A 144,179-nucleotide genomic window follows, 5' to 3' on the forward strand; every position below is an offset into this window, starting at 1 on the left:
CTTTTGTTTTTAAACAAATTTTATGGGAGAATCATTGCTCTGGAGAGATTTTAATAAGTAGCACTGTGGTTTCACTAGATATTTTAGAACTGATTTATATTGGCAGTATCACACTGGGGATGCTGGGCCATAGTGCTTGCAAGGGAAACATACTCCAACATTTTCCTCTAGATAATGGAAACATAATAAAGAAAACACAGCCCTTGTCCACAACCTTTTTATACCTTTGCCTCAAATACATTATATCTCCATTTGTGATAAAATGTGTACATGGCTTGAGTAAAATGTTATGTGTTTCCTTCAGCTCCTCATGACATGTTAGCAGAATGGTATGTGAATGTGTCCACAGCTTTCCAAAACAAACCACGAGAGCCCATTGCTTTAGGAAGCAAAAAGAACTTGATTAATAAAATCAAACAATTTATTCTATAACAAGTTTGAAGAGACCTACTTGACCACATCCAGAATTAATGTCATCTGTATTTTAAGACAACATAATTCAATACAATTAGGTTTTGCTGACAGAGGTTTTACATATAATGAGATGCCAGATCCTTTGGGCCATATTCATGTTGGTGCTAATTGAATTCAGTGGTGTTGTATTAATTTATAGCAGAGGTGTTCTGCTAGTTTACAGTAACCTAAAAGGGGTTCATCCAAGGTCTTGAGAAGCCTTTGTTAACATATTCTTTCTGCTGAAAAAAAAAGCTGGGAAAAGCAGGCACATTCTTGCAAATAAAGAGCTTTTTCAGGTCTTCAATGAAAGTGGAACATATAAGCACTTGAGATATCTCTTTTGCATATCAATTTCCCTAACAAAGCAATGATATCTCCCTGAAGACTTTGCCTTGCTTATGCCCCTGGCTTGTCAGAGCTACCCCAGACTTCTACAGGGATCTTTCCTGCCTTGCGGGAAATGCCAGTGGATCAGTGCTGTCCTCGTCAGTTTATACATGGATAAAAATCCCATTGACTGTCTACCTCTACCTCTCCGAGGCTCCCTGAGGCTATAAAGTTAATAATCAAACAGGCAGGCATCTTATTCAAGCTCATTGCCTGGACTCCTGCAGACGTGTCCCATGGGCGAATCATCCCATTGACTGATGTGACCTGGATCTTTGCCTGTCATTGAAAAAAGCATACTTTTGTTCTTAGAAACCTTTCTTCTGAACAGAAGGGAAATGAACCTTGAGTTGCTTGTATGATCTGCTTCTTTAGAAGAAAAGATCACATGGTTTTTTGTGTATAAGCACACACACGTACAGCCAACTTACTGTATATCAAATAGAAAACTTAACCAGGTGTTTTTAAGAGATCTCCATAACAAAGCAGAGGGAGTATGAACAGTTAGTTATAAGGGACTCTTTGAAATAACATATAATATTAATCTAAAACAAGTTTGAAGTTACAAAAAATCAGCAACAAACTCTGCTCAGAATTAGGAATCCTCACAGCCACTGACTTGATTTATTTCCTCTAAAAAAAAATATTCAAAAAAGCAACTTTCCTATTTGGTAATTGTGTTGTTTGAAATGTCAAGTCCACATAATTGTCATGCTCCCTGTAGAGTAATGAAGCTGGGTTAATTAGCATTGATAATATACAGCTGTGGGCTGGTATAGACAAGGGGCAGCTGTGGCTGGTTCTGTGAAGAGGTTGAGAGCCAGTGAAGAGGGAGCAGCCGAGGAAGAAGCAGAGAGAGGAAGAAGCAAGAGAAGAGAGAGTGGGCCCTGGATGAGGTGAGATGAGGAGAAGGCAGCAGAGGGACTGGCACAAAGAGTGTGTTGATATGAGATGGTAAAAGACCTTGTTGCAGCCGGCTAGTTTGGAGAGTCCTGTGACAATTGGCTTATCTACATCGGCCAACCTGCTGCCCCTGAAGCCAGCCCACAGTTGTATATTATCAATGCTAATTAACCCAGTTTCATTCCTCTACATCTCCCCCAATCCCTGAAGCATAAATAACAATTAGCAGAAAACAAGTGGTTCAGGCAAAGCTATTCTTAAGGAAATTCTCATCACCTTTCAAGCTGCCATTACCTGGAAATCATCATCAAAATAATTCACCTCAGATGAATCCCAGCATCCACTGTGCTGATGTAGATTCCCCAGCAGCGTGAATAGATGGAGAGGTCTGTTTTAAACACTGGATCTAAAGGAGGGAAAAGCTCACAGTGTTGCTTTATGGCAGAGGCTGGTGGACCTGCTTCAAGAACTACTTAAAATCCCTACAGTGCGTTTCCCAGCACATTTATGTTTTGGCTCAGTAATAAACACAAGGACCGTATAGGATATTTCTAGTTTAGGAGCAGCAGTAATGAGCAGCTAGCTGTTATGAGCTTGATGAAGGGCCACATACAGGAAGGGAGCAGTCTCATCCGTGCCAGCCACCTCAGACCTGGCTCAAGGAGTGGGAAAGATAACTCACTGGTTGTGAGCCAAAGGTTGAGAAACACTCTCGTGGCTCCACAAGCAGTTTCAGTACTTGAAGGGGGCCTGCGGGAAAGACGGGGAGGGAGTCAGTCAGGGAGTGGAGTGGTAGGACAAGGGGAAGTGGTTTTAAACTGAAAAGGGTAGATTTAGATTAGATATTGGGAAAAAATTCTTTCTTGTGGGGGTGGTGAGGCACTAGAACAGGTTGCCTAGAGAAGCTGTGGCTGCCCCATCCCTGGAGGTGTTCATGGCCAGGCTGGATGGGTCTCTGAGCAACCTGATCTAGTGGAAGGTGCTCCTGCCTGTGGCAGGGGGTTGGAACTAGACGATCTTTAAGGTTCCTTGCAACCCAACCCATTCTATGATTCTATGACTGGCAACAAGGGATCTTACTCCTACCTGCTGCTTCTATCACAGAAACACTTAACACAAAAGTAAATGCAGATGAGATGAGAAACTTAATTCAGGATCAGAGATGATTTTCCTCCATCCATAGTTAAAAGAAATGTACACGTGGCCAGTGTTTGCATGCAAAGTTCCTTTGGAAAAGGAATAACTTAATACTTCTAGAGCATAATATCGCAATAATGAAAGCTTGCTTAGTTTAATACTTGGAAAAAATACCCCAACCCCAAACCATGATGACACGAGAGTAGGTAGCCCTCTGAAGAGGAGGGGTGTTATGACAGAAAGCTAGAGAAAGTCGGGGGAAAGGAGAGTGAGTGCAGAGCTGTGTCAGAGAGGAAATGGAGCAAAGGGTATGGAGCTAAATCTGGAAGGAGTGGGAGGCCACAGGCAGAATAAGGACCATTCAGGGATACAAGCAAGAGCCTCGAAGAGGGTATGATATAAGGTGAAGAAAAAAACCAAACAAGGAGGCTGTGGCAAGAGAATAAAGGTTTGCGGGCAGAAGAGATAGTGTGACAAGAGTCAAAGAAGCAAAATGTCCAGGCTGATGTTTCCTTTACCATGCATGCACCACAGCCTAAGGAAACCGCTCCTAAAGGGGACACGTTAAGACCTCTACGTGAAATTAAAATAAATTTGTTTAAAATACTTTGTCCCTTCTGCACTCTTCTTAGTAACAAAACAGCTGTATGACTGTTGGGAACACCCTCCTCCATGAGAGAAAAACACAAAAAACCAAAGTTCAGCCCAAGCCCTTGGTGAGTATATAACATCGTATGTACAGTGGCTATAACACGAGATCATCTGCTGTGTCTACAGCAGTTGGTTTATGTTTGCTATCTCTCTTGGGATCTGTGTATGTCGAGTAGGATTAATTGCTTCAGGAACTGAATCATGCTTTTAAACCTGCTAGGCAGCTGTGGGAAATGCTACAACAATCATCAAATGCTTAGACCATGGTTAATATAATACTAGGGCCAATATTCCTGCACACCTCCATTAAAATTAATGGAACATGCTGGTAAGTTTTTCTCATCCCATAATATATTTTCTTTTCTACATATTTAAACAGCGGTGTTAAGTTCTATAGCTCCAGAGGGATGGATGAGCAAAGAAGGTGCTTCTTACACCTGTAATATCTCTGGGACAAATGTAAGGAGAAAGAGGTACCAATTATTGGCCCCTTGTAAGTACTACAAGATACCAGGCCCACAGTAGCCATTTGATGTAGTGGGAACCAGGATCTCACTGGCATCACTTAAAATAAATCAGGATTGCATCACCGTCAAAGATACACAGATATACAGTTATTTGTACTTCATACTGACTGACAGTAATGAATTCAATTAGCTTTTCACTGAAGACAATGAAATTAAATCAAGAATGATTTTGGCCTTTTGGCTCTGAAATCTGTGTAACAACATGTGCTTCTGCTGTAAACATCTGCTTGATTTTTTTTTTCTTTGTATGACAAAGGTCAACACAGGGAGTTAATCCAGAAATGAGCAAAAACATTTCATAGCAGTAGACAAGGAAATTGCAGTAGTACTTCCCCTCATAAAATGTTCAAGACGGGGTTTTTTGGGGGAAGTTGTGTCACAGAGCTTTTATTTCCAATAATCAGGATGGAAAAAACCAACAACAACAAAAAAGATAAAGCACTGTATCATTTTTACACTACCAGACTAAATGTAATCCCAATTATAAGTCCTACAACTTCTCCAAAATTCACAGCATTTTTTTTTTTTTGCCAAATACTGTGCTTTTTTCAATACCACTGGAAATAGCCTTACGTGCAGCTCGTGTTGTTCCTAAATCTTCTAATAGTAGATGAATAGAATCCCATTGAATACTACTAGTGAAGCAGGTGCCTCGAGCTGCGCCTTTGGAAGCATGTCTGGGAAACTCCTGGAAGTTTGCTGTGCATTGTGCAGTTGTCATGGTTCAGAATCTAGCCATATGTGTTTATCAAGTGCAGGCAATCTTTTCAAACCTGTATGATGTAAATATGATTCTAAATTCACCTAAATTCTTGAAGATATAGTAATAATTTGAAAATCATACCTTCTCGAACTAGATCTGATTTAGAGAGATACCAAAAATATGTAAAGGAAAAGAAAGGTTGTCCCAGGATAAAATATAATGTGAAGGACTAAAGACAGACAAAAAACTTAGTGGCTGGCCAATTACATGCCATTTTAAGTAGAATATTTTAGTGGACATTTAAAAGATTGGCTAATATCAAGTTTATAAATTCAGATTACTTTTAATGCAAAGACTTAAGATACTGTACAAAATTCTTCTACAAGTGTATCAAAGCATGCATAATTATAGGATGATTGGCATCTTTGACTGAAGAAATTCTTCAGGACAAATACGGATTTAGGAACTGACTGTAGGGATAAGCCACCACTGCACTGAAAAATAGTATTGTGACAACTGCAGTGTGCTAACGAAAGTGGAGGACAGAAAGAATTTCCTTATTTCTGATGACATTCCTTTCCCTCTTTTACTGCTCCTCCACTATGACTTGGAGAGCAACATTTATGCCTTTGGAATGCAGCAGATTGCCCCAAGCGTTATAGGTTTGGATTTGTTGTTTTTTTTCTTTTTTCCCTCTGGGGACAGAATGCTTCTGGGGATCTCTCGTTTCCTTAACAAATGGCACAATTTGATTGCTGGTTCCAGCATAAGATATGCAGTTTATAAGAACGGTGCATTGTTTGGCTCTCTATAAAAGAAAATAAAGTCACTAAAAAGTTTAAGGGAAATGCCAGATTTCCAGGAAATAAAAACCTCTTCCTTTGTGTGTGCGTATGTGAGTGTGTGTGAAGTTTAATAGATTTTGAATGAAGTGACATTTGTATTGCTTTGAGGCATACATGTATTGCAATAGGTTTTATTATTTTGGAAGATGGAAGTGTGAAGAAGCTCTAAAAAAAAAAAGATAAAAGTGATGTTACATTGAATAGAAAATATTTGCATTTCATTTGTTTAAAAATAAGCTATTAAAATGCATCATGCAATTCTTCACATGTCAGCCCGGACAAATGATGCAAATATGCCGTCTTCTTGAGAGAGTAGGTTCTCAGGCGTATCATATTCTAGAATGTTTCCTCTCTTCATGACGATGACCAGGTCTGCAGTTAGGATGGTGTGAACTCGATGCTGCCATAAAGAAAAGCATACAAAAGTTTCCATTATGATAATCCTCCCTGCAGTTCATTAATGGGCCTAATGCAGGGCATTCCGAGTTGGTGAAAGTCTATCCTTGTTTACAGCGGCGTTTGGGGTAGGTGCTTGTACTAGATCTTTCATCTGAAGAGATCTCCAATTACTTCACAGCCTCTGCTGCCAAGCCCAAAAATACTTAAGCCTGCACGTCACTTTCAGTCTGCCAGTTGCCCTTACGGGTAGCACAGCTGTCAGAATAAATCCTACAGCATCACTGAAATACATCTTCCCCTTTAGGAGATATAGGTAAGAAACATCCTGGGTATGCCTGCGTTGTCAGGTGGCTTAGCATCCCGTGCCGCTCCTTGGTCTCTGTACCCCGACTGCCTACTCTGCATCTGTCTTAGGGCACTCCTGGGCTGTCTCCTTCTGTCAATGAATTGGTTCCCTCTGAGATTAAATCTGAGTGTGCTACAGGCAATAGTTTAGCCCCACAGGCAACAGGGATGCAACCAGGCTGAGTTCGATTTCAATGCCACACGAATACAGCCAGTCAGGTATAGACAAGACGCACCCCAAAAGTGTCTATGCTGGCTGAAAGTGAGGGATTACTTTATGAGGTGGATGCCTTTGACATGCTAGATTCAATGTTAGCTGCATGTCTAAGCGTTAGTTAAATATGATTAGCATAGTCGTGAAGTTAAAACAAACCCAGGAACCACACAATAAACACCTTCTTGCACTGTCATCTCAGAAGCTGTACAGTAGAAAGGAAGCAGAGTGAAAGGAAACTAAAGAGGTAAAAATAGCTACCAAAGAGCCAGAGGTCTCATGAACAGTGTGGACTGAGAGAGTCTACTTGTTAGTCTTCACCAAAGTGGTGAACAGGCCGTCCTCTTTGAGGAGTAAGTTTGAGGCAGTGTCACATTCAACTAGAAAGCCCTCAGAAAGGACGAGGATAATATTGGCATCCAAGATGTGAGATACGCGATGCTGGAAAAAAGAAAAGAAAAACAGGTGGGTGAAGGAAGGATCAGCCATGAATGAAGACAGGAAGAAAATGAAGCCAGCCCTGTGAGGAAAGCTAAATAATATTTTATATATATATATATATATATAAAAGTAATAATGTGTGCTATTTTGTTTGAAACACTGACTTTGGAAAGGCAAAGCAGTAGAAAAGTGAGATTCCAGTCAGAAGGACAATACTGAAAATTTGAACAACATGTAACTGAAGGAGAACATGCTTACCACTAGCATCTTCAGCATTTACACATCCAAGAATCCTAGAGCCTATTGCAAATGAGCTGGGTTAAGTGGTTTGCCTGACACAAACTCGTCACTGACAGACTTGAAACCAGAGTCCAGGAGGCATAACTAATCTCTAACCGCAGGACTGGATTCCAGACAATGCAAATGAAGCAGCTGTTGAAACGCATATTTATCTTGTGGATAAAACATCTGTTTGTTGAGTAAACCTGCTGTCACAAGGTGGAACTATTCTTAATGGTATCCACCATATGTATGTGCATGTGTATGCACGTATACGTATGCACAGATATATGGAACTTTTGGGCACTAGAAATCACAGGAAAATGGGAAAAAATATCATAAATGCATAGTTGAACAGATATTAATATTTGAGCAATTCCCATTGATTCCAGTTAATTTATGATAAAAATCATAAACCCAACTTTTTATTCTGAAAGAGAGCAAAGATAATCCAACTTGAGAAACCACTCAAAAAGGTTTTGAAATCTCATTTCCTTGTATAAATTCATGGCATGATTGTAGACACTGTAGAGGCAAAATTAAAATCTAGGTTTTGACACAAGTTTCAATAATGGTTTAACCCATGGGTTTGGCTTCATTTTTTTTGTGAGAATGACTTCAAATTTTCTTGGAGACAGTGTCGATGCTGAAGTTCCCTGTGAAATCCTTCTGCAGATCTAAGTGTTTTAGTTTGTCCCACTTGATAGCAAGATAGCATTTACTGCAAAATTTCAGGTTGATAGTATGGGTCTTGACCTTTTGTAGTGTCTGGGAATATTCTGACCTTGTGTTTTAATTTTATTTTGTTAATTTTTTTAGTTTTATAGAGTGATGTTTAACTGGTGAAAGGCAAGATTAACTGCGTGAGGAACAGGGAAAGAGAGCATTTGCTGGCATCAATACTTACTGCTATTGTTACAACTGTGCGGTCTGCAAAGGCAGTCATCACAACCTTCTGCAAAATGTTTTCCTATCAAAGGAAAAGGCTTACTTAGTTACTTCATCTTTTTACATTTGAATTCATATGTCTTCAGGCACATAGGAGAGGGGATCATATTCCATACTATCTCTGATCTGCACACCAGATTCTCAGTAACGAAATGCCACACCTATGAAAGCAGGGATTTTCTAAAACATTTCATTATGCCTTTTTTCCCCTCACCATAGGCATCAGTCCCCAAAATACATCAACATCAACAGCTGAAACCAAACACAAGAGAAAAGCAAAAAAGCTGTCATTTTTTCCTGCTAAAGAGATCTCATGGTTGACTTTTAGGGAAGATGCCTCTTATCCTAGTAGATCCATGCATTGATGGTGCTACTTGCTATACTTACTGTGGCCATGTCAATAGATGCTGTGGCTTCATCCATGATGAGAATGCTACTCTTGCGGACAAAGGCTCGGGCCAGGCAGAAGAGCTGCCTTTGCCCTACACTGAAGTTCTCTCCTCCTTCTGTGACCATTGCATCTGTAATAAAATTAGTTATTCTGAATGTTGTGCCACTTAAACGCTGTACGTTCATGCAGTCAGGACCCAGTGACTTTGAGTGGACACTATGAAAGTCCTGCTTGTGCCCTATTCCAAGGTCAAGCAAAATCCCTGTAAAAGCCATTAAGTTGACTGAACACTGGAATGGAATGATAGCAAGAAAAGTAAGCATAGCTTCTTGGGAAAGGAACACTATATCATCAAGCAAATGGTTGGTACAAATAGCTAGCAAATCTGGTAGGCTGCAGGATAATATTTTCGTAAAATGAAATACACTTAATATGGAAGGAACTATGTGAGTTTCCTTCATGAACCAGATCTGAAATTTTAAGGAAAATGCTCTGTCAGTGTTCTAGACAAAAGCTACAGCTCTGCTGGCAGAGCCAGACTGCTGAAGGTGTGAAGGTAAAATGGCTCCTTTTTAACTCTTTGCTGATTAGTCACCCCACTACGATGCTGAGGTGCTGCAGGATTTTTCTGCAATGAGTGGAAAACCAGACTACTCTTCAGCTTTTTAGTAGGAATATTCTCTCTAGCATAGAGACAGAACATTCATTAGGTGCCTGTTAACTGCTACATGATAGTTCAGTGTGTAAGATCCCATGTATCTATTTACATGTGTGCATGCTCATGCATTCACAATTTCATTATTGGCCTATGTTCCCAGAGACTTGGTTCAGACATACCAAGGCCTCCTGGCAATGACTTGACCATGTTCTTCAACTGAGCAATCTCCAAAGCTTCCCAGAGCCTATCATCAGTGCACTTGCATTCTGGATCCAAATTAAAGCTGCAAAAAAACCCATAACAGGAGTCTTGTTACTGCAATGACAGTTCATCCAGGCCTTCTGCAAAGGAACATTTTAGCATTGCGTATGCCACTTGACATCCCTTGGACAGACCGTGGAGAAAGATCGGACAGAGCTAGAAAGGTTCCTTCCCTTTTCCATCCCATCCAGTGCCCATCACAAACACACCACGCAATGCTGCTTGTCACCCACTGCTGGTATACACCTACCGGATGGAGCCACTGAACAATATTGGATCCTGGAGAATAATGGAGAGTCGGGAACGGAGAGTATGAAGAGGCAATTTGCTGATGTCTATTCCATCAATCACTATCCTCCCTGTTTAAAACAACATGCAGAAGACATGTGAAGGAATTGCACAAAGCACGTGATCTGCAGGTAGTGGACAGAAAGATAAACCAGCTGGTTTGGGCTGGGCTCCAGATGATGTGCCTCTGTGATCTCAGCACTATCATATAAACTTGGGCAAGGTGAAGGTGTGTAGTAACACAAGCCAGAGGGAAGCCAGCTTATTAGTGACGCTGTTGCCTTGCTCTCTTTCTCCCCCAGCCCCCAAAGGAAATACATGGCTTCCATGCTATGTGATTAATGATAGCACCAGAAAGATGATTTATTATGGGGCAACCTGAACTTTACAGTGAGAGGGAGAACAAGAGCAACTGATGTAATGAGCCATTTCCTGCGCCTTTCTCTGTTCCCCTTGACTTTAACAGTGTCAGAAGATCTACACTTTGAGATTGTGCACAACTTCCTTTGCATAATGTATGTATGTATCTCCAATACATACATGAGGATCCAAAACTATCCTTCGAACTCTAGAAGGAATGGGGTAGCATTAACTTTTTATCAAGACGCAGATCAGAAAAACAAAAAGGGTGTCCTACTCCAAGGCATTTTAATACCATTCATGCTGCTTCCTACAGCTTCATTTACGTATTTGGTTGTGAATTAGCCACATACTGTTCTGCTAGCATAAGATTACTGGAAGCAGTCACATTAATCACTCCTTAACCCAGTAGTTCATTCCCCAACAAGAAGTTGCTGCAACAGCTGGGATACTTAGGAAAGTTATAGGATTTTTCCTTTTCTAGTCACTACTTCAGGTCAATGAGCATATGGATCTCATCTGAAAATCTGATTTATGATGTGTTGGGTGTGGTAACTGCTGATATTCAGGCAAGGGAGATGGGGGAAACACAAAAGAAACTGGTTGGCTGCTCTGTAAGTAGAAGATGGTGAGAAAGGCAGAAGGAATCTCTTCCCTTGAATCCTCAAACAAAAGCCAGGAACTACTGACCCCATTGACTTTCCCTGGACACAGAAACTTCCTCTGTGTTATGGGGAAGGGATGGGCCAGGGTAAATGGAATGAGGATATGGTAAGGGGTATTTTCATCAGGCTCACTTCTGCTGTTTCCCTGTGGATTACTTCACTGGGCAGCTGCACTCCACCCTGTGAAGTATCTAACTTCATCAGTTCTGTCTCCCAACAGTGAGAACCTCATCGTGAACTGGCAGCTACATGGAGTAATATCTGTGCCTATATGCCTCTTCTGTCTCTCCCTATCGTCATGATACTGCATTTTGTAGGTTACTCTGTGTGGCCCTATTCCAAAGAAAGACTTAATCCCCACCTAGCTGGACTACCAGTAGTCTTGTGTTTTTATTAAATGGCCAGAGGAACCAAGATTTCATCTGCAGGGCACAAAGACCAATTGTTTTCAGACTTTCAGAAAGTCTGAATCGGGTCATAAGACTTCAGCATGAGACATCGGTGGTTGCATAAACTTAAGCAGGTCCGTTTATTCACAAATGAGGACATGAGAGACAGCAGAAGGTGAGGTGGACTAAGGAGAGAAAAATTAATATGGCATGCCTTGGGAATAGGGGAATGCATTTTTATTAGAAGCCAGGGTGCTCCAGGAAAAGAAAGGAGCAGATGAGGAGACCTAGGGGAAAAAGTAAATTAACAGAGAAGTGGGGAAACCAGGAAAATAATGAGGGGTGCCCAAGCAAGACAGAAGAGAAATGAGATGTAATTTGAACAGAGGGCAAGCCAAGGGAAACAGTAGAGAACACAGAAAGAGGCAAGAGTAGGGGAATAAAATGGAACACACAAAATTAAAGAAATAAAAGTGGAATAAGGAACCAAGATGGACAACATGAATGAAATCTTGGCTCTGATGAAGTTACATGAAATCTTGTTACATAGCTGTTATTAGAGCCAGGACTCCCAGAAGTGGACCAGCATAGAGGCCAAATACAGGTCTGAGACAGAGATGGATGTGCACGAAGGATAAACAGAGCTTGATTAGAAAAGACTTGGGCATTTCTATTGGGAAAAAATCAGGGATACAGAAGGAAGAGACAAAGAAAAGATACAGAAAGAAGATTAAAGTAGAAGGAAACTTCAAGTTGGCCACAAACATAATTATTATTTGTTTGCACTATTTATTATATATCCAGGAACCCTGGCCATGAATCAGAAACATATTACCATAGCTACATATAGGCACAGAACCACAACAAAAGCAAGTATTAGCTGCATCAGATTTACTTATCCTCCCACATTCTACTGGGGTTTCCCTAGCAAACATTTCATGTGCAATGGCTAAATTAGAAAAGTGGAAATCTTTGAAACAAAAAGATAGCTTTCCAGTAGGTTTCTGTATTCACACAAGAGTGAATAAACATATATGTATTATAAATGCCAGGGTGCATATTGCTGCATAGCAGTTCATGCCAGTTGGCTGGGAGAGTGAAATGCTGCAGGAGTTTTGCTGCTGCAAAATGTTTCCAAAACCTTTAGTAAGTTTCTGCTGTAGCTGTGGGAAACCATAATAAAATAAAATAAAATAAAATAAAAAATAAATATCAAGGGAATGGACTTGCTGAGTTCTAGTTTCTATTCTGCTAATATTTTGACAGCTATCATAAGTTAATGCAGTTACTCTTCAGGGAGAAATTTAGAGGCTCCAGAGAGTTGCATGTTTTTTCTTCCTATCTCAAAAATGGCTTATTGTTTTGTCAGAGCATACGCAAAAAAATGAAAAAAAAATTTGAAGTATAATGTGTGTGTAACATTTCCTGGAAGAACGAAACACTACTCACAACAGGACACTTTGTACTTTGAAGGATCAGGCATAACAAGCCTGATTCTAATCAAGTATCTTCTGAGCCAGAGAGCCAGGATAGAAACTATCAAAAAGTCTCCTCACTTCTTCTGAAGAAATAAGGGGGTAGCAGGTCAGGAGTGACAACACACTCCAGTGAAAACTAACCATCAAATATGTCCACCATTCTGAAGAATGCCAAAGACAGGGATGACTTGCCGCTGCCAGTACGACCACAGATCCCAACCTGCAAAAGAATGCAAGATGTTACTTACAGAGGGAAGCTGTAAATCAGACTTGAAGTCCTTTTGGGAAAGCTGGACTGGATGGCCCTGCTGGTGAATAGAAAGTCTCTTCCAAATGGCCAGTGGCAGACACCAGTGAAAAAACAAAATAGCACAGCAAGCACACTCCTCTTTTCTGCTTCTTAGCATCATAAGGACTTGTCCCAGGAACATTTTTGAAGCTTCACCATTTTAACCTGGAGTCCAATGACACTGTATACTGAAATGTGAGATACTGCATTTTTACTCGTTTCCAGTCTGGTGTTCATCTACTCTCATCTGGCCACCTAGGCTCACTCTATGCAAGAGAGATGGGCTTGGAAAGAAGTGGGACTCTCAGAAGGAAAACTGATCCCATCCAAGAATAAGATGTCATCAGTGTAAGTTTCTTGACCCTTGCTCAGGGAGCTCAGAGAAGACCACCAGTGTATACAGCTTTCACTGCAAGTTATTGTTATTCTTGCTCTTCTGCCACCTTAGAAAGGAAAACACAATATGGAAGGATCTGCTCCAGTATGGGGATGATAGGCAATTGCTTGGCACGATACCTTTTGTCCTGGTTTGATGTATGCCTTAACATGCTTAAGAACAGGCTTCAGGTTGTTTTCATATCGAACACACAAATTTTCAATCTTGATTTCCCCCTCCTGAGGCCAGTCTTTGGGGACTTGAGAGGGATCTGAAAGAGTCAGAGAAAACCCCCGCAAATCAATGCTATCAGAGAGCCACCCTTTCTGACATTCCCCTTTCCCCATCTCTCCTGCTTGGACACCCTCCCTTGAAGCCACTTGAGAAATGGAGTCCCAGTTCCCTGCCAAGGGAGGCTGGGAACTGCCTGGCAGGCACATTAGCACTTAGCTTCCAGATCTCAACACATGAGAAGAGGGCAGAAGCTAAAGTGGCTCTTGGCAATGAAACAGGGAGAAGCCAAATGAGCAGAGAAAAATGTAGTGTCAGCGTAGTGTTAACATGTTCCTCGGCCAGTAACCGGCACAGGAAGGGCAGTGCAAGGAAGGATGTTGTTACTGCCATACAACATGAGCTGTTGACATTATCACAGCTCGTATTTCATCCTGATTTGCAAATGCGCAGCCAGGTTTTGCCTCCAGACTAAGGGGTTTGGCTTTCCAGGAAAGCTTGCTGACCTGCGAGCCTTTTTGGTCTTGCACTTCAAGCACTTCTAAAATATCAACCAAAGTCAATTTGAAATATGTGGAGTACAAACACAACGTGCTGTTCAGGGAAGAGTTGCTGATGTCTGACTGCCAAGGAGACCCTGTCTGTAGTCCCCATTTGCTGTAAACATCAGAGATTTTGAAGCACGTGACTGATGGCGCATTTCTAATTTTTATCACTTTTTTTTTTTTTTTCTAAATAGCTATATGTATGTTTTGTTCATCCCATTTATAACTGCTCTGCTCTTCTCTGAGTGTACCACAGGGCCATGCTCTGTCTCCCTGGCATTTGGTAGGGTTTTTTTCCTATGTTAACTAGCATGGGCTACACATCTCAGCTGCTTTTGGCTATCCTTGCCACTCAGATCACTGGGAGTTCCTACATGCCAATGAGAACAGATTTTGGCCAGAGAGGCTTACATATTTTGCATGATCAAGCCTACTGTGCTTTCACATTACCACATTAAACCCCCAAAAGATTAGAGTGCAATACCCAAGTAGCCATCATAGTTCTCCGACTCCATGTTCAGGAAGCTGTGTACTTTTTTTACTGCACCCATCTGCACCTCCAGATCAGCCAGATTCCTCACGACCCAGTTCAAATAGTTGGTTATCTGCATCACAAAATGAAAACAAGGATAGGGTTCAGCCTTCTCTCGGTTCACCTACCTGTTTGTGAATAAAGGTTGGATAAATCTGTAAAAGCCTTTGGCCTGACTCAGTCAAGTGGGTCTCTTATTGATGTTACAACAGTTCAGGACTCGGTGCAACAGCATCAGTTATGTAATAAGCCAGCTGTACTCCAACACAAACAACCCTGACACAGTAATTTTGTGCTTCGTAGTCTCATCCTTGTTTTTTGAAGTAGAACTACGGAAAGGTTGTACCTACAGTCTGAAGATGTGACTGATAAAAGGACTCTCTCATTCTCAGCATTGAGTAATCAGTACTGAAAGCCATCTTCTTTAAGCATACAAACACAGAAAAAAAATTGGAAGCGGTGTTTGGAAATAGTACATTTTCTAATCTTTCAAAAACTGCAACCAAGGATTAAAAAAGTTCACTATTTTCAAATATATTTAAAAGATCTGATGGGCATTTAATTTTTGTTTCTGTCTGTGAACATTTAGATAATTAATTTCTCTCCATGGAAAATGTGAGGGTTTGTTAGGGTAGAAATATATGAGAAAAAAAATGTATAATCAGCTCAGTGGTATTTCCTTCTTGGTTTTTATTCCAATTTGTAATGAAAAGGACTTGATCAATAATAAAGTTATTACTTGTAGCAGGTAATAATTGATAATTAGTTGGCTAACAATAGCCAGTATCTTAGACAAACTGATCTCTAGTCAGGACTGACTATTTGAGGCTGAAAATTCTAAAGCAATTTCCTAAACATTTCATAAAAGTACCAGTCTGTATGTAGGTGGTCATATAAAAAAGAAAAATTGATCTTATTAAGAACAGTTGATTGCCAAGCACCTTTAAAAATTGAGGTGCTTTACATACCTGAATAAAGGCTGAGAAACTTAACACAGTGACAACATCCTATACACAAACATGTTCAGAGAAAGGTGTTGCCATTTCTTTGTGGGAGGTTGCTGAATCTGCTAGATAATATTTTTATTACAAATAAATAACCCAGCCCCACTTTTTTTCCACTAACCCAATACTGATGCAGTAGGTGTGCAGTAAATAATTTTCACTGAGATTCAGCAATAACATTTCCTGTCAGTTTAGAGCATTTAGTTGCTTGCGTTATCCTTAACATAGAATTACTTGAGGGGCTATTATTTCCTCTGTTGCTCAGAAAACCGCTCGTTCGTTGTCCAGCCTTTGAGTCAGGAGGTTATGGAAATGGGAATGGGTATGTTAGCAGATAAGCAAAACACTGCAGAACTGCTGCTTGCGGAGCAGCAGACTGCAATCGTAGATCTTGCAGATTTGATGACACAGCCTGGCATCCAAAAGGCTCTAGCCATTATTTCAACCTTAATCACGGTTGTGCAAGGGAGTTGGCAGTGTTTATACAAGGGGAGAGAATAAGCTTATGGATGTCTACTGTAAACACAATGTTGGTACAAACAGTTTGCTCTCATCCAGGTCCAAACATCAGCTCTCTTTCAGCTTCAAAGAGAAATGACACAAAAACCTATGTCAGGGGACACAGGCAGTGGTCCAACTGCCTTCAAAATTTAATCAGTATTATTGTGGGGCAGGAGACAGGCAGGTAATCACTTGTGAATACTGCAATTTTCCCTCTGCTATGCCAGACTTCAACCCATGGCTAATTTACATGAGTGATCTGTTTGCAAATATAGACTAAATATAAAGAAGCCAAAGACTATGCAGACACCCTGATGCTTCCAGATCTCTGCTAATGAAGCAGGATTACCAGGAATGTTTTCAGAGTGAAGCTGAAGCAGTGGGACTGATTCTCAGCTGCTGACAGATTCTCACACTGCTGCAACAGCAGCACAAAGGGGATATAAGGCCACGCTAAGGCAGCTGCTGAGAACTTTCTGTTGTAACCATGGGCTCACCAGCATTTACACGCAAAGCCAAATCTCAGTGTTAGACTCATACCCATATCCCTCCCTCATACCAGCACCATAAAGCAGCTAGAATTTTGCCGTGCCAGCCATGATTTCAAAAATTCTTCCTGCCGCTATCCTCACCCTGCTTTTGACCCCATTCTTGTGGTTAATTCAGATCTTTCTACTCTCTGTGGTGATCGTACTCTGTGCTCATGATGTACTTTCAACCTTTCTTATTGCCTAGTACGCTAAACCACTGTTCCTTCTCCATGACTCAGATCAAATAGCTCAGTGCTAATGATAGCGTCAAAATGATCCAGCTAGCATGCCACCAAAACCTTGTCATTCCTAATCCCATCTCCTCTGCTTTCCTACTGCTACCTGTAGTGATGAACCATGCCTACCAGCCCCAAAGGTCCCAATCCCCAAATCCATTCAGAATTGCATGGACAATATCGGGCATCTGAGCAGCTTCCTCCAAAGGCAGAACTGGTATTTCTGGTCCTTCAGCAATTATTTTATTTGGCCTTTGGTTAAAGATTACCCAGGTTATGACAGTCTGTGGAATAGTATTTTCTGACAGGTTTTGCCATACACAGGCAGAACCAACACTAAGTTGTGCAAAACAGAGTGCACAGCAGGTCCTCTTACGCACTTTTAATTTTCCTGCTCTGCTTGGGAGCACGCAGGGCCTGGGAATTGTTGTGTTTTTCTAATTGGCTCATAAAACCTGAAGCAAGTCCAAGTTGTCCTGAACTTTCTCAGCTTTGGCTTGAATCCATTATTTGCAAGATCGTTTTTTTCAAGATTAAGAAAGCTGGAAGATAACCATGTATATGTATTTTTTAGAATATTATAAAACTAATACATTGGTCTGAAAGTTCTTATGCATTGCCTCGGTACATACCGTCAGAGCGTACAGGAGACCCAGCCCCACAAACCCTGAGTGAGGCCCTTCGGTGATGGAAGTGACAGCCGCAGTCAGAACAATACAAGCACCGAGGTAATCCTGTAATGAGAAAGAGGGGAAAAGAAAGATTCTAGGTAACATTGAAATGCAGCAACAAGAAAATCGACTTAATTGTAGAGGAGGTTCACTTTACTGAGGATTATTTCTAACAACTACACCTAGTCCTTAATTCTGGTTTGTTTTTCCTGGAAAAGGTCAGGGGTTATGGTGCCCAACCTGAAACACTCTAAAGGAATTTGCTCAACACAAGTGAAACAGGCCAGTATTTTCTACAAATCCATTTGGGCTAGGGTATCTGGTAGTGGCCAACCCAAAAAAGAGCGGGTATCAAAAAATCTAATGAGCACACAAACAAAAATTCAAATAATAAGAATGGCATAACAATGACACCTCTAATTCCTAACACTAAAACAAATCAATTTCACTCTCTCCATTCTCCTTCAAGTCTTGTCAAGCATGGGTTTGCCTCCCTAAAAAAGAGGAGTATCAGTGACTTCCAAAGTCCATGAAGAATTTTGGTAGAATTTATACAGAATTTATATAGAATTCATGCACATGTTTTTCTGGCACAAGTGGGCAGACTGACATACTGTGTCTACATCATGCAATGGGACACTGTGCGTGGTGAAGGCATCCCTATGCCTGCTATACACTCACAGCCTGCAGTGAAACACCATGCGGGTGTTGGCAGTGTGGACTCTGAAAGCAGCACAGCTGTGTAGTTATGGTGCTGCAAATGGGCTACTATGCCTTGCTCCTGCCACAGCACTTTGAGTTTCAGAGTGGTTCCGTGGTAGGTACCTGAAGGATCTCAGCTCTGTTGCATGGTGATGACGTGCTTTGCAGAAACTGCAGTGTAGGCTGTATTAGAAAGATCTGACTTCTCACAAGCTTTGCAGGAGCTTGAACCCATCCTCTTGATTGGTACCTCAGTTTTGTAGTGAATGCCACATGTGATCTCATGTAGTTGTCAAGGTGTCTGATTCATGAGACTGCTGGTATTCCCACTCTCCCACTGCTCCCTGCATTATATTTATTTTGGATTACAGAGTTAGCATTTTCCATGCATTTTTTTCCTTCTGTCTGATAATATCCTGCCTGGAATCTGTCCGAAGATTTGAAATGAGGGCTGCCTGGTTCATCTGTCTGCAAAAAGTGTTGATGAGCAGATGACAGACTCAAACTTAACATCTACAGGGAAGTAGATGCACAATGGTCTTGAGTCTCCATCGGCAGCTGGGACAGGATTTCAAAGTTGCTATTAAATCCTACAAACTTTTGAGTGATCTTAGTACCACTGTGCCATTAGGCAGAGCTAAATGAACCATCCCTTGGCAAGACCACATTATTTCTAATGCTATGATGAAGCGACGCATATTCTTGGATCAAATTAATTCCGCGTGTAAACAAGTCTAAGACTGTGAGACATTAACAGGCACTGCCACAGCTTATTCCAGGGCTGGCTGTTGCTCTGTTATTTATCTGTCTTTGATTTGAAAGCAAGTTCATCTGGATCTTGGGTGCTGTAGGAAGCTGAAAGCTTCACGCACATGGGAAAGCTTTGCCATCACAAGAAAGAGAGCACAACTTCGTTGCTCAGCTGGCGTACCAGGAAATGAAGGTGAGGATACAGGCTTTGATGTGAGGATTAATCATGCCTGTTACTATTTGTGTCTAGCAGAATCAGGTCACTGCTCTGTTTATTCACTGCTCCTTCGGTGTCAGATGAATGAGGAAATCACAGTGACTTTACTTGCCTCTTCTTGCCTTGCAGACCAGGACAGTTCCTCATGTGCTGTCCCTGGCGAGTCTCCCCAAAAGCCAGTCTCACTAGCAGCAGCTGCATTGTGCCCTACTGTCAAATGTTTTTCAGCTGGAGTCTAGTTCTGCGATCTTTCATGATACTGAGCAGTAAAATCATAAACACTATGGCCTTACAGCTGCAGTAAGGGCACTGTGAAGGAGGGGTTTAAATTAGAGCTGTAGGATTAAACCTGTTGCTGGGGAGATACCTCAGGGCCTGGAAGCTCAGCGGTGCCTAAAACAGCCCTGGCAGAATGACAACACAGTTCACCAAACTGCTAAAAAGCCATGCTCTGCTCTGAAAGCAGTTCCTGCTGCTGCAGGTCGGCAGAGGCTGCACAGTAGTAGAGCAAGCCTTATTTCAAGTTATGTAAATGTTTGCTCTTGCACTCTCTTCAGATGCTAGACATCACAACAGCAAAAGATGAGGGAGACTAGTATTTTCTCACTCCTGGCCAAAAAAGCTGAAAAAACCCTATGGGTTTAACATAAACAATCCCGATCTATTTTAAGGAACAGTGTGTATAATCTCATCCCAAGATTAATTCTTGTTACTCTCTTCTCTGCATCAGGCAAGTCTCTGTTTGCTTCCAAGGTTTCAAAACCATGGCTGGGATGAAACTGAACGTACCGTCCTGACCTCTAGCCATCTGTTGGCAGCTGACAGAAATAAGTAGGCAATGTTGTTCGTGTCTGTTAGTTCCAGCATACGTTGTTTAAATCTGGCTTCGTGCCTGCCAAGAGCAAAGTTGTTACATTACAACACATTACACACTCATACACAAAAGGATGAAGCATTAAACTCCTCTCTCCCTCCTCTGCTCCCAAACCAAAACTTTTTGCCCTTCTGCTTTTGCCAAACTTTGGGTTAAAGACTCTTCCCTATGGACCTGTACCGGCTGCCAGGGCTTTCCTTAACCAGGCAGAGCTACACATACTATGGCGAGGCATTTGTTGGACAAACAGTTATATTGGACTAGATTTTGGATCAGAGCCTGTCCTCTCAAAGAGACTGAAATGCCAGGGTGCTAGGGACAGGTTTTACTTCCCAGAGCACATCTGCTTTTACAGCTGTGGACAGTGGCTGCTGCTGCTTTTCGCTCCTCTCACAAGTGAGTGCTGCCATGGCCCCCTGTTTCTTCCTCATAAACCACTGGCAAGAGCAGAGGGCTCACCTGTCAGCTTAAAATCTGAGTTCAGAAGGTACCCAGCCAGCTGCAGGAGTCTTCAACAAGTTTCAACTAATGCAGACTGTAGATCGATCAGCAGATCAATACCTGTCACATACTCAGCCTAGTTGTTTTCTCAGCCAGTCACACATTACCTAAGCAACTCGAAAAACTACAGTGAGGGAGAGCTATAGATCATTTCTGCATTAGAAAAATGAGCAGTGCTACCTCCACTGTCACTTGTTTCTCTCTCCCCCATGTAATGCCCATAACGTTTACAAACCAGTGCAAGACATCGGCATGCCTAAGAGCCAAGGTACATTTTGGGAGGGGAGGGGGAAATCCCTGCTGGTGTAAGTGTATTACATTCATGCACCTTGCCTACTTTGGGTATGGGCTGTGGTCAGAGGCTGTTTCATGTTCTACTGTCTGTTAAATACCCTCACTTGAGTAAACTAGCTGAACTTTATTCAGCAGCTTAGCATCTGTTTTATCATGGCAAGCTCTTCCATTTCAAAGTCTCAGGGTCCTGCTGTGAAGCACCTGTAACCCCTGTTCTGCCAGAAACTTCTTTCTTTTTTTGGTTTGTTTTGCCTTTTCCCACTGATACTTCATTTCCCTCTGCACAGCTTGTAAACATGGCAAGTAACCTCCCCAAAACAGCAACTGGTAACAGTAATGACACGGGGAGGAGCAAAGATGCACTGACTATTCTGCTCGTCTCCCTTTCTGGCAGCAAAACTCCTGTTTTCCTAATGGAAAATCTGACATGCTCAATCTGTATCTTTTCATCTACTTCCAGCTCATCTTCTGGACAGTTTTAGACTTTTATCCTGTCAGATGACAAACAGTAAAGGTCACCGAAATTGCTTCCTAATTCAACTGTACTACTTTGTGGTAAGTTATGTGAGGAGCTGCTCTATTTATCCTGGAACACGCTGAACTCAAGCTGCAGAGAATAACAGGACTATTAGCAAGTAAGAGCTTGCTGACAAAAACTGCTGGAGACTTCAGGTTTGGTTGACAGTGAAGCACAGAGAAATGAAATGGCTTTAATTAGCACCAGAGATCCTAGAAAACTCAAGTGATGGTAACAATGCATAGTCCTTCCTTAGGGCTGCCTTCTGCTTTCTGCCATCCAAGCCCACACTGACTTTCTGTAAGGTAAAGAAGAGTCGATCAACTCCCAAGAAGTGCTAAGATCCTTCACCTTTCTCAGGAGATAACATGATGAAAGGCTACTCTGAACCTCTCAAGAAGCACGCAGCACACATCAGCATCAGCACTTAATGATGACTTACTGTTTCAATATGTCATTCTGGTTGATAAAGCTTGTTAAAACATTTGTTGTTGACCACTGGCTCACATCCCTTCCACACAGCAATGTCTTTGCTTGTCCTGCCACAGTCCTGACTGAAGCACTCTGTACTAACAGCTTAGGTTTGAAAGCTAGCTTGAAGTGATGGAACAGTTTCAAGCTGATCAAATAGGTGTGTAAATAGCATTGCAGTGAGATCTGCACTGGTTCGAAATCCTACATTGTGCAGAATGAGTGCAAGTTGTGCTTATTGGGGAGCAACATCAAGCTGCACTTTGATAGTCATGCTAGATATAATGTAGCGAATATACGAGAAGAATTTGGTCTATATTTCGTTCGTAAGTAGAGAAAACAATGGAAAGCATGGAAAGTTGGAAAAATTCTCTGAATCTTCTGGAATGTATTTTTCAGTTTTGATTGACAAAGCTAATTTTTACAATATTAAGATCAAGTTCCATTCTGCTGTAGTTTTCTCACAAAGTCTCTCTAGTTGCACACCCACTTTCAGCTGGAGAGTGCTACAATGATGTTCCCTGCCTGCGGAGTGGGATAAATACAGAAATGTTTCAGGGGCACCTGGATAGCACAGCCTGTAGGATATAGCAGGGGGGCTGGAGGAGTGGTACCTGTGCCTGCCAGGTAAGGCATGGTTAAACTAGACACCATGAATGTTGAAATATCATATCCTAAAAAAGTCATCATCTTTAATTCAGCAAAGAACCAATGCAGATAAATTAGTATGTCGCTGAAAATATGCACAAGTGTTTAGAGGGAGGGCAAAGGAACAGGAAAACAAAATCTCTTCCCTTTTTTGAGATGGCTTAATTAAAATCCACCAAATCCAACAATTTGCCCTCAGACATGCTCCTAGCAAGCTGCATAGGCCAGACCAAAACCCAGGCCTCCCTCTCATCATTTGTTTTACTGACCTGAATGCTCTAATGGTGGTGAGACCCTCAGCTGTCTCAGAGAAGTGACAGAGTAAAGGCAGCTGGGTGCTGTCATCAAGTTCCTGGAGATCCCTGGCAATACAAAAAACAACAGCCAGCCATTACAATGTGAACACCTCTGTCTGTAGAAATTATACCGCATAACAGACAAGAATAGGCATTTTACATATTGCACATATTCTTTTCAGGATCATGCAAAACAGTATTTCTATAGTATAGAAAAACTGCAGCATGAGGATATCACATTTCTCTCTGGCCATAGGAGCCTCTGAATCATCTCCCAGCCACCTCCGTGTTCTAGCGTTTGGTCACAACTAAGCTGCTCTTTGTCCCACAGTGATAATGACACGATAATGTCTGTTCTGCATAAAAATCTGCTGTCCGTTTTAGCCAGATCCTAATTACCTTTTATTCTCAAACATTCAAGTTTATTAATATAATTAATATAATTAAGTGCAGAATAGTTGATTTTAGGCTTTATATATGTTATTTGTGGCTTTTACATCAGGTATAAAACAGAGTTTGCTTATCTGCAAGTTTATCTGTTTTATTGCAACTGTATCAGCTGCAAAGGGGGCCTTTCCACACAAACCTTGCCTCATTTACAGTATCTGTAAGTACCACAACGTGCTGAATGTAAAATATGAGAGACTACTCCAGACCTTCTATTTGTAGTGCTAACGCTACCACATGGGTTGAAATAGAGACAGCACTGACAGAGAAATAATATGAATGATAAATTTCCTCAATTATTCAGCAATGGTATTTTCAAGACCTGCATGGAGCAATGATAAAAGTCTAAAAAGTTCCAGTCTCCTGAAACAGGAATGTTTTCCAAACCATAGAGACAAATACATCTTTCTGTAATGCTCTGCATAGCAGCCAGTTGTATAAACAGAAGAAAGACCATATCATTAGATAATCAAACTCTTTATCAAAATCCTACTGTGCTTGCACACTGTATTAGATAGGTCAGAAGAAATAACTACTCCATGATGCTGAATGTTACAGTATACAGAACCAAATTTGCTGCTTATGTTTTGATGATAAATATGCTATCATTCAAATTTATGATGGAAAAGACACACTAGTTTTTGAGAGATGTAATGGAAAATACAACAAAGATTCAAAGCGCTGCAAGAAATACTGTAAATATTTGCATTTCTAAAAATTAGTGAAGCTTATATGCCTGGGAAGTACTGCATGCAAGTAAGTTATAAATACTGGCTGAAGCTATTCCTTCATCCTATGTTTCCCAGGACTGTTTTTTCTAGAAATTAATTGTATTTATGAATTTCTGTTGTGAACTGAAAGAACACAAGTCAACCCTAAATGCCCCACAAGTGTTTTTAAAAAGTTTAATTTAAATAGATATAAAAAACCCCACCCAGATTGCTGGGTACAGATTTTCCCAGAAAACTGTAAAAGAATAAAATGGATGAGGTAGTTATGGACTTGCAGAGCCAATGGGTCCGTGTGTGTGTGCTGACTTACAGGGATTATCAACCTCTTGCTAGCTTGCGTGGTACGGCTATTGGTACAGCATGTGGGAAAACCAGGTTTGGAGATGGATAGAGACATCACTTTCACATATAAAATACAGAGAGAAACTGTAGTATTTCCCTCGTATCTAATACATCAGATTTTGCCTACTCTTGTGTATTTTAAGTAAGAAGTTTAAACAGTGTGTGCTGCTATGTGTAGCAAGATAGGGTGACACTCAGAAGACCACAGGGGATTTAAGAATGAAACCCAGGTCTCCTGATTCCTCAGCCACCTTGAGACCTTGTGTACTGCCACGTACAGCTTTCATTTGGAAACCTGGTGGGGAAAGAAGGTTTCTGAAAAATCTCAGAGAATTTAAGCAAATTATTGCAGAATTGAACATTTTTATTTTGTTAATTCTGATTATAGTTTTCTTATGAATAAACCTCCTTGGAAATTCTGAGGAAAGCTGATGAAAAGTAGGGTAAAGTGAAGCTAAATTATTGATATGTCACTCTGTGCCCCTCCTGCTCCATTGATTTAAAGGGAATAATGGACACAATTCTTTCTCAGAATACCTAGATAAAAGTATTAGCCATGAAGTTAACTGTACGCTCAGTTGAAAATCACCATGCCCCTTCACTGGATGCTACAAAAGAGGAGTTAATGCTTTACCATGTGCCTACTGCAAAGACAAGAGTGAGAAGTGACAGCTGCTAACAATGAGAGGTTGTTTTGGTCTCCCTGCAAGTCAACAGGCACCTTGATGGGTATTTTTAAATATCAGAAAGTGGAGTAAATCCAGCCAGAAATCTAACTGATAAAAAAAAAAGAAGCATGACTGATTGAATTTAAGAAAAACTTTGAATGGCTTGCTTAAGACATTTTATTAAATTATATAATGAATTTAGCACTAGAAACATGACTCTAGAGAAAGCATGATACTTTTTGTTGAAAAATTGCTCTCTCTAACCAGGCAAACCATTCTGAATATGAAATATTGGAAATTATTTTCTGTGGAGTTTTTTTCCTAATATCAAGAAAAAGCCATGACTGATGTTAATCCAGGAAGTTATTTTCCATTCTCGACTAACCCTCAAAAGGTCAAAGAGGGGCTTTGACCAGATGCAAGCTGGCCCAGATAATTAACAAACTTCATGCTCATCTGACTCTACAGCCAACAGTGTACAAAAGTGAAACAACTAGTATTAATTCCCCAAATTCCCTGTTTGTAGTCAGGTCAGCTTGAAAATCTTTCAATGTATGTCTCAAACTCATACCTCAGGATCAAAAGCAGGACACCATGGCCATTTCCCCCTTATATTAGCTCCTGTAACCTCACATTCCATCACAATTCTCACATAAAATATTTTTAGAATAAATTTTCAGGACAGTTTTTTTAATACGTACTTGGAGGCAACTCTGAAGTATTTCTGGATGAAATAAAATGCTATCCCGAGAGGCACAAGGGCAACAAGGAACCATGGAGTAGCATAGGAGATCATTCCGATGGCTGACAGGCAGAGTAAGGTGGACCGAGTAAGAGACTCCAGTGTAGGAGGAATGTGCTAGAGCAAAACAAAAACATGCATATGGCAAAAATCACTCACTGGTGGTACCACTATATATGCCCTTTCCTATAGAGGAGCATAGGGAAAGTGGAATGAAACCACTGTGCTCACTTTTATATTCTCCTTATATCAGGAGGCTTTATGTTTCTGAGAGTCTACTACTTAAATGTGCAGAGGTGAAAAAATGGGTAGGTTTTTTTTCCCCTAAGGTCACTGTTTCAACGCTCATGGGGAAATAGAAGCCATTTTCACCTCAGTTATATAACAGATAAGAAAAGGAAAATTGTTCTTCATATCCCAAATATTTAGAGAAACGGAATGCTCTTTCTTAATTTTCCTTTCATGTTCCCATCACCCTTGCATTCAGGATTATTGCTTATTCAAACATTTTAATTCACAGCCATAGTGAAAACATCCCTTCCTCTCCCTGAATGCACTAAATTCACATGTGCTTTAGCCGGGATGGAACATCTGTTTGTCATGTGTACTTACATATAGTTACAAGTTACTATATTCTACCCTGTTTCCTGTTCTGAGCCCAAAATCTGGTGTTTTGCTAATCCAGATCTTCCAACAGAAGCAACCAACCTGCATATGAAGAAAATAAGAGCCACCATCTCCCATCATGTTTATTCTATTGGTTACCTGCCCTCATTAACAAACGTGTGTACTTTCTGTTTTGAGTTTGTCTATTATCATTCCCAGAGCCTGTTTTCACTATGCCTTTCTCTATGAATATTTTAATATATCATCTTATTCAGTAGTTAAGTGAAAATTTACAAAGCCAGGTTGTAATAAAACAGAATATATTACACGTCTACCTGATCAATTATATTTGTATCAGCTGAGAAGCGATTTAGAATTAGCCCCAATGGAGTCATATCAAAGAACCTGTTGAACAAATTAAAAACAAAAAGTTACCTGAAAAGTAATTCCATTTTTGGATAAAAAGCATAGCCAGACAGAACTCTGAGCTGTGTCCAGCCACTTTTCAAAACCAAGCAGTAAATGTGAATAACATAACAGATCATAATGTCTGTATCCTGACTATCTAAATGCTTCTCTTGGCATTCCCCCACCCCCCACCCACCCTCGGCTTACCGTCTAGCCTCTTGCTCTTTCATCCACACTCCCTGAAGATTTAAGATCCCTTCCAAAGAACATAGCCTGTCCCTGGCTGCTACTCAACCTCCTACATAGTACTGGCCACCAGGACTCAGTTGTTTCATGAGAGCACCATGATAACTATTTGTTATGCAAGCATCCTTTTGGCTGTCCTGCTGCCTGTGAAAGACTGTGGTTATCGTGCACAGAACTTGCTCCTGGCCATCTGTAGAAGCCTGGTGTCCACATAGTTTCACACTATGCCTGTTGCTTGGAGGTGGAGCTGGGTGTCTTGGAGCTGGGACTGCAACTAGAGCTGTCCTTGACACCCCAGCCTTGAAGGGGGTGCCAGCTGTCTGACACATTTCAGACAGATAAAAAAAGGGGCAGAATTTCACATGTTCCAAGATGAAACTTTTTTCTCCTGATTGCCTCACTGCTTATTTTCACTTTTTGATGTCTTGAAGGAAACAGGGCAAATAAAAGCTTTTCCAGATGAGTATCTTCCCAGTTAGAAAGAGGCCAGGTTTTGGCCATGTGCCTTTTCAGGAGGAACATTATTCTTCCGTACCTGATTGGTCCAAGGATGATCTTGTTGAGGAGATTATGGTGTAGGTTCTTGGCTGCTGTGAGGCCCATCCACTCCACAGTCAGAGATGTGATGAGACAAAGGACAATCCCAGCTCCAGAGAGGATGCTGAAGACAGCTACATGATAAGTCTAATAAAATGACAAATACATCAGTCCTAGAAATAAACACCTATTTCTCTTTTCTGCTGGGAAGTTCCCAGGGTACCTGGTACCAATCAGCTAGCATGTCACGTCACTTATAGTACAGAATTATATAAGTGTAATCTTTGGGAAATAAAAGAACTATGATGGAACTGTAATTAATTAAGTTCACATAATTAGAAGATCTGGCAGTTCTAAGATTCCTCAGCCTACTGGTGAGTACCCTTCAAGACCCTGAAGTGATAGTACATAGAACTGGGAAGACAAACTATCTGGACAAATACAAAAGTATGCAAACTGTTAGCCAAGAAACTCAGACAACCAAAGCAGAACCTCTCAAGAATTAAAGCATTTGAGAGATGTTGGAAAGTTCCATTTTATTAAGTCCAAGCACCACTAAAATTCCCAGAGCAAATCCTAAACTAATCTGCCAGGGCTATAAAACATTGAAGTCTTCTGAAAGTTTACTAAGCGAATTCCAGTGAGATATTTCTATATGAGTCCAATTTACAGCTATAAGCAGATTGTATTTGAGTAGTACATTTGAAAACTTTTTTTCTTTTCTTTTTTTTTTTTTTTCCCTGGCAGGACATTACTGGACAGTCAGTACTTAGGAAAATGGGGTCATTGACTTAGGTGTTAAAAAATCCAGATGGAAAAGTTTAGTATGAGATTCCTTCCTTTAAAAGGTCAATCATTTTTCTGACCTCAAACATGTTTCTGTTTCAGTTTTGCATGTTTGAAAATTTTGATAAAATTTGAGTTGTTTTTTGTTTTAGCATGAACAATTCATCCATCCTATATAATAATAAATCCTACTATATCTGTCTTTCTAATCTAGCTGGCTTCTAGATGAACAGCAAATAATTGCTTTAGAAATTTGTTTCTTTTTTTCCCTGTCAAGCTCCAAGATATGGCCCACCTTATTTGTGCTGTTAACATCATCAGCGTTCTTGACTTCATTTACATTGTCCATGGATGTCCACGTAGCAAGCCAGTAATCTATGGCCACTATAACTGAGTGTTTCAACAACTTTGAGAAAATCATCAGAAAGAGCAAGAAAAATCCTCCAGAGGTTAGATATCTCCAGCAGGTTTTCCAAGGCATCTTTGTCCTGAGCCTCAAGACAGTTGACATATTATCATCTTCATCTTCTTCCTCTTCTTCCTCTGTGACTCAGACATTTGATCAAGTTAGCTTGGATTCAGTGCTAAGAATTATACCTGGGTTTACTGGATTTGGTTTACTTTTTTTGAAGTTTAATTTTAACATCAAAATTCAATTTTTCATTTAAAAACAGCAAACACATCAGACATATTTTTGTAAGACTTCCCCTGTGCTCTTTGAGCAACTCTATAAACTGTCAGTCTTTGACTTGTTACAGTTCTGTTAATAATATATTTTTGTAAATCAGGTCTTCAGTACCGCCTATTTATAGTAAAGACTAGGCCTTTCCCAAGCTGTTCAGCTGCTTTTATTGTATAGTCAGCAGAGCACCTTGGGTCACATGGGAGATTCTAGAAAGTTCTCCAAATCTTTGCATCCAGAGGATCCGTCATCTGTTGCATGAAAGAGTTAAATTTCCCCTTAATTCCAGAATACTAAAGTTTTTTTCTATGATAAAGTAATAATTGTTCACATTATACTGAAATATAATTGGTGGAAGACTTCTGCTATGGGAAATATGTATTTCATAGGTGCACAAACATGACATTTAATTTTTTTTTCCCTAGGCAGGAAGAATATGCATCTCACAGCTTTGCAGGCCACACTTATGGAAAAGAAATGTTGACCTGCTCTTGACAGCCCTGAACTAACAGCATTTCCACTCATTGCTGATTTTGAACGTTAAAATGAATTAGTGATTTCTTGAAAGTTGAAATTCTACACTTTTTGGGACACAGAGATTTGTTGTACATTCCCTAGACCACATAATAAGTACGGATGACCTAGAATGCAATGTTAGGTTATATTTCTGTCCTGAAGTTACTGATATGTGGTTTTTTATCTGAATGACGTCTGCTTTTTGCAGGCATTCTGTGGACTATATGGGCATGTCTTTCCCCCCCCCCGTGTTTTCTATACCCTACAAAGAAGATCCAGGGTTTTGGCAAGGTTTTCTTGCACAGGCCAAAAGGAAGGGCTCAGGAATGACCTCAATTCAAATTCATCCAAGAATTTAACTGATAAAGTGTACTGATGACTGCAACTAATAAGAGGTGTTCTGCCCAGCTCTGCCGAAGAAGTATGAAGCCAACACAGTATTTCTATCTGAAGGGCTTTGGGGCCGAGATCTGCCTATGGTACAGTGGTTGGGAGTCTCTTCAAAATGGAGCAATCCAGGACCTACAGACCTATGACTTAAGATGACAATCCATCATGAGCATTGTCAGATGAAACACAAGGTAGCAACAAAGAGCCTGTTAATAGCCAGTGTGCATTCTGCAATCACTCCAGTCAACATCACCATGACAATTGCAATTAGTGCTCCTGTTGAGTTAAGGTAAAGCCTGCAGTTCACTTCTCTTCCCTGGCTCAACCTTACTGCTTGCCAGGGCTGACTACTCCCTTTAGGCCTCGTCTAGCATCCCAGGGATGTTCTTGATGGGTCTTATTGCCAGCTGCCAATATCCAACCATTCTCCCCCCCACCCCACTTTAAAAGTATCGTGAATCTGAATCTGCACCACTAAAAGCATCAACACCTGGGGGGAACCAGAAGCTAAGCTTGAGAACAAAGCCTAAAGCTTCTCCCATAAACAGTCTCAGCTAGAAAAATAGCAGGTTAACTCCATATCCAAAAAGGAATTGAAAATAACTACAAGTCTGATCACATGATATTTCAAAAGTCCAGCACAGAACATTCCCAGGTATCTCATGAGGGATAGGGCTATAGCTGATCTAACATTATTGTGACAATGACTAGGCAGATCTACCGCAATTTTCTTTAATTACAATTCTTACTGTTGTTTTACTGCTATCTCACCCCTCAATACCTCCAGCCAGTATGAGTTAGAAAAAACCTTGTTTTGGTACACCCTTATCCCTGTACAATGTATAGAGAAATATTTGGAGAATCCCTTAAACAAGTCACATTATAAACAGGTTGAAGTGTTGTTCTTTCCACTGTTATTACCAAGTGTCATCAACAACTTCATACTTTGTTGCTAAGAACTGCCAGATATTCAAGTGGAAAGGCAATGAAGCATGGTAATAGAGTAAATAAAGTGAAATGCTAAAATATACCTTCATCTTCGTCTTCCAGTTGTGATTTGGATTCTCTGGGATACATGGCCCTTCTAAGGGTTTTTCTCTCAAGAGTAGTCTGGTCAGCTTCCATATCCTGTCATAAAAGAACTTATTTCTTAATTTGAGAGTTTAACTGTCTGCCACTGTAGTAGCACCAACAGCAACCTCAAAGAGTCTGTATTCGGATCTTTTAGTTCACAGGATGCAAAAGCATAGATTATCCTTCAGAAAATCCTCCTTTGTCCATGTCCTTCCTTCTCTTTCATCCGTTCTTTCATTCTCTCTTCCGGAATGATAAAGACTTAAAAAATAGCCTTTAGAGAATCCTAAATGCTCATGGAAATAACATAATAAAAGGCTAAGAGATACTTTAGGATGTCTCTTAGTCCATCCCTTGCCCTAGCAAAGGATCAGTTGTGTACCACATTTCAAGAGTATGTTTGCTTGACGTGTTCTAACAAATGACCCATGATGGATATACTACATACTTCCTAAATCTATTTTAGTCCTGTGTTTTTCTCCCTAATATCTAGTTTAATACTTGGTTTCTGACATGGCTTGGGTTTTTTAGAAATTAACTGAAAAATTTTTCTTTTGAGAAAGGTCATCCTTGCCCACATGCTCCTACTTACCTTTTCCAATTCTTGATCTTGGCGATTCATCAAAGTTTTCCAGTGTTCATATAGCTCAATATCATTGTTTTGGATATCCTTTAGTGTCCCTTCTCTAAGTACCATTCCATCCTTCATTGCTATGATCTAGGGAAGAAAGCATCCAATAGGTCTGCTTAGGAACATAGATGCCATAATCACTGACTTGATTCGTGCAAGACATGTCTCAGTATCGGTGAGATTACCATTCTGCAAATTTCAGTGTTAATTTTATTCAATATTTTATTAATAACTTCTTACGTTTGTTGACGCAGCTCATAAACTGAAAGTTCTATAGGCCATGCTTACCTGTACTTGTAAAAAGCATCGATGAGACATAATTAGTAATAGTCATATCTGCAATTAAATAATAATTCTCTGGTGGCTTTCAATCAAAAAACCTACACAAATAATGTAAAGATAAAATTGTTCCTTCTACTATAAAATTGGTATTATGTAAAGTGGCAGTTAGCCACATGACATAGGGCACTAAGAAGGAGGGACTCTTGTTACAGAGAAAAGCAGTGATCTCATTAAATGTGGTGCTAACTTCACGTGTACGTTCATTATCAACAAACCTGCATCATGGTATCTCTTCTCTTACCCAGTCAGCATGTGGTAGATATTGTAACTTATGTGTCACCAGAACAAGAGTCCTCTTGTCTTCTTGCAGAAACTTCAAAATCCCTTCCTGCATTAAATGATCACTTAAGTGAATGTCCAGCGCAGAGAATGGGTCATCCTGTAATCAGATCAAATTTAAAAATATTAGGTCAGGATACCATAATTAGTTTTATTTCTTTCTAGAGTTGTTTTTTTGTTTTTGTTTTGTTTTGTTTTGTTTTTTTTTAATAATAATAGAAAGCATCTGCTATTACTAACATTTTGTCTCTCTCTAATGACCAAGACCTAGTCAGAGGGCTGCACTATGAAACAGTGAGCTAGAATCCATGGCTCCTCTGTTCATAGCAATGGACTCAGTTAATTTTTTGTACCTAGATGTGTGCAGTGCTGGTGCCACACTGACAGGGTGGACTAATCCTGATCAGGAACACTGGAACTGAAATTTCCCATGGGCTTAATTTGATGGGAAACTGGCACAGGAAATTTAAAGCAGAATTAGGGGCTGTTCTAATTTACCCCAAAGTAAACTGCAAATGTGCTTGGTCTTCACTTTGAGTGAGTGTGGCTAGCAACAAGACAACATTCAGATAAGGATATTAATATACAAACACATTTTCTTTAAGAACAGAAGCCCCTGATCAATTTTGAAGAGGCTTAAATAGCCCCTTGATGAGCAGTAGCCTCCTGAAATTCCTGGCATGCTTTGAAATTAGTAACAGAGAAGGGAAAGTCTGTCCAAATCTGCAGCACTCTGCAGGAGAGTGCTGAGCCCTCAGTCTGTTCATCGCTCACAAGTAGTTGCATTATGGTGCTTTTCCTTATCAGAAGTCCTGCTGATTTCAGTGGGACTGTGTCAAAAGTAGGTCATCACTGAGAGTGAGCACAAGGCAGACAATCTGTTCTACTCTTCCAGTGTTGGTCTTTGCAGGAAATTCCGCCTTGATCAGTCTCCCAGTATGTTTTGATGCTGCCTCTGGTGGATGTTTATTTCCTAGCTCTATAATTTGGATTTGGAGTTGAATACAAGTCCCTGTAGTTTTCTAAATCTAACATAGATCTTTCTAAAGCTAAATATAAGGAATGGCAGTTTTATTACTAACTTTCCATGCTCCATGTGAAAAAGAAAAATCTTACCAAGAAGACAATGTTGGTGTTCTGATAGAGTGCTCGAGCTACACAGATTCTCTGTCGTTGGCCGCCACTTAAATTAATTCCCTAATGAGTATAATGGATGAGAAATATGCATCTTTGAATAAACATTATGATAGAACTTTGAAAATGTGATTTTTTACAATTATACAGCATTCCAATAAAAATAAAAAGCTTTGTTAAAATGCTAATCCTGTTGATAAACAAGCATAATCCTCATATAATGTCAGAAGGAAAAAAATTGTTCAGCAACTAATCATGCGTAAGTGTAAATCATGAAGAGCTTCTGTAAAGCACAGCAGGCTGTTTAGACTGACAAATGCAACCAATACTAACATCAAATTCTGCAAGCCAAATACAGACTTTGATCAAAAAATCTTATTTGAGAAACAGCTGAAGAAGGAAAAAAGTGTTCAATTTTTTTTTTTTTTCAGTAAGCCCATGTGAATTGTGACTATTTAGCAGGCTGGCAGCCAATACAGACTAGATTTGCCTGAGTGTCTCCAGACAGGGCTTTCTTAATACATAGGCTAAGCAGACATAAAAGCATTCATATTATTTACCCTTTCTCCAATTTCTGTCTGATCGCCAAATGGTAGTAAGTCAATGTCAGGCTGCAGAGAGCACGCATCTGTTACAGCTTTGTACCTGTAAAAACAATATAGTCACCACAATTATTTAACCAGTCACTTACTTTGCTAACACAAAAACGTCCAGCTCAAATTTACCGCTAAGTTATTATGGCTCTGTGACAGTTGGATAATTGAAAAAATAATTAGGGCAATATGATTATTCAGCAACTAATCATGGAGCGTTGTAAACTAAGCATTGTGAAAAATCACGTATTTATTAGAGATCTTCATTGGCAAGCCTACTTTTGAAAGATTCAATTACATAAATTATTAAGTATATTCCTCCCTATCATGGAGCTGTTTTGCTGAACTCTGGAGTATTTGAAGCCATTTCCTGAGTTATTATTCTTCCCCCTTTAGGTGCCTCTTCAGTTACTTCAGTGTGATATTACAGGACAAAGGATCCTTACAGTGCTTCTGATCTTGCCAGAACCAGGAAACTGCTTGCACAACTTTGCAGTTTGCTGTGAGATTCCTGGGTCTGTGGGGTATTGCAGATAATCTGCTGATAAGCAGCTGGGATCAGATGATTTGAATGGTGGAATTCAGCCTTGCTCCTTTGATATAAGTGAAGTTAGGCTGATGGATGCAGTAGCGGAAGAATCTGGTCCCTTAAATTTTAGATGCTTATCTGGATTTTGAGATATTTGGTTATTGCTAAGTTTTATTAAGTGGGAATGGAGTCATACATCTTATACATACATACATGAGGGGAATGGGATGTATTTTTAATAACTTAAACCAAAGAGAGTATTGCCTTTGAAAACACCAGCAGTTTTCCTTAAGTCATCACTTTTTCCACAGTATTTGTCAGCTGACCTTTTAGAAAGGCACAAGAAGCAAGTGCTGGATAGGCACAACAAGAAGCTGTGCACCTCAGCTTTCACACTCCCTTCTCCTTATTTCTAAAGGAAGAATTAAGGTTATCTCTGTGAGGCACCTCATCTTCATACGTGCAGTGTTTTTGTAAAGTGGCTGCTCCAGTAACTTGATCACAGCAGGATTAGCACATAAACTCAGTGGAAACATGCCTAGAATCCCTATTTCCAGAGTCATCTGGCAGCCTCAGGCTCCATTAAACAAAACAAAAATACGCCAGTAGTATCCAAAGATGGGATTCATCTCACCTAACTTTAGCTGCTTGAAAAATACACATATGGCTTCTGCTGTATTCCATGGAGAGCCCCTGCTGCTGTGTGATTTCTCACAAATATCTTAGACATGCACCCTGGTTAGAGGGGGAGCCTTGAAAGACTAATTTAAGACAGAAATCTTCCTTTGAAATGGCTGAAGACAGGTTAGCTAAATCCACCCCAGGGTTAACGTGCATTGGTATTTTTCAGAATTTACAAAATTTCTCCAGGAGGAGAAGACAAAAACATCTTTAAAAGAAGCTGCTAGGTGTTTTCGCAAGGGTAGTGATATTTACCTCTGTTTATTAAACGGGCTTCCAAAGATAATGTTCTCCTCCACGGTTGCATTCAGCAGCCACGGCTTCTGCGCTGCATAAGCCACCGAGTATCTGTTTCTACTGTAGACAGATAAAGAGCATTAGTAAAAAACAAAGCACCCACATTATGAGATGTCTGAGAATCAGGTTTTTTAAAACTAAGTACATGAATATGCATTTGTAAAAATACAGGGGAAACATATAGGCAAAGCAACTGTTACAAAAGTGAAGGGAAGAATTTTAGATCAGATGTTTTTGTTAGAACAACACCCACTCTCTCCCCTGATGGCAAAATCTATACTCTAGGTTATATTCTATTCTACTATGAATGGCTGGTACCTATCTCGATCTAGCAACTGCAATTTCAATCCAAAGGCAAATTATAAATAATCAAAGTTATTGCATTCTCACAAGAATAGTTAATTATTTTTTTCTCTAACGTCAAAACAGGTAGAGAAAATGGCATCATACACTTGACTTGCTGCTTTCTGAAGTTTTAGATTATTTTACATGGCCATACACGTGAAAAATTTTTTTCCTTTAAGTCTATTAGTCTCTCAATGGACTAACATGATATTGAGAAAGAGGGCAGTTGATACAGATTGGGAACGAATCATTACAGTTTCCCAAGCATTTTTTAGACATACTTTAAATGCGTCTAAATAGCTAATGGCATGTGTACAATAGGAGTAAGAATGTTCTTTACTTCTGGCTGTTTTCCCTGTGTACAGCAGCAAAAAAGGTCATGTAATTTAAGACATTCTTCTGAGATGCCCGAGACATGTGAGGCAGGAGGTGTGAACTGGTACCAGCTTGTGGATCTGAACACTTATCTTCCTTCTCAGTCTCTTTGATGGTATTGCTTCCAACTAAACATTGAATATAGTTTTGTACGTAAACAACTAGGATTTCCTATTGAGAGAGAGGGTGCTAGCGTATGAGAAATAGCTGGTTAGAAGCAGTCAGTACTATCCCCAAAATTTTAGGAGTTTTAGCAGTTCAGTACGTACTAGTATGAACTATGTCCTCAGGATTTTCAGGTAGCAAATCATGGTGTGGCTCCCAACCACAGCTATGTGTGCCACTACTTCTCTATCATGTATGACACGATTTTAGTTTAGCTTGTCCTTCTTTGCAACCTGCAGGCCCTTTCCCTGAAGCCAAGCATGGAGTCACTGCTTGACTTCAGCTGGAGGGCAGCCAGCTCCCTCTGCAGACTGTGTGCCCTGCTTCACCACGCAGCCACCAAGCTGGGGTACGAGCAACACAAAACCCACTGCTGATCAGAAAATGTGCAAACACATGGGAGGGTACATGTAACAATGTCTTATATCTAGAGACCCTGTCTTGCAAGATATGGAGCACACTAAACTCCCAGTGGTGTCAAATGGGAGCTGGGAGCTCTGAACGTCTTTCAGACAAGACTGAGGTAGTGGTACAATGGCTGGAGAAGATTGGGATCCACTAGCACAATCTGTCAGTTAATCCTACGGTAAGTGATTATTGACATGGTAAGAAAATGGAGATGGCTGAAGGGTACAAAGATGAAGGTTTGAGGAAATTCTGAAGAAATGAATGAGTGTATTATGATACACTAAAAACAGAAATAATACCTTCTGGATGCTTCAAAAGAAGGTTCAGTTTCATTTACACTGTAAGTTATGGTAAATGTCATTTAGTAAGCAGGAAATACAGAGAATAACATTTTATGCTATTTTTACATACAGGGAAACTGGAGTTAGGTACGTATTTTAAGAACTCTTCATCACTTTGGGTTTTTTGTTCTTAAAGGGAAAATAAACAAGGTCTAAGTAAAAGCATATAACTTCTAAATACAACAGTTTCAAATCTATAGGGCATAGTGGTTAAACGGGCAAGTTATGTTGCTAGAAAATGTAATAAAAATGAAAGGTCTATTGTAAAACCTATTAAAAATGAAATTATTGATATTGCCTGGGTATATAAAAGGTTGACAAGCAATAAGTTAGTTTCTCCACACAGTTCTGCCAATGACCTGCAAAAGTTGGTAACTAATGTCAAATTTCCCCTGGAGCAAAGACAAGCTTTGCAGACACACTTTTGAATCAGAACAGGTTTTGAGCCTGTTTATAGCACCAAAACTGCATCAAGCCATGCATGCCACTACAACACCTAGGCTTTCCTTGTCAACCTCCACTTCTTAAGGATCATATGCCTGAAGTACATTATGAAGAACGTGCAATGGCAGTAATAATATGAATGATTTTGCAGCTCCCTCTGTTTTTTAATTGACTTATTAACAGTGTTGAGGGCATGGTGTGGTAGTCAAAGCAGTTCTGGACCAGCGATGGTGCTTATGACCAGGCATGGTGACACATCACTGCAAAGTGCGAAACATAAAAGAGTAAGTTTATGCCTGGTAAATGGAAACAAGCATTAGGAGGGACTAGAAACTGATACTGATGTATTATTTGCCTGACTTAAAAAAAGCCAAGCAAACAAATCCTCCCCTCTCAAGCCCATGAATCCTCCAGATGAAATATTTTACTGCTGAGACAGAAATGTCTGCTTTCCTGCTGGGATACCAGTAACTGCAGCTGTACTCATAAACACAGGATCCAAGTCTAGCAAAGGGCATAAAAATTCTAATAGCAGAGCCCTTGTAATGCCAGACTCATGTATTAAGCATCTCCCCAAAATGCCAGAACTGAGACATTGATTTCTGTGCTGCACATCAGCTGTCTAAGAACTTTGGTAATTCATGCCTCCTAAAGTGCACAATCAGTGTATTTCCTTCGTGCACCGATGACCAGAGAAGATATTACATCAGAGGTGAATAAGCCCTATTGGTTATCTCAGAAGGGTCAGAGCACCATAAATTGAGGCTCAAACCAGGCATTGCTTCACCAGAATTGGTCCTTCATTCAGCAGAAGCTTCCAGTCTTCTCTACAATGGAAAAAAGTTACAAGAAAGCAAAAGATGGAGTCTAATGAGACATTAAAAAGAGGTCAGAAATTAGGTCAAACCAAACAAAGAAGAAAAGCCAGTTTTCCTCTATTAAAAAACCTTGATTTTTTTATCAGCAGAGTATTGCAATTGTAATTGTAATTGTAGAAAGGGATAATGCTTTCATGTATATGTTTGGGAGAGCCCTCTGAAATAAAATTTAATAAAAACTGGGCACAAGCCTTGCAAGACCCCTTGCAATTTCATACCAGATTTAATATGCTTGTCATTATAATCAAATATAGTATGTGAATGAGCAAGTGTTAATTTTAGGATCTCAGCTTCTTAAACTCATCCTAGGATAAAAATTTCACTCAATGCTTAGTTTGACAAATACACTTTAATTCTCCCAAATTATGAGTGAGGTTTCTGTGAGAATCCATGTTCATTAATACTCCTATGAATAAATACATATAAGACCTTTATTGAGCTGGGGCCTTCATAAATAAGGGGATTAAGTATTTGGTCTTGCACTTTATTACCCTACTGAATCTGAAATAGCGGTGCTATTGCAGGGCATGGGAGTGGGCTAAAACTGAAGCTCCTGAGGTTTCTATAAAGAATATTTTGTTTGCCCACTGGGATTAGCAATCTTCACTCTAATTTCTTTATTTATTGAAATGTGCCTATTTATACTGATTTTTAATCTGTACTATAAAATATACATATTCCTCAAAATGGGCCATGGTAAGTTCAGGTCTGAAATGGTAGGAAAGGCCAAACTGATTAGATTGTTTAGTCATTTTTGTAATAATTTGGATATATAAGATGAAATAATACAGAAACTAATTAAAATCAAGGTTTTAAGGAAAAGTAAAAAGGAGATCTTGTTGAAATTTGGACAACTTTTATTCTAACTCTGGACATTTTAAAATAGACTAATGCATTTCTAACCAGGCCCAGATTCCTTCAGCCTACAAAACAGAAAGGGAGGAGAATAAAGAGATACAAAGTCTCCGGGATACCATGTAATGGCAGAACGAACCATTTCTTCTAATAAGGCAAGAAATTTGAGGCAAGACAAGGACCGAGCATCTACATAAATTCTACCCAGCAGTTTGGAGGAATTTCTTCCCAACCCTGCAACCAGCCATAGCAGCACAGAAGCACTAACAGATATGCTAACTTTGGCTACTGAAGTTTATCTGGCCAATCATTTATCCCTTCAGTGTTTTCTATGAGCGTCTGTGGTTGCAACCTTTTGGTAAGCAGTTGTACTTGGCAACCGTTCTGAGGGGAGCACTGACTTGTCCTAATTTTTCTTGAAGCCTTCCATAGTTTGAGGGTGGAACAGGCCATCTGGGTGGATCTATTTCATAATTCTTGTGTTTCCCATGCTCTTCACTTATTACACAAAAACTGCTTGCATGGAAACCCATTCAATGTACAGAAAATGTATACCAAGTGAAGAGCTTCCCCTTAGCCACTCTTCTTTTCTTGGTGATCTGAGAAGATGGTTCTGACTCTTTGTCTTGGTGTGGATGAAGGGAATACATGTCTCTGCATATTCCCCACATCTGCCCCCGTATAGACTTAATAACTCAGATCTGAAACAGGCTTAGCCTTATCCAGATAACCTCATGCTTCAATGTTTAGGGGAATCTCTCCAGCTGATTGCTCAATGGGAAAACAAAAAGCCAGCTTGTTGTCTAAGGTTTGTAATGTATCTGAGGCATGTCTCATGTAAGGGGGAAGAATTGAGATGTGGCCCATCAGATCTGCCCTGGCCAAGATCTCTTACCGAAAGATACACTAACATGCTTTCTTTCCCTAAGATCCCAAACCAGTGACAACCCTGGCAGCAGGTCATACAGCTCTCACTGCAGTCAACCACAACCACAACAGGGTATTCAAGCCCCATGATGGGCTTTCACAATGATGCATTTCAGGTTTACACCTATATAACTGGGGCTGAAATGTTACCCATCAGTACTGTTACTGTGTGGTTATACCTGAAATTGTTGGGGAATTCAACTAGCCTGCATTTCATCCCTGGATGAGTAGCTGCGTTAGTCATGCATGTAAAATCATACGGAAATGGATTTAAGAGAGTAAATAGGACCTTTTTTACGGTTTTGTAAAATATAGGATCCACTTAGTTAAATACCTGAAGTGTCCTTCTGTATTCATCTGTCTGTCAGGCAGTCTGAAATTATCAGCAAAACATAGCCATGTTTGCATCAGCTATATCACAGCACCAAATTATAGTTTTCAATCAAAAAAAGTCACTCAGTAAAGTCTGAGATGCTTGCTAGAGCCTGAGTTGCCTGGTTATGTACGCACTGCTAATCAACTGACGATATTAATCTCTCTTGAACAATGTGAAACTTAAAAAGTATTTCATGAACCTTCTCTAGTGCCTTTCTACGATTTCTCATTTTCTCTAGTCCTCTTAAGATTCCATTGTTCTAAAACAAACTGGAGTCTTTCTCAAATACATCTTTGAAAACAATTGTGAGAATAATTTCAAGGTTAACTCTACTCACTCCTTGTATTTTCTTAAACAATTCAGAGAAAAAATGCCTGACGGTCATGTCAAAATTTTCATTATATGTCTCAAAGAAATTAACTGTGGTAAATCACATATTATTCTTCCCTCAAAGCTTGAACTCATATATAATTAAACTAAAGTTAGTCTTGCCTTGGCTCCAACTGTACCTGCTACTCCAGTGAGATCATACATTTAGAATAGCAGACAATGAAATATAGCTAGAGAACAAAAAATGCCACGCATACTAGCACAAGAAAAGCAAAAATATCCAGCTTGCAACGCTGCTGTAAGAAGAAGATGACAAAGGAGGTTTCTAGTCAAGGGATGGGGCAACAAAATATTGATCTTTGTAACAAAACCCACCCTTTCAACTCAAAAAGCTAGTTTTAAAGGAAACAGGGCTGATCTTTAAAATCAAAGAACAAGTCTTGGGGTTACAACACATCCCTTCTGCAGCATCTTCTCTGCCTAGGCTGGAAGAGTGGTTGCTGTCCCACTTAGTTTCTGTAGGAAGTTTTCATTCACTTGGTCTGAGTCCGTGTGAATCCCAAGGCCTGACCTCACTGGCAGTTCCCTTTTCAGCAACAGCTTCATCAGAGCCTTTACTCTTTAGGTATTCGGTGTCCTCAGGCTGCTTTCTGAACATATTACTGTGAAGAGTAACACTGTCTTCCATACGCAAGGCTTGAGCAGATACCAGGGATGGGAAAAAGCACTGCTAATGTGTTATTATATCTAGCAGCAACATCACTGAGTGGGAAATACAGACAGCCTTTCCTGTATGCTAGTACCCTACACGTACCACTCGACTGAAGAAGCTCTAGCCTGTCGTGCTTTCACTGGTGTGCACAGCAGCAGCATAACAATTCTGACTTCAATTATAGTGAGCACTGAAGCCTATTTGATAACAGGAACAATATACACTTTCTATTCAGGTAATTTGCTGGGGCTAATATATTAATCACCAGACTAGCCTCTTTCCCTTCCTGAAGCACTCTGCTCTGCCTGCTCTGAACCACGACAAAACAGCAATGGAAATCCTTCAAAAGTTTGTAGGTGATGCCTTCCAGAAAGGATCTGGGTGACGATAATTATCTAACATTCAGTTCTGAGACACGAGTTTTACATTTCTCACAGCAAATCCCAACTACCTCCTTCTTAAACAAATGCAGCAATCAATAGCTATATAAACCATACTTGCTCCAGTGAACTTTTCCTTCCAGTGTCTGCATCTCTCCCAGTATAGCAAGGAGAAGTGATGACTTGCCACAGCCAACTTGACCCACAATCATTGTCATCTGACCTATAATAATAATAATAACAAACACACTTTCAATAAAGAAAAATCTCACAATTCTATTCAGATCCACAAGGCTCAATTCGATCCAGTTCTAGAAGCCTTGAACTAGTTGGTTATATTTGTTAGCATCCACTATGTAAATGGCATATTAATCTATAGAAATACACATTAATGGGCAGTATGGGTATACGCTAATCTCCAATGGAATGAGACTATTGCTTTGACATATATTATCATACACTGTATGGGACTGTGTTACTTTATGGAAGTTATTTAGGGTCAAATGATATAAAGTGGGGAGTGATTATTCAGTCTGGGGTTCCATAAAAATTTGGACCAATCTAATAAGTGACTGCAACTGAAAGATGATCCATTACTCTTTTCTGCTTTGCTGTACTCCTCCTTACCCCACCACCACTTGCCTACCTTCAGTCCTACTCTGTAGTGGCAATGGTGCTTCTCAGGTCTTCCCATAGACTAATTGAACTCACTGTGCTCACTAGTGCATATACCAGGCAAGCTTCTCACCAGCTGGGGAGTTAAGGTCTTACTGAGGTAAACTATTATGCTGGCTCACTCAGCTCATGAACCCATGGCCTTAGATTGTAAACACCTTGGAGCAAAGACCTTCTGCTGGTGTATGAGGCACCGGGACAGCACAAAGTATGCATCCATGTATAGGCCAACAATGCTACAGTGAAACAAATGATACAGACTTTGGGATTACTTAATAACTGTGATATCTAAAATGTGCCAGCCTAAAGTAATAACCTATTTTAAAACTAAGCACTTGATAGGGTACAAAACTAAAATATAAGACTAATAACATGAAATGCCAGCAGTGTTAGGAATTCTACATCATTAACAACAGCAATAATAATGACAGAAAATCATAGTTGCTACTTTTCACACTTGTTATGGAAGTCTTACAAAACAAATCAATGTTTTGTAACCCTGCGGAACTCCTAGCCAAAAGACATTGAGGTTGCAAGAAATTACAGAACCTCAGCTGGACAAAGAGAAATTCACTGAAAGAGAAAATCATTGAGGATTTCTTGACAGGCAAACTGCATGAGGCTCAAGGAATTTTCTGAGATGAAAATAGCTGTGAGCTGGGAGACTGTAATGTTGACGCATGGCAGAAGAAGTACAACGTATGAGTGCTGCCCTGTGCCCCCACTGGTAGACACTGTTAGAAACAAAATACTGAATTAGATAGACCCATGGTTTGAACGAGTCTTAAGTCCTCCCTCTTGGTTTTTTTAATTTGTCTGTTGAAAATTATAATGAATATTTTTGCAACCATCTTTGTCATATTTATTCTTACTCTTGACTTTGTTCCTGTTATTGTAAAAACTACATAAACTATATAGGTATATAAAAACCATCTAACTTTTTATTTATAGTACTTTAGGCTAATGATACAGCTATATGACCAATATAGTTCATGAAATTGTATACATCTTTAAGCTTAATTTTTTCTTATAAAAACCTAAATGTGTGATTTTGTGCTTTCCAGAAAACCAAGAAATGTAATTAGTAACAATTTGATGTTACATATTTCATGTTTAAGGTGTGCATTTATCCTACCTGTTGGGATTCGAATGTTTATGTTGGACAATGTAGCTAAACCACTTCCCCATGAAAAGTATCCATTGGTCACCTACAAAACAATTACCACATGTCAGATATATAAACACTTGAGGGGAAAAAAAACTAGAATGCCTAGTTTGGATTTAAAATATGTTACTAAAATAAATCTGTGATTAATAGACATGGTGAGGTAGGCTCATACACACACACACATAAAAAAAAGCAAGTTAGGTTAGTAAAGATTGCCAAACTCAGAAAAAGTTGTGAATAAGGAAAGTTATACACACACACACACATATATACACACACACTGTATGAAATGTAATAAAGGGATGATGGGATGATCTTGAGTTGAATTCTACCAAGTACTGGTAGTTGTCAGCTATTTTACCAAATACTCCCAGTTGACAACTGGGAGTGGACATGACAACTGGCAGTGGACATGGACATTTTTTGCTTGGAACATGTGTGTGGAGGAAAAGCTGGCCTATGTGACTTAAAATAACGTCATAATAAACGTAAAAAAATTACTCAAAAGCCTTGATCTTGGTTCTAAGAGTGAAAGAGAAGTGCATGAAGGGAAAGTCTAAAAAAATCTTAACTAATGTCTACATATCAGATTATCTGAGTTTTATTCCTTTAGATTCACTACGCCTCTTTGTTTCCTGAGAAGACAGGGAATCACTATAAAGAGCCGGTCTAAAATGAGGAGTTCTCACTTTATTTTTAGCTAAAGTGCTAATATATTTAAGGGCTTGTTCTTGCAATGGACTATTTGCCTTTGGAAGAACAGCAGCAACTGGGCACTATCCAGTACCGTTGCAGGAGGACCTGCTCTGTGTAAAGAATGAGACAATGTTTTCAAACCACCTTGATTGCAACATCATCTATCTCCACAGGACGTGTTTGCTTCCTTGTTGGCTGTTCATAGCTTTCAAGCTGATACCTCAAGGGCTGCCTCCTGTTGATGGCCTTGGTGTGCTAAAAAGTGAAATGAAGAAAGGAGAAAAGCTGGAATTCTCAAAAGAGGACAGCATTTCATTCCCTATAAAACAAACAATCTGTTCCCTTTCTTACCACCATTCTAGGTCACAAGAAGAAACCAGTGCTTTTCAATATATGTGATAATAAAAACACACTACTGTACTGTGATGCACACAATGTAATGCCTTAACGACCCTTAACTGAAGCACAGGAAATACCTGATTTTTGGTTTCCCACACATAACCATCCCAAATTTCAGCTCTGTCAGCCTCCTCAAACCACTAGGTAAGTCTGCCCTACCTGAGGTAGCTCCAGACAAAGCTATGTCAGTAAAAGTGTAATGGCGTGCAAAGTTACCAGTTTGGTTCCTGGAAGTAGAACAGCTGCAGGAGCAAGAAGCATATCAAATTAGCTTGTGCAGAGTACCTCGCTAATGTGTAATAGTGATTGTGGAGCCAGCTCTTTCAGAGCTACCTGTGGTATTTGTAAGCGCCACTGTATTTGGCTGAATTGGTGTAATCTTAGTGATTCCTTATGGCTGGGTTACCTTTATTTTTCCCTCTCCCCATCATCTAGACTCTGTCTCTGTAGGGCTAGGCAAAAGGTGGACAAAAGAAACAAAATAAATGCTGAAACAATTTCATTTTTGTTTCCTTTATTATAATAGTTAACCCAGATAAACAAGAAAGACGTTGTTTTGGGTTGGCAAGCTAATTTAATTCAGCTCAAAATAAAACTTATTTTGTGCTAATCCTTTCTTTCTGTTGCTGTCTTCAAGTTTCAGTCACACTTCACATTCTATAATCAGTTTTAAACAGCTGAAATATCTACCTTTAGAAAAACATGAAAATGAAAAAATTAGCTTTCCCCAAATCATCTCCCTTGAGGATTTTTGCCCTCGAATTTTCCTCAAATTCATTATGTGTTTAGCACTCCAGAAACAGCATCTTTTATTTTCTATTTCACAAAGTTTGGTGCTGGTTTTCCCACCTCCAGTTCTGAATTTCCCAGAGCAGCAGTTGGTCCTACCTAAAGATGCCCAACATATGATGGGTTGCACTAGCAATATACAGTACAAACCCCACAATTACAGCAAATGCACCTGGGCCTTTTATAAAATCTGAGAAGCATGAATTCAAACCATGTGTAAATGTGTTGGTGTTTATGGGGTCTTTATTACTACTGGCACTTCAGCAATGCTTAAATATGTTTGGGGAACCTTCACGTCATAGAAACACAGAGATCCCAACACAGAAGAGGCAAAACCGGACAATATTAAAGTCAGGTTAGAAGCCAAAACTCCCAAGCCCTATCAGCTAGGCCACGGGCCTTGTATGGGTCTATATGGCCTCTCTACTCTGAAATTCAGTGTCATAAAACAGAACTTACAAGTCCTGTGTGCTTCTTACAGGATTCATAAGCTACAGAGCTGTCCCCACCTCTCCAGCTGTCATCTCCAATCTCATCACTCAGGAGAAACTCATTCAGCTTCTGTACACTTGGAAGAAAACAGGACAGTGAGTTAAATGAACCCAGGTTTCCAGGAGTACATTTCCATTTTTGTGCAGTCCAGCCAGCAGGATGTATCAGGAATGTTCCAAAAGGAGTTCAAGGGACACTTCTGGTGTCCTCTTGGACTATCTGCCACCCTGATGGCAAATGAAAAATTATTTATGTGGAAGAAGTGCAGAGGAAAATAATTAAATATCATACGGGTAGCTGGGAATGAAGAGGAGAGCTAGTCATGTGAGTGCCACAAGAGCTCCGTGGAAATGGTTTCTATCCTGCCAGGCTTCTCTCTTCTGTGCCTTTCTCATGCTTACGCACAGCTGGGATGCACAAATGAGTCATTCATCCACCTACATCCTCTGAAAATGCCATCGCACTAGGTGCATCCTGAACACAGCTTTTGCATACTCTGCATGCAAACAGGACTGAGTACTGCACAGCACCTGGCTCTTTATCATTCTGGGGAAGGGATGAACAAAAGCACCATGGTCATGGTCATGGTGAAGCTATGTTACTTTGCAAAAACTATAATCAAGGTGCATTGAGCCAGAGCCTGAGAAAGCAGAAGGTCATATCACTTCAGATCAGTGATTTGAACTTTAATCTGCAAATGGGAAAGTAGTCCTGTTTCCAGGCCTTTCTGAGCATTTTGTGTGAAATCATCAATACATGTTCAAGCCACAGAGATACTGACTGGTTAGCACGAAAGCACTGCCATTCCTTTGTCATTGTTTCCTTCTGCTGTTCCTATCTCCTCTTTTGAAAGGAAAATTTATGTGTCTAACTCCCACATCAGAATTTCAGTCTTGTAGAAGGTAAGAGACCTCATTCTGATTATCTCCCTAAGAAGATATCAACTATTACTTTGCATTTGAATGAGGACAGGTACCCTCAAAAGCTTTCATGGTGCTAGAACTGCTTTTTAACATAAAATGGAGATTCTGACTGAAATATAAGCACTTAATCATAACGCAAATGAGCACATACTCATATACATGTATTTGATTGATGATAGAGTCACGGAGTGGTCAAGCATGCATTCTTCATTCTTCACTTGGAGGACATGATGTTCATGGCAGAAAGATGTTAGGAAGTAAGTCTGCCAAAGGGTAAAGTTTGTTTTGGCAAATACGGTCTTTAAATAATGTCCTGAGGGGTGGCCAGCAGTGTTAAGGAAAATGTACGCACCATTTTGATATTAGGGCTATGCTAAACATAGTGCAGAGATGTAGAGGCTGGGATGATTTATAAGGGAGCCTTGAGATTTTCCACTAGTCAGAAATAATTTTCAACCTAGGGAAAATGTCTCATGTGGCCCTGCTGCTGCTTTGATAAAAATAAACCCTATTTAATTTTTTTTTTTTTAAAGTGAGTGTGGTGCTGGCAAATGACAGCTGTAGAGCCTGAAGTCCCCTTGACTACTATTCATTACTACTGTTAGCCACCAAAAAGAAGCAGTGGCAGCAGCAATGCAATCAACATGCCTCTCTCTTGACAAGAAGGAAGTACATTTTCTGGCTGGAAAAGTTAGTTTGGTCTTTACATCCTGCTAGTGCTTGGCATCTGACACGTTGCTACCAGTCAAGTGTCAGTTTGTGCCTCTTGGGACATTTTGGCAGTGTGCATGTCTACATAACTGCCCCATGACCATGACTCTTTCCATATAGACCACTGACGCAACAGCCAAAAGCTCCCTTGAGACACACAAAGTGCTCTATAGCCCAGCATGAAGGAAGTTGTTTTGTTGGGCTATTTGCAGAAACAAATGTCTGAACATACAAGTTTCTGATGAAGCAACACATTTTATGAGTTTCTTTCCCTTTTTTTTTTTAAATCTGTTCCACTTCATGCCAACTTCCTTGCTGTCCTGCCATGCAGATCCCTAACCCTCACAGATGAAACTCCCAAATGTCTGCCTTGTCACGCTCCCTCTCCTGCATCTCTTTACTGCTATTCAAGGGAATGGCATTTCCTCTATACGAGAAGTCCTGTAGGGCTCAGTTTTCCTTGAGTAACTGGTCCTTCAGTGTCCAATGTTCCTCCATCCACTCTCTTTCCTAGAGAGAGTCCATGCAAGTGCTAGACAATGAGAGGCAGGACAATACCAGATTCTCACTGAAAGCCCAATGCACCCTGTGTGGAGGCAGAGTTAAGCCAGTTGCTCTTCCTTGCATCAGCAGGACCAGTCTTGCTAGATAGCTTCACACTTCACACTTCTCTCATCCCTGTGTTGACAAAAACCCAGAAAAGTATAAGGTAAAAGCAATGGTGGGTGGTCACACTATGAGAAGAGGAGCATATCCCAAGGAAGGTCAGTCCAGCTCTGACTCTGAATTGCCAAACCTGATGAAATTATTAAAAAATCGAACATTTCCTTGTTTCTGTATCTTGCAGAGAAAAGAAATGGTTAATCTGATTTGTCTCACATTCTTGAACATTTGAGTACCACCTCTTAATCCTCTGCCGTGTGAGCATGTAGAAATAACCTTTTTCTCCAGCACCTTCCCAGTTGTGTTACTGAACGTAGGTGTTGAAGACTTGGAGAAATTAGAAGGGCCACTTACCTTATGATAGCCTTGACAGCAAAACGAACCACAGTGGAGAGCAGGAACAGTGGTGTCACCAGGATGTGAAATAATGACAGTGATGCAAAGGCCTGGGCGGGCTGCAGCGGCTTCTCACTGGTATATGCGTAAGTCACAAAGGTCTGTCACATCAGGAAAAGAGCATGTCAGGATAAGGGCTCTTGAAAAAGATGGACAAGGACAGCAAGCAAAATATTTTGCTCAACAAAGGCCGCTAAATATATACCTTAATTTACTGGGAATCCCAGTAAACTGAAAGGTGTCTTCTATTGAAGTGAAAAAGATTTTTAAAGCTTGCCAGTGATTTCAAAGATTTACACATTTCAGAATGAAAAAAAAAAAAAATTCTTAGTAAAATCAAAGCATATAGTTTTGTAAAGAATTGACCTCAGGGTTTAGAGGAAACAGACAACCCAGAAATATCAGTAAGAACCTAATAAATCTTAGTTGGTTTTTTTTTTTCACAGATGCAGAACTATGGTCCTGTTTCATCCAATTTTGTTACACACTGTCAGCATACTCTGAGTAATGCACTCAGAATTTGGTCTATGAAGACTCCTTACTCACTGGCATGCCATAGTCCCTCTAGTGTATTAGGCTGAGATTTAAACCTGGCCAGAAGACAAGTAAATTTTGTTTCTCCTTAAACTGCAGAGTACCCTTTCTTGCAAAATGAAATGGGGGCTTATACTGCACTTTGAAACAGAAATGATTTTCACTGCTAGACAATAGAAAAACAAAGCCACCCGAACCCCCTTCAAAATGAGAGCTTCTCAAAATGGGTCTTCTTTCAAGTTGCAATAATTCCTTTTTTTCTTTCTTATAGCAAAAATTTCTATTTCTTTTTGTGTTTACCAGTGCAAACCACAGCTAGTGAAATACTGGCTCTGAGAATGGCCATTTTCAGTGTCATTCTATTGTACAGCTGGCAGAGCCATATTGTCTCATCTGCTGGTTTTATGAGGAATATGTCCTACAATAACAATGGTATCCCTTCTTTTTTTCTCCCCCATTCTTTTTCTCTCCCTTTTTATAAGGAAAAGTAAAAAAACCCATATCTTACTGCAAGAACTGCTGCTATTGGTATGGCTGCATTCATAAAAACTGTGAAAGAGAAATAAAATAGGCATCAGATTGTATGAAATAAAAAAAAAAAACCACCAGTTTTACAATCAGTTGTATGGCATTAGAAGAGGGCAGTTATTTCCAATTCAGTTAATTAAAATTCCCAAAGGAAAATTGCTCTGCCGGGAGACATTTCCTTCCATGACAGAGAGAGGTCTCAAACACACAAATAAGCCAAGGAATTATCTCATTTGTATCTCTTTAGTGAACTGGGATAAAAAAGTTTTATGTGCACAATTATTATGCAACACAACTAAAACGTTACCCTCTCAGCTCTTCTACATCACAGAAAACACAATTTCTTTCAGACTAATTTATCTTTGCTATAATCAAAGTTGCTAATATTATCTGGAGCCTCCTTACTATAAAGCAATTCATAGCTGTAATGTCATAATGAACACGACAGAAAAGTTACTGCAAAAAAAAATCAGCAAGATATACTCAGTATTTTCAAGTTTCTGTGTTATATATTTGTCGTGCCTTTTAATTTTAATCACATTCCATACACACACAAAATGTGATAGGCACAGCTGTATCTTGCTTTAGTTGAAGTCAGGAGGAATGCTGACATGAAGAACAGGATCTGCTTCAGAGAGCTAAAAACATATTTACTTACTGGAAAGAGATGTATGAAGTGCAAAGGTTTTGAGACTGGTGAGCTCCTTCATTCTTGTTTCTTCCACACTAGTACAAAATATGTGCTCCCAGGCATACAGCTTTAATAACTTAATGCCTTTTAGAATCTCATTGGTTTTCTTTAATCTTTCAGTAGAATAGTCCTTCATTTCAAAAGAAAGCAAGTATAAGAAATTGATAATGGTTTGTAGTTTTAACGGGAATGATCTTTTCCTTTCACTTCTATTGTAAAATTCAGTAAAGATTTATAATTTTGTTTGTGATTTTGTACAGGGTTTCAGTTGCTATACTGAGTAAAGCAATATAAAATTACTTGTTCTTTGGAGATATTAAAATGCTTACAAACATGAGGGGAAATTAAGTGACCCTGTTCTGAAAAGAAAAACAAACCAAAACATCACCTGCATCTACCTGCAGGTGGAGGGTGAAACTCGGGGAGGTGGATTAGTAGGTCTGTGGTATCCATAACAATAGACATACAACTACATGTGTGTAATTGCTGCTACAAGATTCATTCTGGAATTCATACAGACCGGTCATGAAAATAAGTGAGATGTTTATTGATATATTTAGCTAATTGCCCCTCACCAGAAAACACTAATTAAAAGTTTTGGTAAAATCGTAATCCAAAAGATGTCAGAGGAACTCAGAAAAGAGCAAAAAGAAAGATTCAGACCATTTCTGAAATTATGCCAAGATAAATCCTCTGTTGGTATAAATTGGCACAACTCAACAGGGTTGATGTGTGCTGAAGATTAGGTCCATCCATGTATAATTTGCTTACTAAATATTAAGATTAAAAGGATCTTTAAATATTTGACAATTCAAACATCAAAGGTTGATTCTTTAAAGTTCAAGGATCACAAGAATAAAGTTAAAAATTAGACAAAGTTTCAGAATCCATTTCTAATTGGCGAACTAAATTAGCCAGCAAAATAAATTTAGAGCTCTGAGGAATGAACAACAGATATTAATCCAGTAATGTCAGGTGATGTTTAGAGCATACCAAAGCTTGGGGTGAGAGCATAAAGTCTCCAGTCATTTCAGAGGGGGGTTGTACACATTCTTTTAATACTGTCCTCCTATAATTTATCAGCCATTTGTATTGTTTGCTTTCATCCCATGAAATACAACATCTGAATGTAGGAATAACATGCTTTCATGGAACTGAATTCAGATGAAACTGTGCTGGTTGGGTGAAAAATACTCTGCAGAGAAGACAGGTCACAGCGCACATACTTTTTTCAGATTCTTGTCTGACAAATGTCAGGAAGGAAGAGATACTGACCCACAGGAAAACAGAAAGGGAGGGATGACGGAATTAAGGGATGGCTCACCCAAACCTCCACAATGAATATTCACTAACAATAGGAACAGAATCCAGAACACCTGGTTCCCTGTTCTCATTTCTGAATCACAAATGTCACTGAAATAATTTACTTACAAGAGTGCTCTTCTGAGCCTCAGCCAACTTGGTAGCTATGAAGTACTGTATTGGAGCTAACAGTACAATGACAGCCGCACCGACCAAGGCACTCACTCCGAGCAAATTATAGAGTAGGATCACACCCATTATTATCTATAAAGAAAAAAGTGACATTGAAAAAAAAGGAGATTTGAATATGCCAGAATGATAGCAAGAAAAAAAGAAAACAACTTGTTCTTCCAATAAACAGTTAAATGGTTCATAGAATCAGCTGAGCCTGGACTTCAGAAGGTCATGTTTAGTCAAGTGTGGGAAATGAACCCAGAAGCCTTTATTTTTGACATTAACTACATAGTTTGTGTTACTGCGTGGCAGTCATAAGTCCAAATGAGGTTTCCACAGAACTAACGGAGCACTAAAATGATGGTGCTTGCCCCAGAGCTTTTTACAGAATCACTGGCCTCAAGTATTATTTACACTGGAGCTCCTTACATCACTCTGGAAGTATTCAAGGGTCTTAGGACTGTTGTGACTCAAGTTGCATTCTGTTGTAGTGGTCCTCTTGCAACTGCAGGGAGAGGCATGTCTAAAAGGCACTAAAGTATGAAGCAGATGCGCTGGGAGTGACACAACCTGAGCTTGTGCATCAGTATCATGTAGCTCTGTAGGAAAATACCAAGATGCTACCTTAGCCCTACAAAGTCTTTGGGAACACTTCCCACAGAGGTTTACCTGGGAATGGCTCTGATGCAACTACCATGATTCTGGGTCCTGAGTTAGTACAAGCTCTACTACATAAGTATTTTTATTTAAAAGCTCCACTTTATGGTACAGAGATGTCCTCAGGGATAATAGGGCACACAGAACAGGTTCCCTACTTTATATTTTTGTTATCTTTTAAACAAGTCAGTTCTGTCTTTAAATCTGCCTTCTTATTATACAATATCAGAAATAAGAATAAGTGGAGTTCAACATTTTGACAGGATTATTTAGCTTGTCAGGCTTCTGTAATGTAAGTTAGCATACCTAGATGCCATTTTCTTAGCAGACTAACACAAGGTTACAGGTAGCCATTTATACTTGCATAAACTGAAGTCCTTACTGGGTGCCTGAACCTGCAATGAATTTTTGCCCTGATAGCAGGCCATAATTGGTGGATACACAATATATTTTCTAAGATTCACCCCGATCTTCAGAGGATATGGCTATAAATGATCATACTGGATGGATATAAGTTTGGTATTTGCTACTAGCTGTTCTGCTCGAGGAGGGGGCAGCCTTGACAATTACTGTTTCTTGGAACATCCCTTGAAGCTCAACTCCTTTGTATAAGGCAAGACAGGACAGTACTATCACCTTTCCCACAGTGGTATAGTTATAATCCAACTCATAGGTACCAAAGGTTAGTTTCTTCCCTCTCTTTTCCAAAAACCAGCCAATTGAGCTTATTACCACAGAAAGATATATTACCACAAAACCAGTGTCATTGATACCAGCTGCATAATATTTTGAGAAGTAAATAGTATTTGCCTTTCGATTTTACTGTTGGAGCAAAAGTGTAAGGTAATTGCTATGATTAAGAGCTTAAGAGCAGAAGGAGCCCTGTTACATCCTTGGCAACAGATGCTTACTCACCAAGTGCACTCATCAGATACAAATTCATGGGTGATGCTATGCTCATTCCCAGTCAAAGCTATGGTCAAGCTACTCGTGTTCCCTGTCTCCTGATTGTCTGAAGGTGAACTACAGGGATCAGCAAAATCAGAAGCTTCCTCAAACCAGCCTTTTACAGTAGTGGTGAGGAAGGCCATTACATTTCTACAGTGGGTGGGACAAAGACTTTATTAGAGACAAATGATGGTGAATTTAGGCTACATATAATTATCCACCAGCCACAGCAATCAGATTAGCTGTTCATTTAATAACATTTGAAGTATTAACAGCAACACTTTCAAATTAACCTGGATGTGAAACAATGACTTAAAATGAAACTGTCTGTATTATTTCTAATTTCTGTTACCAAGTAAACTTTTTTGTCTTTTTCTCCATAAATTATTTAATGACTCTCTAAATGCTACCTGATCCATTAGTAGTAGTAATATTGTTAATTATTGTCAAAGATTACTGATACAGTTCCAGGAATTTCAGCAAAACAAATCTGCTAGAACAGTAGGTTTTGTGCCTTTTTAAAGTTGTTTAATGTCAGTGAGATTACCCATAGGAAAGGACCAGGCCAATCCCACTCCAAGCTAAAATTCTGAAGGTGCTACAGGAGTCCAAGTGTCCTGGAAAATCAGCATGGCTTAGGTCATTAAGTCATACAGCATTTTTGAAGGTTTCCTTCAGGCTAATAATTTTTACCTTTCGTTCTTACAGAACTTTCCCAGCCTTGCTAAGAACCAGATGTTTACAGTAACTAAGATTGTTTAGATGAGAGCCTCTCTGAGCATTTCATGCAGCGCACTGTCGGTGCTGCTGTCAGTCACGGAGCAGGATTCAATTGCCTTTTGCTCCTGCTGCAAAACACAGTTAGGAGTGCACGCTGCAAATGCAATACTTAGCGCTGGTCAGATGCCTGTGCTGCTGCCCTGTGGCAGAAATAAAAGTAATGACTTGTGCCAGTAGTGGAAGAAATATGAGCAGGGAGAGGATGACAAGTCATCATTCTTAAAGTCACAGAACACATCCATGACATGGAAATTCTGCTCAAAAAAATCCTCTCTCTTTACCGGCCCTCGGAGACACAACCTCCCCGCCTTCAGAGGAGATGATGGGCCATGTTTCTGCTTGTTAGTCTTCTGGAAAATGAGTGTGAAGTCCAAGTTCCCCTCTGGATTTGGTAGTAGTCTCACAGACATACTCTTTTCAACCAGCTTGGAGGATCACTGAAATCAGGCCCTTACTTTGATGCTCTACCTGAACAGGCATTGCCCACAGATTGGGGCACAGGAACAAGAACCACATTAATTGATTTGTTTCTATGGCAACCAAGTTATTGATTTGTCCCAGCGTCATCTCTCCCATGGACAAGTTGGATGTAGAAAGCCTCAGGATCTTATTATATATCATTGCCTGTAGGAAAGGAATAAAATGGAAAATATGAAAATGATATAATTACAAAACAACAGCAGCAGCAGGACGTTTCAAACTGTGGTATCAGTCTTTACTTAAGATAGCCCTTCTCCCAGTCTCTCACCTGACATAGAGAGAGAGATGGAGACAGAGTGAGAGAAAGCACAAAAGAGAGAACTGACTTTAAAAAACTCCAATTCCTCTTAAAAGGTTTGTTGCTTAATGCAGACCTAAAACAGAACAAAATGACAACAAAACGTCAAAATTCAGGAGACTGGGCAAAGATCTTTTTTTAACAGACATTTGGTGAGCCTGCTTTTTTGTGACACTGTCTGTCAAAGAGACCCTTGTTTCTGATAAAGTAGTTAAACTCATGCTATGAAGTTTTGAGCAGGGTGGTATGTATTCCTTTGGTTTTCTCTCCTTTACCTGGCCACCTATTTCCATAAAATCTGCAGGAACTTAACAGTGTTTAAAATTAGTCAGGGCTTGTATCTACCACAATTTTAAAGACAAATATTGTGAGCCCAGTCACAGTTATAACCAAATATCAAACACTGCAGCTTGAAGGAAGTTTTTAAAATAATTCTGTGCTCTTTGCTCTGTTTTGTCCATGTGCAGGGTAGATCCTGTAGAATTACTCAGAAATGCCTACAGACCATGGCGAATTACATCAGCTCCATATGGTCCTAAGAGTTCCCATTTTGGCAAGTGGGAGTCACAAAAGCACAAGGAAATAATCAGGTATTCTTTCTTCACAGATAGTGTGTACCTTCTATCCTGGGAGAAGGCAGAAAATGTTTGAAAGAGCTACATCAATCACAGTGTGCACAAAAAAAAGAAGCTTCCACACCAAGATGGTACTCCTATGGTTAGTTACACCCGGCAAAGCATCCGTTCCAGCTTCCGTTTTGCACGCAGTGCTGCTGCTGTCTGTGGAGTCTGGTCTGTGGAGATCCCTGCTACAACCCACCCACATTCTGAGCTGGAGCTGCTGGCTCCAGTTCATAAACATGACTTTCACAGAGGGTTAATGGATGCTGGGTTTAGCGACAGTTTTGCAGACGAATGACTCCTGTCCCATCCCACGGCACTCTGTGCAAAAGGGCATAAGTATTCAGAATCACCACTCACAATACATTGGCAATGTTCCCGTAAAACATAGCTCGGCCAAAGATACGCTGCAGATGACTCTGTTCACAGTCAGCAGAAGTAACCAGCAGAAGCAAACGAACAAAGCAGATGCAGAGCAAAACTGACACTGCTTATCTTCATATACTAAACATCATCTGCAAAGGTATGTTCTTATAGGCACAGAGTGAGTGTTAAACTTCTACATGTTAGTATGATGGGTTTAGTTTTTAGCAAAAGGAATTGCTGCCATTAGTTTGGCTATGTCAGTGATACCACTTTTTCCAGTTTTCTGTATAAAAATACAGTGCATATCTTCTCTCGAACAATTGTTAACTGAGTCTTCAGATAAAGAACAAGACAAATGAAAGTACAAAGCTCAAGTTATTATTAGTGAATTTCTTGGCAAACCATGGGAACATCTTTGCTCACCAGTAAAGCACCTCGCAGGTTGATGCCTGTTTCTGTAGTCACATAGTAGGATGCCTGCAAGAATGTCCTCTGCAAGATAAGGGCCAGGAAGAGAAGAACTGCCAGAACATAAACATTCCTGAGGAATTCCTCTGAGGAAAGATATGAATTTGATGGATCCTTCACCTGGAAAGAAAGGAAAGAATTATGAAAGTGCCATAGGAGTGATTGTACGTTCTTGAGACACTGGAAACAAGAAAATCCAGTCATTGAATTAGAATAAAAATTATTGATGGTATTATGGGAAAGTAATAGAAATTAGATTTCTCACTGCCTTATGTTACCAAAATAATTTGGATACAAATTGAATACTCCATTCATGTTCCAAAGACTAAGGATCTTAACTTTTAGCAGTTCTAAAATGGATTGGTTTTAGCAGAACAGGGACAATGAGATCAACGTGACTCCTTATCTTTAGTTTCTCCATTGAATTCTGGTGATTTGTAGGAAAGAAATGCTACTCAGTAGAAAATAAAGCTCATTCAACCTGCGCCACAAAGAAACTGCAAGAAAATATCCTTTATTCTATAGGATTAGTTACTTATGTTGCATTTGCATGTTACGGAAAAAATTCCCTCCAGAAATATAGTCTATGATACCTGTGAATTCTGAATAAAATATGAGTATATATGCCAGTGTTCCCCACAAAATGAGGTTGAAATGCCTCAATGGGGAAAAAAATCTTATTTAAATCACTTACTTGTTTTCACTTTCTAGTTTTTATGTTCACTGTTCTGCTCTGTTTCAGGCAGAAAAGGGAACAAATGTACCAAAATACTGCAAGGAAGGATGTTCCTTCAGTATTTCCGATCCAGCTGGAAGCAGGATGTACTGGAATTCTTACAAGGAAAAAAAAAAAAAAAAAAAAAAAAGGAAAAAGCCTGTTCTACTGAAATACCCAGCCTGCTTCTGAGATGAAAGGTTTGGGAAATACTGGAAAGTAAACCATGTGCCTAGCCTCTTGAAGATTCCTTCATCACTCTGGATTTCTGTCACCCACCGTGAGACTGTAGGCAGGAGAGAGGTGCTCCAACCTCCAGGCTCACCTCACTGTAGTGATCCCAGCCTCTCCACTACACACACCCCCTCTGCCACAGGCAGCTGACACCCAAAATGTGTGTGTAAGCACCCAACAGTGTTTTGAAAAGCCTCAATGTCTGTAAGACACCTAAATACCACTGAAATAATAGGACTAAGTGGCTCAACCAGCCCAAGACTCCTTGAAACGAGGATTGCTTAAGTGCATGGCTGGTTAGATAACTATATTTGAAAACTCTTCTCTTAATGTTCTGCCACATCTAACTTCCCCATGTTTACATAGTGGGGATATCAATAATAAAATAATATTTGTAGGTACCTTTATCAATGTATCTAGAGTTCTCAGAAATTATGGGGGAATAAGGATACATTTATATTAATTCACATTAATTTAAACTAGAGAGAATCTAAAGGAGAAATGCATAACCAAGAGAAAGTTTATAACCAAGAACAACCAAGAGAAAGTTTATCAAAATCCATAAATTAAAAGAAATGCATTCTGAAATGTATCCAAGAGAAACAGTGACTGTCACCAAGCCAGGCCCTTGGAGTGGTTTCAAGTTCTCCAATTATTTTAATCTTCCCTTTAGCCAGTGTTGATTAAAATTAAAAAAAACCCAGAACTAAAACCACTACACTGAATTGTACAAAAAAATAAAGGAAGTAGACATGGTACATATTCCTAAATCTGAGATCCAGAAATGAACATTTTCAAGCTTAAATACCTTGTTTGCTCAAAATGGAAAAAAACACCCATTTTTGAAGGCAAAATATGCACTTTGCCTTTTAACTCCGTGGTTCAAATCCAACACATGGAGGTTCAAGGATGATAAAGAGCTTTATTTGATAAGCTGCACAATTAAACTCTCCTTCAGTACAATGGCTGAATGAGAGTCTAAAGCCAAATTCAGTCAAGAAAATGAATGTCGGGAGTAAGCAGCCAAGAAGATGATATTTGGATAGCGATGACAGTCAAATGCTTTATCTGGAGGGGAATACGTTATTCCATTACATACCTATCTGCTCATTCAAGTACAAAACATTTACTGCATAAAGTGTATGGAGATGTTTCTGTAGAAGACAGAAGCAGGAAAATTTCTTCATCATATTTTCTTTGCTGTCAGCTAGTAAAATAATTTGTATGTTTTCACTAGTTACTAATAAATCCTTTTACTTATGATAGAAAATGTTCTGTATCAGAGGCTTGCTCAGTGCTTAGAGGTGATCTCCAAAAGTTCAGTCTTGGTGAAACTTGAAATGATCTGTGAACTAGTATCTTTTGTGCACCTCTAGTATCAAGAATGCCATTGAATAAAGTGGATGCTTCTCAACTTCTCACATGAGCCAATGCATTTCATCACAGCAACAAGTAGTATAATCAGTCACAAGTAGGGAGTGACTACTCTTGGTTTCCCAGTGGAAAACAGATTTCAGAAAGCTCAAGCCTGTCAGTGGAGTACAAATGGACAGATGGACAGAAATTAAGCAAAATTCCTAGACTCACCCTTGCTGGATGCATCATTGAGGCACCACCAGCGGGTGTCCTGCCTGAACCGAACAGGCATAGCTGCATAGGAGCAGAAAAGCTATTCCTTCTCCCCAGAACTGCTGGGATGACTCCACCAAGAGGCAGACAGCTGGGCAACTGTGGGAAGCCTCCGCTACCTGTGTCACATTCATACCAAAGACTTCCACTACTTAGGTTTATAACTTGACTGTCATTCACAAAAAAAATAATTTGCTTGAAAGAAACAAAGAAATAATACAAAGATGGTCATAGATGTATAAAAGCATGCAGCCAGACATATTCAATACCTGGTAGGAATCTAGAACTACTACCAAAGTCTTTCAATCCATGTTGTCAGGTTACCTTTTCTGTCGTATTTGTATTGTTGGTTGTATTCTGGAAGCCCTGGACAATGCCAGAAATGCATAATGGCCCAGCAAAACCCAGCAAGTCAGCCAAGTAACGGAACGTGCTGCTGAGAAGAATTGGTCGGCCAAAAGCACTGTACATGGCTAACCATATGGAGGGACTCCGATTGGGCTGGTCTGCTACCTTTTTCTGGAAAACAGAGAAACAGGTATCAACGCAACAAGAAGAAGCCTCCCTGGCTTTACATAGCAACTTCCATTTCATTTCTGTCTGGATGCCCAAATGGTTCCTGAAGGGTGTTTTGGACTAGGTGAGGTAGCAAACATGTTGTAGATATCAACAGTTTTCAGCCATTCTTCACAGCAAATTCAAATCCTGCCTCCACTTGGTAGCTGTGGTTTCTCACCTCTAAATCCTACCACTTTCCTGAACCTGTGAATGCAGGAATGCAAACACGATTAATCGCACTGGCACGTAGCCATAGCTCCTTGTCACATGTGCACTCAGGAAAAGGTCTGGCCTTTCAACCCCTTGCTCAAAGGGGTAATCTCGGCTTTCACAGTAGCTGTGAAACCACTTGATCCAGTAAAGGCTTCTGATGTGAGAAAGGGCTTGAAGGAATAAACATGGACAGACACCTACAACAACATCATTTAAACTTATCTGGATTTTTTTTTTTCTATCTCTTGGAAGCCTCCCAGGAAGACACACTTCAGCTGATCTCTAATTACTGTGCTCAAAAAGATGAAAGTAACAGGCTATGTTGGGAGGTAAGATTAAATCAAATAAGGGTCCTTTCTAGCCTTCAGTTCTGTGAATGTATGCAGTATCAGAACTCTCGCCCTAAACCACCAGCCAGCAGCTATCTCTTTATCTAGTCAGAGGAGTTCTGGTATTTCTGAGGTCCTTTCAATCTAAAGAAGAAAGGGTTTTAGTGAACAGATCCATGGTCTGCAGAGTGCTTCCTTGCACTTCAGGCAGCAGCTTTTGACACTTTAAAAAAGCATCTGTCAATTTTCAAGTAGCACAGATGCCTGTAAATTGTAACCCAAGCCAAGCCCTCTTGAGTGTTCACAGACATTTTAAGTATAGCCCAGTAATAACAACGCCCTGCCCCAGCAAATTAACCAGAGAAAAGCAAGTGTGCTGTGCTCTGCCTGGCTGCCTCAGGTCTTTTTTCTTCTTTTCTCGCCTTTTCCTTTTATGCCACTTCAACTGTGGGACAGAATATCTGCATGGTGCCAAAAATGTACAAGTGTACAGGAGGGCCAGAGAGCTGCGTGCTGGCTTCTAGAGTTCAGGCCAGGCTGGTCATACCCAATGCCAAGAAGCTTGGTACAGAGAAATAAGAAGCATGGGGACAATTTAGAGCTAACATTTCCGAAAGTGTTGAGAATGAAACTGCTTTTTCTGAGGAGAGGAAGAGCAGGAGGGCCTCACGTGACCTTCCCAGGCAGAAGGCTCTGAATTCATTGTCTACTGGGTTTTGAGCCAGAGTGCACTGCATGAGCCACTGCTGTCCTCCTCAAACCAACAACCCGCATTTAACGGTTTGATGGGAGCTTGGCTAACTTATTAGGAAAACACATCAACCATCTTCTGGAAAAAGTTGCACATACTATTCTGGGCATTCAGTTAAGGGTGAATTTGGTAAATGGCAATGACAAATCCTTATTTCTTTAAAAAGATTTTACTATTTTAATAGCCATTTTCACTACTACTACAATTGACGTAATTGTCATCACTACATGAAATCTATTTACTTTTCATTGGCAAAAATATTAAATTAAATTAAATTACCTAATAATGTCTATTGCTAAATGCCATTTTTTCTTCTTTTTTGATCGGGACTTTAAATTAGCTAAAGTATCTAATGAGGAGGGGGGAGAAAGAAGAACAGATTTTTCTTCCAGTCTTAAGCTTTTTTCCAGAACAGTTCTTGAGGCCCAGTGTTATGGGCTTGCAGTATGGCACGTTGTATGTGCCAACCCTATCCTCTATTTAGGTGCTGAAGGATGATCTGTCAATCACCACTCATTATAGCTCTCTGATGACTACTGATGTTTCAGAAAATCCACAACTGAAAGTTTGGCCAGTGTCATAAGAATTAAATAAAAAGCTCTGTCTGGGCTTTCTGCATCAGAAAAATGTTATTACAAAATGATTATTTCCTGCCTTTTCCCAGTCCCTTTAAGCCTCTGTGGTTTGGGAAGCCACCTGAAGCCACGAGATTCTCCTCCTGGGCATGGGGGGTTGGAAGGACATACTTTCCTTCTAGAAGGTGAGAAGAAACATCTTAAAACATAATGTTAAAAATTACCCAGTTAAAGAAAAGGAGAGGAGCTGTACTGAAGACAGGTGACAGTTGCATCAATACAAGTATGAGCTTAATCAGTTTACACAACTGTGCATCTCAGTGTTCGTTTAAATTTGCAAGGATTATTTTTGTTAGAATGGTCAGTAGCATTTGTTGTTGTGTTAATCAGCCAGGCTGGACTGCTGTTCTCACCTATGGCACTTGCTTAGGTTTTCTTTGCCTTTGTCACCTGCCTTTGAAATCACTGTAATTTTCTCTACCATGGGCACTCAACAGTTGAAATAAGGGCAAGTGAGACAGCACTCGCTGGTAAATCAAGCCACCTGTAAGGTATGCCTCAGTAAATATGGAAATCTGACTGTTCCCTTAGTGCTGGAGCTGACATGTCAGCCTGCTGCTGAGGGGCAATGCTCTTCCCTCTGGTTTCTAGCTAACACACTTTCTTTCCTCCTCTCTTTGCCGTAACAGGTAAGATCCACAGTGGCATGTGAACAGCAGGTATAGGAAACTAATGGTCCTGGACTTCAAAAGTTGCTTTTGCTATCCCATCCCAAAAGAAAAGCTTTCTATTGACCCTTAGGGCAAATTACATGGGATTTAGGTTGATGGGGTAAACCAAATGTAATATCAATGTACTAAATCTGCTTGGGGATATGTGATGTATGATGCATTAGTATGTGCTTTGAAACATCTACATTGCTTGTACAGAAACCAAAACAAAAGTCAAGCAACATCAGAAGCAGGATCAAATTTTGAGGGGTAGATGTTATGTGAAAGGACTACCCACATATAGTACATTGGAGCCAAAATTTGGCTGTGAGAGTTTCATTGCATATCATTAAGGACTACTTTAGCTTCTTAATCTTACTAAAGAATTCTTTCTCTTCAGCAAAAATATCAATTAATGTAGTAGGAACTTTGACCGTGTATTAAAGAGAACATATGAATTTAAGGTCGAGTCTAACCCTATGTGCATCACTACTTATTCTGCAGAAGCAACCTTCCTATCTACAATTAGAATTTCTCCAGGATTCTTAGACAGGTATGACAAAAATACTATAGGATGAGGTATTTCTGTTTCTATACGAGACTTTCCAGAAAAGCAAAAACATATAGCAAGTCCATCTTTTAGAATATTTACTGATGTCAGGAAATAACGGGATATGGAAAGCCACTTGCAATGTGGTTTTTTGGCAAAACTTTGTTAAGGAAAAAACTCAAACAGCATATTTAAGTAAGATTAATTATCAAAAGAGCTTGTTTTAACTGTAGTTTTATAGTATCTTCTAATTTGAAAGAACATATGCCATGTTGTTTTCTTATGGTATGCTGTGTTATGCTGCGTTGCCAAACACAAACTATCTACAAAACCAGTAATAAATGACCCATAAATAACATATATCTCTTTAAATAATATAAATAATAAATGACTCCAATAAATGAAGTGATTACCAGACTAATAACTAATTAGAATGTTGATCACCAGTTATTTAGCCTTGTATTGTCTCATACTTAATATTATAATAAAAATACTGATAATTGGTTTTAAAATTCTATATACAAGAAAGTAGTATTAAAATTTAATTGATGTTTTGAAAAAAATTACTTTTAACTAAATAATTTTGTATTCATAATGCTAAGAACTGATTGGTGAAAATTTGAAAATGTAAAAAAACCCAGAACAGAACAGCAAATTCAGATTTGTCAACTGAGACGTGTTAGCTTAGGTCTCATGTCAGTGAGCAAGCCTTCCTATGGCAGGAGCTGGAACAATTCTGTCTAAATAGATGAGTATGTATTTCAGGAGCTGTCCACTGGCATTAAAGGAAAAAAAAGGTTGAACCCAATGTTCACAGACTATGTTCACAGGTTATGCAAGTGGCAATACGCTATTTTAGCAGAATATAGCAGCCATAAAAAGTTAATCTCAGAGCTTCTAGTTTATGCTTCTGTATGCTTGGGACACAGGTTTAGTAAACAGTGATTTTGAGCAAACGGTCAGCAAAATTTAACCTGACTCATTTCCCTCATGCTTTTATTTGGTAGAGAATCTTAGCTGGTTTCAGTTCTCTTAGCATGCAGAAAGGATAGCAAGACAATGTCACATTAGCTATCTCAAAGGCATTTTACAATACAGATTATTCATGGTCATGTTCAGCGTCTTTCATCAAGGCGTGATAAGGCAGCTTTGGAAAGGGGCAGAAGCTTTCTTTCTGTGGGGCCATGGAGCACAGCTGAGATCGGCTATTTCCAGGCACAGGCAGGGTAACCCCAGTTAATCCAGGGGGCTCCCTTCACCAGCTGCAGAACATTAGTGTAAAATACAGTCTGGCAGCAGAGACAGTGACATATCATCTCTTCCAGATTGCAGACCATGCTTCAACCTGAAGAATTTTCTTAATTCTATAGCTGTTTTCTGACCCAACCGTGCACAGGCCAACACATTTCTCCCTGGAAGTGACCTGCAGCAAGTTCCACTGCCTGTCTCTTTGGATTGTCTTTAGCCTTCTGGTTTAACTTTATCTATGAAGTATCAGTTTACTTTAGGGTTACAGCCTGTTTTCGATTATTAGAGGCTGTGGTAATCTCAAGACTTTAAACAACTACAGAAACCAAAATATCTGCTGTAAGCCAGCTTTATAAACATAGCTGCATGGGTACGTTTCTGCAAGTCTTCATAGGTGCATGATGCACACTGAGGGAAGCTATACACTGAAAGTTTGCATTCATGCACATGAGCAATAGCACACTTAGCTTGCCTTTTGGCATCTGAACCGCATATTTGTGCAGACACACACGGTATCTGCAGATGTAAATGAGCTACAGAAGAATGCTTGCTCCCAGTCATGGTGCCTGTCATGAGGAATGGCACAGGGACTCAGATCCTCGGCGCATGTAGGTGCCTAAGACTCTTGTCTCTTTAAGTAGGATTTAGGCACCAAATGCTTCTTTAAGGAGCTGGCCTAAGGGATGCACTTCTCCTTTGGTGTGAAAAGCTTAGTTCCTATGACTCAGTAGTTTTCTGCTTAAAGCAGCAGAGTCTTGGTCTCTAGTCTCTAGACTTTGTGAGCATCAACTACATAAGGAAGGAGAATCAACCTAAATCTATTAAAACAGATTGTATTGATTATGGTTTCATTTCAGAGAGCACAGAAAGGAGTCTCTAGCTCCATCTCTGCTGGGAGCAGAGCTGCTTCTCACAGATTCCCCTTGAACTGCAGTTCTAAACCATACAATGTGTGGAAACATGTTTATCTGGTGTGTGCAGGAATAGGATTTATATGCTTTTTTCCTACATGCTACATTTTCCAAAGTGGCCTCTGAATGCCTGTATGAATGCCTCTGTTTATGCTTGAGAATCGGCATGTACATACAAATCAGACAGGCAGGCACTTGAATCCTTCCTCCTTTCTGCAAAACAAAATCTTTCTTTTTTTTGGCAGAAACCACCAGCTTTAAGCACAAATGAAACACCACAGTTTTGCCTAGATACATCCAGAAGTTTCTCTGGAAACTCCTGCTCTATGCAATGAGTTTGCCCAACTATGTTTTCTGTACTGTGTCTGGCTGGGATGGAGTTAATTTCCTTCATAGCTGCCCTTATGGACTGGTGACTAGAACACTGTTAAGACACCGATTTTTTGGCTATTCTGGATGTATGGTTTTGGCTATTTCTCTTTCTGGAGAAAAAAGTGAAGATGAGTTATTCCAGCTGGAACTATGGACAGAATGTCTTCTAATTTAACATGCTGTCATAAGTAACAGAGTTTCAAACAAAGCTTTCACTTGTAAAATGAGATCGAGCAAGTGATCAGTGTTATGGGTTTAGTTTCCAGTTGCTCTCGAGCTGGCAACTCTCCCTTCTCTCACTTAAAACCAGTAACCATTAGATTGCAACTTCCTAAGCCAAGTTTCACCTTGGAACAGACAGTGCTAAGTTAAACATTCCTAAAACTAGGCTTTTGTAGAAGCAGAAAAAATTCAAAGCGACACTATAGTTTCTAAGGCCAAACAGTGACATGAACATCTGTAGTTACCTTTTGTTCCTCATATGCTTCTTTGAGACAAACGTAATTTGTCAGTGCTCTCATTGCAATTGGAAGCTTTCCAATCGCCTTCAGATCCACAGGTTTCTTGTGAGCAGATATAATAAGAGTATTCATCCACCAGTAAGTTGCCTTTGACAGCAAATTGACAAAGGGCTGCAGAAACCTCACCCCCAGATCCTGTAGATCCTCTGGTGGCTTTACTTTCTGAGGGTTCATGAAAAAAACATACCTCTGGAGAGAGGAAAATAGACAGCATGTGCTCAGGAATTTTATTATTAATGGTAATTTTTAGTAAAAATTATGTATAATACAATACAATAATAATACAATTTGCATTTAAAGGTAATTATACATTGCATTTAAATATATTTTTGCATGTAAATAGGAGCATTTCTATTTTGACAACACAACTGTCAAGAAACTGAGCAATACGGGACGTGGACACAGCTCCGTAACCTACCAGTTATCTCTATCTGAACAACAAAAAATAATTCTTGGGACATACTTACATGTTAAATTATCATGGGTAAGAACATATGTTAACTTATACTTTCCCTACATATATAGTTTATCTGCATTAACATAGCAGATACTATATAGGTTACACAGACACACACATACACCCTTGCCTGCACAAATATGTATGTGTATCTATCTATACAAAAATGTATGCACTCTCTGTGTGTATACATATACACTGGCACACATACATACCAAGTCCAGGGTACACATCAAGGACATACATTTTAAAGAGATGCCAGGTCCCACTGATTTCTATAGAATTAACCAGACATATATGGCTAAGCTAACCTTGGGACTGAACTTGGCACAAGCCAGAGTTACTGGGACTAAATATCCATTTTCATTCCCCCAAGGTACTACTGATATTTTTTCAGATTCTGATAAATAAACCACATACCCTAACTCGAATGACGTTGATCTCCACAGCCATCAGCAGCCCATACAGAATGACCATAATTCCAGTGATGCAGAAACGCAACTGAGAAAAAGGTACACCATCCTGGCAGTATCTTACAAGCTTAATCGTTTTGGTGACAAAGGCCATTATCCAGTAAAGAAAGAGAGCTGTAAAACAGGTGCACATGCATAATTAAAAAAAAAATTAAAATATAGTACCAGTGCTGCAGAAGTTTTAGCTCTCAGACAGAAATACTCCATGGTTTAGTGCAATGCAGGCACAGTGGTCCTCTATAGCACCAGACTGCAGGCTGGCGATGTGTGATGTCAGCCAAAGTTAGGGAATCAGGTTCACAGAATTTGCTTTGCACCTCCTTTCCCCAAGTCACTCTTTTTCTTCCTGGGCCACTTGCCTTTAAAGAGATCCACAATGGTGGGTCTTCACACAATTACAAAGAGTCCACTAGAAGGTAATCTGAAGGGTAACTTTGTTATTAAAATGAACAAAAATTAACTTAACTTGACAAATATCATATTGTCTCTTTGAAAAAGCAGGGTGCATCCCAGGTGAGCATATGGAAATATAATCATTTTGAAAAAAAAGTTGGTATAGTTTAGTATTTTCCTGCATCCTGCCTTGTATCTGTCAATGTCTCATCCAGGTTGTTGAGTTACAGGTGATTTGGACAGTATACTTGTATGAAACATTATCCTGCAATTTCTAGTCAAATTCTTCTAGCCATCCCCTGACAGAGACAGTAGACTGGGTAATCTCAGAATCAATTGCAAGGGATGCTGAGAAACAACAGCCATCTGCACAGGATGGTTTGTGATCAGATTGCTATTAAAGGTGGCTTTTTAAAATAGTCTTTTTGACTGAAGACAAGATTTGCCTCAAAAGAATGAGCAGCATTAAAAAATACCCAAAAGCTCATGCTAGAAATACAATAGGTATACAATGCTTTTCCTTTTGTCATAATTTTTGAAAGCAGTTTTCAGTAGGTACCTTGTAAAAAGTGCAATAACTCCTACAATACTACTAGCTCAAAAAGCAGAGAATTACTTCTCTCTTTCTTAACATTTTCACACATTTCACCATCTTCTTCAATCTATGCAAGCTGACTTCGGCTAAGCTTCTCGGTTTTGTAAGAGTACATAAATATCAGACTTAGACTTACCCAACAGTAACTTTGGAAAGTTGGATGTTTCAATATTGTGGTAATAAACTATGGATACAGTGGCAGCCACAAATCCCATGATAGCTGGTAGAAAGAGATGCAGATGGCGAGATTTCATTTGCCTGAAAAGAAATAAGGTATAAATTAGTGTATTTGGTGTCTTTTTTCACCACTGTTACATTCCTAGGTGTTCTGCTAATCTATTTGAGAGGACAAACCGACATTCCTAGAGACAAAAAGTTTTTTTTCATACAAATGCTTGAACTGTTGCCAATGTTTACTTGCATTATAGCTTGAGGGGAAAACAGCGAAGTGCTAAGAACAATTGTTTCATCTTCATCCCATTAAAATCCGGACAGTTCATGAAATGATGCCCCAGCTTTTTTGGGGAAAAAAACCTCCTTACGCCCTACTAGCCAGCCCATCACACATTAACACTATATATTAATGAAGGCAATTAGCTTGGCTACCCACCAAACACCATCACTTACGTGTCAGAAACTATGCCCTCTGCTATTTCACACACATGTACAAACAGGAGGGTGAATGTCAAGATCCACCGCAGGTTGTGTCCAGGGAAGTGCAGCCAGGTATTGTGGTGAATCTGGACTTTGGAGCTTTGGCTTCCCCAGCCTGGGAAATAATAGTGAAAGAGGAAGGTTATCGCACAGCCAGCCAGTGATTGATCTGGTTATCAATTCCCCATCCTAATCCATAAGTCACACTTAACAGTATACAATCAATACAAACCCCTACAAGACTATGGGGGTGTTGTTACTAACATGATGACCCAGGAGTGTCTGGGTTGCCATGCAGCACCCCATAATTTTGATCTAACCCTGTAGACAATGGGACAACAGGCCTCCTCCAATTGCACAATTGAGGAGAAGAGGTCCCTGGCCAAGAGCAAAGATGAAAAAAAAAACAGAAGAAATATGTCAGTCTCACCCTCACACAACAGACTGACAGATGTGAAGTGATGGCATCGTCATGTCTTTCCCAGTCACAGGCAAGACTGGATAAAGTTTCTAGCTGATATAAAAGTTGCATCCTCCAAGGAGGCCTCAAAGAGACACATTTACTTCAAACAAATAACATTTATTGTCTCTGTTTCAGGCCTGGCTGGGAGCACTGTCTCAGGGGATGCTGGACAGTGATTTCCCAGTCTCTGCTTCTCAGGCACAGCCCTGCCTCCTTGCCTAGTGCATTCCTGGCACATTAAAGTTCACAGCTGGGCTCAGCTGATTTAATCACCAAATTAATCTTGAAGCCTATTTTCACGTCATCACCTCAGATAGCACCTGTTCTTTTCAGACAAAATCCTGTCTGAGGCCAGCGACCCAGAACGAAGCGGGACACCAGGGATCTGAGTGATGGGACAGGGCTGGGGGTAGCTGGGGACTGACCAGGGATTAACTTCTCATGATGGTGAGTCTTGTCCTGCGTGTTGCTTTGTCCTCTGTCCCTTCCCACCCTGGTCCAGGGCTGCCCTGAGTCAGTCAGCCCAAATGGCTGTACATGTCCTTCTTACTGTAAGGCAGCTCCTGGAATTCCCTGACAGGCTTCCAGAAGCCCATAGAGAATCCCAAGAACAGTACGTTTCAGGGAAGTAAAGAAACAAAACAAAAGAAATCAAAACCAACTGAGTTTAAATTCCAAGATATGCTTTTCATATGCAAGGATGTAGCATCTCATCGTGCCTAGAGGCTCATCAGGTGACTCAGAAACACATAAGCAAGAGCCCAGGTTTATTCATTCCTGGAAACTGTCAGGATTTCACCATTTCATCCATGTTTAATATGCAAAGTACTGCAGGAACAAAATATTCTCTCTTCTCCATATCCACCTCAACCATTTTCCATAGTTTCCCAAGATTTTCCTAATCTAATGCAGCTTTCTTTGACCTTGCTCCAATCTTTGTCTCTCCCAAGCTGGTTTTCATTTAGTTAGTTTTCAGCAACTGAATCTTGTTATACCTTTGATTGCCATGTACTGAGTGTCTTAGCCTACAGGTTCCTGTAGCCTATTATTCCATCATTTCAGAGTCTTTTTGCTTAAGGGAAGTCATCAAATCTCTAGGTTGAATATAGTCCCAAATTCAAATTTTCACCATGGAAGAAATGTATTACTGCGTGTATGTGCAGCACCAAGATGGTAACATGGAAGAACTGACATGCCATTTTTCATTAAGTTGTAAGGAGAATATTCATTTTTATTAATACTTATTGTCTTTTGATGGTTATTCAAGTCTCTCTACCTCCTACGATGAGTTAGAAAGCCACTGTTTGACAGCTCTGAAAAAGTATTAAATTGTATTTGTTTCATCACTGCAAATAACTGGGATAAAGAGACAACTATAGAGAAAAAGTGTCATTAGAGTACTAGTTTAGATGGGGGTCTTTACAAGAATATAGAAGTCAGAGCCACTCCACTGTCCTAAGTTCTTCAAGAGAGATTTATCGTTTCTTATTTTCATTTCTGTGGAAAAAAATTATTTGTTCTGTTCTACTTCTGTGTACATATGTTGGCAAAAGAAGTATTTACTTCTTTTAAAAGTTTTTAAAGTTTCGTATGCTTCTCCTAGCCTTAGATCCAATTGCACATTTTGGATATTCTCTGAAATTCACATACCTTGAAGGGAATTCAGACCCACTGCCCTAAGACTTCTAGTATCTAATAATAGCAAAGGATGCAAGTTGCCAGTTTCAAATCTGAAGAAAACCTCTCCAGAGAGACATTTCAAAGCATTTGGATCCGATTTCTCTGGTTATTATCCATCCTTTCATGCTGCTTAGTTCAGATTCGTATCTAAAATACCCAATATTTCAAGCAGGTTGGCTCACAATCTCTGGGTCAAGCCATTCTGCCTTTTCTTTTTAAAAATTAATAAATGCAAAGGCTCCAGTGGTTTGCATCACAGGCCTCCAAGCACATATAAACATGGCTGAGTATAAATACATGCTCAAATGTTTGTAGGATTGTACAGCTCCATTTAATAACTTACCGATGAACAAAATTGGGAAGGTGATAAATAACAAGAAGACATGGGGAACCAGGTTGAGGGCATCCACAAAGCAGACATTTCTGAGGACACCAGCACTGATGTTATAGGCTGAAGCATTGTCATTACCACAAAATGCGAGCCTCATTGCTTCCAGAAGGTCTGACTATTACAAGAAAGAAAAAATAGTTGACTGCTATCATTCCCTTTAGCTAAACATAAAATAAATAAACAGATACAGAAGGAGCACACTGAACAACCCATAGAGAATAATTCAGTTGTCCTTTGAAAATTCTTCCGGGCTTCATCAAATATAAGCACATTAGAATGAAGGCTGTGCTTATATTAAAATAATATTATTTATATTTATTTATATGTACTATTTGTAAGTACCAGTTATTAATTACACTATGCTATGTCTTGTAGTGTTCATTATATACTTTAATATTATGCTGCAAATGCTCTGTATTTGTGTCTGTATGAAGAACAAGTGTTGAAAAATAATCATTTTCATTTCTCATTAGAAAACTCAAATGCACATAAGCTGACTCCTGTGTGTTACTGCTTCTTTGATGTGCCAACATTCTTTGTGCAGCATCTCTGTTCATACGATTTGTTGCACCATGTTCTCAGTGCAAGCTCTGAACCTTTGCTATCTGTGATTTGGCAGCTTTGCATTTGCTGGTATTTTGTATTTCTTCATTGTCCCATAGAACAATGGTCACACACACTAGTCATTACATATAATTGCCAAACTCTTAATCAAAGTAGGTTGTATTGAAGATGGCATAGGCAGTAATTCAGCATTTATGCTTGATTCTGCAAATCCTTACGCATGAGCTTAGCCTCATCTAAGCAGTTCTCTTATTTCCATGATTTCTTATGAGATTATCTTTGTACCAAGATAAGCTCATGCATTCGTGCTTGCAGAGTGTAGGCCATAGTATGATACAGAGTAATGGCCAGCTTCTGGCTTTTATCAACTTCTACATCATTTATTTTTTAATTTTTCTTTATAAGAACATGAAACAAGATTGCAACCAAAATGTTTCCTTGCTGATTTTTTTGCCTGAGACTTATAAGCAGTAACATACTGCTGTAGAATAGGTTGTGTAAACTCATTTTCTCACATCTTTTTTTTTCCAAATTTTACATAGTAAAATGGAAAGAATACCTCTAATTCAGCAAAGTGTATGTATACTTTGGTGAATGTGTCTTTCTGCAACAACATTGGTATTAATGAGTTTTGCCAAATCAGAAAAACAGAGATGTGCAAAAAAATGCACAAACACAGTTTTTTACAACAAAGTTAATTGAATGGGGAGGAAAAGGTTTTCCTTCTGTCCTCAAATAGTTCAGATTAGTTCTGTGAGCCTAGTTGTTTCAACAAGGTAAGCATAAACTACACAAGTACAGCCTTAGAGAAAGCATAAACATACTGATCTTCAAAAGAATACAGAGTTCAAGGAGGTACTTTGAACCTCTGTTAAATCCTCTTTTTGCTTTTAACTAACTTTTTGCTGGATCTGAAAAGTATAATCCATACTGAAATACATCAGTGAAATTTGTAAAGGCGTTTCATTGTAAAGAATATGATAAATGCAGTCCCTTTTCCAAACATATCAGCAATTTACAGTCTGAGATTTGCCAGAAGTTAAGCATAACTCAGTCATACGATGGACCACATCCTGCAAAAATGCATGCATGTACTTACTGTGGTGCAAAAGCTGACGGGCAACCCACTCAATCTTCAGTAGAACACACCCCGATGGAGAGTTCGGCCCATTCTCTATAATGAATAGAGTGATATGACCACTACCATTCTATCATTTTATTTTTATATAAAAATATAGTCATAAATGCATATGACTAGCAACACAAAAGAAACATTGTGTTAATGTGAATTCTGTCTGAATAGACTGAGGAGTTATTAGCAAAAAAAATACATTTTCAAAACTTTTCAAAAAACTACATGGCAATTGTCTGGTTTGAACTCTTAAAAGCTTGACATGTCTCCTTTAAGAGAAACATAACAGTAATGATAATCTCTTGAAAATCAGAAGTGTTGTTTCCTCATTTTTATCGAAGGTCAAAAGTCCAAGGGAGTTCTTTGGGAATTTTCCTCCCTTTCCCACAAAGAGAACTCTTTTCTGAGACAACATAAAGATGCTATTGTGGTCTAGTGGTTGGATTGGTACTGAAAGGCAGGAGGGTCCTGGGTTCAAATGAGCTCTGAATCATTGACTTCCAGTGTAGCTTTTGGCTTCTGCTCAAAAATAAATCTGGGAGAAAGGATTAAAACCATGTCCAAAAGAAGCTAAGGGAACTGTTGTTTTTCTTCCACTTTTCTGGAAGGGAAATGGAACATAGGCAGCAGATGTTTCTGTGGAAGAAAGGATTATTAACTGCATGGAGGCTGTTACCTGTTAGCTAGGACCTACCATCAGTTTGTAAAGGTTTCTTATTACACCTCAAACAATATTCCCTAAAAGCTCTCAGGGAAGCTGCATCTTTCAAGAATCACACCTGAATGTTCACAAGAATCTGTGCTGTGCCTAGTTCTGTGATGGAGTATGTCCAATAACACTCTTAAAACGAACTGTGCTTTGCATGTTGGCAGGACTGAGGAAAAAATCTAGTCCTATCCAAAAAAAAAAAGAAAGTCCTATCATTAATTACCTATTAATTAAATAAATATATTTTTAAAAATCATTACGTAAAATAAATTAATAATAAAAAATAAAATGAAAAAAAATTAAATAAAGACAGTACCCATCGTACTGATGATAATTTTCAAGACTAGGTACAGGTAGTGTATTCACAAGACTTTTGTTACAGGTTCATTTAAAAAAAGAAGTAGAATTTAATTGTCTTCTCTTAGCATGAGAGAGAAAATCAAAGAGCCTAATTTGGTTAGTTTGTAAAAAAAAAAAAAACTACCAGAAAATAAAAAAGATTGCATTTCCAATGAAATGAGATAGCGTAATTGACAATAAATTCCCATGTTTTTAAGTCAGAAAACACTTCATCATTAATCAGCACACCCAGTGACCATCTTCATTAAACCTTCACAGGCTTAAAATCTACCAAAACATTCTTCTCAGTGTCACGATGCTGTGCTGACCCAATGCAGCTTATGATTTGGCTTCATAAAATGCTCACCAGGTACAACTTCTCTTTTTGGCAGCACCCACTTCAGGACACACATCTAGTACAGTACAGTACAGTACAGTACAGTACAGTGATCCTTCCTTCTTCCCTCCCTTCCTTTCTTCCATCCACTTGTCCATCACCACTGTGCTGGAAACAAACTGAGTGCAAGTGGAGGACCCATGTTCTGCACCTGTTGATGTTGCCAACTTCCACAGATGATTTCTGGTGTTTACACAGACAGGCTGCTAGTAGCTCTTTGTATCAGCGTGGCATATCAAAATACACTGCAGTACATTAGAGCTCTAAGAAATTATTTTATCTCCCGTGTGCCTCACGGGGAGTGAGAAACCACTCCATCATTCCCTTCCTATCCATTCCTGGCGGAGAAGGCAGATCCGGTATACCCTCCAGTTTTGCCTGTGTGACTCAAACCACTGGACCTTGCTCAGTTTTTTGGAAAATTTACATAGGAGGCTCTGGAAATGCACTGATGCACAGGTCCATCACCCCAGGCATAAAGCGTGGCATGTAGTTTCTACTTCTTTGCTCAAGTTTCATGGATAGGGGAAATATATTGGATGAAATTTTACTGACATGTAAGGGAGGATGCTTTGCATTTACCATCAATGCAAGTGAGACTCCCATTTCATACGAAGCTGAAATTAGTCATTACTTTCTGCCGCATCAGGGTGTGCCTCCAGAAGCCCATTTTCATTGGCTTCAAGGTTTAACAAGCTGTGCTCATTTCCAGAGAAGGTCAGAAAGAAAAGCCCCTAAGGCAGAAGAACAAATCCCTGATTTCTCTGGACAGTATGCGGTGTTTTACAACAAAGCTTGCACAGCTCCACCAAAGTTAACAGGAGTTGGACCATGACAGGTTTCCAAATGCAATGGCTCATCCAAGGGACAGTGTAACCTTCAGTCTTCTTCAAAGGAAAATTTGATTAATATAAAGGCAAGTTTCCTCATGCCCACGCTCAGATCTCATGCTTGCAAAGTTCAGATCAACAGATTCTTAAGAATCTTAACAGATTAACATTCTTAACAGATGTGTTGATCTAGATACAGATCGACACATTCTTAAGGCTGCAAACAGTGCCAGTAGCATGTTCAAAAACTTCAGACTAATTTGAAAGTCTAAATTGCATTTTCAAACAGTATTTCAGTATTGGGAGTTAAGGCTAAAGAGATCTTTAAGAATTCTAAAAGAATTGAAGAGTTTTAAAAGGCCTCCACTATACTGACTTCTACTGAATCTCACTTTTGAAAACGTTTACTCAAAAAGATGAGCCTGTAGATGAAGACAGTTTGGAAGATCTTGACTGCCAATAAGCAATGAAAGGCAGAGTGAAAAGGCACTATTCCTTCCTCTTCTGTAAAACCGTGAGATTTCATTTTACGAAATGAAAATGTGAAATGGAAGAACAATAAATTTAGGAAAAAAACCATGAAGAATTGCAGTTGTGCTTGCTGTTGTAACTTGTCAAAAACTGCAGCTGGAAAGGAAGATGGAGCACTTTGATGGCTGATCACTGACCAGATTTGGTTCCCTTAATAATGATTAAGCTATTCTTCCTTTGGCTTTAGCTCTTCCAGGAAGCCATTCCTGGGCTTCAGTCAGAACTAGATATGTGCAGAGGTGAACAGAGGTATCTTGCCTATGTGAGGAAGTGCTGTTTGTTTCGCTCGGTGCTGAGCACTGTGCAAGTACGTAACTAAATACACCAAAGACTTTTTGTATTTTTCCCAAGCACCAGTTGTTGATCATTGCCAAATACAGAATGCTGACCACTCCAAACAGTCTAACCCCGCAATGAATAGCCATGCTGAAGATCTGTGAATTAGCCCTAAGCAAGTCAGAATACAGAGCTAACTGAAAATTGTATTAAGATAATACAACTAGAAGATAAGAAGCCCTGCTCACACCAAGCTTGACACGGGTGCTGAGTTCTTGCAGTTGCCATACTTCAATTTTGAAGTTAGCTCCTGCAGGACTATCCTAAGGACCCGTGAGCCATAGGGCCTAACAGCAGAGAAATGTCCACTAGTTTCTTAGCAAATTCATATCTATGGGTCCCAAAGGAAGGGACAGTCACTGGGAAGCAAGGGTCTCTTCTTCTCAGATGGATTGCCAATGCCTCTTCTCTAAGTTCATGTTCAGGTTGGAGACTTCGGAGCTGAAGGCTTCATTACAGGCAGATGGCTTTGTCTAGCTAACAGCAATGTCTGCAATAAATGGGAGCAGTCCAACTGCCACATTGAAACAATAAAATGCATAACCCAAACATGAATATTCATGAGAGAACAGATGAAAGGGTACCAACTGGTTTTGAAATTTGTTGGTCATCTGAAGTTATCGACCACTATTTTTTATCAGGTAGTACCAGCCTTTCAAAATAACTCTGAGATCCTCATATATTCATTTAAGAAGACAGTGTTATTCATAGTCGTTACAAACAGTGGATGTCACAGACATAATTTCCCTTTCTGTTGAATATAATAGGCCACCAGATTATGCTAGGGCGATTATACCAAAGTGAGTACATCACAATATTTTTGCTTCACTATGAATTATAGCAGGAATGTTATACTTTATAATAATGTTATGAAGCATACTAGGTTTAACCTATCATTTCAGGTTAAATTTCCCCCATTGAAGGGAAATGCAGTGATGTGGTAAACATCATCTGATAACAAGCATGCGCTGAGGGTACCGGCACCTCAATAGGGATGCCAAGTACCAGGTAAAACTGCTTTCTTTGAATGCTTGTAGGCTGGAAGGCCGTTGTCTTTCCAAGTTATTCACAAATTGCTCACTTTAACTTCAGTCTTTACAAACTCTAAAACTGGTCAGAAATTTTCAGAGGTGGTTTTTCTTTCTGCTTTGGAAAATGGCCTTTGTGGAGCTGTCAGCTACAAGCTGAAGCCACAAGCAAAACTTCATAGAGGAGGGGAATGGAAAGAATAATCAGGAGGACGAGCCCATGATGGTGCCAGTGGAAGGCAAGTTTCAGCTCTCCTTTACATCATTTGGTAATCTGATTCCCTGTTGGTTTACTTTTATGAGGATGTGAACTATCTGAACAGCAGTTCACCCTGCAATGAAATAGCTAAAAAAACTTGTGTTCTTTAAGGATTTAAATTTTCATGATAAAATCCCTATCACCGGCAAGTTGAGACTTTCTGGTTCTGGGCTAAGGTGTGCAGCCATAGTCATAATACAATAAGCAGAAAACAATACAAAAGAGATTCAGGAATAAATATTCACTGTGAAGAAGAAAAAAACAGGATAAAGTTGTCAACATGACTATGATGTGCCATTGAACCTAAACACTTAAAAACCTCATTTTAACAAGCATAAATGGGGATTCTCAGGGCACTAAGCCAGTTTGTGAGATATATTTTTCCATAAGCAATTGTGAAGAAGACAATGGGAAAATGGGAAATAATTTAAGTTTCCATAAAAATTGTAAGAACATCCTCACCGAGTGCAGAACTGTAAGAATTCTAGTTAAAGACATTTTAATTACCTCAGGGTCTTTTAAAGTGGACTTAAAAGTCTTCATATTCAAGAGTTTCACCTTACCTGGATTATCAGTCCATTCGGCATGCTCTGCAAGACACTTATGACTATAAAGAAGAGTATAAATACACTCCTCAGGTGGACCTTGTTTTAAGGAAATAAGAATATTTTAAAAAATATTTATTTCAGTAGTTCTGTTGCCTATATATATATATATATATGTAAAAATATAAATTAATAGCTGTACTTCCTAATTAAAATATCAGCTAACAGAGCATAATCAGGTCTCAGTTCTATTTTTTTTGTCTTACATATAATATGCATTATATGCCCATATATGCGTATATATGTGTATATATATACATATAGATATGTGTATGCATACAGATGCAGGATGGAGAAAGTACTCAAGAGTTTTACAAAAGTAGTCAGTTCTTATCTTCTGAATAATTAAGTCATTACAAACGTAAGAATTTTTCTTTCTTTTGAATTTCACAGATGAAATTTTAATTAAGAACAAACTATAAATTATAGGTTTGGATAAGCACAATGGACAGCCTAACTGAGTTTTGCTACAGATTTTAGGTTAGTTGTCTGCATCTTTTTCCTTTCTAGGCATAAACCCACTAGTTTGTTCTTCTTGTCTACTTAAAAGCACTGGACCTATCGCCATCGATGTGATCTATAGCCTATGCATTGTTTGCAAAGAGTTCTGCTAAGGTAATGGCAAAAAGTGCTGCCCCTTTAAAATCTATTTTTTAAAAAAACATCCTGTACAAAATATCATTTCCCTTTTTATTTCTATTTAAGCTGTGACCACCTCTTCTATATAGACTGCACTTCCTTGCTAAGCACTGTCTCAGTTACCTTGGGCCTTAAGGTGATGAATTACCTCTAATAAATGTCAGTATTTGCATCACTAACTGCCATATACCAGCAGCCTGACCCGAATGTTATTGAAGTCAGTGCAAAGAATCTCATTGACTTTGGTAGGCTTTTGGATCAGGCTCCAAACACAAAAAAAATCACAACAGCAGTGGCACTAAACAGGCTATTGGCACTGAAAAACATTTCACACAAACATCTGCAGTGGTCTCAACATATCTAATACATTGCTTTTTTTCTTTTTTGGTAAGCTTCTTAACACAATGCGATTTCCAACATCAGCGTGCTACACTGCCTGCTGTAAAACCTTCGACTTCACATGCCAAGACAGGACAGTTTAAAAAAAGAAACGTAACCCTGTGAACAGCAGCAAAGAAAACATCAGCAGGAGGGGACGGTAAAGGCTGAGAATGCCTGCGAATGGCAAAGGAAAAGGAAAAAAGAGATTGGAGTTGTAACCCCAGGAAAGAACGAGGAGCAGCCCTGTCCCACAGATATAAAGGGAAGGAGGAGGAGGTGGTTAGTGGGAGATAATGGGGGAGGGTCATTGCATGCCCCGTTTGGTTGCTGAATGTTAGATCAAACTCTGTAGCTTACCTTTGTAAACACAAAAACAAAATACCAACCCAAATTGTCACTCGGTTGTGCTATGTGATCAATATCATCCCGATGGTAGGATTTTCCTCCACTTAGTGAAGCCGCTCCAAGCCCTGGAGTGGATTATTTTTAGGCTGGTGATGGGAAGATCAGCTGCTGCCTCCTATCGAGTTTCCAAAGTGCACAAACTCTTCTTGCCTTTCTCATACACTGAAGGGGGCAGGAAACTGGGAAGAGACAGGCAAGCAAAAAGCACCAATTTTTCGCCTCCTGAAGCTACAGTCCCCTGGGATTTCTTCTGCTTGCTTTTATTTTCATTTTCCCCCCACTGGAATAGTAAGATTCCAAGAGGCTGCATTGCAGCACATGGACTATTAGCAGGCAGTTATTCTGAAGTAATTGATTCAGACAAGGTAGTCTAAACCTTGGCAGGCTTGTGGAGATTCAGCTTTTCATTTCTTTTCAAATAATTATGGACAATTTGAATTTGACAACATAATTTTGCACGTCTTCCATCATCTTGAGCAGAAGAGAAAAGAGAAGTCTACTCAGATATTTTACTTTACCCTAGATCCCTCCAGACACTTTTGCTTAAAATACAGCCCAAATCCCACTTTTTGATCACACAGATCTGTTTCTTGTGAGACAGATTTTCTAAAACTTGAAACAAATTACAAAACAAATTTGATGCTCATACTAGGAATATCGTTCTTGATACAATGGCACTGAATTTACAAGGGACAATGTGTTTTGGCTGCAAAATACATTGTATATGTTTAATTAGAGCGAAGGAAATCCAGACAGTATCTACATGCAGTCAGCTGCTTTGTTTGCTCGTTTCCTGTTGGTGCCATTGGACCAAGATATACCAAGGTTCAGCTTTTCCATCCTGATAGTTTCATTTGAGCCCTACAGCTCGTGGCCACAGATAGCAAAGATGCAGGACTTGGTGGTGAATCACAGGACACATGGTAGCACAGGGTGGCTTTGAGCACAGCTGTTCTTTCATTAGGTACCAGACCTGGAGGCCCTTGGGACAGAATTTGCTTAGATCTTACAAAACCCAGGGGTTGCGTCTGGATGACTAGAGAGCAAATGGTTTCCAATGGATTGAGGTCAAGCATGTTTTCATGCCGTGAATGGGATTACAGTGAGCTCTGAGCTGAGAATGTAGTTGGATGGCTGAGGCCAAACACCAGTGGAACTCATCAAAATCCTGACAAGCCCAGCATGTTCCTTGTCCTCTGACGTTTCTTGCCTTATGATTGTAGGGATAAGAAAGCAGAAACCGCAGATCTAGAGAAAATGAGCGCCTCTTGTTATTGCCCATTGACTTGAAACACCAAGAAGCATTACACTGAACAACTGACAGTCCTCAACAGTCCTCCATGGTACTTGAAATCTTTTACTTGCCTTTACTCCCCCCCCCCCCCTCCCCCCCCTTTCATGTTCAGTGCTTTAGAAAAAAGATTGTTGGTTGAAAGCTTCTGAGTTCTGCTATATATCTATGTTTCATTAAGGAAGATGAAAAATAAAATCTTTAACCCGTCTAATCATCATCCAGAATAGGATTGTCATGCGATTTTCTGAAAATACAAGTCATTTCAGACAGAAGTGACTAGTATTTATGGTCACAATTTTCGTTACCAAAACAAGAAATTTTGGTTCATTTTCATTCAGCTCTGTCATTGCTACCAAATTGTTTAAACAGGAAGGAAAAAAAGACAGTAAAATGAACATGGAAGCAACCAGAATGTTTCATTTTGCTGTTTCTAAATGAAGTGCTTTCATCCCTCTACATGACAAGCTAAAATGTTTGGAAATGCATTTTTAAAAGGATTAAGAAAACCCCAAAGCTCTTAAATGCCAGAACTCATTCTGCTCTGATCTGAAACGATATTTTCTATCAGTGTTCTTCAATTTCCCGGGGGGGTGGGGGGGGGGTGGGGGGGAGGAACAAAATAAATGAATAAGTAATGGTAATTCAAAATGTTTCAGGGTATGTTTGGACCTGCAAGTGAACGGCCAAGCCCCCAGGCCGACTCTCAGGTGTCCCCTTGCACACCGTGTCACCAGCTTTCCCACGTTATCCTGCAGGCGACAAGCGCTCCGCTACCGACACCTCCCGACGCCGGAGCGTCTCCGGGATCCCGCGGTGCCGAGCCCAGCCCGGTACCGGCACAGCCAGCAACGGGGGACGGCCTCGGGCAGCTGGCAGCTGCTCGGGGGCGATGCTCGGCGGCCGGCGCGGCGACACGGCCCCCGGCCGCGGGGAGGAGGGATGCGGCACCCACCACCCTCCGCCGCCCGCTGAGCGCCCCGGGCCCGGCCCCGGCCCCCGCCGCTCCCCCGCGGGGCACTCACCGCGCGGCGCCGGCGGCGGGGGGTCCCTCCTCGGGCGGGGGTCCCTCCTCGGGCGGGGGTCCCTCCTCGGGCGGGCGGCCCCGCGGCCCTGGGGGCGGGCGGCTGAGGCACCCCGCAGGGCCGGTCCGCCCTCCGCCTGCCCGGGGACGGGGACGGGGGCGCCGGGCTCCCCCCGCGTGGCGGACGGGCAGCCGAGAGGCTGAAGCCGCTTCACCTGATGGCTTCGGGGGTGGGGGGGGTGGCGTGTGTGCGACACATTCTAAGCGGATCTTAACGGAATGGCTGAGGTTTGGCTCCTCGCTCCGGGGCGTGAAAAATCCACGGCCCAGCCGGCACCGACTGCCCCGCTGCTGTGGTGGGCTTCCATCAGCTTGAGCGGCTAAACCCAGAGGAACCCAAATGGTGGAGCAATGGCGGGAGTGGGGAAAGGTCTTAATCAATTAGGGTTCACCGCGGTGAGGAAAGCGGCCCGACAACCGCTGCGGGTACAGATGGTTTTGCCACAGCTCCCAGCCGAGAGCTCCATGGGAAATGTCATGGTTTGTTTAACTGGCTAAACTGGGAAGGAAGGGTGTCTGTGCGCTGGGCAGCGTTCAATTAACGCGCTATGTGGGTTTCCGCTGACAACTTGCTCTGCCATTTTCCAGAATCAGAGAATTGTAGAATCATTTAGGTTGCAGAAGACCTTCAAGATCATCAAGTCCAACCCTTAACCCAGGACCCATATTGCAGACCGGTCCATAGGTCTCCCTCTACGTGCACTCCATGCCACACTGACACTAGCAATCAAGCCACTGGACCATAATGAGCTGCCACTCATTAGCCAAACTCAGGTAGCTGCATGCAGGCTCCTACTGTTTCCCATTTCTCAGGCAAAGAGCTGGAATCAACATCATTTCACCCATGCATACAGATTATTTGTTTGAACCGTTGGCACTAAAGTAGCTGCTTTGGAGAAAACCTCTCAAGGATATTGTACTGAACAAGTGGGGATAAATTCCTTGTTTTATTTTAAACCTATGTATATCATCTACACTAGGGCTTTATGCTAATACAGCAATATAAACAAATGTTCAGAGTAAATTACATGAGTTATGGTCTATTTATGGTCTATCAAGTCTTTATTTTACTTCTAAATTTGTCACAGTGACAGAATCCCCATAGTGCTGTGTCAGAACTCGTGCCATCGTATAAAAAGACCAGATTGACATAGCTTCAAGATTAATTTTAGTTATACTCACAATGCTATTTAAAAAAAGAAAGGTTTGCTGTATTTCTTTTAAATACACATTGCTCATTTTACCTAAACAAAAAAATAACGGATCTACCAAGAAAATGTTAATGAAGTAGCAAAGATTCACTTTTCTATTTTTTTTTAATGTAATGGAAAATGCAGTCTGGCCTTTGAATAACTTCTCTGTCCCTTTTAAATATTTATTGTGATTAAGCTCAGAGTGGGGAAGCAGTAGAAGCTTAGTATTATTTAAAATATTTTCCAGAGCTTTTTTGAAAGTTATTATTCCTGGTTTCTATGGGGAAAAATGTTGTGGAAAATATATACAGCAAAATGTCAACAGAGCAACCTAAGCAGTGAAGAACTGTATATGGACAACTTCAAGAAAATCCCAGACCTCACTGTACATCGCTATAAAAGGTGTACAAAGCCACAGGACTTGAAAAGGGATTTTCAAACCTTCTGATCCTTGATGGGCAACTGCACATAAGTGGCACAACGATGGACTCAGAGGCACCAAATGCAATGCTATGATTTGTCTTGGTAGCTCTTAATCTTGGCTGAATCGGCATGCAAATTTGTAGTTCAGATGCTAAATACAATATAACTTTTCTGATCTCCAGTTTTACTTGTTCTGTTTGATAAAGGTTGGGGTTTTTTAAAATAAAAAAAAAAAAATCAGGCACATTGGCAACCAAACACATATGGTTTGGGTTACACTCTTTTTTTTGCTTCAAAAAACCCACAAAACCTGAGCGCTATTCTTTTAACATTGGAGGGCTTTTGGAGGCTGTCAAGAACAATGTAAGATTTCCATAACCTCTAAGTGTAGAGGAGTTTCATCCTAAGTATCATAAAGTAGACTTTTTGCTCTACAATCTAAATTCTACCAAACCCACAGACCCACTTGTATTATAAATGACAATGATACTGTGGATTTTGTGTGTGTGTGCGTGCATGTATGCAGCTGGAAGAAAGGGTTGTCTTTTTGGTTTTATCTGTGCTGTATTGAACTTGTATCCTCTAGGCTGACATTGGACAATTCAGACTATTCTTGTGTGTTGCCTAGAAAATCTTCACTTATTTCTAAGCCAGCAAGCCTACCAGTCAGATTTTATCCTCTCTGCAAGCAAGACAGGACTAACTAGTTCATTTTCTCCCATTGAACCCAACAAAACACCTACATTGTTTAGTCCCATTTACAAATTCTGGCTTTTAGTTACATAGTAGTTAGAAACAAAAGATGTTTAGGTCTCTAATTTCAGTGTGAATGACTGAAAGGGGAGTTAGATACTAAACACAGAACTCACATCACCCATGATTAGATAGCAGATATTTGATTGCTTATGTCTCTGCCCATTACCTAGACTCCCTATATCGCATTTGAAGAGAAATACACATTTTCAGATGATAACTATCTTCATCCTAAACCAGGTATATAAGACAGCGGGAACTCATTCCCCTCTGGATATGACTATCTCACTCCATGGAAAGTTTATACGATTGTTACAAGTTTAAGTAATTCTCACACGTAGAATTAGGGAAGTGGACTCCTACTGCTACACGTGCTATGCTACATTTGGAAAGGAACCTAAATAACTGGAGCATTTCTGAAAATTTTACCCTGTATCTTCTTCTGCTTTTCTTCTCCTGCAAGGAACGGAAATAATTTTTCAGCCTGAGATATTTTTCCATATATCTACTTTACGTTGTGTAAAGCAAGAGAATATGTTAAAAGGGTAATAATCATGACAAGTATCTTGTAGAAGTCATCCCCACCATTTTTACTAGACCTGGTAGAACCCACACAGTCATTCTCCCACATCCCTTACTGTCTCTGATTGTAATTCCAAAAGTTGAGCACTGCTATGTTCTATGCTGGGATTAATGTATAGTGTAAAGAAAGATGAATCATTAAAACTGTAAGAAATCTCTTTTATAGGAAAAGATGAAATGCATTTGCCTATACTAACCCTGAAATCTGACATCTGCTGCATACAAAATACAGCTGCTTTTTTTCTTTATTTATTTGCACCATATATAATACATTCTTCAAAAAGCCACTACCATAAGAGGATACATTCAATCCTTAAGATCCGTATCTTCTTTTTCAGGCAAGAGATGTAGTGCAGTTGCCTTGCTTTTTAAAAAAACATTGAACCGTAAAAAGGTCCCACATCTGCCTATTATCTAAATTCTCATACTCCAGTCTCTGAAGTTGCATCTCTCAGAGCTGAAAGTGTTTTAACAAAGTCTGTATTCAGTTTTCCAGGAACAAACCCCCCCTTCTATTAAAATTCACTTTCATACAAAAGGCAAACCGCAAATATATTTAAAATCATTGTGATCACACTTTATGTTGTATTTCAGTTAGTAATAGACATCATCTGGGTAATTTAACTGCTGCAGTGTAAGTGTGGTAATTGAGGCTTTAATATGCACTGCCCTGTTCTTTGTGTTACTAGCTACCCCTGTATTTAGTGGGTACTAAATACCAATGTCCTGGATCGCAGATCTTTTCTTATTTTCTTCTTGCTGATATCATCTGTGACCCTTGCTGGAAATCAGGAAATGGTAAGGTAAGCCTAAAGTCCATCTTACAGCACACAGAACTTTATAAAATCCCATGTTTACATGGATTGAGATCTGGAATAAAAGTTAGTCAAAAGGATTAATATTAATTTAAATCAATTTTACTTCTTTACAGTAGGACATGCCAATGGCAGGCATGTTTTAGCAGACAACACAAAAGCCCACTAATGAAAACAAATAAAAACTTACTAAATTGTCCAGCAATCAGCACACTGCAGAATGGTGTGGAATGGTGCCCCCCAGACTCTCCTAAAACACTTTCTGAAGCTCCTCAGTAGGATATATCTAAGGTACTTCTGTAATACTTCATCATGAGCCTGAGACAGCAGTCTGATAGCATGGTCAAAGGGTTCATGTAATTACAGAAAAAGTGGGATAAATTGTTACAACACAATTTGGTCCAGTTCCAAGACAGCAACAAGATAATACCATATGGTACAATACTGGAATTGTATGTATAATAATATGTAAAAGCAAACATAACAGTCTTTGGAGTGAAAATAGCAGTGTCTGTAGAACAGTAGCAGTAAAACACCACCCTGACTTATACAATACTTCAAGGCAGACTCTTGGCAGAAAATAGCAGATTTATTAATATGACTTCAGGGCGATTTACATCCTATTTGCTGTAATAAAGCAAATGGTCTGAAAAATGTAAAAGGGAATTAAACAGACTTTCATCAGTGTTCACTCTCTGCTTTACATCTTGTCCCTGTAGCAGTCACAGTCTTGATAGGGAGCACTATCTCATTTCAAGTGGACCAACAGATGCTTTTGCAACTTTGCATGTGAAATGATGACATGCTGAGGCAATCTGGAGATCATTGAAAAAATACGACCAGAAACACTCTAGCCAAATTTTCAGTATGTGAACTGGTACGTAAATTGACTGCACATGATCCTGCATTTAGCTATTCTGTGTGTTAAGTATTGTATTACTTATCACTCCAGCTGCAAATAAAATGAAACCCATCTGTACAACTCAGATCCAAATCTTGTCTGTAGATGTATCACCACCCAGCAGATGTTTCATCTAAAGAGTGGGGTTTTTTATCTACAGTGAGTCAGATTCTGTCAGCCAACTAGCAGCAAGTAACGGCTAGATGTGGCTAAGGGATGTCTGAGAGCAGATGAATGTGATTGATTTTAGATTTGAAACACAAGGTGACAGCCACTAGTCATGAGAATCATGTATGTATGACATGTTATGTCTGAACAGATTAAATGATATTTTCAGGAGGTCAGACTCCCATTTCCCTATTCAGAAAATCCTAGATGGAAATTTAAGTTCATGAAACCAGAATGTAATATGCCCAATAAGCATTTCATTCATTGCATTGTGTCCTGAGCAGCTGATGTGTATGTGCACTCTTTTATTTAGACTAAAATAACACCCCCAAACTCACTTTATCTGTTGCTATGGCAATATGATGTTGTTGGAAAAAGTAGCTAATGATATTCTGATTCGTGTTGTGCCACAGAACAGAGAAAAAAACTGTGAGAAAAAGTGAGGGGAGGAGAAAGGAGAGACGCTTTAGAGGATGTTTGCAGGAACATTTATGTCTGAGGAAAAATACAGCTGCACATCCTTCTTACCTTCATTGAGCAGACCCTCTTGTAAGATCCATTTGAGTGGATCCATTTGAGCTGGTATTTAGCCAAAGTAACTCAAAAGGTGACATCCAAGGAAAAATAAGAGAGAGGAATCTGGTCACTTTTAGGAACAATGAAGATGAGCAGGTCCATTGTGGAGCCAGCTGTGTTTGAAGTTTCTCAGATTTGTATGCTCCTGTATGCTGCCTAATCCTTACCACTCAGCCCAGGTAACTAGAGTTTAATTAAGCTGGTTCAATACCAGCTGATAGGAAACCCATGACTTGTAGAGTTGGTTGGAATTTTACTTTGAGAAGCCTTTGTCTGGCTAATAAAAAAAAAATCAAAATATTTTTTTAATGTCTTTACCATTTACTTATAAAAAACACAGCCTTTTTTTTCTTATTCATATCTTTTTCTCCCCCTTTTATTTCCTCCCTCTTTTTGTCAGCAAAAGACAGAGGAAGAAGCTGGAAAACCTTTTCTCCGGCATTTTGAGAGTCCTTAGTGTAAGGGCTCTTTCTGAAATCTGTGCAGGTTTTTCCTGCTTGCTCCTGAGCCTTGGATGTGGAGATGAAGAAAAGGCTTTGTTCATTGTCTGGGTGCCAGGCTGCAGAGTGATTATGCCTTAAAAATGCAGTGAGGAAGCAACTAGCACTAAACTGGCTCTCTGAGCTCACCTGTAAATCAGTTCTGTGCCCACCTCTCTGCAATGAGGGGCTGCCCAAAGCCTCCCACATCTTGAATCCTGATCAGGGAAGAAGAGATGTTGTCAGATGAGCATGGAGGGAGTAAATGGCTCGGTGGAATGTGAACTAGCTGCAAAGGTGCTTTGCTGCATGTAGGCACATTCTAGGGCAGAACTTGGGTGGATAAGCAATTGTATATAACCAGCACTTATGTATACAATAAATGATCTCACACAGGGTCCGTGCCTTCATACGCCACACCTTAGCATCTCGTACTGTTGAGATAAAAAATATGATAAAATAGTGAAAACTCCTATGTGAAAAATGTATCTTTCTGATTCCTATGACATTTGTCTCAGCACTTTCAGAATGTAAAGTGCTATCTTTAGGCCCCATATTTTGAAAATTTAACTTGGCTTCTTAAGAACCAGCACTAACACTGTTAAGTACATTCCCACTGAAGCTGGGAGGAGATGCAGATTCCTGATATCACTGAAAATAAAATTTTCTGAAGAAATTTCCAGAGCTAAAAGAGAGATATTAATTGAAGTATAAGAAAATAGGGAATGTATGGGATGATGTAGTTACTTAATGTACTAAAATATTTTATTACATCTAGGGGAACCCAATAAAATGGGATTCTGATAAATAAATGAAACTGAAATACTATTTTATAACAGATAATATTCCCACTATATTTACTACAGTTTCTGGACACACTTAGAATAGCAGAAAACAAGATTCTTGTTCAGAAGGCTTTCCTCCTGCAAATATGCATTTCAGCTTTCACCATGAAAATTTACCAGACTTGTAACAATGGCAGAATAGTTCCCTTACCAAAACATTCTGTGTTTCATTATCAGGTATCACCAAAAAAAGTGTTCAATACAGCCTCCAACATATTACGTAGGTATCTACAACAACATTCACCTGTAGTCCTTTTGAAGCAAGTATTGAGGTTTCTGCAATTGCAGAAGCTAAAACATTATGTTCATTCAATAAATAAAATAAGAAAGCATTAAAATTTTCAAATTTATGCACTTCATTTTGCACAGACAAAAGCTGATAAAGTCTCCCAAGGAAGGTAAGTCTGTGGGCTGCCGCTGTACCTTCCTGCAAGTTCCTGCCCTGTAATGGTTAATAGTAACCCCACTACAATTTTTAAAGGTCCTCCATTTCATACATAGTTTGAAGCATTCAGCACTGGTACAGACAAAGCGTATCAGTATTCAAGCATCCTCCATCTATGTATGGAACTGTGGAAGAAAGGAGAGTGATTACAGGGGAAAGGTCCTTCTCCCTTTCAACAGTGCCTGCTGCCAGACCAATAGGTGTCCTTCCCTCTGAGCTCCAAGAAACACATCAATGAAGACAAAAAAGTTCTTGTCTTGAGCTAATAGAGTACTTGATTATGGAAAATGGGAAGACAGGCAGGAGCAAAATTTGCCTGCAGTGATATTTACGTGAGCAATTTAGCCTGATGACAAAAATGGTTGACAGAACAGTTGGATGCTTGTGGTCAGTGTGGCTGTGGTCAGCACCAGGAGGAGCTCTGGCTCCAGAGCAGTATCCGCTTGCAGCTATCTCTGCACATGCTGCTGGAGCACAATAAGTCCAGCCTAAGAAAAGTACTTATTTCTATGTCAAAGATATATTTTTAGGTAGTTTTCACAGTGACAGCTAAAGGAGACATAATGCATTTCAAATACTGTAACAGGTAAGAGATCTAATTGGCACCATTCACTGGAGAGGTCCTTGCAAATGTTGTATTGTCAGTAGATACTCCTGTTTTCCAGAAGTCCTTCCCTTAGAGACAAGGCACCGGAGTGATGTTTGATTTGCCTTAGACTTCCCAAGAAACCTCATTCCTGCACTTGAATTAAGATCTTTGTTTCAGATCACTTAGAACAAACAATTGTGAATCTCCTAAATCGTTTTAAGACATGGTATATAACACATGCAAGCTGTAGCCCAAATAGTTGAAAGCAGACCACTGCGTAGTACAGAAGGGTAGAACATTTAAAACACCAGCTCTGAACCAATCCTTGGACTGTGAATTGGGATAGGATTTGAGGTTATATGGTAGGACAGATTGAGGTTTTGGTCCCACATTATCAAAAACTCCTGAGCTGTTTTCAGAGACTATTGAAAAATGACAAAAAAGCTTACAAAGGCAAGGGTAAGAGTATCATAAGATGCAAGACAATGACTAGATAACACCTGTCTCTACAAAATAGAGGTTTCTGTGTCCAACATTTTTCCAAGATATAGCAAGGAAAAAGTCCAGAGTGCTTGAGTCACCTAATGTCCCTTTAGTCACCTCTTGGCTATAATGGTTACCTCAGCTACCTGTTTCCCCTCAGGAGGCACTTCAATCAAAATTGCACGATTAAAGCTGATCACTACAAATTAGGGTTAAATCAATCAAAATTGCATGACTGAAGCTGCTTGCTTTTCTTTTTTTAAAATCTATAAAATAGTTTTCTATTACAGGTATTTCTGATGTTCTGTGTCTCCATCAACAAATTAAAGTAATTCTTTACTCCCCAATCAGCATAGTACTACTTTCAGGTAGGGTTAATGAAAAATCAGAATTTATCGCAGATGTTCTATGGCTGTATGACTACGTACATATTCAATGACTTGCCTTCCAAGCAGCAATTATGAATGAAATGTGGCTCGTGCCCTTGTATAGGTAGTCCAAAATGACCATTTGCTAAGTTAGGAATGTGAGAACAATCTTCCAAAAATTTCCATTGTAGGGAAACAGGAAGATTGTACGTGCCGACCTGAGCTCCGTAATACTCTCAGCAGCTGCGCTGAGGCAAGTGACCCTACAGAAATGTGACAGAAAATATCTCTGGGTCTGAGCAGACAGTCAGTTAGCTAAACACGGGGGCACGAGAGCAACAAGAACTTACTGATTCTATTGGCCATTACGCAAGCAATGGGGAGTGGGGAGTAGATTTACTAGCAGTGTAAATTACAAAGGTAGTATCAGGAGACCCTGATCTCTGCCTGATCTTTTGTACAGTCTTCTGTGATTCACATGCTCCTATAGAAATTATTATGAGGACTATTTATCTGACTCTGCAAAATTTTGTTCAGGCTGCACATGTGCTTTCTATCTAGGGGTTGCTCTGTGGGTCATCAGCCAGCAATGAAACTGGAAATAGGAACCAGTCCAAACAACAAAACTTTACTGTACTGGTTTCCCATCCAGCTTGAGGCCTAGACAGAAGGAGGGTGTTTTCATTGAAAGGATGAGGAGTAACATGAATACACAAGAGACTCCTTTCACTTAAAGGGAAACTACCTTCTGCTCTATACCCGGAAGTCTTGCTCTGTTAGGAACAGGAATTCCAATTCAACATAACTGTAAAAGAAGCAAAAAAAAAAATAAATACAGTAATTAGAAACTGCAAGCAGTAATAGCATAATTGAATCTGCAGAAGCTATTTCATGTGCATTAATCATAGATAACTGTCTGGAAACCTGCCTACAGTATAAACAGCTGGTGATTTTACCAAGTTCTCCATGGATGCATTTCAACATCATTGTTAGAGTAAGAAGAATAATTTAAGCAGGGATCTTATTGCACTTCTGATGATGATTTTCTCAGTCCATTATTACCTACTTCTTTACCACATGGTACAATAATAATGCACTGCCATAATAATGGCACTAGACAGTACTGTTCCCACCAGCTGCCAAAATAGCATGCAAACACTACTTTGTGTTGCTAATCCTGAGTGATGTGGGGTTATACTGGGCTATGTTACAGGACCAGTTTCAGAAGACATAGCAGACTACAAGCTTGTTGCAGCACTCTTCAAACTAGCCGGCTGTAACAAGGTCTTTTACCATCTCATACCAACACACTCTTCGTGCCAATCCCTCTACTGCCTTACCCTGGTCTCTCCTCATCCAGGGCACACATTCTCTCTCCCTCAGCTGCTCTCCCTTCCTTGGCTACCCAACCACTTAACAGAACCAGCCACAGCTGCACCTTATCTACATTGGCCAACGCACACCCCCTGAAGCCAGCCCACAGCTGTATACTATCAATGCTAATTAACCCAGCTTCATTCCTCTACATGAGCTGTATGACTTTATAATTAAATCTGCTGCTTTAGATAGAAGAAGGTATAAATTGCTTTAGACTAGGTACAAATAAAGCAAGCTCTGTTCTGATTAAGCCACAATTTCAAACTGTGGTTTTCTCTTTTCTTGAGAAGCAACATGCAAACCCTTGCATCTGGCAGACCAAAGCCATTAGCAGGAGTCAGGGATGTTCAGTGTCAGGCAAAAAGGAGGCACTATATACACATTCCCGTGCTTCAAGTGGAAGAATTTGTTAACGTATAAAATAAGCATAAATTTCATAAATAGTTTTGACATGTATTGTGGGCAAACAGTGGCAGCAGATTGAAGATGTTTATGGACTCAGGCAGACAGACTGTTTAATGACCTAGTGCACAGATAAAATGAGTGAGCTGGCTGCTAAAGTTGTAGATATTTGTAAACAAAAAATATTGAGTGTTACGAATACAATATGAACGGAAACATATGTGTGTGAAAGCACCAGATGAGACAGCAGAACAAGGGGTAAAAGAATAGCCTGTACTGGTAACGAAGAACACTGTTCCCTTGATGCTGTTCCCAAAACATTGTTCTCAGCAGTAAAACTGAGTAATGTGATGTTTAGGTCAAGCCCTGAAGACCTGCACTCGAGCCCACAAGGCCCACAAGACAAGACAAAAGCCCACGAAGACCACAGGACAAGATAACTTGTCAGCAGAAGATGCTGCATCCTCACAATGGGGGACAGCAACAAGGCTGCAGCATATGACATACAGCATTTTTTTTCCATTGGCCTGTTGGAAAAACAGACACACATTTCAAACAAACAAGAAAAAATGGGCAAACTCAGCAACTTCGCCTGAGATTTAGGGACGCTGAAGTAAGCAAGAGCCCCAGATAAAGGGCTCCCTTATAACAAACACTGATTCCTAAAGGGTATCAAAGATCTGTCAAAAACCAAGTTCACTGTTGTCAATCAAGAAAAACTCCAGAGAAATAAAGAACACGTGACAGACAGTGTCCTTTCATCTATGTTGCACACAAGTGATCCTTGCCAGGAAGACACAGGTAGGTGCTTGTAACTGTGATACACGACTGTGAGTGAGCAAAATATTTTAGGGTATGCTAGTGCATAGCACCAGCTTACACAGAGATTTTGTAAATAGATAAACAGCTTTCTCTTTCTAAGATCTAGCACTAGGTTTTGTTATGATGAGTTTTAAACTTAGACTCCCATGTCCCTTGACTCCTTCACCACTTTTAATTCCTCTCTATTGTAATCGTCTCTGAAACTTGTGTATGATAGTGGGGTGGGGATCTTTTCTGTTTTCTTCATTAAGATTGTCTTCCTTGCAAATCATGGTTTTAATAAAATAAAAAGAAAGGGAGATGGAAGGGACTTAAAGAGATCATTTAGATCACCCAATGGTACCTACAACAAATCCTAACACTGTGTCAGTGTCAGCTGCCAATGAAGAAGATGTCACTTTCTCCCTAGGCAATGCAGTGGTAATCACCCTTCCAATTTCTAATAGCTGGCCTAAATATCCTGTGATGTAACTCAAACTTGTAACTTTTTGTTCTAAGCACACTGAGATAACATTTTTTTTTCTTTTTTCTTGCAAAAATATTTTACTTGTGTGACCACCACTTTTCATGTCCCCTCTCAGTTTCTCCTTTTGATTAGAGCTCCATTTTCCTCAGTATTTCTTCACAGTTTCAGCCTAAGAAGGAAAGCCAGGCAGGAATTTTGGTCCTTTGCTTTACCAGTTGGCAGCTATCTCATGTTTTTAGGGTTCAGCTAGCCTCCCATAGGCTAGCTGATAGAGGGAAGATGTAAGAACAATTGGCTAGAAAAAATCACCTGGTGTGATAGAGGGTTAGTGAAAAAAAAAATGGCAAAATGCTGAACCAAAAAATTTCCTGACACTGTAACAAGATGTACAAATTGGAATAAAAAAAGAGTGAAAAGCCACCAACTACAGTATGAAAATATCATTCGTGTCCTAAGACCCTTAAGTAGGAGGGAACTTTTAAAGAAGGTTTTAGGGAGGATCACAACTAAATCACACTACAGAAGAAACTTCAAAACAAAAACAATCAAGGTCACAAAGGTCTTTGCAAGTCTGAATTAGGTGAAGGTTTATTTCTGCTTGCACATCTGGCTAAAAGCTTAACCTTGTCTGTGTAATCAGGACACACTAACCTGGCATCTGAAAAAGCTGAGTATCGTGAGATAACTAGCACTGTTAAAATGCGTTTTCCAGCTGGGGAAAGCTGCTGATGTACCCTCTCTGAGGGCAACCCAAAGGTTAGATGCCTTCAGCTGTTCAACTGTTCTCTAAAGGTACGTTCCGAAGGATACTTGAACTAAATACTTTGGCTATACAAAGAACCTGAGGTATTCAGGCTTCCAGTTTATTGCCTCATTTCTATGCTTGGATTTAGGTAGGATGACTCCAAGTCATGGTATCAAAAATGATGTATAAGTGTAAATGTCTGCAATGTTGACTTGATTTACACAGTTGTTTGGATTCTTTTATGATAAAAATTAAATATAAATCAGTATTGTTATTACAAGAATTAATAATTATTTTATAGCCAGACAGGTAATGTCAACACCATTTGTCAAATAATGTAATAGTCTTGGTAATAATAATAAAGACTTCACTTAGCAGTTTGAAATTACTCTTAAATATACATATTTCAGTTCTCTCTGATTTCTTCTGTGTACATGAGATTGCCAAAGGGAACACAATCCATCCAGCAAGCATTGAACTAAACACTGTGCATTTCAATACGCTGCAGCAGTTTGCTCCATTTAATTTCTGCAGAAAGCACAGCAGGTGAATTGTAAGCTCTAAGTAATCATATTCCTTCCTGTCTGCTTTTAAGATATCTCAGACCCTTGAACTCTTCCTTGGCCTTTTTTATAAACATATATTAACCTTTATTCATCTAACTCTCACGTATGGACAGACTATATTAGCCCAAGACTTGCATGAAGCTTCCAATAACAGGAACAAGTAATTTGCTAGACTTTCCCAGGCCTATTCCTTATTTCCTTTACACTGGTTTGACTCCAGCATAACTCCACAGATCTCACTGGAGCTATTATCCATGGTTCACAGCCAGGAAAGGAGATCTGGATCTCTGAACTTTCCTGTTGCTCCAGAATGGCCTAGAAAGAGTAACTCCCAGTTTACCCAGATGTAACACATCCCTGAGGTTTCCACTACATGCTTCCATCGAGTCTTTCTATCTGTTTCTGTAGTAATCATTAGTTAGGTATGTCCTGGAAAAAGACAAGACCCTGCAACTGGATCCACCTGCATCGTTACTAATGGAGCCTTACCAACATAAACCAAATTAGGCTCAATGCATACAAAATTAAATCCTGGTCCCAGTGAAGTCAACAGCAGTTTTACCATTGTTTTGTAAGGCATTTGGCTTTGACCAGCACACCACAAAGGTCTTCTCATGAAGCTTTGGTGAGAGCTTCAGAGAATCACATACCTTTCCTGTCTTAAAGCCTACAAAGAGTGTTGTGACCAGTGTGTGTCAGAAAGGACAGAGCAGATCTCAAGGCTGGCAGTTCAGAGGGTATAAAGCAGACCCCAGCCATCATCACTAGTGAGGTTTCATGTTCAGCCATGCCAGATATTAATAAATTACACACTGCACAACAAAACTTTTTCCTAATTAATAACCTAAATTCCACAATTGCTCCTTGTTAGTAGATTATAACCTTTGAGCAGTGATCACAGTAACACCTCAGCACAGACCTACTGAATGCCTCCAGTGTTGTTCATTTGCTCTTACACACAGACTTGAATGAATGGACTTCTTTCTTGAGAGAAACTGCAGCATGATACTTTATAGCAACTGAATGGTGGCCAGAAAGGAAATTCACAGATTTTATTATCCCCAATGGAATCATATGGTATGGAACATGTCTTTAAAATAGACTTATTCCCACTAATTTTACTAGTATACCAGTATTTCCTTGAAATGAGCCAGTTTGGCCCTACTTGTTCAATGTCAGTCAGGCGTGGTAGGACTAGGGGCAGGCAGGCCTACAGTCACAAGACCTTGACCACATTATGTGATGTGGGAATATGTGCTGCACTAGCTAGCGGTGATGAGAGAGCTGAAACCCTTCCCTCCATGCTGGGAAACCTGTGCCTGCGGGCCACTTCATGATCGCATAGAACAGGGTACATGTTCCAAAGAAGTGGAAAGCATTATATTCTTTGTTTCGTTCTCCACTGCTCTATCATTAGAACAGTAAATGTTCTTATCTCACTCTCGCTGCATGCTGTTACCCACACAGGAGCAAGACGTCAGTACAAATATGGAAGAAACGAGTCAGAATGTATTTAGGTGAGTAATATGTACTCAAACTAGCTCAGAGCCAAGTTTCATCCTTGGATACTGAAGCAGCTGGCTGATGAAATCTCAGAACCAGGTGGAGTTACTGAGACTAGAAAGCATAAAATGCCCCCTGTGGAGGGAAAGGAAGAGCCTGGGAACTATGTGCTACGTCTGCTTTAGCAAGTAGTGGGACACTAACAGTCTGCGCGCTTTGAGACTCAGTTTAGAAGCACACTCTTGATCTGAACTAAAATTTTGATACAGATGTATTTGAACTACTAGTCAAACACTTGATACTGGGAAAAAAATTCTGGAATAAATAATCAACAAGTTTTGGTAAGCACATAACAGAAATCAAAGCAATTAATAGCAGTCAATAATAATATACCTAGAACAAGGCAAATCAGTATAATTTCGATTTAAAAACCACGCCAGTGGATGGAGGAAGAAGGAGTCAATACTGTATATCATAAGCTTAGTAAAACTCTTGAGAAGTTCTCACATAGCATCCACACAGATAAAGTCGAGGAATGTGCTTTACATGAAAATATTTTAAGGTGGGAACAGATCCGGTTGCCACAGGAATACTGCATTTGGGTAGATAGTCTGATGCAATGACAGAGGCTGGAATTACCTGCGTATATACCAGCTCATGCAGAAACAAATCTCATGTCATGTGAACCACTGCCTCAATTATGTCAATATTGTGCAAGAATAGGTAAATTATAGACAGAGGTATAAATGAGAGCATAACCTTCAAGTTATGTGAAGTAGTAATCCCTCTGCTTTGTTCGCTTGCAATATTCTTGTTTAATTTTGAGTACCACATTATATGCAGTCCAGACGAGAATAATGATGATGATTGGAGGTCTGGAAGATTTGAACTAGGAGAAAGACTGAATGAATGGGTATGGTCCTCAAAAGGAAAAGTCTAAGAGTTGAGATGGTGCCTGTTTTCAAATACACATATGCTTGCTGAAGAACAACAGGAAATAACCTATTCTCTAGGTTTGTTTTGGATAATACAGGAATTAATGGACTTATACTACTGAAAAGAAGATTCAGTAAAGATTAGGGGGAGTTTTGCTATCATATGAATCTCTAGATTGCCTGGACAGGTTATGCAGTCAACATTACTGATAGTCTTTAGGACTGGGTTAGAAACATATCTATGAAGAAGAACAAAGATATTTAAGATACTTGCCCCAGGACCATTTCAGCCCTATGAGTGAAAGATTTGCTTTTGATGTGAAGAGGAAAAAAAAAATTAAGCAGGTTTTAATTATGCACAGACTTGTAAAAATATTCTTACTGGATGAACCCCATCTAGATCTATGATGTATGCCAGATCTTCTAATATAATTTCTTTTCTCTGTAAATGAAAGTTGAATCTAAACTCAGCTCCCTGCTTAGGATATTTCTGGACTATGAGAAAATACTGAACTGATTTATATAGCTAAATAATATTATTGATAAATCATCCAATTTTCACAATGTGCTGAATCAAAATACAGATGTTTTTAATCCACTGCTACTTAAAAGGTAGGTATGTTGAATACTTTAACAATTGCCTAAGAAACTCTGAAAATATGATTTCTCATTTTCAGTTGTTAAAGCCTTATATATCTCCTTTGTAATGTAATATGCTATACAGATGCCATCTCTGGTTACTTTAAAGGAATTTCTCAGAGAACTGCAGAAGATCGTGTGATTTAAAGTCAGTCCATAAAACTGACCTCAAAAGGACTTGTAATCTTCTCAACAAAAAGGACCTTTGTTTGCAGCAGAAGTGCACCACGTAGCTGTTGTGCTTTTTCAGAAGTTTGGCAGGCATTTGATATTCCTTTTTGTCATACCTATATCTAAAAGGATTGACAGTTAGGAACTAAGTTGTGCCAGGTTACGAAGTTAGCCCTGGCAACACTTTTCTTTAGACCCTCCTGGAGATTCCTGCCCATACAGCAGAGTTGGCAGCTCTCAGCAAGACCACCAGACTTCACAGTCAGGCACATGTTTTGTTGAACCCAGTGTGCTGTAGGCACAGCAACCTCTGACAGAAGCATAGTGCTAAACAGGTAAGAACTTAGATGGGACAAAGGCTTGAAGCTCTACAGTTAAAAAAATTTCAAATTAAGTGCATGGGAAGTGGCCTACAAGAGATATGGTGCTTAGCAGCTTATGGCTACTGGTTTTAATGTCATCTGAAAAAAAGAGGCCTGAAAAGTGCTGCCTTGATCTGCACAGTAGAAGAGCAAGCTGTCTATCTCTGCTGGGTTTCTTTGAATAGAGGTCCACTTCAAAAACGCAGACACACAGACACAGGCACAGACCCACACCCCTGTGATTATTCCTCTTAAATGCCTGCCTACAGCTGAACATAACTGGGAGCGTTTCCTTTGGCAGTGGTGGATAAGGACCTCTGCTCCCCAACACATCCTAAATAACTTGAGGATGACTCCAGTGAACGGCATGTGATACATTTACATTACGGACTGAAACGCCGAGTCTCCACGGCTGACTGGGATGCCGTTCAGCGGCCTCTACTTTCCATTTCCACATTACATTAAAGCCCAAATTCCGGTGCAGCCTTACACTGCATTACTTTATTTTGTCCATCCGGTTTCTCTAAGTAAATTCCTGTAACTGAACATGAAGTGTTTTTATGCTTTAATACAGTTTACAGGAGGCGGAGAACAGCCGGGAAGCTGAGGGAAGGCTTCCCTCCCCGGCAGAGCTGCTGCGGTGGGGCTGCTCTGCCCTCTGGCGGGATTCCTCAGGCGGGAACGGCGGGAGGCAGGAGACTCCCCTGAAGTTCTGAGGATTTATGCTGGTGGTCGACTAAAAATACTACCTAATGCCGTCGCCTGGCGCTTGTGCAGCTCTCCCGATACAGGCTGCAGTGCCTGCTCAGCGCCTCGTACCAGTGCTGACCAACTTAAAGCCACGCCGTATGTGCCGACAGGAAACGCAGCGGCACCTCTGACGAGCCTATTTTTACGTGCATAAAGTATGAAGGAGATACCCGACCACATTCCCGGCGCAGGGCGTCAGGGACCCTGCACGCCGCCTTGAGAGCGTCACCTCCGAAGACAGGGCGCGCCCGCCCAGGACAGGGCTTAGCTGGTACCCGTGCCAAAAAGGCGCCCGCTCGTCAGAGGCGGGAGGCAGGGCGCCTCACCCCCACCTCCCCAGAACTGAGGTGCCCCCCGGGTGCCAGACCCCTGCCCTCCACCAACGACCTCCACCCGCGACACTCCCGCCCCAGCCCTTCCAGTAGGTAGGAGCGGCAGAGCCGGCGCCCCGCCCGGGGGGAGGAGGGGCAGCAGGGGGAGCAGGAGGACTACGCTTCCCAGCATGCACGTTCGGCGCGGGGGCGGGCGCGCGGCCGGGCGGCGGGGGGGCGGCAGGGGAGCGGCATGGAGGCGGGCGCGGGGGGCTCGCGCGCCCACCTGGCCGCGCTGGTGCTGGCGCGCGGCGGCAGCAAGGGGATCCCGCTGAAGAACATCAAGCTGCTGGCGGGGGTGCCGCTCATCGGCTGGGTGCTGCGCGCCGCCACCGACGCCGGCGTCTTCCACAGGTGCGCATGCGCCGCCTGCCCCCTCTCCCCTCCCGCCCCGGGTGCGGGGGCTGCGCGCCGGGACGGGCAGAGCCGGGGACCCGGTCCCCAGCCGCGGGGCGGGCGTGCCGAGCGGCCGCGGAGCGGGGAGGGCTGTGGGGAGCGGCTCCTGCCCGCTGCAGGCTGCCGGGGCAGCCCGGCCTTCCCAGCTGGCTTCTCCCTAGCAGGCTGCGAGGCTTGGGGCCGGAGCCGCGGCCGAGCTGGGAGCGGCTGGGCCCCCGCAGGGCCGCGTTGGCCTCGCTGGAACGGCCCCGCTGGGTTGCTGGGGGAGGCGGTGTGTGGCGGGAGGCCCTCACCGAAGGCGAGGGGTGCCGGCAGCGCGGCACCAGGCGAAGGGCCCGGCGGGGCTTGCCGAGCAAACCGCACCCTGCCACCAGTCCTGCCGGGCCTTCCTGGTGAGGGAGGGCTGCGAAGGCCTGAAGGAATCAAAGTCTTACAACAGAGTCATTTGACACTAAAGTCGTGCAGATTCGTGGTGCGGAGCCACTAGTTGACAATGTTTGCCAGTAAGCATTGCCATTTTTACTTTATTAAGATAGCTGCGTTAAATGAAAGTGCTGGGCCTGGGAATCACAGAACCACGGGATGACTTGGGTTGGTGGTCATCGGGTCCCAGCCGCTGTGCAAAGCTGGGCTGGCTAGGGTTGCTTGGGACCGCATGCATGAGACCAAGGATGGAGACCCCACGGCCTTTCTGGGCACTTGTTCCAGGGATTGATACCCTTCATGGTTGAAAAATTGGTTTTTATCTAATTGGTACTTCTGTTCTTGCGGCATGTGTCTCTGTCCTGTTACTGGACTCGCCCAGGAAAAGTTTTTTCATCTTTCTACCTGCCCACCAGGTACTTGAAGACAGCAACGAAGTCACTCCATCGCCTTCTCTTCATAAGACTGAATCGAGATGGCTCTTCCAGTGTTTCCTGGCGTGCATGTGCTCCCAGGCCCCAGTCAGCATGCTGGTTCTCTGATGGGCTTTCTCCAGTTTTTCTTTCTTGTATCAGGGAGGCCACAGCTGAACACAGCGTGTCAGAGGCAATCTCACAAATGTTGAACGGAAGGAAATAACTGTGTGCCCATGCAACACAGAACAGAAGCTCAGTTTGTGGGAAAGTGCACAAAGCTTTGGTAGCAATAATTAGAGCTAAATAAAAACAAGTATGTTGTTAGTGTTGAGAATATGTACGTTACAAATTTCTTTTTTCTGCCAGAGCAGAACGGAGAATTTTCTACGTACGTATTGATCAACTTAATTACAACCAGTGTGTGGTTACTGTGCCCTTAATATGTAGCATACTGAGGTGCAGGTTCCCAGTGCTAACCTACTCCATTATGTTCTGAGCAGGGGCTTGATATAGTCAAGTGGAAATGTCGCCTAACTACATTCAGGGCTGGAAGTAAGCGTGAGCCTTCTGTATCTCATAGCTGCTGTACCATTATCTGTCTGGAAAATCTTTTTTACTGTTTCTGAAAAATAGAGGAAGCATTGCTGACTTGGTTTTATTTTTAATAAAGAAGCAGTCAAAACCATTTCTGACCTAGATTACTGATAATTACTTAATGCATGTGAATCCATATTGCTTAATGACCTGTGGTGGATATGGTGGTTTGAGCAACCTCCTCATTTTCTATTTGGCATCTGAATTTACGCAACAGGAAGCCAGTTAGGGTTATGCAGCCTAATTTTGAGGCATAACAGGTGCATTAGATGGAAGTGTGCTAGGTTTTTCTTGTCACCTTTGAAACGGCTGTGCCGACAGGGTTCATGTTACATAAGAAAGCTCTGTTAGTTGAGTGGGGAGTGTACACCTAAGGTAACCAGCCTGAAGCAGTTTATGGAAAATACCTCTTTTGCATTTGTTCACATGGGTGTGACTTGATGTTGCTGTCACTGTCATACATATTTTTATTCTGATGATCCCATGATGTCTTGGGTGAAAAAACTTAACTAAAGCACCATTTGCTATGTGTAGCACACTGAGAATGCCAGCGTGGCTGAGAGAAGGGTTGTTTTTCATAGTTCTTGTTTTTATATCTCATGCTTTTTTGTCACAATGATGTAGGGAGTGGCCTCACAGTGCTCAGCCAGTGTTTATCCTCACATGAGTACTCAGACTCAGCTCTTCCTTTTGTAAATGTTTATTATCCCTGAGCAATCTTGCTTTACCAGTATTGAAGGTTTTTCTGTGCCAAAACATATGTGATTGTAACTCAAACAGCTCTTTGTCTGGAATTGTTTGGAGCCTAATACATTTTAAAACACTTGCAGAATAAGCTAATCTTCTGCGTGGCAGGGCTACCTGTTGTCAGCCTTGTTTCTGAACTCTTAAGTGATGAATGCCTCATTCAACCCATTCATAATTCATTGATCTGTTAGCCCATGCCTAACAAATTGTGGTGTGCTGACACTGGATTTTTCTGGTAACACTTCTGAATTTTATGTTGCTTAAGCTTCCTACATGGAAGGTAGATCAAGCACCCCACAGTATTAAACTGAAATACAACCCAAGCTTGAGATTTTACAGCCTAGCGAATGTGTGTGTTTTATCCCTATTGTTAAAGGCTGCTTGTTGGACTGACAGGGATAGTTTTACTAATGCAAATATAAGAGCTAGTTCCTATCAAGGTGTAGTACCTACATAAGCCATGGTGTTGTTCAGGTTAGGTTACGGCAGGCAAGTCAACAATGCTGGGATTTATTCTTTATATTAATTTTTGTCACTGTCTGCCAACAGTGTATGGGTTTCTACAGATCATGATGAAATTGAGAAGGTTGCAAAGCAGTTTGGTGCTCAAGTTCATCGCAGAAGCCCCGAAGTTTCTCAGGACTCCTCAACTTCTCTAGAAGCTATCACCGAGTTTCTTAGTCATCATCATGGTAAATCAGTAATGAAATATGCTGAGCTTTTATGTTGTAGCCCCAGAGGGATAATGCACATACTATTTAGAAGAATAAGTAAAGCCACTTATTATCTAGAAAAAGAAGCAAAGCCTTTTGTAAATAAAAGCTAGAAAGATCCCGATCCCCCCTCCCTTTTTTTTGTGGCCTGCATTCACACCACACTTTGCAGTTGTGTGTATTAAAAATACTCATTGTTTCATAACTCTTTGTTTTTCTTTAGAGGTTGATATTGTAGGAAATATTCAAGCAACGTCTCCCTGTTTACATCCCAGTGATCTTGTAAAAGTGGCAGAGCTGATCCAGAAGGAGGGGTTTGATTCTGTCTTCTCTGTTGTGAGACGGCATCAATTTAGATGGAGCGAGGTAAAAAAAGGAGGTAATATTTAGCTGTTTCTGGTTACAGTTATACTTAAAAGTTTTTTTCCAGTGATTTATTTTCATACACACGGTAGTTACATTAGGAAGTGATATCAGAGGCAGGGACTGAGTTCTTGGAGGGATCTGAGAAGGCTTAGAAATTCCTTTCAAGTAGTGCTGTTTTGGCATTACTGATCATTTCTCAGTCTTTCTGTAATTGTTTTGTAGAAGTGATAGGGTATTGAAAATTAAAATGTTATTACGTTGTGTAGGCTCCAAATATGACTCCCAAAAATTTACGTGTTAACTTCTGCTTGATGGGTGTTCATGTGTATATACACATGACACTGAGGTCCTGTTTTAACTAGAAAAGTGTTTGTTCTTACTATGCAGTACCTAACGAATGACAAATAGTGTGAGGTAAAGTCTTAATGAAGGTTGGATGGCAACCTGTTAGCCTGGAGACTTAAGGTTTGTTTCAAACCTGCTAATTTGGCTGCTGACTTATGTCAAATTGCAAACTGCCTTTGAGTCATGAGGACTGAACTCATGTTAATTAGCTCATACAGAAGAACATGACTATTTTTTCCTAGAGAAAATATGCCTCTTGGCTACAGTTGCCAAGATGACTGAAGACTGAACTCTACTTACAAATAAAGATTGTACCTTGTTGTAGCTATAGAAGTACCTTTTGCCCTTGTACAAAGAGCTTTTACGCAGTTATCTTTGTTGATATCTTTGTGATAAAAGCAGAAATGTTTGCTGCTTTTTCTAAAAATGGTTAGCTCAGATACTGTCACATTGCTATTTTTATTTTTTAAAAATGTGTGTGCTACTCAGACATTAAAATTATTCTGTTGAGATATGAATTGTTTCTGGTGAAAAATTTTTCAGGAGTTTACAAAGCATCATGCTGTAAAGGAGCATGCAAAATAAATGAAACTTTGTAGATTTTTTAGAGATAAGTTGCAATAAAAGTTTGGCCAGTGTTTAGAATAAGATGCTAACTTCCACGTTCTCATTGCTTCTCATAAGAGGAAAAATAACATGACAGTTTCTTCGTAAAGTAGAAGGGAAGTGTCAAAATCGTGGATGGCAGTTTAGGATTCTGTGGGTTGCGCTTTAGGTAACCAAGTGAAGGTCCACTTTGCATCTTGAGATGCTAGAATGGACATCTGTGAAAAACTAGATCTCATTTTGATGGACCACATGGCTTTCTGAAGTGATTGTGTACCACCTAGTCTCTATAGGGTGATTATTAAAATAAAAAAAGCCTCAAGGCCCACCTAAAAGAGCAGATAATTCTTTAGTATAAAATGACATCTAAAATATTTTAATGTGGAAGAGATAAAGAATCGTTCAATTGCAAGGAGTATATGTGAGAAGAACAAGGATCACATTGTGCAAACGTTAGCAGCTTAAGGGTAAAAGGAAATAAGGAAATGGCCTTTCAGGAGTGCTGTGTTTCAGGTGACAGTGATTTGCAGGAGCATTATACAGTTTAATATTGTACTCCTTTTTCTTTTTCTCCCCTTCCCCCCCCCAGATGGCTTTAAAGTGCTGGCTACATTAAAAGAATTTTGTATCTTTTCATGTATATTTCTGTTTTCCTTCTGTGTTAAGGTTTAATATTGGTGCACTCTGAAAGCGAAAGGTGTCTCTCTGACTGGAAATGTTTACTTCATTGAGCAGAAAGCTCTAGTGTATTTATGAAATACAAGATGTGTGTATATAGTAAAGCATCAGGATGTTTTGGTTGTTTAAGAATGCCCTCTAACTTTTTCATGGTTACTAGATTGTGAGACTTGGTGAATTTTAGCTGCTTTGTGCATGTGAATTTAGGTGGCATAAGGACAGAAGTCTCTGGTCCCTGGATCAGTTTCTGCTGCATTTGCTACTGGCATTGATAGCAATATGGGATCTTCTGGGATCATATTTATTCAAAGACACTTGTTTGTTTATTTGTGAACACTGATTATGTTAACTTTTTGTAAGTAGTTGAATGTGTATCCTTAAATAGGAAGTATTTTGGGAAAGTGCCAAGATGTTTTCACAGGCAAAATTTCCTCTTATATGCTGGTTTTTTTCACCTTCCAGATTTCAGATTGGTCCTCTTAGCTCTCTTGAGTTCATTTGGGGCATTCCTGGTTTTAGACATAGGTAGCTGAATGCAGTTTTTGCGTTCGCCCTCACTGGGAGTTAAACCTCTTCCTATTGTGTACTAGGAGATGGAGTACGGGAAGTGTGTAGTGTTTCTTTTGCATTGGCAAGGACAATTTAGGAGAGTGTCCCCCCTACTCCTTTTAGTAGCCAGTTTTGGAGCAGATGACCTCTGTTTTTTGGGGGGGTTGTGTGTGGTTGTTTTTTTTTTTAAAGTTGGAATAAAAAATTTCCTTTTCCTCTGCTAGAAATGCAGGGCAGTTCTCCAGTTTGTTATCCACAGTTTTAAGAATGAGAAGCAATTCAGTGATTCTTTGTAAAGCTAAGCAATGAGAGACAATAACGAAACAAGTTGACTTGCATTGTGTCTGTAATTTTTCAACAGACAGCTGTTTAAAGAAAGTTAAGTCACTCAAACAGGGATTCTGGAAAACTTATTTTGTAATTTTTCTCTGTTAACAGAAAACAAAATGACAGAGCCTCAAAACCTGAATCCAGCAAAACGGTACCGGAGGCAAGATTGGCCTGGGGAGCTGTATGAAAATGGCTCGTTTTATTTTGCCAAGAGACATTTGATTGAGAAAGGCTACTTGCAGGTTAGTACTTATGTTCTTCATGCTCTTTAGAATAATATGTCTTTTACTTTTGTTATAGAGGGTTCTGAATTCAGTAATATAGTTCTATTTCGGATGTAGTCAGTATGAAGTAACAGCACTTTGACCTCAGGACAGTTTGCTTATTATTTGTAACCTAACAGGGCTAGTTGTAGCTAGGGCAGTTCTGGTAATAGCATCCTCCACAGTGAATTTGCAATTAATTTATGCAAATAATTTTGAGCAATATGTAGGCTTAAGCCTAAAACAATACAATACTGAGTTTCACATCAGTTCAGCAGGATGTAAGTGAATTCATTTTAGTGTTACTAAGGGTGTGAAACTGACCTTCATGCAGTGTCATAGGCTTCTCATATAATGTATAAACTTGTGTTCTTGGCCAATTTAGTCTCATGCCAATTTTTATACTGTAACTTAAACAGTCTTTTTCCCTTCCTGATGTTTATATCCCAATGTAATAATGCAGAACAAATGTATTTACTTGAGCTTTCATTTTGTCTACAAGCATAGTCTCTTAGTTTTCTCATGCAAAACACGTTCTGCATCTTACATATTGTTTCCAGTATTTGTTAGCAGAACTGAAAAAAAGCCCAATGTAGATATTTCCATATTTCTAACAGGAATACCTTACTAGGTACATTAAGAATACCAGGTTCTTTTCTCTTTTCCAAATATCTCACTAATGCTGAGATACTAGTTTTAGGTCTCTGTAGTTTGCACAGACCCATGCAGTGCCAACAGGTTCTGTGTGGACTTGCAAGAATGGATCTGGATAGTACGGTTGTGTGGAATTCTACATTTTATGAAGGTTGGGCTAATAGCTCTCTGAGGATCAGCGCTTTTAATTTTTTTAAAATTACATGGGGTTGTGGTGGATATTTCTCCAATTGCAGTTAAGTCTTTGTGTAGATAGTAAACAAAAAAAATTAATCATACTCAATACTAAGGAAATACTTAAGTAATACTTAAAAGTATTACTATTGAACTGTATTGAGACCTAGTGTAATGTAATGACTATAATGTGTAAAATCTTTCTTGCACACTTGATCTAGTTGTATAATGAAAATACTTATTAACCGCTACTTATAAAAAGTTCCTTTAAATGCTTGGTTCTGTGTCACTGGCAAAGTCATCATTATTGATGGTTCACACTTCTATATAAGCTATTGTGACCACTGTGTAACCAGATACTCAGCTTTCACTACGTGGTCCTAAATTGTACAGTTTTGTATATGTATTAACCCAAGCAGAAAATTTTAATGAGTTCTATTTTACTTAGGGTGGTAAAATGGCCTACTATGAAATGCGTGCGGAGCACAGTGTGGATATTGATATAGACATTGATTGGCCTATCGCAGAGCAGAGAGTATTGAGGTAAAAGCACTTTTCATTATTTTATTTCTTTGGTGTTGCTCATTGTTTCAGAGTGAATGTGAATTCATAATGTATGTCATGTAAGTAATCAAGATAAAAGGTAATTCATTTTTTCCTATCTGAAATCATCTGAATGTGCTATATGGTTTATTTTGGGGGTGTGTATGTAGTGTTTGTTTTTGGTTTTTTTATAGTTCAGCTTGGGGAAAAGTCTATGCCCCACCATACCCTAGCAGTGTGTTAGCATCATCTCTGGCTTTTCCAGCTGACTTGTCCTAAGCTTCCAGGTCTGGACCATATTTACTGATGTACTTCACTAAGAGTGTTCACATAGAAGGCATGAGCTGATTACATCTTGCCAGCTGCCTTTTCTTTGCAGCTACTCTGCCCCTCTCTAAGGAAATAATGGATGGGAATGTAGTATGTTTTCTGTGCCTTTTTTGTCTTTCACTCTGTTTTGGTTTTGCCCTAGGTCAATGCTACAGAGCATAACCTCTTAGGAAGCAAATCTCATCCTAATTTTTAAATGGACAACATAGCTGTCTTTCAGGTTGATCTGGTTTTTTTTTTCTTTGAAGAGGGAGAATATAGTTGGAGGGTGATGATGATGAGAAAAGACATTAGAAAAAATATTTCAAAGCTGATTCTTCTGTCTGAAGATCACAGTTATAGTTAAAATACTTGGTTTTGGAGTGTGTGAAGACTTTGAACCTAAAAAGATAACTTCTTTATCTAGCTTTGGATATTTTGGCAAAGAGCCATTAAAAGAGGTGAAGCTGTTGGTTTGCAGTATCGATGGATGCCTGACAAATGGTCGCATTTATGTGACAGAAGATCGAAAGGAAATGGTCTCCTACGATTATAGAGATATTGTTGGTATTGATCTATTAAAGAAAAGAGGAATCCAGGTAAGTGTTGTTATGAAGTGTGAAGCTTTATGTTTGATGTAGCCTGAACATTCAAAGATTCTAAAACCCTGCAGCATGTAAGTTGAAGTTGCTTAAGAGTACTAATGATCAAGCAGCGTAATACATTGGTTCAGGGTAGGGACAAATGTTGTTCTCTGATCCCTTAGAGGAAAATAAAATTGTTTTGAGTGTTTACAGTAGCTGTGGCATCTTTCTCTTTTTGTCTTGGAAAAATGTGGAAAGAAATTCTGTAGCTCTTTTGCTAGCACCAGTTATATTGTTCTGTGTAGTCTAGACACTCATTAATTAGAAGTCAGCTTTACCAAGCAGGGATATGTTGTTACCTCTTAGCTATAGAAGAGGAAGAAATACCCAGGCAAATTAGTTGGTCCATCCTAGATCACCCATGATTGTTGCAAAGAGGGGAAATCAAATCCCAAACACTTTTGTCTGCATAGTTGTTCTAAGCATAACTTCCATGCTTTGAAGTTGTAAGAATTCAGTGTAAATGAAAAACTGAAACAACACAGATTGTAACATGGCTACTTGCATTATCGTTATTATTATTATTATTGCTATTAAATTCAGGTGATCTGAACCTTTGCTTGCATTTATGTAAAATTAGCCTCCTGGCTATTTTCTGTCTATGCTGCTACCTTTGATATAGCTAGAAGAGTGTTTTGGGGGATAAGTACTAAGTACAGATTTAGGCTACCTTCAACAACCTTAACTCAGTTCTGTTGTTGACAGAGATAGGCGTGGATAAGACAAAGGCAGCTATACCCCAAGTAGACTTCTCCGGATATGTTTTTGGAGTCTCTATTGTAGGATTAATTTTTTCATATATATATATACGTAAAACAGGTTACACAAAACATTCATGACATACTTCAGTGCAGCTGTTGCTGCCTTGGGGCAGCAAGCTTGTAATCATTGTTTTGCTGCCAGTGGGAGCTCATTTTCATACTTGCTGTGACTTAGAATCTTTCATTAAAAATCTCCTGGTCTTTGTGCTGCACTTCATGTATTTCTGCTATATGATGCTGATATACTCTTGCTTTGTGCACCTCCTGTTCTGTACTTAATATTGGTGCCAAGTATTTTTTAGTGTTGAAAAGCAATTAGGGAAGGTAAACTTGTCCGCAGCTTGGACAGAAAATGTGGAGGTGTTGTGTCTGAGATTTTAAAAAATACTGCTGCAGTAATCTGGTGTTAGCTTAGTTGTGCGTTGTTTCTGAATTTTCAAATTCTGAATGAACTTCAGAGATTAACGTGCTGTGCTACTTCGATCTCTAGTGTTCTGTTGATGCTCTGAAATCTACTCTAAATAAAATGATGTTGTTAGGTAGAGTCAAGGAAAATACTTCATAATATCCTACTTCCGCAAATATTACAGAAATCTTCCTTGGGAATTCTCTTATTCCCTACTGTGTCTTAATTAGATTATATTGCACTAGATAGTCAGCATGCAGCTGTACTGTGATGTCCAGTATTTTATTTGGTACATGTTGCATTTAAAAAGACTAATGTAAATTTCTTTTTTTGAACCTCAGGGAAGCCTATGAAATGATGCTTCACTTTCCCAAAGTGAAACTTTGGAAATCAAGACTGTAATGTGGTTTTGGATGCTGAGCACTTCTGCTCTGAGTTTTGATTGAAGAAATCAGTTATTCAATGTTTTTCCAATATCTGAGAGAGCTTCTATGAGCAAAACTTACACTGTTTTGTTAAACAGATTAACTTACAATGAAATAAGACATGCATGTAGGACTTATTCTAACTTTATTTTAATAGGTTCGACTCATCTCTGAAAGAGATTGTTCAAAAACGCTGTCAGCCATGCAGCTGGGATGTATAGCAAAAGTTAGTGCAACAAATAAATTACAGGTCCTGGAGGACTGGCAAAAAGACATGGGTTTGAGCTGGAAAGAAGTTGCTTACTTAGGTAAATTCTTTTTTTTCTTTTTTTTTTTAATAAAATTTCGTATAATGTACACAAATATAAATTTCATAGTGCTACATTTGTTAATACAGTAAATTTAATGGCATTTACATGCAAATCACAGCACAGAATTACCAAAAGCAGGTACGTATTTTAAGGCTTGTTAGGGTACAATCTGAATATTAAAGGCATTGATGAATCAGTGCCTGCTTTGATAAGGGAAGTCTTAGCTGCTTTTATAGTGAGATTTAGGAAAGCTTTTGGTATTACACAAGCATACAGTTACAGCTCACAATTTTGAACTTATTCTAGTTCTTTTCGGATTGAAATTGTATAGATTATATTCTGAAATGGAAACAAGAAATGGATAGAATTAAAACTGAAAGCCCTATGATTCTGTAGAAAACTTTCAGTGACAGATTAAGTGTGTATAGTCCTGCAAATGTTTATTCAGTTGCTCAAATAATGTTACTACTCTTAAAAGAACCATTCTCTTGGCTGAAGATTGTGTGAAGTGTGATCACCATTTACAGGTATCACTAACATTTTCTGAGAACTGACTCACATGTGCAAGGTGCTGTTGAGCTGCTGAGGTGAAAATTATGGCAAGAATACAAATTTTAAAAAGTACATTAATATGTACAAAGGAAAATACTGAGCTTGCTCGCTCTTTCCCCTCTGTGATGTTTTGCCTTGTCTGTCATCTTTCTTGATAGGAAATGAAGACTCTGATGTGGAATGCCTGAAGAAAGCTGGCATGAGTGGTGTGCCTGCTGATGCTTGTGCAATTGCTCAGAAAGCTGCTGGTTATATCTGTAAAAGCAATGGTGGCTGTGGAGCTGTCCGGGAGTTTGCAGAACACATATTCCTGTTGTTAGAAAAAGTGAACTCTGCAAGAAAGCAAATGGAAGAAATGAGTTCAGCAGGAAAGGAAACAGGGGGAAATGAGAACAGCAGGAGAGGAAATAAGGAACTAATGAAAAAAAAGTAGCACAGTTGGTCAGTCCTGCTTTTCTTCCTCCCTTTGTCTCCTCAGTAAGTCTGTACCCCAAAAGATGGCTTATCTTTCAATTTTTACATTGCATTAGAACTAAAAAGATGTTTTGCTCTAATTTAAGGTCCCACTTTGATACTCATGATTGTGTGCTGATAATCACAACCATATTAATGATTATTTAAAAAGCCATTTAAGTGCAATGGAAGGAATGCTGCAAAAGGTGGTGTCCTGTAAATCTACTTCTAATCATTACAGCTGTCTTACAGGAATGGTGTGCCTTTATTTCACAATCTGAATATTTTCAGGGATCAATGATTTTGCATCACATGCAGATTTGTAATTCACATTTAAAAAAAAAATTGTCAGTTTTGCTCGTTTTGTTTACGTTTCCTCTATCGTATGTCAACATGATGATGTAGTTGTGTGCTTGCTTTGTACAGGATTTGTTCCTAGTATAGAAGAGTTTTACATATGCTGGAGAGGTCAGGTGTAAAATAACTATCAAACTTCTTCCTATATTTTAAAAAGATAGGTCAGTTACTGTAAAATCAATTAATACTACTATTAGTTAAGAAAAGCACTTAAGCATGTGTTCGATTTTTAGCTCATAAATAATTAAAAGATAGTTGGAATTGTGCCTCTTTGAATCTGTTTGTATTGGGTTTTATTGAGGTGATTAAATTAACCCAAATGCTTTGCCAAATTTGAAGTTAAATTTTGCATGAACTTTGAGATCTTTCCTTTGCAGAAACTCTGTTTCTTTCTGTGAAGGCTTTATTACAACTGTTAATGAGAGAGAAAAAAAAATCTTTAATGTTTATTGTATGGAAAAGTAACTGCTGTTTAAAAAAACCCAACAACCCAAAGTGTTGATGATTGTGGGTTTATATAAAACAAATGTTCAGGCTATTTGTAGCATGTTAATTTAAAGGTGGTGTATATGTATGTTTGTATTTATGGCAAATACAATTTACCACGTCTTGTTTAAAGAACTTGGTATCTGTAAAAATTTTTAGAACTGAGACTAAAAATATGCCTCAGTTTTCAGTCCCAGTACTTATCAGCAAGTCAAGTTCTGTCTTGGGTTATGGTAAAAAATAAAAAATACCCATGGTACACAGGCAATTACTACTAAGGTGAATAATAATAACTTGTCATTTTATATTGTTTCTCTGCCAAATAGACACTCCCAATATAATATCACCTGATACATTGCCCTGTGATTAACTTTGTGTTTACTTCCTTTTGCAACATAAAATTTTAAACTGAAATTCTTTCACCACCTGTCCACAGTAGCAAGGTTAACAGGTGAATAGTTTACTGTACTAATTGCTTTAAGTTATTATTTAAGTATTTCTTTTCAGTGAGGTTTTAGACTTCTGTGCTGAATAAATACCATGGACTTTGGTAATAGGAAAGCCACATTTTGGACAGAACTGTGGACTTTGATATAGGTAGGTGTATTACTTCAGTTGTATAAACTGTGTGGTAAAACTTCAGAAGTCCAGACTGGATGAACAATTCAGGTTTGATAACGTCACTTAGAATTGGCCAAGTTCTGTGTTACTTTGCCTTGTCATCATCACGTAACTTGCTGACTTCAATTTCAAGAACAGTTTCGTGTGAACAGATAGCTTTAAACAGTGTGACCATGATGAACTTGATAGCCAGTCCTTTTATCTTGGGGAAGGCAAAAATGCAAATATGTGCAATTATAGAAATACGAGTTGGCAGTACTGTTTGTAGCATATTGTTTGAATCAAGAACTCTTCTTATGTTTCAGCTGCTTGCCGAATGTGCTGCATATACATTGGGTCTCTACCCAAAATTTCTATATGTATCAAAAGTAAATGCAGAAACACTTTTGTATAAATGTTGGTAATGAGCGGAAAGAAATGGTAGCTGATATATAATTGTTTTCACTTTGACAAATTCTTGTTTAGAAAAATGTGGTATAATCTTACATTCAGCATATAGGAAGCATATGAAGAATAAAAGAGCTCTAGAGACCATTTACAAAATAAAGCCTGTTTGAGGATATGGGGGATGCACAATCTGCTGCCTGAAATGTTCAGATTTGTATTGCCTGCACTGCAAGGGAAAGCCTAACTATCAATTAGAGTAGCATGAGGGATGTCTTAATTACTCCTCTTGATTTTATAGAAGATTTTTAATCATACGAAGGATTTAGGGGTCATGGAGGCAGAGACAGTGAGGGTAATTCTGATAGTCACCTTAAAGGAGAAATCCCAGGTCTTGGGCAAGCTTCAAAAGGGTAGTATCTTTTGCTAATGCCTGTTATTTCAGTACATATCCTGGCACCATGATTGGCTTTCATTAGAGGTGTGTGGTTCGCTCAGACTAGATTTCAGTGGTCATTTTTGTTACAGTGGGCTAATCTTGGAATAATCTCTTCCGGCCATTTGAGCACTTTTTTCTTTTTTTAACTTTAAATTGCCTAGTATATTCCAAAAAAAGTATTCAATAATGTGGGCTGTCTTATCATAATTTTTTGAAACTGGAAAAATTATACTATGTAATAATTTGTAATAAGCTATTATGAAAAAATAGCTGATTACCTGAAATTTGAAATAAACAGTTTTCTTTAGTCTTTTGAGGAGAGGATGGTTATGGGGTGATTTCTGATGAATTTGTATACTGTAAATCATATACTTCCAAGTTCATGTGCCACACAAATGGATTATACCTGATGAAGGTGATCAAATTTAATGTTGAAGTTAATCACATGCACACACAGTCAGTTACTCAAAATCTTCATCTTAATCTGGTCTTGGAGGCAAATCTTGAGTGTTTTTTGTGTGTGTTTATACTCTCTTAAATAAACTTCTGCACTTGCCTGTGTTCCATGTTTTCAAATAGCTGGTTTCACAGTGCTGCGTGCTTTGTGCCTGTGTTTGTGAAAAGGTATGATTCGTATCTCTGTCTTCTGAGCTGTCAAAGCAAGCCCAGTATTTCTGTAGAAGAATAATCTTGTAAATTGAGCAGAACATACTGAGAATTATTTGACAGGATATTCTCAGAGAGAATTCCCATTTTGGTTGGGCCTTGAGATCTCTACTGGTTTTGGCTGTTTGGTGGCTCTTGCCAGAGGAGTTGAGGGGAGGGGAGAAGGACAGACAGTAACATACTGTCTCTACATTTTCCAACTTTGGCCCAAGGGGTAGGGGTTAGCCCCTTACCTACTTCTGGCTTCATTAATTTTCAGCTGATCTTTTTCTTATTCAATATATATTTCTCTCCAGTTCTGTGCTATTTCCTGTAGGGTGATCCAATGTGTTCTGACCTTAGTTCATTTCAAATCAATAAGAATCGTACAGAACTCAGCCTTTTGAGGTCAGAGGTATTTTATAATAATTAATGATTTCAGATTCTTAATACTTTTAAACGTTAAGCACACATTAGTTGACTAGGTTTTTCAAGAGTCCATGTGGGAATGTTTTGTTTTAATTATATTTTCTATTAGTATTCTCTTAAAACACTATTTCCTGTTTCCAGAAGTAACTCCAAATGAGTCTAGTTACACCCAGCAGGACTAATTATCCTTAATGCCAGCATTTTAAGAGCAATAATAAGGTACATCCAGTGAAAGAAAAACACTGTTATGCATTAACCAGATGCATAAATGAGTTAGAAAAACTTGTCACTAAGGTACTTGTTTGAAAAATCCTTGGACGATAGGTTTGTCTCTCTCTTGCTCTCAGACAGTTTTATCTGTCCCCGGTTCTGATCCTAGATGCATTTGTATGTATGTGGCTTTGGTTTAGTAGAGCTTTCGCAGTGCTAGAGATACTGGAGGAAGGAGAAACATTTAGGAGCAGTCCTGTTATGCTGGCTCCCACACCTCTGTAGCTTTACAGACCACTTCCCCTGAAAGGGTTGCATTGTTTTCTTTTCACAGATAGAAGGATTTTTTAATTGTTTATGAAAAGGTGTTAAAGGGAACGAGCAGTGAGCAATGTGGAGGCAATGCTACCAATTCATTCAGGTTAGTAAGGAGCAGGGTTGATGAAACTGAGTAGAGATGTATATAAAATAAATGAGCTTAACAGGAAAACAATCCTAATGTCATATATAAAGAATATCCATTTCTATTGAGCGGTTACAATCCAGAAAAATAATGTGTGCTAGCAGTTAAAAGACCAAACTTAATTTTAGGGATTATTAGGAAAAGCGCATAGAACAAAAAGGATAAAAGTAATTATTCCACTGTATAAATCGGTCATTTGCACGTATCTGAAATGCTGTGTGTTTTGTTTCTTACATGTTAAGAAGGTGGTAGCACTCAAAAGGTTTGTGGGAAAGTAACATGGATGATGAAAGGAAGGAATCGGGTTCAGTGTGAGCAATAGCCAAGTAAGAATTGTGCACTTTGGAAGAAGGATGACTGAAGGGAGTTGTGTTAAGATACCTGTAAAGCTAAGAGGGACAGGAGCTAGGGAAAGACCACTGAAGAAACTAGCAGTAACCAAAAGCAGATGCCAGAGGAATATAAATTTGCCACGTTGTATTTGGCAGTGCTTTCCAGTTTTCCTGTGGCCTCAAAACATTTGCAGCTCATGGATTTCCAAAGCTGGATGAGGCTCATGGACATTTAACAAACTTCAGCACACTTAAAACAGCCTTTGGCCATGTGTTCCATGAGTCTGACGCCCAATATGGTTCCTCTGGTTCTGAACCTTGGTTTCTTCCTCCTGCTTCTTGTGTGGGAAATACCCAAGTGATAATAAGATAGATACTAGGTACTAACAGTAAATTGCTTAGAAAATTCTTGGACAAATTGTGTTTGGAGGTTGGGAGAATAGTGGAGAGAATATCCTGTGCTTGGCCTGTTTGTTCACATACTCTTGCAGACAAGTTTCTGGACTAAATTGACGTATATCTGAGGTAGTATGGCCACTGGTATTAAAATGAAATGTGAAGATGGTCGCTCCAGGGATGTAACTTTTAACTAAGGCTGTGGTTGCACAACTTTTTGTTGCCTGTACAGTCTATGTAAGAGTTTGACTATCTTTTATTCTGCCACCTTTTTTTCCAGGTTATGTCTTGTCCACAGCAGCACGGTCTCGAGTTGGAAGGGGCTGTGTCACCAGTCACTGATCGTTTTGATCACTGATGCCCAACTGAAGTGTTGTAACTGATTAGGTGAAGCCTGGTCTAAAAAGCTGGAGAATGGGATGAAGTAATCTGATCTAGACAAATATAAACAAACCCCTATTCATTTGACTTAATGGACTTAAATATTTCTTCAGAATGTTTATCATGATCTGTCTTTGGATTCAGTCAATTCCATGAAGGCTGCCACGTGTTCTCTTAAGGGAGCTGAAGCTACACTTGCACCAGACTGGAGTATGAACGGGTTTTTTGGGCAGTAGTTCTGATGACTCGCAGACAAGCCCTAGTCCTCTCACTGTAAAAAAAAAACCCCTGGGCTGTCTGCAAGCCATGCTGCTTTTTACTTCTTGCTCTTGTGTACTTCATACGCTGCCAGATTTTTACTATTGTGTCATTGAGCACCTTGCAGCTCATAAGAGCGAGGCTCCCCAAGTTTATGTTGTTCAAATTTTAAGGGAAGCACATATTTGATTTATAATGAAAGCCAAGAGATTGTAGGGGTTTTCAAGGTAAAATTACAGGCAGTGCATGGCAATGTAGAGAAGAGTGAGCTAACTGGATCTGCCTTGCACTGCATCTGCACTGATGTCCCTGCTGAGAAGTAGGGGAGCTCAAGCCTGGGCTGCTTCAATTAAGCTGCTGTCACTGGTGTCTGAGCTTGGATAGCACAGAGAAACATGAACTATCTTTCTATTGCACTTCAGTCACCTGCCACTGAAGTCCAGCTGTACCTTTTCTTTATTATTATTGTAGGTAAATCCTTAATTTAGCCAGTAGGCAATGTTGTAGGCTGATTAATTCCTCGTACCTCTTAGTTAGGCAACTAACTGCAGTTTGAGCAGCACAGTGATACCTGTGTGGCTGTTGGATTAGGTCTGAGTGCTTTACCAAAGTCACAAATGGCACAAGAACAACAAACCACAGTTATCCTTGGTTTTAGAGAAAAGCCTTGCAGCCAGAAGAGGAAAACTTCTATTACTGCCAGGTGTCAATATTTGCTTACACATGAATGCCATCACCTGTCTTATCATTGTCTCTACTGTAGCTGCTAGTGGATTCTCAGTGGTGCACATTGATCATTCCCAGGAACATCCTTGCAGACACTGGCAGTCAAAAATGGAGGACTTCATAAGCAGTCCTGTGGTACCCAGAGACAGACCTGCTCCCCTCAGACCCGTGACTGATACTCCCTTCCGACCCTGCTTCTACTTTTGAGCCCTGCGGCATCCTGCAAAAATGAATGCCTAATTCTTGTGCAGAGCTTTGCAGTTAAAGCACTGCAGTCAGTAGATGTCAGTGAAGAACAAACATTTCTGTTCCTTTCGGAGGCAGAGCTGGTTCCCTTTCTGCTGGCAGAAAGCCTGGATGGCTGCAGAGCCTGCACCAGAGCAGACCTGTCTCTGGTGCTGTGGGGTTGCCAGTCATTTCAGAGACAGCTGTTTCTCCGCTTAGCCTTGGCCTGCAGGACCATTTTGGAAAAGGCCAAAAGGAGGCACAGTAATGTAATTTGTGACTTTATGCTCTTCTGTTGCTGGGTTTTTCACGCAAGCAGCTGTTGGGTGCTCCCGCTGGCTCCCTGCTGGGGCTGCAAGATGCTGCTGCTCCTCTCTGCTTGGCCAAGGACATCTCTTCTGTGGGAGCCCGGAAAGGGCATTGGCTCACCACACACCCCCACCATCTTTCGCTGTCCTTTTCTCCAGTTCATCCTCTGTGGTGTGCAGGACAGGTAAGCAGATTGAGGAAAAGGGGAGGACTGTCTGACAGAGAAATTGCTGCAGAATTGTCTCTCGTGGTTGCTGGTCCTTTCAAAGAAGGTGGATTGTGGTCACTTGTGAGGCTGGAACTGGTGACAGTGATATGGCCACTCAGTCCTTTTCCCCCTTTCTGAGCATGGTCTTTCAGCAATCGCCTTCACCCCCCGCACTCGGCCCTTTCTGTCAGGCGTGATTCTTCCTGTCCCATCCCCACTGGCTCTTTGTAGCATGCGTGCCCTGGGCGCTTTGGTCAGTGACCGTCTTTCCTTTCATCAGTTGATGATGAAGCTGAGCCCCATGGAAATTCCCTCTGGTCTTCCATGTTTACTTTACAAGTAAAGTCTTGTCTTGATCCCCAGAGCATCTCTGCTCTACTTAGACCCAGTGCAGAAATCAACCAATTGATCCTCTGCCCCTATGTCTTCTCTATTTTCCTGTACGACTCCTGGCTTCAAAGAGTACCAGACCTGGCTCAGATTCCTTCCCCTGCCTGCTCTTCCCCCCTCACTTCTCCAGACTCACTTGCACCTTCTAGAAGGCATTCCCGAAGCTATTCGGAGAGATTTTTTTCACTAGTCATCGTTTTCCTCCAAGAAACTGCTTTAGGCATCAAACTCATTGTATCAGAACTAATGCGGCTTGAAGTCAGGTTGCTAGGATGCTTACCTGAGCACCTTTTTTTCTTTCCTGGGAGCTGCTTTAGAAGATAGTTGTGATGTTTTCAGGGGAGAGGTCCCTGAAGCGAGACTGGAATTCATGTGTTACTCTCACAGGAGTTCTGGCACTCCACATGCTCTTGTTCTCTTTTTCATCTGACCCAAAGGCCAGATGCGTCTGGTAGCAAGCAAAGCAGGCTAACTTCAACGAGAGCGAATAGAAGCCTCCTGTCTCAGCTGTGATGGCATAAATGTTTAATGCTGTCCTCTCTAATTAAATCAATCTTGAGAAGTGCCCTTACTCAGGAAGGTGGAATGTCTTACCTGAATAGGAAAGCAGTATTGTAATCATTTATAGGTAATAGATTGCACAGGGCGTTGTTTCTTCCAAGCCTAGAATGCTGTGGTCTAGGTACATTTTGGACTAGTATTTTTATATTTTGCAGGGCTGAAATTTCTCTCCAAAAGTTTTAACTGCCAGAGAACAAAGAAAGAAAACAGAGAGGGGAAGAGACATTTTTACAACTTACTATGGGAGTTTTGGAAATGTTTTAACATCTCCATGACCTGCCAAAATGACTTGTGGAGCCAGATTGACAGTTCTTTGAAAAATTCAGTTGTAATCTCTCTGCTAGTCATAGGAAGGGAGGGGGAGTTGCAGCACAGTGGGGACAGCAAGAGAAAAGACAATGAAAGAAACTGTAGGTGTAGTAACTGCTGGAAGACACTGGTTGCTAGTAGCTAGCATCACATGCTGCCATCCTTTATCGGCAGTGCCCAGCCTAGCTCTCTGGACCTCTGGCGTCGGTGAGTTTTGCTGTGCTGCCTGCAGGTGCACTGGGCTGTCAGTGCCTGGGGTGGACCTGCTCCCTTTAGTTTTCCTAGCAGGAGCTGCTTGTTTTCTCAGGGTATTACAGCCAGCCATCTCCTGCACTCTACCTCAGGTGTGGCTGCACTGTGTGAAGCTTGTCTAAAGACTTCTTAATGCAGTTAATAAACTTGCTTGCAAACTTTGTTTGCCCAAGGACCCTTTGGGGTTTTTTCCATACTTAAAGGACTAGGAAAAAAAAAAAAGTCTTCAAGCAAAAGACATCTTCATTGGCTGATCTCTTGCCTTTTACTAGTAGTGGGAGAATGATACTGGAAAGGAAGGCAACAGGGGGTTGTGGTATTTTAGAGGGAGAGTGAGTGATTTTAGTGTCAGAAGGCTAAAGCAATACAGACAGACTTCTGGTTTTCAAATGGGTCATTTGCATAAAAGGGCTCAGCAGCAGCATCTCCTTTGTGCTGAATTGGTAAATGGCAAGGGACTGCCATCGGAACAGGCTTTTCTCTCACTGATCTCTTCAGCACATCAGTTCTGTATCATTTGTGCAGATGCAAAATTGGTAGGTGTTGATGTCAGCTTGCACAAGCAAGGTATGACATGAAAGAGCTGTGTGGCAAGTGTGAAATGTGTGGCCAGAGAGAGCGTTTGTGTTGACTGTGCATGAAGCCATACCTCAGCTTTTCAGAAACAGCACAGCCAGAGGATGAGCTTGCCTTACAGGTGTGTACCTTCAGAGCACAGAGGAGTCAAAGCAGAGTAATCGTGCTTGTCTGCCTGAGTTTCTTTTCTATCAGTTTTTGCTGTCTTTTCTGCCTGCTGATGCCTTGGAATTGGGGGAGAACTAGTTTGGGGAGAAGTCCTTAAAGCCAGTCTACTAAGCAAATTGAAGGTGAGGACAGAAGACACATCATGGAGTAAATCAGAAGAAAAATCTTCGCTGGGTTCATAGAGCACTCCCTCAGATGCGAACACAGACAACTGATGCTTGGAAAATCTGTCTTACCAGGACAGGGTAAATAAATAAGTTGTGTTCAGATTAAACTGTCTCAGAGTTATAATTTGTTTACCACAGTGGAACTGTTGATGTGGAACTATCGCACAAGGACTGTGAAGTGAAATGGTTCTCATCCAAACAGTGGAAACAAACATTTTACAGGAAGAAAGTCAAATGGAAAAAAACCCCAAAGCATTTATAGTTCTCCAGCATATGGTGCAGAAATTTAATATGGATTTACATCAGTTGCACTTAAAACACAAACACAATACAGTACCTAACCCAGAAATAAGTTACAGCAAAGAACTACATATTGGGGGGAAAACAAAACAAAACAAAAACATTTCATAAACAAACCAGATCTTCAAATGTACAGCTGCAGTTTTCAACTTAAGTATCAATAACGAAGTCTGATAAGCTAGGCACTTTCCAAATCATGGTAGATCTGGGAGGGAGCGATTCTGGGGTCAAACCTTTGGTTGTTTTCTTATGATGTGTTTCTAGACTTTGTATGTATTCAGATTCTTACAGGTTTGTTTTTTCCTTAATGTCTTGAGTAAAATTCCTAAATCAAAATTTAAGTCGTCCATTCCTATCCCTCTAGAGCAAAAAAATAAATAAATTATAAAGTAGATTTGCTTGTAGAAAAATGGGTCTGACACCTGACTCTGTAAAACCATATTCATCTGCCTGCTGAAAACTGCACTCAGCTCTGGCATTGTGTAAGAATTTTCCTATCCCCAATATCCTTCCTATTGGGAGGATTATAAACTGAATGGGAGCCCCCATGCAGGATTTACCACCATTTGCTCTATGTTTGTTGATAACTGGCTATTGTTCTTCACATGGAGTCAAAACTCATAGGTGAGACTTTTTGCCATTTTGCTGTGTTTCATTTTCTCGTTGAATATCTCCTCAAACCTTTGATTCTGTTTTGGAGTGAAATGGTTCTTCCAGTCACCAACAGCACCTAGGAGAGCAGGAGCAGAAAAAGAACAGTGAGACTAGCAACATATAGCGCAGAAAATTATTTAAAGGCAGCCCAGTTTTGTTAATGTATTAATAATTTGTGCAAACTGCAACGTTAACTATAGTCTCTGCGGTAGGTCATGATCGTAAGTTACTGGTTTATTGCTCTGGTGAGACTGATGGAAGCAGCGGGATCATCATCCATAAAGGCTGCTAAACCCTCAGCCTCAGACTTGGTTAGCGCCACCAACACTAAGTGGTACATGAAGAGCAGCAGGGTTCCAAGAGCCCAGTTACCTCAGCAGAGAGGCAACCTTGCTGCACCTTAGTTAAAGGTCTCCACCTGGGCTCTTTCACAGGCAGTAGAGGAAATGGTTACTTGCTGGCTGAAACCCGTCTCATCCTAGTCAACATCTAAACCCCATCAATTCATTAATGGTGCTCCAAAAGCAGCCATAGGTCTCTGCTGACTAAAGATGACTCCTAAGAAGGGAGCCCAGAATGACCCAATAGATGAATCCCACCCACTCCTACTAATCTCCAGGGCTTTCTGCGGATGAGTGGGCAGTTAACTACTTCTGAGTGACCACGCACACTTGTGTTCAGTAAAGTGTTTCAGCTGTTACCCAGTATTTTTATTTTTTTTCAAACTGACATCTTTCAATGAGACAATGCTCACAGTTTCCCCTCATGTGCATCCTCTAAAGACCCTGCATCCCAAAACTGCTGGCTAAAATGGTATTCCAGACAGCAAGGACAAGAAAAGAGAGCCTGAAGAATAATATATACATATCAATCTTCTGTAAACCATCTGAAATCAGCTGCAAATTAGCTGAAATTAGCTAAAACCCCAGGATTTGCAAACAAACTACTTTGAAATGAAACAGTTGGGATTTTTTCAGATTTTTCAACACATCTTTCTCAGAGTTCACTGACTTAGAAAAGTGTATCTGAGGTTCTGTGGGTTTGGGTTTTTTTGTTTGTTTGAGTTGGTTTTTTGGGTTTTTTTACTGACTACTATTTTGGGATGTGCTTCAGCTCATGGGTAAAAACATTCTGAATCAGCAAAATATATGGTTCCCCTATGGTACATTTATTTGTGACTCTTTTGATTAATAAAAGTGGAAACAACTCTTAGTTTTAAACTATCAATTATGGTTCAAAAATCAGTTAAAAGTAATCAAAATCCATCTAAACATGATGGTTTTGATTTACGTATTATCCAAATCTGGGAAAGCTTCTCAAATGCTAGGAGCAAGAAAACAGCTCCTGCAGGTATTTTAAAGTCAAATCTGAGCTAAGCACTGTTGAAGATTTTACCACAGATTCCAGCTTAGCCAAGGTCTGAAGGCTACCTATGAGGCCATCGGGTGACCAAGTCATCCATTCTTTTGTTGTCATTGTCAGCATATTCCTTTTTCAGGAACATTTCCATAAGATAAGAGGTGGTACAGAGGATAAAGGCTACAAGCAGTCTTCTTCGGAAGAAACGGGTCTCGCTCTTTCTCATTCCAGTAAACTAAGTGACCTTTGCAGGTGATATCAGAGGGGACACGTTGTAAAAGACTGGAGTGGTCAACTTTTAGATAAAAAAAGACAGATTAGGAATAATGTGTCATGAACCTTTCCTTTTAGCTCAAAAGCTCCCACAGAGCAATATTAGTCAAGCTGTTGTTCAGACACCTCTGTGCTTCTCTAGTTAAATCAGCATTTGCAACCAGAGAACTCAGTGATTTTTACAATGGCTTCAAATTGAAGGATCCCGTCATTGCTTGCTGGGCTGACCCGAAGCGTCACTACAGCCTGTGAAAGCCCTGGACTGCTGGGTTCCCACGCCAGCTGCTGTGTTAAGCCCAGGCCAGGGAACTTACCTTTTCGGAAAATGAGCTTCCTATCGGATGTCAGCGCACAAACGGTGTGACTGGGATCGCTGTTCTCCTTCTCCGTGTCACTTTTCATCTCTGAGAACGAGGACTTCTTGCAGATGTCTTGGATGTCATTGTCACTGATGTTTAAACCCAGGAATAAACTGATTTCCTTTACAATCTTAGCAAGATCCTGAGGTACAAGAAAACCAAAGCTTTAATATTTCTGAGCTGATCACCAGACATCTAGCTGATCCAAAAGTGATCCTTTTTATTACACACCAAGTTTGTAATGGTTTTATTTGCTTTCAAGCAAAGCTAAACATGTAATAGGACTGTGTAGATTATAGGTACAGTAAACCTGATTCTCCTCTTACTCATACTCACCAAAATGAGTGGATATGTGTTACCAAATACAGTTACATTGATGGTTTTTCTCCCAGTTCAGGTAAAGTGTGCAATCTCCCAGAACTATTTCACTGGGAATAGAGAAATACTCAAAGCTCAGCTTCTGTGTAAATAGCTTATTACGTGGGAGATGCTGTATTTAGAGATGCAACAAGTGACTCAGGATCCAAAATAGTTTGTTCATGTGCCACTCATGGTGGATTTTTTTTTCTCCCTCAAAAATGGACAAAAATATTTTAATGGAAACACTAGAAAATACTTTCTATTCACCCAAAAATTCATTCTCTGACAGGTATGTTGGTATTTGACTTTAAGAATAGCAAAGCAGTTTTTGAATAACAGTTTCTTTTCATCAAAACTTTTTTCCTACCCCTCCAGCCTTTAATTTACTTGTTTATTGGGAGCACAAGCCCTCTGACCATGAGTAGTTCTGTTGTCTTACATCATTTTGAAAATTTCACCTGAAATGTTGGGTATAGCAGGTGAATGTGTGGCCCTCAGCAGATGTCTGTGGTTGGTCTTTCCATAGGATCAAGAATGAGGAACTTAAAATTCTTCCTGTTGCCTGGGGAAAATCATGTAATACGTGTCCCACTCCTGCATCTATGAAATGCAACTCCCACAGGATTTGGTATTTATAAAACTTGTGCAGAATTAGTTCACTAATATGAAGTTCTATGCAAATATAAAATACGCCCAAAGACATACGTTCACATTTTCCTTCTTTATCCTTTTTCCTTAAAATATGGTTAAAATATCAAAGAGAATATTAAATGACAAGTAATGCATTCTGAAATAAGAGCAGAGAGTGTATTTACCTTCTTCATGTCTTCATAGAACAAAAAGAGGATGTTTTTGTCATTTTCATGTTCTTCCCAACTTAGGAAATGATCAAACCAGGATCCACACACAACTGAAAAGAAAACCCATGTAAGATTCATAAAAAAGTTATTCATAAATAACTCTGATGGTACTTCACACATTTAAGGGAACGATCCCTTCATAATATACACCCTGTGTTCCTCTAAAACATTAAATTCTTATTGTGAAGAGACTCAAACTTACAATCCAAAGAGGTTACCATTCTTATTGGACTTCATTTTCATATGAGAGATGCAGATCCTATTGCGAGATATGATTCTGTAGTGGAAACAGGCTCCAAATTAAGGAAAAGCCATAAGTGAAGGAAAACGTGTTGGCCTAACAAGATGTGACCATCCTAGCAAATGTCTGCATGCCTACGGTCAGATATATGATCACTTCGCTAGGAAATGAAATAAGGAGTCTGTTAAATGGAACACACTGTTGTTAGCTGTTGTGTCCAAACAGAGTGGAACCAGTATTATTTTTAAACGTCAAAGAATTATGTAAGGAAGTTATGCAAATACATCATTCAGGCAATGACATAGATAACTTAGTGTTTTTTTAGTTGACTCGTAGTACTTGTTTTATCTGAATGCTCCTTTTGCTGAACCATGGGAAGACAGCTAAATTGCAGCTTTCCTTTAAAAAAACAAAATTGTGACCCTTCTGGTTGAAAAAGATGGACTCTGTTGAAAGCTGAGTTGAAAGCCTCTTGTAGGGCTACAAGAAAAAGCCTGGACAGAGCAGTCACAGCCAGCATTCTCCAGAACTGTGACTTTTCTTTGTAACAGCCACTAGAAAAGTATAATATTGTAATGGGTATCATTTTGGTTGCAAAGTTTGAGTTATCATTAAGTATTTTGCTGAAAGCTGCAGTCTGTAGTTGTTCCCTATATGTAAGGCACCATCTTAACATCACACATGCAAGGCATGTGTGCACCACAGTGTGCAATTAAATCCTGCTCTGCTGGTCACCCACACTGGGGATGTAGCCAATGATAGCATAGAATAGCTCTCTTGGCTCCAGGGGTACAGCACACAGCCTCAGAGACTCCAAGGACAGCATCACAGTTATCTCTGTGTCCTCACCCTTGTTCTGAATGGAGATTAACTCTGGAACAGGACTACAGGAGCTGAATCAAGCAGCACCACCTTCATATGTTTCTATGAGCAGCAAAAATGACAACCTCTCTCTCCATCACTCTTACATAAATTTCTACTGTAACCAATGTAGTTATTGTTTTATGCCGTGTATAAGCACACAGAAAATAGAAGGTGGCTACTGATTTACAGAAAAATAGGAGATGCTTTTAAAATTTAATATAATCGTCTTTTCTTCCACACCCCCCTCCTTATGTTCAGAGTTGATACCAAACAAGCCAAGTGCCTGCAAATTGCAGGAGCATGTGCCTTAGGGCTGCTCTGAAGTAGAAACACAAGATCTGAACCCGAGCCCCCACAAGCCAGTAGACAAATTGACTTCTGGAGCTGTGATGTAAACCCACGATGACTGCAATGGCACATTTCTGACAAAGTTTTCAAGCCAATCTATCATTGTTGCCGTTATCATCACTGTGGTTGTATTAGCAGGAACACATGTCCTCAAAGGAGTAATAAAACACTAAAAATGGGAGTGGATAGCTGGAACATGGTCCTGTTGTCAGCTTCCATGCCACCACGGCCACTCATAAAAATCTCACTCTTGTCCTTGCTCTTTGGACCCCTCTACTAAGACAGCACACAAGGCAGGGTGCGTACGGGAGGGCTTTATGAAAGCATCTGGACTCCTTTTGAAGGGTCGCCCAAAGCCATTTTCAGGAGTGGAGGGGGCACTACACCTGCGAGCACAGCTCTCAGCGCAGCCTGGGGCCAGTCCCCCCCGTGTGCCCCGTTGTCCGCGCTTTGGCACGGCAGCGAGCCACGTGGGGCTGGCTAAGCACCTTCAAACCGAGCGTGTGCCCCACCAGCCTGCTGGCCCAGGGCAGGAGCTGGCTGCGCTGAGCCCCCCTGCCCCGCGTCAGCGCGGGAGGAGCTGCACGCACATACCTCCTCTATCACAGTTCAAACATGGATTCCTGGTGGGAAGCAGTCTATTAGTGCGGTTCACAAGACAAGGCTGGAAAAGTTTTAACACAGGCCAATCCACATCAGAACCAACAAGTTGTCAGGGGTTTCAGAGTGTTTGTGGGAAGAAATGAAATCAGCAACTTGTCCGTGGGAATGTGTATTTTAACAGATATGTCAAAAAACAGAAAAAAAAACCTCGCAAAGAGCAGTTGTGCTGAAAGAATGCTGCTGTTTATCAACATGTCTCCTTGCAGGGCTGAAGATAGTATCCTATTATTTGCTGTTGTTTGGTTTGGCATTAGAATTTACCCTGAAAAAAAATAACCCAACCAAAACCATATGAATAAGGAGTTCATTAAGGAGTTTTCACACAGTTCACGTTTCTTAACTCCTCCTGTGCAAAATAAGTTAATGCAAACTGCAAGGAGAAAACATAACATTTATTCTTACCATCTCCTTTTAAGAACAAGTCAAAGAAAGCAGTCCAGGTGTCTATAGTGGGAAGGGCTGGGTTATCTCTGTAGTAATAATACATGGAAACTGCAGTATCCTTTGGATTTCTGCTGATGTAGATCATCTGTAAATGAAGATGATATGATTTTAACGATCATGCCCTTTGTTTATTTTACAGGAGCTCTGCATGTAAATAAACATAGTGTTTCCAGAGGCAGTTTGCACCATCAAAACCCTTTCCTTTAGGATTCCTCTTTTGGTGACCATGCCATTAAAATAGAAATATACTTGTCTCTTCTTAGGCAGGAGTCAGTAGTGGTTAGTAAACAATTCTATGTGGACAGAGGTGTGTTTGCTAGAGCTGTGTAATCTTAAAGTTTTATGAAAAAAATCTGCGTTCATTTTAACTCATGAGCTGGCATACAATCTCATATATCTAACATATGAAATAATTTACTAATTAACATTCATGGAACAGTTGCAAAAAAATTTTGGCTTTCATTCAGATTAGCTTTGGTCTAAAAGTCTGTATCCAAGTAATTCTGAAATTTTTAACTTTTAATATAAAATCTGAGACCCAGAGCTTATTTTTTAAACATCTCCCACATTAGAATGGGAGGAACTCCAAACTGTGATCTGAATCTGCCCCCCACATTTCAGTTCTCCTGTGTTTGCCCAATATCTTTTTATAGGTCTTTAGAAAGCTTCAACAGGAGGAGCAGAATACCCTCACGCTCAGAACAGCATACAAGTACCCAGGATAACTATTTTCTAAGCCAGTGCTCTAGCCAGTAGGAAATAGGGCCATGAGAACACCCCCTATCCTTAATGATATATTTCTGATTATAAGATGTTCATGTCCTATTTTGTGTGATGTCCCATATACAGATCACCCTGTGGGAGCAGTGGGGCAGGAGCAGAACCCAGTCCCTGCTCACACTGCCTTCGACTGCTGGTCAGCTGTGTCTCCAAAACCCACAGCAAACCACTTCTGGAAGCTGTAAAGCACTTGAAAATTATTAAGGCTCAACAAGACAAAACAGATTCCTAATAGACACTTAACATATCTCACTGCTTTTATATCTTTTTGCCTTACCTTGCATTTTTTAGTCTTAAAATTTGGAGGTAACATGTTGTAGTCCAAGTGCGTTGGGATGATTCTCTTTGATGAGAGTTTATTCAGCTCCTCCAGTGTGGAAATGTCACCAAATTCAATGGGAGAGGTTAGTGTTATTTGAGTATTATAAAGCTTTGTTATAACTCCTGCAAGCCAATGAGTGCCTGCAAAAAAGTAATTTTGAGGAAACAAAAAAGAAAAAAAAAGGAAGATTTGTTACTGAGAAAATATGTGCAATATGCATTTCGCATGTGGGAACAGCTTGCTAGTGCACAAGCAATACTTCTAATCCCCCAGACTCAAGAAACTTTACATAACTGAATAATCGCATTGGCTTCAAATGTATAAATACTGGAAAAATTAGGCCTGTAGCTGAAGTACAAAGTAACTTTGTGAGAAGTGCTAATAATTGATATAAAAACAATCTCATTAGACAAACTACTCGTCAGCTGAGAAGTGGTTATATTATTATTTATTTCATAATAACCGGGAGGGGTTTCCTCATAGTAACTTAAGTCTGCGTATTAGGAAAGTCCAGGTTGAGCTTCCTCTTTGGTGTGTACTTCTGTGTGCAAGTGAGGCAGGGGAAGAGGGAATAAGGAATAAATAAATCTACAGCCAAGAGGCATACAAATAACTTAATGTAACTCTCAGCTTGCTCATAAATGAATGTGGGAAGTCCTCAGGAAAATCCTTCAAGTACAGATTTTGCTTAAAAGAAAGAAATATTTATTTGTTTTCTGATATGACACCTGAGATTATTTTCAATTAAAGAATCAAAATTTAGATAAATGACCCATATTTTTTTGTAATTTGAACACTTACTGACAGAATAATAGATTCTCATCCTTTCTGCGTACAATGTCTTGTACACAAACATTTACCAACTAGTTTAAGCAGAGAACATGAAATAAACAATTGAGATTCTTGCAATTAACACGTAACTGTAGAACTTACCAGATTTAGGATAGGAAACCAAAAGGATGTCATCTTCTCTAGCATCAAAAGTATCCAAGGAGTTTAAAAGTTCTGGAGAAGACCTGGTAGTAAAGGCAATCCCCTTAAACATGTGAATGAGTTCTGCCTCACTGGGGCTGGACATGGTTGCTTAAGTCTTGGATTCCTGCAAATCAGATAACAGTGAAATGATGAGGATTTAAGAGTTACTTCTAAGTCAGATGATTTGAACTGACAAATTGAGACCCAGCAATAGAAACCTCATGCTTATATACTTTGCTACACGCCATGGAGTCCTATCAGATTTTTCAAGGTAGTTTATAAAGGCAACTCAATTATTAGCGGTAACTTGATAAATAACTGAAATGCAGAGTAATGGAAAATGCATGTCATTTGTCATTTATTAGCTCTCCAGATAAAGTACTGAGGTGATAGTCAAAATGTGGAAAATTACAAGAATGAACAGTATATGTTGTCTTAAAATATACTTAATATGATTATTCTATATTTTGTTGGAAGCTCTTTTAGCTTCCAAGGAAAAAGCTACATCTTAAAATACTTTTTATGAATACAAACCCAATGTTTTGTTTTACGTGAATGAAATATTATTGATTTCATTTTACCAAATACACAATAGCCTAATTTTCAAAAGTGCAAATCGATTGCAAATACTTGAGTTTTGTGATGTTAAGGTTCTAGGTTTTTTAACACCTTGGAATTTCAGCCTGAGGCATCTTAAAAACAGAGGCACTTAGTGGTACAATCATTTTTCAAGCTGTCTAAGAGGAGTACAAACAATAGAAATTGCAAATTTAAAATAGATATTTAACATTGGTTTGAATCCTGCATGTTTCATGACTAGAAGTGGTTGCAGATTTTTAAATCTGTCCACAGAATATGTGGATTCATCAAAATAAAAGTTGCTTGCAGGAAAGAGGTAGTTCTCATTTAATTACCTGTTTTGAAATGGATGTTTTGAAAAAATGTCATTCTATGCAAATCGTTAGTGTTTTTCAAACTGAAAACTCTCATTTAAAGTGACCTTAAGCAATGTGAACGCACGACAGTAAAATAAATAGTTCTGTTCTGAATCAAAACATTTTTGAACGCTTAATATTTTCAATTTTCCTTTCAATGGCCATAAATTAATGTATTCCTTTTTACATTCTTTTCCTCAAAAATCCAGTGGCCTCACTATTCCTATTAAAAACCTCCTACAATATATTCAGCTGAGGCCCTTCAGTATTTTCAACTCCACTTGAAAGCCCGCTTGCAAATCTTGTTTTAAAATAAAGCAGTCTTTCAGGAATTTCCCAAGCTTACCAAACTCCCAGTACATTTTTTTTTATCATAAATAATAACCTAGGTTTTGGTCATGGGAGCTGACTGCCAAATGACCTCCCATGACCCCTGGTAAGAAGTTAATGATTAGAGATGCCCTTCCAAGAAACATCTGAGCAGTCAAGATTATTCACAAGGAGTAAGGACAGTTACCTGCTTCTGTACTTACTTCTTTCTAATTCAGCCTCCAGGAAAGCTGGCAATATAGCATTGATTTCCCTTCCCCTCCCCACCCTTTTATTTTTATTTTTTTTTTACTTTTTTTTTTTTTTTCCCCCAGTAGTGCCAGCCTATCAGTCAAGGAGAAGTCAGCAAGTCTAGATCTCACCTGTGTTGCCTATAAAGTTGCCCTTAAACAGTTATCACCTGCAAAATGTGCCCTGTGCTATCAGTAAACTCTGAATTCCAGGACCAGGTGGGGATGATGATCATGGAAAATATGCTCTGGAGAGATGTTTCCTATCATTAGGCATGACAGAAGGTGAGGGAATCTTTCCAGTATGTAAAGTGAGTCAGTGAGGGTACAAGAAACACCTGGATACTGATGCCCAGCTAGGAGTTGGGGGATCTCTTAGTGGTGAGGAGCTCAATATTTTTCTCCTGCTCCCAGTCTGAAGACCTAAGCTATCGCTTCATATCGTAAGGTATAAATCTTCTAAAAATCTATCCTCTGTCAACAGATTTCACTTCAGTTACTTCAGGTGTACCAAGTATGTTTGGAGTCATAAAGACACCTGTCTCTGTGTTGTTCTGAACATCTGCATTAGTCTGAATACAGAGGTTTCTAAGGTTTATTTTGAAGTCATCATTCCAGACGTGCATTTAGCACAAGCTAATAAAACTGTATTACCTTGACCTAGCAAAAATAATCTTATTGCAAATGCATTGAATATTTACTATGTCTTTTCCCTTTCATTTCTTCCTGCATCCCTATTACTTTTTGAGTCAGCACATTTGCCTAATCTTATCACTTGGACCTTAATTAATCATTCACAAAGGAAATAACTAAGGTGTAAAACAGAAGCAATACAGTAGCAAAGAAAATTCCAATTCTCTTAACTCATGTCAATTGCTTTTTATACTAGCTTCTCTTTTCAGCATGTTAATCCAGAGGAATCAAACTGAAATTGCTTCTAAAATGATGTCTATACTTGGAAAACAGGGCCCACCCCTGCAAGGCTACAGTATCCTGAAATGCAGTGACTTAAGGAAAAAGAGTATTCAGCACTTTGCAAGAAAAAGTTATCATAAAAACTACACTACATTAGCAGCTAAAGTATATCATTATAGCTACATTATACAAAGAGAACGTGAGTTTAAAGGATGCCCTGCCAAATCCTCCATCTAGCTTTAATTTTCTCCTTTATCAGTATTACAACACTGAATGTAGACTACAATTGATGCATTTTGACCTGGATGAACACAGGCATGGCAAGCTAATACCAAAGGATACCTATATTTATTGCCTCAATCTCTGCCACAGGCTCTGAGGAGCTTCTCCCAGCATCAGGTTGTCCTTGTCCTGCTCTCTGGCTCTACTACCGGTACAGATGGAGTGCACATTTTACCAGCAGGTTTCACAGACAATTACTAGCAAGAGAGCAATATTAAACTTGGGGTTTGAGGAAAATACAGCTTGGTAGCTAGACACTGCACTCCTGGGCTTCTTCAGTCCAGCTCTTTTTGCCTCTATGTCTGACTTACCTTCTCCCGTCTATATCCTTGTCTGGGTGAATAACGTCTTTCTTGCTGTAGAAGACTCAAAAAATTTGACTGTTCTGTTCCTGCCTCTACCCTGCCACCTCCACTTCAGGCTCACCATTCTCTTCTCTGCTTGATAAAAGACAGAACCAGGTGCATCTCCTTCAACTGACGATTTCCTAACTGAGGCCAATCACAATACCTTTCCCCTCCAAATGCATCTCAGGCAGCACGTACTAAAAGAAATAGTGACAGTGTGGAAAACATGCAGATGAAGTCCTATATGTTGGTTACACACGTCAGAAGTTGGATGTACGTTCACAGGGTTCTGAATGTGTTTAGTCAGCACTGTCAAGCATCAGGTTTCTCATCTTTTGAAATGCCCTAAAGCTGTGAAATATTCAGACTTGTCATATTGGCTAATGAATGGAGAGGTAAAACTGACACAGCTGGTCATAAGATTTTGTTGCTCTAATTCTCTACCAGATACACCAGCCACCTGAAATTAGTAGAAGTTATGTCCATAAAGATCATCCTTGTGCATCTATGTAAAATTTGTACACAGGCTCTGCAACAGTGATGAAGGAGTGACATCTTTCAAGACTATTTCAGTGCAGAATATCAAACAGTTGTTGTTACAAAGTGTGCAAGACTGATCTCCAGTAAGGAAGTTCAGCCATGAAATCCACTGTTACTGGTGAGCCTGTCACCCCTTCCATAGCTCCACCTTCTTTTTCGTGCCTCCACAATGATCTGAACCCCACAGACTTTTCTGTAGGGATCACTCTGTCCAACCTTTCCTCTCAGTGCAGAATTACTTCCCTATTTATTTTAATGTTACAACTGAAGTGTCTCTTCCAAGTTTGTAGGCAATGACTATATAATAAAGACAGCCTGCAAAATGTTAAATACAGCCTGAGGGCTCAGACTGATCGGGAAGGCAGGGCACCTCAGTGCCCAGGTGTCAACCGTTTAGGAACCTAACCCTGGCCTTCTATGTGGTTCTAAAAGCCCCTCAGTTGCAGGGTAGATGTAGGGCTGCCCATGATAGATCGAGACTCAGCTGAGCTGCAGTAACTGCCTATTGGCGCACCCTGAGCTGGTCCCAGCTATCAGGTAGTGCAACAGTCACAGCCGCTTCACTGGGATGGGCATTGCATTGCTTTACACTTCCAGCAGCAGCCCTCTACCTGGCAGGCTTTCTTGCAGCGCCTAAGCTCTTGCAGAGAAGCCTCCCCTCATTGTCCCATAGTTCAATACTGACGGAGTACTGTGATTTAAGAACTCTCATTTCAGAAGTCTCTGATTTCATAGGCATGCCTATCTGCAGCAGCTACATCTGCATTTAGGTATACTGTGAAGGAAGTCAACCCTATGTGCAGTCATGTTGCATTTACGGCATGTCAGATTATGAAGTTCCTTGACCACCTTTTATTCCTCTCATGACAAACCATTGCCTGAGGATATTTTGTGCCAGATCCACAACTGATACAGCTAGTCACAGCAGTCCCAGTGCTGCCAGCAGAGCTGTGCCCTTTGGAGAGCTGGCAGGCAAATGCCATGGCCCCAGCTCCTGCCCTGCAGCTGCACATGATGGTACCTTCAAGGCACGAAACATACATAATGGAGACATGAAGGGGTGGGGGGCGGGTGGCAAAAAGGGAAAAGCAAACAAGGATTTAAACCTTGATTGGGGTAAAAAAGATGAAGCTGCGTACGTGCAGGAGGGCTCAGCCAGCAAGTGCTTGGCTGTCCAGGTGGGGTTGCCCGTGAACATTCCCAGGTCCCCAGGGTGAGAATAGAGGTCTTGCAGGCCTGGTTTCTTTTCTGCTTATCTTTATTGTCATGTCTAAAATACAGGCTTACTGGGATAGAATTAAATGACAGAAACTAAGTTACCCTGTTATTGCTAGTGCACTAGCACTTCAAATGAAGCTAGTAACTTCACTAGTGGCTTGAAATGGTAACACCCTGCTTTGACTTGTCATAACTGCATAGAATTTGTCTGATTTTTTGAAGCACACATGCAATAATAGACCAAAGTATTCTATAGGGAGCCACATAATTCCAGCAAAAAAAGCCTTTTCAGCTATATGTCCTTCAGAGATCTATACCCTGTGGAGCATCACTGCACACAGAAAAATCAGGGCAGTGTCTGATGGGAAATGCTATCCTGTCGGTTTGCACACTGCCTTTAAATCCAGCAGCTGGGGGAACCAGCAGTCCAGCTCACCACAACCACCCCTGGGAAGGCTGGTGGGCCACAGCCATCGGGAGTGTGCCAAGGGGAAGAGGAGCACTTGCGTCCATACGCCCAGCGAGGCAGTGTCCAGCAGGCAGCCTGCTGTGCTCTGTGCCAGCTCTCTGGTGGGTCCAGCCCAAATGGGTAGGGTGATCTTGAGGTAAAAGACGATGCAGTTTGCATTTGAGGGAACTGACTGGAAACCTTGGCTTCATGCAAATGCCAGAGGGGAGCCAACCTTGGCTACCAGGGAATGGAGGCCACCAGGTCCCCGAACTGCACACAGAGCTCACAGAGAGTCTCACACAGGACAGCTGGTAGCCCCATTGCACCTTGTCTCATTTGCCCAGTTCTCACGACAGCCAATGGCCAGCTAAGGTGCAGCAAGAAGTCTGGTGGCCAGGAGCACACACCTCTGGTTTTGCTATCTCTCCAGCCAGCCCCCTGTGACAACTCTGTGAGCACCTTTTTTCTCCCAGGAGAAAGTAAAGCAGCGACTAACCCATGCCAGCCTCAGCGTTACCTCTCCCTGACCTAAGGAGGCTGACCCGTGGGCTCTGGGTCTGCACCCTGCCAGCTGGCAGCACCCTTCAGGACATTGACATGGAGACCTGATAGTGGCTGGGCTGCAGGACCCATATCAGCAGTACAGACCTCACATTGCAGCATGGCTCCTATCTGCAGGGGAAAGGTCAGAGGAAACATCTTGTTGTTAAGAAGGGTCACCTCCACAGCAGCCGAGAGGAGTCTGTGATAAACACAAACGTGGCGTGTCAGGTTACCAAGGGCTTGTTATCTTTTGACGTTGTATGATTCAATGATTCTGTGACATGGTGGAGGGGTGGGGTTGTTTCCTCATGCCCAGGAGAGGTTTGGGTGACAGCCCCCACCACCCCAAGTTACAAACACATTCTTCTGTCCCACCCACACCTGCAGACTCCTTCCCATAGCAGAGAGCTGAGCCCCACAGCCCCCCTTTTGGGATGACCCCCTCCACTTCTGCCTTCCTATGCAGTGGAACTGCACTGCCTTGGTCCTGGCTCATTTTAAGGTCCTAGCTTAACTTAAGGTCCCTTATTTTAAGGTCCTTTAAGGTCTTTTATTCAGTCACAAATGACTAGACATGAACTATAAAATGGTACAGGAAAATTAGAAGGTGGTAGAGAGGAAACAGCACCATGAAGAAAGCTAACTCCTTCCCAGCCAGAGGCAGTACAGCCCAAGCATCTCCAGAACTGTTAGTCACTCCTGGACAGACAAATTGATTCCAGAGTCCAAGAAGAAGTCACTTGGGTGCGATTTATAACAACTTTCTGTCATTGTAATAGGAATAGGAGTTGAAACACAGGCCAGATCCAGACTGGATAAATGAAATGTGTTTAATGCCGATTCTCTGATTTTGTATTCTGCAGTGGCCGTGTAATATTCTGCAAATTTTTATATTTCTTCTCTGTTGTTATGAGAGTTTTTTTGTATGTTCATGTGTTATATGAACAATTTAAGCACAGACATTTTATACAGGAAAATTTTTTTGCTTTTTTCTGTAAGCAAAGAATTCCTACTGCACACTCGTCCTCTCTGGCAGAGTCAGGACATGGCTCAGAACAAGGGAAGAACAAATCAGTCATTGTCTACCACAAAGTGTTTTAGTCGTAATATTGGATGGAGGAAAAAACCCCAACTTTTTCTGTGGTTCTAAAGGAAATTTCAAAACAGGTTTTACAGCTGCCCAGACCTTTTCCTGAGATGGAGCACAACTTCTAACTCTTTCCTCCCAACACATGAGGTATTATTTTGTTTTACAGACTTGAAGGTACAAATATCTCCAGAGATCCTGTAGTCAAACCACAAGCCTGACACATGATACAGTTTCATCCAGCTGTATCTGGTCAGATCTCAACAGCCTGTTGCACACAGGTGTATTTTCCATCTAGACTTACTTGAAGTCTTCATTCAAAACAACAGAGAAGTCACTTCAGCCATTTCTATCCCAGTAGATAGTTACTGTCACTGTCATACCTGTGTCTTACTGCTAACTTAGGAAAGGAATTTTTCCAAATGTGAATAACCACAAATCACTCTACGTTGATTTTTCTATCACCTTTCTGGGAGGTGCTGAAATATAAATGGCTTAAACCCCTTTATCTTACATGGATTTTCCATACAAACCATCATCCTAAGAGAAAGTATTACAACCAAGACTTACAACATACAGTGCAGGAGACTGAATGAGTTCCAGTCTCTTTGGGATTTATTTCCATCATAACACTTGCGCAAAGCAAAGACAAAGGAGGAGGATGTAGGCAGCAGAATGCTGTGGAGAGTGATCTGCTGATTGCCCAGGGACAGGGGCTAAATCTCTGTCACACTCAGATATCCCAGGTGTGATCAGGCTCCTGCTGGATTCACAAAACTGGAAAGCAAGTTTAAAGACCGGTTTAGCTCCTCTCTGAGTTGACATGGTCATGGTTGTAACCTGCAGGTTTAACAGCTCATGTCTAAAAAATGTTCAAAATTGTGTAAGGACATTGGTCGAATCAAATCAATTAACAACTTTAGTTATTAGATTCTACTTCCATTTATTATTCTATATTTACAGGACATATACATGTAGACACCATTTGCAGTCGTTATTGTGTGCGTACAAGTTACTACAACTTTTTCTCTCAAAAGAGAAGAAAAATAATTTGTATTTGTGCTTCTTATCTGCTTACAGGGTATGGAGTCTCTTCACTTTGTTGGAACTCTGTGCACAGCCCTCTCTTAAAGGGTCTATGTGTCACCAAGACAATTCAAACAAGTTCTCAAAGGCATCGTGCTGAGGCTGACACAGTCACATTGCTGAAGATCCAGGGTTTGCAAAGAGACCTGTTTTCTATTCAGCTAACTTGTTATGTTGGTGGGGTGAACATTGTTCTGTGCAAAACATAGACAATAAACTACACTTGAATGTAATGCTGAAGACAAGCCTGGATATGGTCTTTATTCAGATATGAAAATGAGTCACAAGTGCTCCCTTGCGGTGATGAACTGCATGTTGGGCTGTATAAGAGAAGGTGTAGCCAGCAACCTAAATGTAGTGATTATTTCCCTCTGTGGAGCACTTCTGAGGATATGTCTGGAGTCCAGTTTTGGATTGCCTAGTACAAGAGAGGTATTGGAAACTAGGGTAAGTCCAGCGGAGGACTACCAAGCTGGCTGGGGCTGAAGCACACAACATACAAGGAGAAGCTGGGAGAGCTGGGTCACTGTAGTCTGGAGGTCGAGTCCTTAATGCTACTACCTCGTGGGTGCTTGTAGAGAAGGAGGAGCGAAACTCTTCTGAAGATGTGCCCAGCAACAGGATGTGTGGCAACAAACACAAGCTGCGACAAGGGAGATTCCAGTTAGATACTAGGAAAAATTTTTCACCGTGGGAGTAGTCAACATTGGAATAGGTTTCCCAGAGCAGCTGTGATTTCTCCATCCTCAAAATGATTCAACACTAGAGCGGACAAGATCCTGAGCAAACCAATCTGACTTGGCACTTTGGTTGCTCTGAGCAGGGATGGAAATAGATGCTCTCCCCAGTTTCCTTCCTACCTGGATTGCTCTGTGGTTCTGTATTTCAGAATGGAGTGGTAGGACCACTGTTGAAACACAATCTTCTTTTGTGTAAATCCAAAGTAGATATTTTCATTTGGTGAATGTTGTCTTTATATATATAGTGTTCTGTGGATAGCAACATAATGTAAATGTAAAACTTCAGTAAAATAAATGGAGTTAAGATTTTGATGGGATAACTCCTGGTGAAAGACCGTATCTTTCTGTGTTGGATCTTCCATGTAAAATTTCCACCTCAATATGCAATAAAAGAACAGGCACCCCAAATCCAAATACTATTCCACTTAGGCCAGTTTTTGTTTTCACTAGCAACTACCCTTCCCTGCAATTTATGAGACTACCAGAAAATCCCAAAAGTTAACTGATGCAGAGGGGAGATTCTTCCCCATCACCACTAATATATGATCATTTTCAGCCCTGAAAATGTTGGGTAAGGCCTCCAAGGTCTTTGTAACTTTTAGAATGTTATTGAAGAATCATATATTATATGTAACCACATCACCAAAACTATGATGTAACTTAGCTGAAATAGTTATCCTTGTTTTACGTGATTAAAAAATTAGAATCCAATCCAGATTAACGAGGCTGAAAACCTGTAAAGACTGCTGGGCCAATATCCACATCAATTTTCAAATTTGTGGATCTACATTAAGACCTCCTAGATGTCATCCAAGTCCCTAGGCTTAACATTTCATGTCGGCTGTCTCTCTGGTTTCAGTGTTATCTTGCCATAAGATATAGTAAAGTCTGTGATTTAGATGTAATGCAGGATGATCTATTAGTTTTTTGTGGGTTTTTTGTTCTACTTGTTGACTCACTAGGTTCCACGTTGCATCGGGGCTAGCCAGCTTCAGTAACTGCCACTCACAACAACAGCACCTTTATTAATTGACTGAGTGCATAATTTCTTCAGATGCATGTTAATCAGCATTTTTTTCAAAATTCTCTCATGCTGTCAGCTTAGTAATAGCTTCATGAGCTATTTTATTTTTCTCTGAAGAAAAGCAAATGCTGCTGAAGACCAACAGGTTAAATGCAGAATCGAGCTAATTACTGCCAGCATTAAAGATCTAGAATTCCAGCTGCTTTTCACAAAATTGCCCTCAATTTCATGCATTTTCAGATAATTATTTCTTATACTTGTAACTTCCTGTTATTATTATACAAAAAGAAGAAAAAGTATCTGGCTGAGGGATAAAAAGGAAAGTTAATGAAAGGGAGAGAATGTACTGTTTATTCTGCACATTGGATTTGCAGTCAAACTCCTAAAACAATCAAAGTAAAATACAGATAGGAAATATAAATATCAAAATACAGGCTCATATTTCTTCAAGGTTTCAAACGTACCCAGCGTTTGCGTCAAATCCATATACTTAATTAAGAAATGTTTCTTCCTTTCTGGTGTGACGGTAACTCTAGGCTCATTCGTATTCAGAAAATAGCGAGTAACATTGAGATTAGTGGGAGCAGGATGTTTATGCATGGATGGCAGAATCTGGATTTTTTATTACTAGGTCTGACTGATGGGAAAATATTTTTTTTGAAGATATAAATTAAAATAATAAATGTTACCAATGGCAAGAATGTTACTTTGCAACAGTTATTAATTGCTATATATAAAATGAAATAGTTATGTGCATGACTTCTTTAAATGTATATGCAGGTGTCACACACATATATGAAAGATATGACTTTAGAATGCAGAAATTAATATATGAATATATGTAAATGCAATCTGGGTTTTCTTTTATTCATAAAATCAGAGCTCTTCAAATGAATATTTATGTTCTGTGCAAACATCTTACACAGTTATTAGGTCTGTTTCTTTTCTTTAAGCTTGTAAAGTGATTTATCCTGCTGACAGAGAAAGAATTAGCATCAGAGGTCCGCCCTCATTATCAGGCAGCACAATAAGCAATGACTACATCACTCTCATTTGATGAAGCTATATTAAAATCTTCAAGCTACTTTTCAATTACCTTTGTAGCTCTTTTGATGAAATGTGAAAGAGAAGTGCAGCAGAAAAATAATGCAACCAGTCAGCATCATGCACCTTAATGCAGAATTAATGCTTATTAATTTTTGAGGTGTACTTTTTGTGCTGGGCATTGTGCCACTGTTTGGTTTTAAATGAGTAGATAATATTTTGATTGATCTGAATTAATTTCTAAATAAACACTAAATTAGATTTATGGTATTTATTTATACACTTAGCGAACAAAGGCCAGTTCTACCATTAAGGCATATTTCTACTGACCAGCAGCAAACAGTGCAATAGATATTCCTTCTTTCATAGATATATAAATTAAGGTGTGGTAAACGTTGGGGCTTCAATGCAGTTCCTAATCTCTCCATTTTGAGCTCTGGTATGTGAAGATCATCGTTTTAGATAATAATATAAATACCAAATAATATAAATACCAGATCTAGTCAGTCTAAGATTCATAAACAGACGTTTGTCTTCTGAAGCTGAGCATATAAAGCTCTCCCTGTAGTTCGAAGGTGCCCTTTTATCTGGTTGACAAGGTTTATTATGACTACCTGCCGCTGGTAGCTGTCTTATAGTATGTTGGTAGACTTGAGCTTTGCATTTCAGTCTCAGCCTCAGGTGAGGAGCTGTTGGGGTTTGCAGCCGGTCTGCAGACAAGTTAGTTGACTTCAAAGACTTAGTCATGTACCTTAAAGACAACCACAAACTGTCAGGTATGTAAACAGGATGTGAAGAACTGGAACGAAGAACCGCACCTACAGCAACAGCAAATAGTAAGCAAGAGGAAGAACACAAAAACCTATCAGGGTCTGACACATGGACTGTCTAAGATATATAAGTAATTTGTATAAACAGTAAAGGCCATTTTGTCCGAACCCAGCCACGAAGACAGTGTTTTTCAGTCCGCCTAGACCTGCGTCGCCACAGGGAGCAGCACAAGGAGCAGCAAACCGGCTTGCCTCAAGCCAACTGGCACACACTGGGGGGGAATCACAGGGCCTCTTCCCTCAAGCCTTGTCTGCTCTCAGGGAAAGAGGAGGATGGGTCTGTGCAAAGGGACCTGAGCTCTGCCGTGCCTGTGCTGCTGAACCAGGTCTGCTCTGTGCTGGTGCAGGTTACAGCCATGGCAGGCTGAGCGCAGGTCTAGCTGCATGTGTCCATATAGATACAGCCTTGGTCAATACTCTCAGATCTTGACAGGCGTATCAGCAGGTAGCCTGGTACCTAACTGGGGGACAATGGCACTTCTCTCTTCTACAGGAATTTTCCCTCATCATGCACTTCTCCCCTTCCTCGCCCTTACAGCACTGCTTCCACCGCTCCCTTGCTGTTATGTGCTATTGAGCTATCAGTACTAGTAGTAGATATAAAAAACAAAAGCTGATCTTTGCTGACTGGCACATCACAGCCAGCAGCTTATTAAAGGACATCAAACCGGGCCCTTACTAGCTGCTGCATCTCTCCTTCAGCTGACTATCACTCTCCACTCAACACCTCTGAAAGATAAAGGACTTTGTACTCTTTCCCCTGTGAGGGAGGTCATGAAAGATGCAAGACACAAAGACATACAAGACAATTATGACTTGTCTGGAGGTCTTGATGAGGTGTCCAAGACCCCAGGGCTAAGTCCCCCAGCCTATTTACGTATGAGCAGGTTCAGAGTAGGTAAACGTCTCCCCCCATCTGCAGTCCGATTTCCCACATGCAGGCTGTGGGCTTCTCTAGACACCAGCACGTGTGCTGGGGGCGATGAAAATGGATCAGGCTGTCCACTTTCTAGCCAGGAGACCTCCAGTTTCCTGATCAGCAGAGGAACGGAGAAGAATGGTTTATCCGTGTGTGTGTGTGTCCCTTGGAGAGATGCTTCCTGTCACTTTCTCACGCCTGAGACCTTCCCCACCAGCTCATGCACGAACCCCCTTTCAGATCCACCAGTATCTTTCCTGTCACTCCCATGTCCACATCAAGCTCACCATACCTCTTCTCTTCCACCCTCTGCTTCTGGTTAGCTGCAGTTCTCATAATCTCCAGCTACTCTTCTCCTGAACCCTTGGCCAATAAAAGTTCACTGGTGCAATTTTTATTCTTTAAAATGTACTTCAAGTTTTACATAATTGAAGGCATCTGCACCTGACAGCATTTCTTAACCTCTCAGACAATACTGACAGGGCAGCTTATGCCTTCATTTTTTTTTTATCACACTTTTTTAAAGTGCAGTTTAGATTTGATAACACAATGTAGCCCTTTGGACTATTCAAATCACACGGAAAACAGCCTTCTCAGAACCATCTTAAAATACTTCCCGCACATATGCAGGAGAGCATATTGGTATGTGAGCAATTTGCACAGACATATCTAGACAGCTTCACTCATTTTGAATGTCACGATATTGGCATTCCCCAGATGTGTAGTGTTAACAATGGAGCAAGGAAGAAAATTATGGATGTCTTAGATTTGGGAACAGCTATAAAAACACAGGACAATAACACAGGACAGTAACAAATACTTTGTCTCATTTTTCAAACAGAAGGATTGTATTGGAGAAACTCCTAATTTAAATGACCCCATTTTGGGCTCATTAGCTTTAGTCTACAAGCCATTAATTTGCAAGTAAATTTCAAGTGAATGAAGGATTTAAAATGCTTAGAATTGATCTTTAAATTGCCTTCTTGTCACACATTAATAATATGAATGATGCTCCACAGTGATAAAGGGTCACAGGCAGGATGGTTTTGTGCTTGAAAAGAACAAGATACTTTTAGGACCTGTGTCTCATACAGAACCTAAGCCCTGTTGTCTGGGCTGATTATTTATAGTTTATCACCTACACTCTGGCATGCGCAGGAAGCAGTTCAGACCACATCACAGGAAAGTCTTAAATGCATCTGCAGCCTGACAGATGATTTGCTATAATGGATATATTAATAAACCAATACTGAGAGCAGCTTCATGACAAGACAAATAACAAGATATTTTTACTAGGGATATTTTCAGGAGTTACAGGAGCATTGAATCCACAGTCTACTAACAATACAATTATTTGCAGCATCTATTATGCATGACACAAACTGCCAAAACACTCTCAGGATATTTGCAACTTGGGGATGGGGGGAACACAAAATCCTCAAAATAGATGAGATTCTCTGAATGTCCAATCTACTCCAGCTCCTTCTGAATAGTGTTGCACCTGTTGGGACAAATTCTCCTCTCACATCTGCTTCTACAACCTTATTATCTTCCCTTGGCCCATTGTGTTTAAACAAACCAAAGTGAAAACTGGAGGTAAAATGAGCATCAACAAAACATTATTTCTATGGATTTGCCACGGTCTCATATTAAATTAGTTTATGGAGGATGCTGCAGCTGCTATCTAGAAGATCAATCACTTGACTTTCATTAGATCTGACAGCTGTAAATGCTCCTAGATGCAGAGTCTGGCAGGCTTAGATTAGTCTCCTTACACGTGAAACATCACCATCAATGCAAGCTTAGGATAATTGCCCTGGTTGACATTTACAGGGAGCTAAGAGAAACATGTTTCATATTTGGGTAAGTGGGTACATTTGGAAAAAAAATTAATAACAATTAAATCTCAGAAAGTAAAAATACTTTTTTTTAATCTGAGTTACTACTTCTGGCATAATAGAGCAAAAGGCACCACAGTGAGATCAGACTCAGAAATCCAGATACCTTGCTCTGGAAAGTTATTCTGCTATGAATTTTTGTTTGTTTGTTTGCTTGCTTGTGTTCCAGGGGGCTCTTTTTGTTTTCTTGCTTCTCTGAAGTACAATAAAACCTTTTTAAAAAGTGGACTGATCAACTGTATTAGACATATTTCCAAAGCAGAAGCATCTTCCAAAGCCTGTTGAAATAAAAAGACCCTTGTGTATTCATCTGGTTCAATGTAAATATAGATTTGTTCTTCCTTTATTTGGAGACCATCTCATATCATTAGCTGGCTCAGGCAGTCCAGTCCCTTGGGTGCTCAGTCCAAATGGGCATAGTTTCCTCCCACAGAATAACATATACTATGTTGAAAATCATTA

General features: G+C 40.1%; 3 protein-coding genes across 9 annotated transcripts; 1 reads left to right on the forward strand and 2 right to left on the reverse strand.

Annotated features, from left to right (window-relative positions):
* Positions 1 to 5,082: 5,082 nt before the first annotated feature.
* On the reverse strand, positions 5,083 to 79,586 carry ABCC9 (ATP binding cassette subfamily C member 9). 7 transcript variants are annotated; one of them, XM_055711764.1, is made up of 42 exons: positions 79,395 to 79,586; positions 77,976 to 78,056; positions 72,951 to 73,025; positions 71,240 to 71,402; positions 68,727 to 68,868; positions 68,236 to 68,357; positions 67,059 to 67,225; positions 66,128 to 66,370; positions 59,768 to 59,962; positions 56,821 to 56,985; positions 55,102 to 55,257; positions 52,204 to 52,338; positions 50,740 to 50,902; positions 50,062 to 50,102; positions 48,978 to 49,120; positions 46,294 to 46,402; positions 44,791 to 44,901; positions 43,918 to 43,990; positions 42,225 to 42,330; positions 40,644 to 40,682; positions 37,164 to 37,202; positions 35,530 to 35,628; positions 34,032 to 34,116; positions 33,454 to 33,534; positions 32,300 to 32,437; positions 31,678 to 31,803; positions 31,043 to 31,139; positions 28,719 to 28,966; positions 27,636 to 27,784; positions 26,782 to 26,851; positions 25,800 to 25,957; positions 22,884 to 22,976; positions 20,099 to 20,201; positions 17,602 to 17,703; positions 14,651 to 14,771; positions 13,531 to 13,661; positions 12,867 to 12,945; positions 9,796 to 9,904; positions 9,464 to 9,567; positions 8,623 to 8,756; positions 8,195 to 8,257; positions 5,083 to 6,009 (listed from the first exon to the last, which is right to left on the reverse strand). In XM_055711764.1, exons 4-42 carry the CDS (start codon positions 71,382 to 71,384, stop codon positions 5,872 to 5,874), a joined length of 4,722 nt encoding a protein of 1,573 aa, XP_055567739.1. In that variant the 5' UTR covers positions 71,385 to 71,402; positions 72,951 to 73,025; positions 77,976 to 78,056; positions 79,395 to 79,586; the 3' UTR covers positions 5,083 to 5,871. The 7 variants fall into 7 exon arrangements, with proteins under 7 accessions (XP_055567739.1, XP_027653204.1, XP_055567741.1 ...); XM_027797403.2 differs by having other exon boundaries at positions 35,530 to 35,631; positions 79,395 to 79,585; XM_055711766.1 differs by lacking the exon at positions 40,644 to 40,682.
* A 20,117-nt stretch (positions 79,587 to 99,703) lies between these two features.
* Positions 99,704 to 111,837, forward strand: CMAS (cytidine monophosphate N-acetylneuraminic acid synthetase). Its single transcript, XM_055712929.1, has 8 exons — positions 99,704 to 99,900; positions 102,672 to 102,814; positions 103,059 to 103,214; positions 105,818 to 105,951; positions 107,249 to 107,343; positions 108,080 to 108,251; positions 110,046 to 110,196; positions 110,910 to 111,837. Exons 1-8 carry the CDS (start codon positions 99,740 to 99,742, stop codon positions 111,182 to 111,184), a joined length of 1,287 nt encoding a protein of 428 aa, XP_055568904.1. The 5' UTR covers positions 99,704 to 99,739; the 3' UTR covers positions 111,185 to 111,837.
* Positions 111,838 to 114,045: 2,208 nt separating this feature from the next.
* LOC102056645 (sulfotransferase 6B1-like) lies at positions 114,046 to 129,416 on the reverse strand. Its single transcript, XM_005433705.3, has 6 exons — positions 129,257 to 129,416; positions 128,279 to 128,463; positions 127,180 to 127,306; positions 124,617 to 124,711; positions 123,397 to 123,583; positions 114,046 to 121,526 (listed from the first exon to the last, which is right to left on the reverse strand). Exons 1-6 carry the CDS (start codon positions 129,399 to 129,401, stop codon positions 121,408 to 121,410), a joined length of 858 nt encoding a protein of 285 aa, XP_005433762.1. The 5' UTR covers positions 129,402 to 129,416; the 3' UTR covers positions 114,046 to 121,407.
* Between the last annotated feature and the right edge of the window lie 14,763 nt (positions 129,417 to 144,179).

Source organism: Falco cherrug, chromosome 5 (assembly GCF_023634085.1).
Source record: "Falco cherrug isolate bFalChe1 chromosome 5, bFalChe1.pri, whole genome shotgun sequence".
Lineage (NCBI taxonomy): Eukaryota > Metazoa > Chordata > Aves > Falconiformes > Falconidae > Falco > Falco cherrug.

What these genes read in the sequence shown, in the direction of transcription:
- ABCC9 (XM_014287028.3), bottom strand. Translation starts at nt 71,384, where the DNA reads ATGAGGCTCGCATTTTGTGGTAATGACAATGCTTCAGCCTATAACATC. An exon ending in GAGGGCATAGTTTCTGACAC is followed by an intron (nt 68,358 to 68,726) that starts GTAAGTGATGGT and finishes ATTTCTTTTCAG; the next exon opens with GCAAATGAAATCTCGCCATC. An exon ending in GTCTCCTGTACGCTCTGACG is followed by an intron (nt 14,772 to 17,601) that starts GTATGTACCGAG and finishes TTTGTGATGCAG; the next exon opens with ATAACCAACTATTTGAACTG.
- CMAS (XM_055712929.1), top strand. Translation starts at nt 99,740, where the DNA reads ATGGAGGCGGGCGCGGGGGGCTCGCGCGCCCACCTGGCCGCGCTGGTG. An exon ending in GACGCCGGCGTCTTCCACAG is followed by an intron (nt 99,901 to 102,671) that starts GTGCGCATGCGC and finishes GTCTGCCAACAG; the next exon opens with TGTATGGGTTTCTACAGATC. An exon ending in GCAGAGCAGAGAGTATTGAG is followed by an intron (nt 107,344 to 108,079) that starts GTAAAAGCACTT and finishes TTCTTTATCTAG; the next exon opens with CTTTGGATATTTTGGCAAAG.
- LOC102056645 (XM_005433705.3), bottom strand. Translation starts at nt 129,401, where the DNA reads ATGTCCAGCCCCAGTGAGGCAGAACTCATTCACATGTTTAAGGGGATT. An exon ending in TTAAGACTAAAAAATGCAAG is followed by an intron (nt 127,307 to 128,278) that starts GTAAGGCAAAAA and finishes CTTCATTTACAG; the next exon opens with ATGATCTACATCAGCAGAAA. An exon ending in GAAGCTCATTTTCCGAAAAG is followed by an intron (nt 121,527 to 123,396) that starts GTAAGTTCCCTG and finishes CTGCTCTCCTAG; the next exon opens with GTGCTGTTGGTGACTGGAAG.